Genomic DNA, 144179 nt, shown 5'->3' with positions numbered 1-144179 from the left:
ATGTATTTTTGCATCTGGGGCCCGGTAGCAGAGATACCATTTCAGGCCACAGAGTAGATATTCCCTTGGAGTGGCTTGCGTGTCCTCAGGAAGGCCAAAAGCAAGCAAGAGGGGCCGGACCCGCACTGCCAGGCCACCACACCAGACTTCTCCTCAGCAGTGAGGTCTGGTGCTGACAAAGCGTGAGAGGTTTCTGCTGAATCCACCCAGTATTTTGGGAGCTTTCCACAGGCTGTTGGTGGACCTTGGGTGTCCTTTCCCTGGGCAGAATGGACTCACCACCTCAGGAATCTGTCCTCACCACAACATGAGGGTGGCCGAGCACCTTCTCCGCCGGGTCCGTCCTAGGAGTAGCCTAGGGTGGCGTTGTCAGCCCAAAATTGTTTCTTATGATACCTGTCATGCACTCGATGGTTCCAATATGCGCTTAAGAACTTCTGTGTCCTCATGAGCCTCATAAAGTGCAATCATTTTGAGCCCAATCCAGCTGCATTTTGGTCAACCAGAAGATTCCCATCGGCCATAGCCAGGACTGAACTGACAGCGATGCTTGCTGCCAAGAGCATCATTTCCTTTAACAGCTGCTGGGTAACCTGGAAGCTCTCAATCATGGGAAACAACTGGAAGCTGTAATGCTGTCTGTGCTCTAAGTAGCCCCAAGAATTTTCTTTGGAAAAGGAAGTTGAGGATATAAACTAATTCCTTTGTTTTAGTCTTCAAGCATCATAACAGATTAATTATCTATTGCAATATTTAATCTCACTTTTCCCAGCAAAGTACTTTTTGAAGGCTTCTTTGTATATAATCTGTCTGTTAGCTTGTGTACTTTGTCTCTTGCTGAATCTTTCCCCCTCCTGTTAAAGTGAATAAAAAATATATCCTCTTCTGAGCTATTGTCCCATCTCAAGTCAGGACACTTCTGTGACTTGGACATTATTACAGCACACATTGTTATTATGTCTGTACAGCTTTCAGATCGGAGCTGGCTGGGCAGCTTGGAGGAGAGAAACGATTATTCAAGTCTCATCTGCACCCATTTAGAAAAAGATCCGTTATAAGTTTCCTGAATGTTTTATTGCAGGCACCGCCTGAAGTGATGTAGAATCAACTATGTGGAAAGAAAAGGGAATTTCACTTTCTCGAGAGGTGGGAATTAGTCCTTCTTCTACTCTTGTCTCTTTAATTCCTTTTTTTTTTTTTTTTTTTTTTTGAAAATGTAATTATTGTCTGGGAAATCTGACTCCAGTTTGCCACCCGCCAAGTACTGACTCACATCTGTGTACAAGATGTTCCCAGCTCTTGTGGGTGTATTTCTACCTCTTTGCAGAAGGTACCCCATGGGCTGCTTTCTGCCTGCATGGGAACAAGGGGGAAAGGACCCCCCAGCATAAAGAGGGTCAGGTTCTGGGGGTTCTTTCCCTCCTACTTGCTCCTGCTGCATCTTTCCACCCTCGGTGCCTTTTGACAGAATCGTTCTGTGTGGCTCAGAAGCATTGCCAGGGACTCCCAGGTACCACTCGGTCACACGGCAAATTGCCAGTCCTGGTTTTTTATAAGATGCTGATTAATTAGTCGGCTATCAATATATGAGGTCTTGATAACAAGCTGGCTAAAATGGCTTGGTTCCCGTTCCTGAATTACCAGGTTAAAGCATTTCTCGAGTGGTGGCAGCGTTCAAATCTAATAACATGCATGGTGTCAACTTTGCATAGATGCCACCTTCCAGCACGCTCGGGAATATCTGGGCATGAATTTGGGCTCTTTTGTGTGTGTGTGCACACACATGTGTGCATACGTACCGACAGAGAGCAGGGCAGGAAGAGAGACTTGCTCTTTTACACTTAGCACGGTTCCTGAAAAGGCTTGACCACTCATAAGCACTAAACATCACTCATAACCAGTGAGATAGGCCTTACTCTTGGATTTGGTTCCACCTCCCATCAGGTACTTAGGACACCTGGGGGATGCCCTGAGGGAGAAGAAGAGGCCTATGAAGAATCACAGCTTGGTGCGGAGGAGCAGGGCAGTCCCTTGCACCCACAACCCTAACAAATACCTCCGGATAGCAGTCAGGCAACCTCTCTTAAAGGTTAGACTAGCCCATCAGTCATTTATGCAGACCAGAAAAGATATTCCTGCAGGAATTCCTCCAATTTGCTTCCTGTTAGGTTCATTGCCAGCCAACCTGTTGTTTGCTCTTGCAGGAAAACCTGGAATTACACTTCAGGACTTGCAGCCTTTCATCTGCTGAGCTGCAAAAGACCCCTGGCATTTTCTGTAAGCTAGAAATAGCTGGAAATTGCATATTTTAAGTCTTCTTCAGAGTCTGCCTTGCCTTCAGAACTGTGTTCCGTCTGAGGAGCTCACTTTCACCAGTAAGAATGTATTGTACCTGGGTCTCCACTTATTTTCTTTGATTTTCATTCTACAGAAACAAGATATTTCAATGAGAGGAGAGGAGAGGAGAGGAGAGAGAGGAGAGGAGAGGAGAGGAGGAGGGGAGGGGAGGGGAGGGGAGGGGAGGGGAGGGGAGGGGAGGGGAGGGGAGGGGAGGGGAGGGGAGGGAAGGGGAGGGAAGGGAAGGGAAGGGAAGGGAAGGGAAGGGAGAAGGAAGGGAAGGGAAGGGGAAGGGAAGGAAGGGAAGGAAGGGAAGGGAAGGGAAGGGAAGGGAAGGGGAAGGGAAGGAAGGGAAGGGAAGGGAAGGGAAGGGAAGGGAAGGGAAGGAGGAAGGGAAGGGAAGGGAAGGGAAGGGAAGGGAAGGGAAAGGGGAAGGAAGGGAAGGGAAGGAAAGGAAAGGGAAAGGAAAGGAAAGGAAAGGAAAGGAAAGGAAAGGAAAGGAAAGGGAAAGGAAAAGAAAGAAAGGAAAGAAAGGAAAGGGAAAGAAAGGAAAGGAAGGAAAGGAAAGGAAAGGAAAGGAAAGGAAAGGAAGAAGGAAAGGAAAGGAAAGGAAAGGAAAGGAAAGGAAAGGAAAGGAAAAGGGAAAGGAAAGGAAAGGAAAGGAAAGGAAGGAAAAGGAAAGGAAATGAAGGAGGAGGAAAGAAAGGAAAGGAAAGAAGGACAACAACAGAACACTCAAGCTGCTGTATGTAACATTCTGCAAATAACAAAGTTCTTCCAGAAGAAACAACCTCTGCTGACTGCGCTGAAAGAACTCACAAACTCCTTTGTGCTAAGTGAAAAGCTACCTACAGTATTTTACCGTCTTTTTAATGTTTGTGTCGTGGCAGATCCTACCTGCAAATTATGCACGTGATCAAGCTGACTAGGTGGCCCTAAATATAATGTACATGGTGTGTTAGCAGTTTGTTCACACTCAGATATTTCACGTTCAGAAGTGAAGATGCAACAGGTTGGGCTCCTGTAGCCTCGTACAAATAACATGGGTGGTGTATGAATGGGAGAACCACCGAACTGTGGTAGCAGATTGTCTGGTCTTCCCTTTTAGCCACCTCACTGCAAAGATGAATGCTCAGAGTTTCATTATACAACTGAAAAACAATATCACTTTCCACAGAAACTGATATTAAGCCAATGTGAGACAGCAAGCCCAGATCTCCCCCATGGTGCATTGATACCCATCCGGTTGTTTCAGAAGAAATGTGGTGGATCAATATGGTTGTGACTGTGTTGAAAAAGCAATTACTGTGTAGATAAGATTGTCTAAATCAGTTAATGAATCCAGGCCTTTGGTCCTGAATATGCTTGAATCACAGAATCATAGAATGACATGGGGTTGGAGGGACCTCTGGAGATCATCTAGTCCAACCCCCTGCCAGAGCAGGTTACCCAGAGCAGGTTGCACAGGGACATGTCCAGGTGGGTTTGGAATGTCTCCAGAGATGGAATCTCCACCACCTCTCTGGGCAGCCTCTTCCAGGGCCGTGTCACCCTCACAGGAAAGAAGTTCCTCTTCATGGTTTAGATGGAACTTCTTATGTTCAAGTTTGTGCCCGTTCCCCTCTTGTCTGTCCCTGGGCACCACTGAAAAAGACTGGCCCCATCCTCCTGACACCCACCCTTTCAGTATTGATAAGCGTTGATGAGATCCCCAAGTGCAACTTCATCAAAAAGATTCAGGTCAACAGGACAAACACAAGTTCTGTTGAAAAAAAAGAGAAGGAGTCCCTTCTGCTAAACTCCTGAGGGACAAGTCACGTACGTTTGATTTTTATATATCACAGACAGAAACTGGAGCTAGAGACCAATGTTTGTGAATGCATTTTGCTAGCACCTAGAGCATCAGTTCCCCATAGTGTGGAAACAGAGGTGACTATGGGATGGCCCAAAGGACATTGCTTCAGAGTAATGCAGTATGGCAGCAGAGAAGAGGTGGACCCTGATAGGTAGGTTTGCTCATAAGGAGAGGTAGATGTACCCACCTCCCTGGCATTCTCTCTTCACCTGTGGCCAACTGGGGTTGGGGAAAAGTGCAGGGACAGGACAAGCATAGACTGAGCATCCATCTGGAAGAAACGGCTGCAGTTTCCTCGCTGCAGATCTGCGTAGCCTGACTTTCTCAGCGAGTATTTGGTTTTGAAATTTGGACTTCTTAAATGATTCAAAGGATGGAACACTGAAAGCAGAGAAGAATGGAAAAATTGAGAAAACAAAGTCTGATGTCTCTTGAAGAGGCAACATGAGCCTCTGGCTGTTACTTCGTCCACCGATGCCATTTGGCAGAAGCCAACCCTACAATGACTGCCCAGCACACGCGCCTGCTTCAGAGCACCTTTTTATGGTGCACTCTTTTTTATGCTTTTATGGTGTGTTCTGCCGAGTGCAGAGTGTTGTCCTTGCTTTGTTCTGTCACAATCACCTTCAGCCCCAGCTGTTTCTTTAGCGGAGATACAGAAAAAAAAACCCCAAACTCTTTCCTGCCAAGGAACAAAACCTGTTCCCATTATGTAAAGAGTAGATGTATGGACTTTGCTTACCACAAAACAAACAACACTTCGCTTAAGCAGCTGTCTCTGTAAGTGGTGTATACCAGAAGTAAGCGAGAAAAAATAGTAAAATGTTAAAGTTTTCACACTAAAAAAAATGTCACAGGTACAAAGCTCCAACGAGGGAGACTTTTGGAATCATTGTGAGACTGAAAAAGACAATTTCAAGACAAATCTCATCAACTGAGATAATGATGCATCGTTATAATGACAGCTATAGTATTATTTGTTGAGGTTTTTTTTTAGATTCCTGAATATGACCGTCATGACCTCGAGGAAGTACTCCAGGGAGTCAAGAATAGTCTCATTACCTGCTGGGATGGCTTGGTACCCTGCAAGTCCTGCCGTACCGCTGATCAGCAACCCCACTCGTATCCCCTGGGCTGCCCAGCTCTCGGCAGCAGCTGTGGTGGCCGTGGGGCTGGAGCTGCTGCTCTGTGCCCTTGGAGATCAAAAAAAGAACAGCCTAATCTGACTCACTGAGTTAATATCTACCGTCTCTGCCAACGCTGTGTTCAGTGTCTGGGAAGCTGATATAGTAAATTTCTGCCCATATTGTAATGGCAATGATTCACTGAAGCAGTTGGAAAGATGTTAGGATCATGTAACTGGATTAGGATTTCTCCACCTGGCAAAGGAATAGGGATTTAAATTACCATAAATTATCCCTGAAATCTTTCTTTTGCATTGAATTGCTTTCTTTTCCATATTTAAATGTGTTTCTCTTCTCAAACATCTTCCTTTCTTTCTTCCTTTCTTTCTTCCTTTCTTTCTTCCTTTTTTCCTTCCTCCTCTTTTCTTTTCTTTTCTTTTCTTTTCTTTTCTTTTCTTTTCTTTTCTTTTCTTTTCTTTTCTTTTCTTTTCTCTTTTCTTTCCTTTTCTCTTCTTTTCTTTTCTCTTCTTTTCTTTTCTTTTCTTTTCTTTTCTTTTCTTTTCTTTTCTTTTCTTTTCTTTTCTTTTCTTTTCTTTTCTTTTCTTTTCTTTTCTTTTCTTTCCTTTTCTTTCCTTTTCTTTTCTTTCCTTTTCTCTTCTTTTCTTTTCTTTTCTTTTCTTTTCTTTTCTTTTCTTTTCTTTTCTTTTCTTTTCTTTTCTTTTCTTTTCTTTTCTTTTCTTTTCTTTTCTTTTCTTTTTTCTTTTCTTTTTTCTTTTCCTCTCCTCTCCTCTCCTCTCCTCTCCTCTCCTCTCCTCTCCTCTCCTCTCCTCTCCTCTCCTCTCCTCTCCTCTCCTCTCCTCTCCTCTCCTTTCCTCTCTTTGCCTTGCCTTGCCTTGCCTTGCCTTGCCTTGCCTTTCTTTTCCCCTTTCCTTTCTTCATAGTATTTTGCAGATCTTTACCTTCCCTTGTCCCAAGTGAAAGGATGTGCTTCAAAAGCCAATTTTAGAAGAGCAGACTGAGATTCAAGAAACATATTGATTACACCAGAGTGTATGCCTTTGGTTTTTAACCTGCTCATCCTGATTACTGCTGGAAGCCTGTAGTTTTGTCAACGCAACTCTGCAGAAAGTTTGGACAGTTTCCGTGGGACATACCTCAACCTACTCACCTTCCTGAGAATTCATGTTAGTTTGCTAATGAGTGATTTAACACACCAGAAAAATGACAGGTGTGTAGAAACATGGTATTAGATGTGAGGGAGCTAGAACAGAATCTCAAATGGATTAACGGTGAAGGTCAGGGGAAAGGAAGTTGCAGGCTTCAGACGGAGCAAACAAACATGATGCTTTTATTGTGGATGGGCCTGTGGGAAGGAAGGAGCCTGAAGTACAGGAGACAACATGGACATGGAGTTGAACTGAGATTGAATTTAAGTACGCCAGGGAGGCAGCAGAAGAGCCTTACTGAGCAGCTGCCACTGAATCACTAGAAACATAGAATCATAGAACTGTCGAGGTTGGAAGGGACCTTTAAGATCATTGAGTCCAACCATCAACCTAACTCTGATAAAAACCATCACTAAACCATGTCACTAAGCACTATGTCAACCTGTCTTTTAAATACCTCCAGGGATGGTGCCTCAACCACTTCTCTGGGCAGCCAACTGATCTCCTACTACTCCCCCTGGAAAACCTTGACTTTCACAGAGGGACAAAACCAGGAAACCCATCCTTCATTGGTCGTTTCCCCCCACTGCCCCCCAGCAATAACTCTGGATGTAAAGTATGATACGATATTGAAGTATGTGGAGGTCCAGGAATGAGCCGTCAGTGGAGTCTATCTACTATTCATTAAGTCCCACTACCTTTTTTATTAGTTCTGTCTTCAGCAGTACTTCTAAAATGAGTCCTATAGTTGGCCGGGCAAAAGAAAATCATTGTTTAGTCTGGTGCAAATCAGCACAGGCTGAATTTTACTTACTTACGTGAGACTGAAGATCCAGATCTCTTCCTAGGATGCATTTTCTTCAAGCAAACCCCCAAACCCATCCATTTATAAGGGCCTGCTAATGGTATTTTTGGTACAAATTAGGCAGAGAGAACCAAAACAAAGTATGTGACTCGGTTCATCCAAGGTGGCGTGACAGCAACAGACAAGACCAATGTCTCACAACAACGTTCCATCTCGGACCGTACTCGGTACATAGCATTCTTCAAATATTGAAACAGAAGAGTGTTTAGATCCTGAGTTTGCTCAAAAACACTGGAATGAAAAAAAAAAAAATTAAAAGAAAATAGTTGGCTACCACTTATATGGCTTCTGTTTGTTTGGACTTGGGAGAAAAAATGTTACTAGAAGCAGTAATTGGTGAGACTTCTGAAATTATACTGAAAGGGACAAATTGAGGCCCGGGTTAGTTCGATGTAACCATTTCCCACTAGCTGTGAAAAAAAAAAAAAAAAAAAAAAAAAGGTGTACTTTTGTGATTTTTCTTTTTTTTTTTGCAAAAAAGTACCCTGTGGCTTCAGTGAGGAACTGGAAAACCTCCTCACCTTGGCACATCCGTGGCATATGGTGCTCCGCACTTTTTTCTCATGTGTGTTATTTTCACTTTTGGGCACGTAATCAAACCTTGGAAACCTCAAAAAAAAAAAAAAAAAAAAAAAACCAAAACCAACCCAAAAACCAACGCCTAAAGATCTGCAAAGAACATGCAGTACAAAATAACATTTGAGGCTGATGTGGCAGGAGAAGAAAATGGATCAACAATTTGGGAATTAGAGGTTTGACACCAATGGGGGAAAATGCTGTAATACGCTCCGCACCCTCAAATATTCGCTGTTTCCCCGTCTTTGCTTGGGGCCAAATTCTTGAGCTCTTGTAGGTGTCTACTCATCACAGCTCACCAGCCTCAAATGCCAGTGAAGCACGACATTGACCAGTTCCTTTTTTAAGCATCTTTACTGGGAAGTGTGAATGTTTGCAGATTAACTGAAGGTTAATCGCTGAACTTCCTCCGCGAAGGAGAAAACTTTGATCACATTTTGCTTTTTTTTTTTAAACTTTTTTTTTTTTTTTTTTTCTTTTTGGATGGGGGAGGGGATAGGGAGGGAGATTAAAAACATTTGATTTGGCCTGCACTAAAAGTGCATACTTCACACATATTTCTAACCAACCCCCAAAAACAGTCTCTGGCTTTGAACGTGTTGAACAGGAAGCCATTTAGTGTTGGAATGCTTGCTTTGCCGGTCCAAGAAACACACCTTCTTATTACTCCTGGGCTATCTAAAAAGGTCCAGGGTGAAAAGGTTTAATTTATATGTAGAACCTTGTTTCCTGTTTTGTTTTTTCCCCTTGTATGCCAAGTCTGTTTTTTAAACTCTGTGATAGGAAACACATTTCCCTTTTTTTTTTCCCCCCCCGTCTTTCGTCTCACTTTATTGACCCAGCTGTACATCTCGCTTCAATTTATAGCTTGTACTCTCACCTGGCTTAAAGTCCAAAGACACAGGGAGAGAGAGGGAAAGATGGATGTTGTGTTTTCATGGTTACTGAGGAAAAGGAAGAATCTGGGTGGAGGTGAAGCTGCCTTTATATCAATATCAAGGGAGCGGTGGACGGAGGCTTCTCTTTCAGGATGTTCCACAGTCTACGTTCAGGGAAGGTGAGGGAGAGGACACAAGGAAAGCAGTGGCAGAGCGGAGTGTCCCCTGATCACTGACTGAACTTATGCGTGTTTCAACTCCAAATGAGGTACCCGTCTCAGCAATTATGTTCAGTTTGGAACTACTTGCACGTAGAAGCATGAGCAGCTAAAAATTAAATTGAAGTAAAAGAAAATAAATAAAATAACGTATAAAATAAAATAAAATAATAAAATAAAATAAAATAAAATAAAATAATAAAATAAAATAAAATAAAATAATAAAACACCACCAGCTCACAGATCTTTGTTCTGTGGAATACCCCTATGTAATTATGCACAGACTCTGCAAGGGGGTTAGCTCCCCAAAGATGAAGAAAAGTCTCCCTGAACAAAGACTGTGGCATTTTAAATTAAACTATGCAGAATCGGAGAATCATAGAATGACATGGGGTTGGAAGGGACCTCTGGATATCATCCAGTCCAACGCCCTGCCAGACCAGGTCCACCCAGAGCAGGTTGCACAGGAACATGTCCAGGTGGGTTTAGAATGTCTCCAGAGATGGAGACTCCACCACCTCTCTGGGCAGCCTGTTCCAGGGCTCTGCCACCCTCACAGGAAAGAAGTTCCTCCTCATGTTTACATGGGTGGTGAGACACTGGAACAGGTTGCCCAGAGAAGCTGTGGCTGCCCCATCCCTGGAGGGGTTCAAGGCCAGGCTGGATGGGGCTTGGAGCAACCTAGTCTGGTGGGAGGTGTCCCTGCCCAGGGCAGGGGGTTGGAACTGGATGATCTTTAAGGTCCCTTCCAACCCAAACCATTCTATGATTCTGTGATTCTATGATTCATTCTTCTGAGAAACCTTAAAAATACCTCTATTTCTTCCCTGTTGTAGGAGCTCTCTCTTTTATCTCTGCAGCACCAGCGACAATCCCACTGCTACAGGCTTCCCCCCAGGGAGCGATCCCACACCAGGCAGCACGAGAGTTGATTTCATCTCAGGGAATAACAAGTTTATTCCAAAGGGCAGCCCAGGACTCTGATATCCATGGAAGAAAATGAATAGAGGTCCTGAGCCTGAGAATGGGCCGAGGACCTGAGTTACAGTCTGGGCCCATCCACAGCCTCTGGCATCTCTAGCTAACCCCTAGCTCTCTCAACCTTTCTTCCTAATTAGCCTTAAGTGGCCACGCAAATGACAGCTGAGAGGCTCTGCAGGATTTCTGAATGTTTCCAAAAGGTTAGATGGTTCAGGAGAGAAAGCAGCTGCCTGTGCTGCAGTCCTTCTTACCAACACACACAAAAAAAAAAAAAAAAAAAAAAAAGAAAAGTAATGGGCTTTTTAAAAAACTTTTTTCCATCTCCTAAAAAAAAAGAGTTGGTGTGACAAAGACCTCTGCCCATTAGTTTTCGTTTGATCCCAGTAGGGTCATTCCAACCTTGGTCACTGCTGTGCCAGCAAGTCCAGCTACTTGCTCTGGTGAGAGGAGAAGATGCTCTGAGAGGCCTCCAGCCACCTCAGCCACATTAGTCTTGGCCTGACACTTCCAAAAACTTCAGGGGTTGGACTCTACGCTCAGGAAAAGCTGGTGGTAACAATCCCGTTGAGTTCCACATTAGTTTGATCTGGGCCAAAGCGCCCACTTCGTAAGAAAGTCAGAGGGGGTTCGTGCAAATAAATTAATCGGAGAAACTGCACCCTGAAAGAGGTTTCTGGAGGCCCCTTAAATCAGCCTGAAGGTAAGTCCCCCCTGACTGCAATGCGAGCAGCAGGAGGTGGTCACACAGGGCTTTTGGAAGTCACTTATCACCAACTAAGGTGTAAAGCCGAAGCACTTACTCAGGAGTAGGTGTTTGCTGATTGTCCTGGTTTAGACCACTGATAAACCCTAGAGAACTGAAATCCTTATTTAATGGTTAAGAGTCTTCCTTGCTGATATTAGAAAACTTACTGATAAGGATTTAAAAAACCTGGCGAGCACTTTGTAGTCTCTTCCCAGGCCAAGCGGTTCCAGCTAATTAGAGAGCTTGTCATCATCCTCTGTATTTCTCTATTGGTAATCGTCTAGGAAAATCGTCTAGAAAAATCGTCTAGGAATTCTGCTTTGATACCAAGTCTTATGAAATTCTGCAAATGTAGCAACTCTCTTGAATGCACAAACCTGACTCCTGTGAATCCCAGCCTACAGCCTGCCACCTCCAGCGCCTACACCCCTTCTCTGACTGACCCGAGCTCTAGGAGCCCACCGAAAAACAAAATACACCTTTCCAAATCCAACCAAGCTGACCGTACCGTACCAGTGGGAAGCACAGCCGAATGCCCTCATTCAGCACAGCTCGCGCTGACTGGGAGTCCTCTTCAGCCTTATATATACCATATAGAAAAAAGATATGGTTTGTATTTCCGAGTTAAATAACCGCAGGCACTTAATGAGAACTCCCACATACACTTGGACGACAGTAACAATATTAATGCTAGAAAATTTTTACAAGAAGAGGATTTTTTAGCTATTTTCTGTTCCTTGACAAAATCAAACTGACTAACAAAGAGAAGATGGAGCACAACACAAAGCTTTTATTGCTGTAGACTTAAGATTTGAAATCAAAATAGCTAACATAGGTTCTGTTTCTTTCTGGCTTTTGAACTTCCAGGTAAACAAAAGTTAAATTGTAAACTCAGGTTAAGAATTTACCCCGATTTTTTTTATTAGTGCAGCTATTACAGAAGGAATACTTCTGTAATACTTCTGTAATACTTCTGTAATAGCTGCACTAATAAAAAAAATCGGGGTAAATTCTTAACCTGAGTACCTCTGATTACTTAATTCAATATAAAATATAAGTATCCAAACACTGACAAAGATGAAGCAGAAAGGAAAAGATCAGATAACCACAAAACTACTCAAAGTATCTAAAAAATCTAGTCCGTAACTTACTTCGCACATAAGCTACTTGATAGTGAATGTTGTGCTAAATCATTCTAAGCTGTAGAAGAAGGGGGGCTTCCGAAATGCCTGGAAGGGAGCCCCCAGCCCGTCTTCCAGCAGCGAAGCAGGATTAAGTGCACACAGGTCATGCCTGACAGATATTTGTCTACAACTACTCTTAGAAATCCTTGCATGAAGGGCGCTCCACAGTTTCTTTAGCATCCGTTCCAGCAGGTCAATAACCCAGTCAGATACTTTCGACTAAAGCCCAATTTCTTTCTTTGCCAAAAATTAAGTAGATCTCTCCTGGTCCTGTTCCTGAAGAGAGAAGGAGAGCAAACGTACGTTGTGCTCTCTATAAATTTTTATACGCTGGAGGGTTATGTTAACATGTCCTCTCTAAGTCTTCTGTTTTCTAGACTAAACAAACCCAGTTCCTTTACTGTCCCTTCTACGTCATGTTTTCTAATCTTATAATCTCTTCCAAGCTCTCACACTAAAAGTTGTTTCCCTTGTGTAACTAGGAGCCGAGCAAAGAATTCCTTCTCTTACTTCACCATCTTACAAATCACATTCCTCTTGATATAAATCTAAACTTTCCACCTTCTTTTTTTTTTTTTTTTCATTAACATTGTATAAGCATCCCATATTTTTATTCATATTTGTTTTGCACTGGCAAAAGCGTGAGGAGCTGGGAGCGATGAGAGAGGGAAGAGCACTTGGGACACTGCAGGAGGATGAGCTGGGATGTCCAGTTAAATAGGTCCCCAATTAAACTGGGGACATATTTAATGGGGTTAAATACTTACCCCAATACCAGTGATTGTGCCCTCTGTTTAAAACAGGGGGAAATTATTCAATGCAGCTCAGTGATTCCCTACGGTGGAAAACTGGGGGAGTAGCATTGTGTGTGTAACCTTTAAAACGCATTTTTCTTCTTCTCTGCCAACATGGTGGGAAGCGTAAGTAACTTTTAAGGCTTCCGAGTCATTAACTTCAGCTTCCTCAAATCCCAGAGCAGACTTCATTAATTCTACTAAAATTATCTCCATTTTTCAAACCTTTCTATATCTGTATGGCTGGTGATTCCCTCACCAGTGTATTTCACCAAAAATAAGATTATATTTATACCATTAGTGTAAAGATATTAGTATGTCTACAAGAAAAATAGACTTGAGTTATTACCGTCTATGGAAATGAGGCTAACGAAGCTTATTCATTATCTCTCCACCAGCTGTCATTTACTTTGAAGATTAGAAATGGAAATGTCAGCTTTTTATAGTTAGTGGATTCTGAGGAAGAGAAAGTGACTTTTTCTTTGAACCCAAAGGACCGAGAGGCATTTCCATCAACTTTGGCTGAACTATCAAAAAATAATCCTGAGGAAGTTTAAGAGCCAGAGTATAGAATTCCCCTCTGTTCCCTCGAACACTTGAGGCCGATATTTTTCCACTCCAATTTATCAAGGGTTACCTTTCTACTATATATGATAATGAGGTCACTTTTTTTTAGAGAAGATTTTATATTTTGGGCGAGTGAGCGAAGCATGAACACGTAGATGTGGACAATTTTGCACACACGGTGTCAAGCTGTGTTTCTGTCTGCATTAGGCTGTATTTTACAACTAATTTCACCTCTAGAAAATGTTGTCTGAGTGCCCTTAGCGTCTTTCTAGGATCTAACGCTCTCTCCTAAAAAACTTTAGTTACAAATCCAAGAAATTGGTTCCTTTCTGTTAAACCTTCAACTGCTTCCCGTAAGTATTTTGGGAAACGGGCCTTGATAAACATTTTCGTTTTCTCTGAGTTTTTCATGTTTATACATATCTGCAGATATGTGTATATCAACAACTTCATTGTTTACCAAGGCAAAAAAAAAAAAAATCAACCAATCTGTGTATTAATGATCTTGTTTATTCCTTCTCCTTTTTGACTTGTGATCCTGGTGGGACTTGGGTTTCTTTACTTTTTTATTTATAGACTACGTAAACATTACAATTTTCATTGTATTTGCACCAACTCCTGCAGAAGTCCCGTAAGTCTCAAAATAAACAGTTTTCTGTGTGTTGTCAAAACACTATTTAAAGCCAGGTTGGCATTTAAGAGTGGTTCACATTTACTGCCTTTCGGTGACTTCCCATCACTTTTCCTACGTTTAAAAGCAAAAGGATGCTGGTGGTTTCAGCTGTCAGGTCAATGAGCTGTTTCTTGGTTTGAAAATAAGGTAGAGTTCTTCCTGGCTCCTGGACCTCTAAACCAGTCCCCGTTGCAGTAAGACATTCATGTGGAAAATGAGGGAGATCTTGAGAAACCTGAATGCCAGGAAAGCACCACAAGGTGAAAATCACTTGTAAGAATAAGGCGTGTTATTTGTGGTGGGGTAAGTGGGAGTGCACGGGGATGAGATTACCACCTTCTACTTACCAGCCATACACGTGATCCATGGGATTGAAAGAAAAACGATATTTTACCTGAATATGGACTATGGTTTTTTTAAGCCAGAAGGAGACAAAAAGCATGGCCTATACCAGCGTTTTTAGAGAAACACTTCAGAAGTTATGTGCTGATGTTTTAGAGAAACACTTCGGAACTCGATGATCTTCAAGGTCCCTTCCAACTCTAACCATTCTGCGATTCTGAGTTAGACTTCAGTCTGGCCATAAATGTATTGGTCTGAGAGAAGGACTTCTCTCCCTCTTCATGAGTATCTACCTACTGCTCTCTAGCAAATACAGTGAATCCATCCTTGATAACATGGTTGATCATCATTTTCCTTTCGCTAATACCTATATCATTAGGCATCACTAGATTTGTCTGTGTTCTGCATTTCGATATCTTGAGGTTTCCTGGCAATCACTGAGATGAAGATGGGCAAAGGAGTTCAAGAGAAATAAAAGACCTTTGCCTATTCTTAAAATCATTACTGCCCAAAGCTTGCCTTGGTTCCTGAAATATCAAGTTCATCTTTTTTAGAAATGTTCTTACTTTTGTGCTTCCAGTTCTGGGATAGCCATGGAAATAAATGTCAACACTACCCCCAAAGAAAAGCTGAAACTGTGGTAGTGCCAACTAGGACCAAAAATATTGGCATTCTGTCAAGAAAGTTTAATATTCAAATCACTTCCTCTCCAATTTTGCAGTATCGAGACATTTGACTTATTCAGATAAGGTCTGGCTGAGAGTCTGGGCTCTCCATCGTGTTTCCAAACTGAAAACACAAACTAAAGTGAAGTCACCGACATTTTGGGACAAAAATATTTGGGCACTGGTTAAGCTTAAATGTTATAGGAAGAATATTCTAAAAGCTCCGATATCTACCTGCTGTGAAAAAACACTGATTGTTTTAAATTCCATCTTCAGTCAACTTTTTGCTAAATGGTTGAATAAAACCTGAACGTGGAAAAAAAAAAAATCTCATTGGTGCAGTCCCTGTACCCACTCTGGGAGCAGCGGGAAATACAGGGAATCAAGGGAATACATGATGAGGAAAAGACCTCCTCAGAGCTCCAGGAGAACATACTGATGCTCAGCTTAACAGTCTTTCTAGTGACCTTGTTGGATTTTGGATCAGTCCCTCGGATGCCAGTTTATGTGTCTGTTGGAATACAAATGCATGTGTACGCTGTGCCTTGGGATCTGCAAAAGCACAGATCAAAAAATCCAGACTGGAGAGAACGATAACTGCGATGGTAATTAAGTCAGATGAAACTAATACATTTTCCAGCCGCAGTCAAGAGCTGTTAAGCAAACGGCAGCTACATATTTTCATCTTTCTAACATGGGAATGCAAGTATTTTGTATCTTTTGAAGGACAGGCTTTATGAACCACATTGTCAAAGCATGAGCAATCAGGTTTTACTTTAATTTTCCTAAGGCTCTGCCTTTTCAAAGAAACTGCACAATCGTTCTTTGGGAAAAAAAAATAATAAAAGAGTTCAGACTGTTCAGCTAATAATGACAGCTTAGACATCAAATAGTATTTTATAATTACAGATACAGAGTAAAGTTCTCATGTTAACCTGCTTTGTGGAGTCAACAAAAATAGCAACACTAAGTTCAGGGAAGTTAACTGAAGCCAGAATTTTAAAAAGCTCTTCTTAACTCAGTTCTTAGGTTTAGATAAGACCTCAGGAAGAAATTCTTTGCTGTGAGGGTGGTGAGACCCTGGAACAGGTTGCCCAGAGAAGCTGTGGCTGCCCCATCCCTGGAGGTGTTCAAGGCCAGGCTGGATGGGGCTTTGAGCAACGTGGTCTGGTGGGAGGTGTCCCTGCCCAGGGCAGGGGGTTGGAACTGGATGGTCTTTAAGGTCCCTTCCAACTCTAACCATTCTATGATTTTACGATTCTATGAAAACAGCAGAAAAGAGGCCATTAACTTCAGAGAAGCCAGAACCCCCCCCAGAACCGAGGCAGTGAGGGATGTTTTGTGTTGGCTGCTCAGGTGCCTGCAGACTCTGTCCCAGAAGACAGGCCATTTCTCACAAATTGGTCTGACTACGTATCTCCATCCTACCTGAAGTGCAATTTAAGTCCGTTTGTGCATCTGAGATGTGAATAAAGAGCAAGATGTGCAAATACCAAATTGTTCTTATTTAGTGAGCCCCAGCCAACCCGTGTCTCAAATGGAGCAGGACTTCTCTTGCATGACAACATGCAAGTGTGCGCTGCCTCAAAATGTGGACACGACAAGGGGCTGAACTTAAAAGGAGTGGCTGGATACTTCCCAGCTTGCCCTTGGCTTTGCATCGTTTGCATAATAACAAATTGTCCATAACAAATTATGGGTGTTTCTAGGGTAGATGACATAGCTAAATAATTTCCTTGTTTAATGTTCTTTGTGTTCTTATGCTTTGAACCATTAGAAAGTCCACAGTTACTCCATAATTACTCGAGTCTGTAGAACACGAAGTGAAAATAAATGGAGAAGTGCATTGTCAGTGATGAATGTCCTTTCTCTGAATGCAATCAGGGCAGTACCCTTTCCGTCAGACTGAAAGTAGGCAAATCCTTCAAAGTCAGTTCAATAACGAGAGGTTTATTCCCAAAGACTCATTGACATGAGGCGTGTGTTGCACACCTGAGGATATGGCAAGGTCTGATGATCAGCCCACCTCTATTCTGAGTGAAAAGGAATTATTATCAGCATCAGGTCTCTTGAACAAGTTGCAAAAGGGTTCCAGGAGGAACCCTCTCATGAAGAGCTCTAAGACCTTTGTAAAAGCTCCAGGAACTGCAGGAACTCCATGAGATGTATCCATCAGATATTACAACCAGCATGTCCTGTATTACTCGGGTACAGTCCATCGTCACTTTATAATTGTCAAGTCCCCTTCTCTGGAGATCTTCAAGACCCACCTGGGTGCAGTCCTGAGTGATGTGCTCTGGGCAACCCTGCTCTGGCAGGGGAGTTGGACTAGATGATCTCTAGAGGTCCCTTCCAACTCTGACAATTCTGTGATTCCATAATAGCTTGAGTCAGTTAAAACAAAAAATACTCCAGAAAATGCTTCTTTTTGCTTTTCCCCACACGCAGCAAACTGTACTGGTGTCATAGTCATATGAATGTCCCGCAGATGACATAGACAAGTTGTCTTCTGCATGCAATGGGTCTCTGATGTGCCGACGTGATCCGACACATTTTAGTCTTTGTTAGAATTCCGTTTTAAAAACAGCTCTCTACTGTTTGTTTCTTCTCCTAATTAAAATCTTGCACTGGGCAAAGCGTGATGACTCACCTACTTGCTCCAGTAAGATAAAAGAGGTTGGCAAGCGGCTGCGGAGCAAGACGAAGTTGGGAAGAGAAGCCCATTCTCCCATCCCATCACAAGCAGCGTCTAGGAAGCGCCGCCTCTGCAGACCTTCTCTTCAGGTGACTCCATCTCCCACACGGACTGTGATCCTGGAAAAAAAAAAAAAAGAGCTCACGCCAAACAACCATCCGGATAATGCTGCAAATTCCAAGCTAATCAGGGAAATTGCCTATTCACTTGAACAACGGTCGCAGGCCTGGGAGACGCCAGCCTCCAACCGCAGTCATGCCTTGGCTCATTAGCCCTATGTGCCCCTGAAACTCAGCTGTCAAAGGGGTGTCGAGCGCACAAAGCACTGGGCAGCATCTGAATTAAATTCCTGCGCGGAACCAAAAATAGAACACTTTGAGCCCCTTTTCTGTCGCGAAGAAAAAAAAAAAAATGCCCGGACAAAAAAAAAAAAAAAAAAAGAAGAAAATGCTTTTCTTGGTATTATTTAATGTGTTTTTCTGTCTAAAAAGCTAAAGATTTTTGGCCTCAAGGGGTGCTAGCCTGTTACCTTAGAGACTGTTTCTTTTAGAGGCAGTGGAGTGGCAGAGGGCATGCCTTTGCTGCTTACCTTGGCAACCATGAATTGCTAAATGCTGTTCCCATGAATGCAAGCCTTTCACTGCCATTAGCGCTTGCCCACAGGTATAAACATTCCTTCGTGAAAAGGTCCGGGGGAATGTACACTACCTCGATAAAAATCAAGACGACAAACAAAAGCATATTATATAACGGGGCAGTTATATAAAATTAGATTTTTAAAACAAGACGCGTCTTTAATGACATTGATCCTGGACGCGGTCAAATTTCCTGTTCCATTTATATTTCCCTACAGCCGTACCCGAGGGGTGGAAGGGGAGGAAAGCGAGAAAGCTCGGCAGGATATTCTTATGTCTCCAATTGCAAAATGGAAGGGCGCTGGGTCTGTACACAGAATAAACGTGCTGGACGGGCTTCACAGGAATAGCACGACTCCAGTGGTCTCCTTGCCCCGGCACTGGGACTGCTGGAGGCAGGAGGAAAAGCGGAGCTCGCCGGGGGCTGCGCAATGGCAATGGTTCCCCCCTCTCCAGGCTCACAGGAATTCTTTATGGTCTAGCTGGGCAAACACTACCGGCAACATTCTCAACGTGTTTACCTGTATAAAGCCCTTGTGCGACCAAAAAAAACAAGAGATTTGTTGTATTCTTCCTGTAAATGAGGCTGTTGAGCGTGGAGGATTTACCTTCTAAAGTTAATTCTCCCCTTCCAGTCTCCATTTTGTAAACTGAATTTTTTAAAAAAAAACAAAAACACTACAAGATGTTCACTCCATTATCAAGTTAATTTGCTTTCTCGGGTCTCATACAGAATCACAGAATGATATGGGGTTGGAAGGGACCTCTGGAGATCATCCAGTCCAACCCCCTGCCAGAGCAGGGTCACCCAGAGCAGGTCGCACAGGAACGTGTCCAGGTGGGGTTTGAAGGTCTCCAGAGAAGGAGACTCCACCACCTCTCTGGGCAGCCTCTTCCAGGGCTCTGCCACCCTCACAGGAAAGAAGTTCCTCCTTATGTTTAGGTGGAACTTCTTATGTTCAAGTTTGTGCCCGTTCCCTCTTGTCCTGCCCCTGGGCACCACTGAAAAAAGACTGGCCCTATCTGATGGTGAGTACTACTACCTTGGCTCATCTGGTTTTTTTAGATTCAGTGAGGAGTATTTTAGGAGGAGAATAATCTCTTGGAAAAATGGCTCCACTACAAGACATGTCTCTAAAGCTCTATCAAAGAAAACAACTAATGGCTTGTGGCACATGGACTGAAAAGCACAAGCCTCAGGTGATGGTCTTGATGTGCCGTACAAGAGCATCTTTGTGCAATGATATTGGGGTATTTTCCTACAACAGGCTTGTTGGGTCAGGAGAAAACTCCTCTTGCCTTGCAAGATCCATGTAGTCATGGTGTTTAGCATCTCCCACATAACCCTCCCTGTGAGCAGAATGGGTTGGCCTTGCGTCCCCCATGTGCAGTCAAATGAGCTCTTGAAAGCTGGGCCTAACACAAGGGCAGCATTTCAGAGCTTCAGGATCGCCGCTGAGCCACTGGCCATATCACTGCACCCAGGTAGCCACGTGCTTCTTCTGAAACCTTCGTGTGCACCCACAAGTTGTCAATGGAACAGCAGCTCTTAGGGTAACATGCAACAGAGCGCATCCGTGGGCATCTCTACAGAGCCCCACTGATGCCTGAAGAATGATCAAGCTATCGGCATTGCACGCAGTGCCAAGGAACCAGATCTAGAAAGAAGTTCTTTCCTGTGAGGGTGGTGAGACACTGGAACAGGTTGCCCAGAGAAGCTGTGGCTGCCCCATCCCTGGAGGGGTTCAAGGCCAGGCTGGATGGGGCTTTGAGCAATCTGGTCTGGTGGGAGGTGTCCCTGCCCAGGGCAGGGGGTTGGAACTCAATGATCTTTAAGGTCCCTTCCAACCCAAACCATTCTATGATTCTATGATTCTATGATCCACTATTTGGTTTAGATTTAAAGTGTAACTAGGTTCTCCTTTATAACATAGTAGAAGAAAAAACATGGCTTGCTGTATGGGCTTTTCTTTCCTGTCCCTTTTTGGTGGAGCACGGAGAATGTTTCCCTTTCTGGTATTAGCCAAGCTCATCTCACGCATCCTCTTTCTCCCCCTTCCCATGGTGGGCCCAGCAGCATGTGAGGAGTAGGGAGGGAGACTGGCAGGGCAAGATGAAATTGTTGCTTTTTTTTTTTTAAATTCCAAGTGAATCTTTCCCTTCTTTGTACAAATGGGAAGTGGCCATTGCTGCTAAACAAATGGTATTAGGCCAGAAGGTCAAGGGAGGGGATTCTGCTCCCTCTGGTGAGACCCCACCTGGAGCACTGTGTCCAGCTCTGGAGTCCTCAGCACAGGAAGGACATGGACCTGTTGGAACGGGTCCAGAGGAGGCCACGGAGATGCTCGAAGGGCTGGAGCGCCTCTGCTGTGAGGACAGGCTGAGAAAGTTGGTAGTGTTCAGCCTGGAGAAGAGAAGGCCGAGCCCACCAGGAAATAATAAGCATTAAGAAGGACAAAACTTACGCTTTTTGTCCCCAAATAAGTGAATGTTCTTCTCAACAGCACTAAGTGCAAAAACAACAAAAATTGCGAGCTGTTCCTTGGCTTCTTGATTGAAATAACCTTCCTTCACAAAGCAAATAGTATAATTTTCCAGGTGTTTGTCAAGCGAGACACGGTGGTAGTTACAGGACATTTCTGTAATCCACAGCTCCCAACTGAGAAAAACTGAAAAGACATTTGATTTATGAGTCATGAAGCAATTGTGAAGCAACGCAGTTGTGAAATCCATTAGTGCAAACATCTTTCAAGGAATACGGAAATACTGGGGACGCATAGATCAAGCTCTGCAACTTTACGAACTCAGAATGTTTGCTGTGTAAGAGTTATGGTGCGACTAAAAAAAAATCAAACAAAAAAAAAATTTCTTTATGCTACTTTTCCTGCGTTATCGAAGTACACGAAAACGTTCCAAGCAGCAGAACATTTGTTCTGCTCAGTTCAAAGTAGCAGAATAGATAATACGTGTAAATGGAATAGATTAAGCAAAAAAGTCATAAACATTTCTGAATTCGATACGCACTTCAGAAAAATATTCTGTCTCGTAACTCTGTGTTCAAAATCTGTTGCTCAGTTTGGTTTCCGAAGCCCTTAGCATTCTGAGAAGGCCAATATGAGCTCTGGCATCTCCTCCAGGATAAAAGAAAAAGAAGAAGGATGGAAACCAGTCAGGAGGGCTGGAGTGTCTGTGAGTATCCACCATCCGGCAGCTGAACTGGTAGCAAGCAGACTTTGCTGTTTAGAGGCAATTAATTTTTTTTTAGTCAAAACCCATCAAAATTCTGTTTCCTTTAAAAAGTTTGGATGGTTCAGACTTGGGGTCCCTACATTCCTCTACCCCAAAGGCACCCTCACCTTCCTCCCTCGCCCAACTTCATTAAGGAAGTGCAGGCCAATGGCTGCTGCTGTTTCTTTCCCAGTATGGAGCAAAAATAACCATTTATATCAATGAAACATAAATCTGGGCACATAACGGCATCAGATACCAAACAAAACACACCAGCTATTAAACAAACCTGAAGGTTGGTCAGGGAATAAAGAGAAGACCAACGGCTACAGTTCTCACCCCAACGTGTGCTTTCCCACTGCTTCCCAGTCAACTGAGCACCAACAGCCCACTGCGTTTCACAGTTACCAAAGAAACTTCCACTACAGTAAAAACACACAGAATAAGGTCAGATGCTGCAACCCCTGGAGGTGTTCAAGACCAGGCTGGATGGGGCTTTGAGCAACCTCGTCTGGTGGGAGGTGTCCCTGCCCATGGCAGGGGGTTGGAACTCAATGATCTTTAAGGTCCTTCCAACCCAAACCATTCTATGATTATTTCAGTTTTCCAGCATCTGTGTCAGGTCACATTTAGATTTGCTTAGCCGAATTTCCTGCATCTGGGCTGTAAATTCTTGACACGTTCAGCAGTTCCTCCAAAACTACAGCCTCCAGAATAAAATGTTCTCACCTTGCCTTGTCTTCCTCCTCTTCCCACAAAAAAAAACTCTCCTCCTTCTCCAAGACAGGAATTTGGTGTGGTTTGGTCACCAAGTTATGACGCTTTAGGTTTCAGAGGGTGGCTTTCCCCAGGTCCTGGTGTGGTTCTGGAAGGCAGAGAAACCCTAGTCTTTGACCCAAGAGCATCTGTGTGATCACCAGGTCTGGCCTCCCTCCCTGTGACACAGGGTATAACAGTCTGGGTGGGTGAAATCAAATAAACCGGTATAATCTCAGGGGAAGCAAGTAGCAGTGGTTTTGGTTCACGACACTGAATGTGTGAAAGGCTGAAGAGTTGCCAGGAAAAGGACTATGCAGATTAAGGGATTTTTTTTTTCTATAACATGGTGAAATTAAAGGAAAGCTATAATTAGCATTCCAACACTAGCTTCACAGGTCCCAGTTCTGCCATTACTGAATGAATGTGCTGAAATGGGGGGGGAAAGGGTCTTACTTCTGGCAGGGAGCTGTGAAATGCTGTGATTATCAGGGAGTAGTGGAAAAGTTCCCTGGAATTAGCCAGAGGTCATGTACCGGCCCATTTCAACCACTGGGATCATCTCGCACCTACTGTGAACACACCGAGGGTGGAGCCCCCATCTCCCCCTCGCCAGGTTTTTGCCGGGGGCTGGAGGGTCCCGATCGTTTTCTTCCCCTCCTTTACAGCGAACACACTCTAATTCACCCATCAACGTAACTTGTCAGCCGCCGTTGTAAAACAAGCGGTCACAGTTTGAAGGTATCAGCACAGACGGCCCACGGTGATCCTCTTATGTTGCTCTACCAAAGTCACCCTCAAACATTCCTCATTTGAAAGCCACCGTAGCTAATTGCGCTGCTGATTTATGTCACAAGTTATTGTACGACCCAGTCACGGTTAAAAACACGTCGTCCTACTCTGAAAGTTTGGGACTAATGAGTATTTCTGATAGCAAACACCCCACGAAGATGCTACTAATTTTTACTCATCCAGTGGCTGACTTTAAATCCGTGCCTCTGTAGTGAAGTCACTCCTGGGATGGTGGACAACAAATATTTAACGGCGCTCGATAATGCTATGCAGAAGCGTAGGGCACAAGCTGAGGAAGAGCACCATATCCAATTGGAGTGGCAGAGGAATGCAGGAGGCAGAATGGAATTACTTGTAGGAGAATTCGCCTAGGAAACTGCAGCCAGCACCTCCGCTCCTTCGAAAAACGTACCTTTTTTAGCGTATAATAATCCATCTCATTTCCTTTGCGCGTGGTAAGAGCGTCGGCAGGCAAGGCAGGGTGAAAAAAAGATGCTAAAAAACAACGGAATGAATGTTTATTGAACGTCAATTAAAATCAAGCCAATATAAGGAACAAAATGCCTAAACTGTCTAAGGAGAGCAAAATGGAAATAAAGGGAAAAGCAGGTTCGTTTTGAGCTTCATGCATTTCTGAACTTCTGGAAGCCAGCACCAGAGGCAGAAAGAACCCGGGATACTTCTGACCCAGGAAATCCTAAACTCCATACAAATGCCTTTTTTTTCCCCATAGGATTCAAGACCTGGGGCTAAACTTACATTTGGAAACTGTTGAAAACGGTTTGGCAATTCATTACGGGTTCGATGAAAGCACTAAAATGTTTAAAAAAAATAGCCTGGGATCTTCTGGATGCTCTTAAGTGGTGGAAGGAAAAGCCTTAAGTCCATACTGATGAGTAAGAGCAAAAGTCTACATCCAGAAACTGTACTCAGAGTTACTGGAAGGCGCCTTCAAACCAAAGTCTAGGGAAACAGCCTGAATTGCAACACAGAGCAGAGGTGTCCAGCCATGTTTGCAAAAATGCCCCCAGGACAGTGGTCTGGTTGACATTTGCAGTTACATGGGAAGTGGCTGATGAGTACTCACCTCGGTACTTCAAAATTGAGAGAAATGTGTTCTGCCCTTCCCTACCAGCCAGTGACAGGCACGTGCCCTCCCGCTGGCTCAGACACCTTCATAGAATCATAGAATGGTTTGGGTTGGAAGGGACCTTAAAGACCATCCAGTTCCAACCCCCTGCCCTGGGCAGGGACACCTCCCACCAGACCAGGTTGCTCCAAGCCCCATCCAGCCTGGCCTTGAACACCTCCAGGGATGGGGCAGCCACGGCTTCTCTGGGCAACCTGTTCCAGGGTCTCACCACCCTCACAGCAAAGAATTTCTTCCTGAGATCTCATCTCAATCTCCCCTCTTTCAGTTTAAAACTGTTACCCCTCGTCCTATTGCTCCACTGCCTGATCAAGAGTCCTTCCCTATCTCTCCTGTAGCCCCTTTAGGGACTGGAAGGGGCTCTAAGGTCTCCCCGGAGCCTTCTCTTCTCCAGGCTGAACAACCCCAACTCTCTCAGCCTGTTCTCACAGCAGAGGGGCTCCAGCCCTCGGAGCATCTTCGTGGCCCTCTGCTGTGCCACAGAATGACAGACTCTCTCACACAAAGGGAGAGCAAGTAGCAATTTATATATACACCATGCATGGAGTACGTGGAGAGGGGTAGCTCTCCATGTCCATCTGAATCCCTGGGGAAGCAGCAGAGCTTAAAAAAAGCTAATTAGCTGAAGCAAAGCACCATGCAGAGGCAGTGATACTGCCTTTTTAACATGGGCACACAGGGTCTATGTACGGGCTGTAGCCAAAAGACAGAGGGGACAGGAACACTTGGCTTCAATCTCTGCCCTGGGCATCGGCTTGTTATGCTGGTGTGATATTCCACAGGTGACAAATAAAGATGTTTAGGGCTACAAAGATGATTAGAGCATCTCTCTGATGAGGAAAGGCTGAGGGACTTGGGTCTTTTTAGTCTGGAGAAGAGAAGACTGAGGGGGGATCTGATCAACGCCTATAAATACTCAAAGGGTGGGTGTCAGGAGGATGGGGCCAGTCTTCTTTCAGTGGTGCCCAGGGACAGGACAAGAGGGAACGGGCACAAACTTGAACATAAGAAGTTCCATCTAAACATGAAGAGGAACTTCTTTCCTGTGAGGGTGGCAGAGCCCTGGAAGAGGCTGCCCAGAGAGGTGGTGGAGTTTCCATCTCTGGAGACGTTCCAAACCCACCTGGACATGTCCCTGTGCAACCTGCTCTGGGTAACCCTGCTCTGGCAGGGGGTTGGACTAGATGATCTCCAGAGGTCCCTTCCAACCCCATATCATTCTGTGATTCTGTGATTCTGTGATATATGGGCTGAAAATAAACATTATCCATTAAAACACAATAGTATACAGCTGCAGCAAGGGAAAAAAAAAAACCAAACTGAAGAGACTGGGGAGACTTTGATGACATAGATTTTAGGCCAGCCTCCCTTCACAGCGTTCCGCCAAATTAATCTTAAATAGAGAAGTTTACAAGCACAGAGTATGGATATGGAGGAAGCCAAGACCCCTTTTATTCCTGGAAATGGAGAGGAACTTTCCACACACACACACGTGCCCGTGCACTCACAAAACCTCCTCGAGCGTAACTTTAAGAGAAGCAGCAGCAGCGTCGCTCAGCTGGGATCAGCCAGAACCGTTCCGTTTTGATCGAAGAGAGGAAAAACAACAACAGTAGAACTCATACCACTGGGTTCAACAATTTGGGCCAAGTCCTAAATATAGAACTGCTTTCTTTTGGGGGAAAAAAAAAAAAAAAAAAAAGCCAACCCAAAACAGCAACAAAAAAAAAAGCCCTCCAGATCTGAACTGTTCTCAAAATTGTCTGAATTTGGTGCCAAGCACACAGGGCAGCCTAATACTTAGGAGGCCACCTGTGCCAGCTCCAAATCCCTCCAGTAACTGGAGACGGTGTCCAAGGCTGGGAAGTGGCTATGGAAAAAACCTCTTGTTTTTTAGTGGGCGAGTTGCCCCACCAGCCAATTTAACCCTTGCTTGAACACAGCCACATTCAAGGCCACGAGACCACAATCTTGTCCTGGCAGTTTGCCTTCAGCTGCCGGTGTTTGCCACCTGGAGTGGCCTCTGGCAACCACCCGCCAGTGGTGTGTGGGGCAAAGTGGCACCTAATTTAAGAGGGGAGGCAGGTTTTCCTGCCTGCACGGTTCAGAATGGGCAAAACCTAAAATAATAACATGAAGAAAATAAGTAACAAAGCAGCTTACGTTTATCCCCTGTGAGACGCCCTGTTATCTTACTAAGAACCAGGCAGAAATACAGCCCCTCATGATCTTGCTTTCATGCTCTGCCCAATCTCCAAATGTTCGGTACTACGAGAACGTATCCCCTTCGGGGACAGAATACTGGAACAAATGCTCTCTGCACAAATTCTCTCTGTACGCTCTGCTGGCAAGAAATTCAGGTCTTCACTATCCATGCAGAGAGACGGGATTCCAGATTTTCAGAAGTCACCTGAGAGTTTTTCATTAAAATAACACCCGAAATAACACTCTCGGGACAAGAGGTAACAGGTACAAACTTGAACATAGGAAGTTCCATCTAAACATGAGGAGGAACTTCTTTCCTCTGAGGGTGGCAGAGCCCTGGAACAGGCTGCCCAGAGAGGTGGTGGAGTCTCCGTCTCTGGAGACATTCCAAACCTGCCTGGACACGTTCCTGTGCAACCTGCTCTAGGTGGACCTGCTCTGGCAGGGGGTTGGACTAGATGATCTCCAGAGGTCCCTGCCAACGCCATATCATCCTGTGATCCTGTGATTCTATGAAATGGCACCACTGACACCTGGCAAAAAAATTCTCGAGTGTTATCAAAACTGCATCTCCTCTCTCTCTCCTCACCTACGGCCCAGCAGATGTTCATCTGAAACACCTGAAGATGCTGCCTGCAAAGACTCTCGCGAGGCATTTCCCCTGTGGTCCAAGGCAGTCTCTGGTTTTCTTTGTGGCCATTTGCCTAAAAAAAAGCATTAAAAAATTTTTTCTTAGTAGTACAACATTAGTTAACCTTCATCAGTTTTACTGCTGCTAAACAGGCTCCGTTGCAGCTCCATTGGTTTCCATATAAACTCCAGATCCAGCCCTCACTTCAGTTTCCTGAAAACCTTTGTCAGGGCAGCAGGAGAAGCTATTTTCTTCCACTCCACGTGGCTGAAATTGGTACAAGGAGCAGGAGAGGCCAGGACATTTAAGGAAGAAAGGTCACTTCTCATGTAAAAAGGGTTTTTAAGAAGCCAGAATCCCGGCTGAATGTATGCCAAATACAAGAAATACAATATGAGAGAAACAGAAGTGCTATTTTGGGTCACATAAGTATCATATTCTGAATAATCCTTTTATTAGCAGGCAGCCCTTTCCTGCCTCTTCTTTCTCTCCAGCATTTACAAGACCTCGGGCTCATCCAGTTCTGTCATTGCTGTGAAGGCGTTTGTCAACTTCCCATCCCCTAAAAAATACAGGTAAATCTGAATTTGAACATCACAAAGCAGCAACTCTCACAGCTGTTCAAAACCCCTGTTTTCAAGAAGAAGGTCAATATTTTTTTATATTAGATTCGTCTTCTTTCTAAATGCCTGACCCAAGTAAGTAATCACAGAGAATGAAAGCTTAAAGCAATCAGTTTGAATTTCACCATGTGATTCTGGCGTGGCGTGTAAGAAAACACTCCATCAACTTAACAAGCAAAGTCTGCGTTGGAAATATTATTCTAAGCATTTAATGGAGTTGCATAACTCTCATGTGTTTGCTAGAGATAGTAAAAATAGACAAGAGAAACAATTATTTTTCAATAAAAAATGCCCCTTTTATTTTAAAAAATAAAAGTTGCTTATGCTTTTTACAGATATTCAGTATCAAAGTGCTTCTGACAGACATTATCAAGGCTCTTCAGGAAACATTTAATAAAAATACTCATTATAAAACAGTCTCTTTTGAACATGAAAATGTAAGAATTGAAACTTTTTTTGCAAAGTTTTGCTTTCCAGACAGCTATCCCAAATACTTTCACTTCAGAGCAGAGAGTGGTTAAATTTGTTTATTCAAGAGTCTGGATAATTTAGGGTATTTTCTCCCACCCTTGCCTTTTAAATTTAACCTATGGATAAGTTTTAAAGCTTTCCTATGGCTTGGACCAACTACAGAAGCCCCTTGGAACCGAAGTCATGTCTGTACTAGTCACGGCTCCGAGGCCGAGGCCAACCGAGTGAGCGCGGGAGCACTTTTAATTACAGCACCACCCTATGCATTTATGATTACTTAAGTGCACTTGACCCCACCAGTTGTCTAATCCTTCCTTTTAAGTTCTCCACGGTCTATTACACATCCCCCTTTACAAGACTCTCTGCTGGAATCAAACGCTTGGTGGCTGCAATGTCTGCCTTTCCCGCTTACCGTGTTCTGACAGCCCTTCCCATGTCCCGGTCCGGGTTTGACCTCTCAAGGGTACGTGCCTAAATTGAGTCGATCTCACTGACAAAGATCAAACTGCTGCTTAAAGTGTCTCGTGGTTGGATTTCCCAGCAGAGCCACGACGCCAAGCTGAAGCAGACATGAAAGGCTGCGTGCGGCTGCAGGCGGAATTAGGCAGGAGAACATTGCAAGGTTCAGATGATCGGAGCAGCAAGTGCTCCCATGACAGGGGCACGGGGAGAAAGGAAGGGAGACGAGGGACGAGATCTTGGCTCTGGAGTAAATCCGTGCCGTGATGGTAATAATCATCCCTGCACGACGGTGATGCTCACCCATCGCATTACTCACACACGATGGTACAGTCAGTACTCGATTAATAGGTTCTCTGAATCGAAATCATAGAATCACAGAATCATAGAATGGTTTGGGTTGGAAGGAACCTTAAAGATCATCCAGTTCCAACCCCCTGCCATGGGCAGGGACACCTCCCACCAGACCAGGTTGCTCAAAGCCCCATCCAACCTGGCCTTGAACCCCTCCAGGGATGGGGCAGCCACAGCTTCTCTGCCCAAACTGGGCCACTGTCTCACCACCCTCACAGCAAAGAATTTCTTCTTAATATCTAATCTAAATTTCCCCTCTTTCAGTTTAAAACTGTTAGCCCTCATCCATTGACAGGACAAGAGGAAATGGGCACAAACTTGAATATAAGAAGTTTCACCTAAACACGAGGAGGAACTTCTTTCCTCTGAGGGTGGCAGAGCCCTGGAACAGGCTGCCCAGAGAGGTGGTGGAGAAATTCAAAACCCGCCTGGACACGTTCCTGTGCAACCTGCTCTAGGAAGACCTGCTCTGGCAGGGGGTTGAACTAGATGATCTCCAGAGGTCCATTCCAACCCCATATCATTCTGTGATTCTGTGATCCTATCTCTACAATGAAAGATTTTACATTATTTCCCTTCTTTGCTTTATTCATTCATATTCACGGCTCAGAACTTTTCACAAATAGTATCTGGGAAACCACCTTCCCTACCAGTCCAGGAGATCCAGCACTATAACATGCACTGTCAGCCTTCTGCATGGAAACAAGATCTGCTGCTCTGAAATACATAAAGTAACTAACGAATGCTGTCCTGAAGGTGATTGCCAGCTGGCATTAAAACAGAATACAGAATACAATTCCTACTCTTTTCCACTGAGAAGTCATAACGTGGACAAACCCACAGTTTTTGTGGGGAGATGAAGAGGCCAAGCAAAGAGCTCTAGCATCTATAGTTTCATCTGCATTTTCATTATTTACTTACAATAAGGCATTTAATTTTCCTTTGAAGTTATAGCCTCTTCTTTGGGACAAGTATTCCAGCAGGGAGAGAGGAGAAAGCTCTTGATTTCCCTTTCTTGAAAAGGCTATTTTGCCATTAATACACTGGAAAACAGCCAACAACCGTCTTCCTGCAGGGCCTACAGAAGCAGAACTAGTACAGAAGAAAAAAGTCTTTGAACTAATTCTTGCAATACCAATGTAAAAGAAAATCAAGTGCTTGCCAGGCAAGTTCTTTAGGTCTAGTACAGCCAGAATGTGAAAAAAAGAATCTATTTCCCAGATAATAATGTTCTTTGGAAACCATTCCGTGCTCCTAAAAATTAATCTGTGAAGTTTATTTTCTGGCTATGCGGGTGGGGGCAACACAGATCCAGGAAACACACTCATCCTTCTCAATGGATTAGAAAAGTTAATGCCTGTCTCGCACAACTCTTTTAACCTTCCTTGTTCATCTCCTTATTTTTCAATCCATCATTTTATCCACTTGGTCTTACAGGGATGCTGATCTCACTGAACGTAAAATTGTAACTCCCAGATTTCCTTACCTATATATCCCATTCCTGAAGAAATGCATGGAGCTGTTATTCAAAATTTTCTTCTAGTGAGTCCAAGCACCAAGGAAAATAAAACCAGAGTCTTGATTAGATCTCACTGGGTCGTTAAGAGGAGTGGGGACAACTAAGGCTTTCTCAGTCTCCAGTGCTAAAAAAAGATACCTCTTATTGTTCTGGTAATGGAAGGGAGAAATCAGTTAAACTGGGGGTTTAAGAAAGAAATCCAAACCAATTACTTTAGATTTTGTTCTTATACAGCAGAAATGAAAACAAGAAATAAGTAGATCCCAACTATCCTGGGGTAAATAGGAGAATAATTTTTCTGTATTATATCCTAGCAGTGAGAAAATTACTATCTCATTTCAAGAAATATGTATGTAGGTATATATAGCATCCACTGGTACAGTAGATCCCCTAAGAAATATTTAATTCTTCACCTGTTACACAATGGACTGAAGAGTTTTAATTCTCCCCTCACAGCTTTTTCCCAGCTCTCCTCCCTGACAGGATGAAAAACTCCGTGGCATTTCAATTCCACTCTGCGGCTGAGCATTTTCAGTGCACATTCTACATTTCTTGCCTTGAGGTAACAAAACCAATTTGTTAATTCAATTGTTAATTCATGGGGAGAGGAGTACAAAGGCTTCCGTCTAATTCTCCATCCTTTACCTATGTCTGGTTTTCTTCCAAACATGCTGCGGGGTTTGGAATTTGAAGTAAAGATGAGAAATTTTTCTCAGATTTGTTTCTCCCTACGAATGGTATTTAAATTGAGGTATCTGACTAGTACCTGGAAACAATCATAGAATCATAGAATGGTTTGGGTTGGAAGGGACCTTAAAGATCATCCGGTTCCAACCCCCTGCCCTGGGCAGGGACACCTCCCACCAGACCAGGTTGCTCAAAGCCCCATCCAGCCTGGCCTTGAACCCCTCCAGGGATGGGGCAGCCACAGCTTCTCTGGGCAACCTGTTCCAGTGTCTCACCACTCTCACAGCAAAGAATTTCTTCCTAATATCTAATCTAAATCTCCCCTCTTTCAGTTTAAAACTGTTACCCCTCATCCTATGGCTCCCCTTCCTGATGAAGAGTCCCTCCCCATCTCTCCTGGAGCCCCTTTAGGGACTGGAAGGGGCTCTAAGTTCTCCCTGGAGCCTTCTCTTCTCCAGGCGGAACAACCCCAAGTCTCTCAGCCTGTCCTCACAGCAGAGGGGCTCCAGCCCTCTGAGCATCTCTGTGGCCTCCTCAGGACCCTCTCCAACAGGTCCGTGTCCTTCCTGTGCTGAGGACTCCAGAGCTGGACACAGCACTCCAGGTGGGGTCTCACCAGAGTGGAGCAGAGGGGCAATTATTACTTAGAGAATATAAATTATTACTTAGACAATAAAGTTTCTTGCTAAATCCTGTGCTGCCCCTGGTGCAACACCCCCTGTCACCACACTGAAGGAAAGTGAGGGCATTCCTGGGGATTCCACTAGAGATGTGTGAAGACGTGAAATTTCTACACACACCACCGTAACCAGTTCCTGTTGTTTCCGAACTCCCCATCTGAACAATACCACTGTCTTTCCTGCCCGCTATAAAATGAGACAGGGTGTCTGTATAACAACAGTTCACATTTCCCCTTCTCACACACCAAAAGGTGATGTCAGCTGTCTGTGAGCACACACACAAAGCTGCTGGAATTGTGTATTATGAATCATTTCAGGCAAGATGTCCAGTAACTCCAGTATGAGAATATTATGCTGCAGAAATAAAATGCAGGATAGGATTAAGAAGATCTAAGGCAGTTAATAGCTCAGAATCGAGGCAGAGATGATCTAGCGTACAGATTTCTTTGCACTCAGCATGACTAAGTCTTTGACTCATTTAAGCATTTCATGTGTATCTCATAATTCCAGGAACACAGCAAGCCTTTTGCTGCATTGCTGTTTAGATGGTTTAAGTGGTAAATCCTGTATTCCATGCATGCATCTGTTTCCATTACAGTTGATCCAGTTCCCAAGAGACAAAGCCCTCTGCTTTTAAGCTTCCTCTAGTTTCTTTTTAATTATTTTAATAAAACTTGGGGAATAGATTTCATTTGCATAGAATTACCACATGCGTTTTTCTGTGTCTTCTTCCTGGGAGCACTATTTTTGACCATGAAAAAGCAAAACATTTGTATTTTACAGTAATAATACTGTAAAGTACTATACTTTATATATATATTTTATTATATTACTAAAATGCTCTAAGTAAACTGTCAACATACCAGTCAATCTCTGACCTGAACCTCTTCTGTCAAAAACAGGACCACAATAATGTGCGACTCAACTACTGAGACCATCTTCAGGGATTTCATTCATTGCTGGTCTCCTGGGTAGGACAGAAATAATAATTAACACACATCATAAAAGCTGCTTTGATAGTTTTCACAGCTTGACCCACTGAGGGTGCAGTTTTCTGACGTGAACTCAGACAACTTATCTCAGCTCGCCTTCTCCTACCTTAAGACTGAAGAACCTTCATTAATCTGTGAGGTAAATCATTCACTGGTATGAATTTTCATAGTTCCTCCTTTTAGGTCTCACTTCTAATAATAAAGGGTTCATCAAAAGCTCTACTCAAACCCTTTCTGCTCTTATTAATATGTAAGTATTTAAGTAGCTGATTGTATTGGAAATTAGAAATAGAAAAGTACAAAAACTTACTACTTTTTACCTAGATAAATACCACATACCATATATATCTATTTCATGGAAAAAAAATATGTTGCAAAATTTCCAGATTCTTCGGCCAGTTCAATTTGCTATCGTTGAACTCTCTAATGGTATTCTTTGCCTGGGTCTTTTTCTCCTTCCAGCCGTTTCTCTCTGTTTGGAGATCCTGTGCTGCTTGGCTCGGTGTTCTCCTCCGAGGAACTCAGCTTTACCCCAGCAGCTGAAATAGAAAACAAGGCAAACAAAAAAAGTTATCTTGGTTCCATCGTGTTTTTCTGCTGCTCTTCTCATTTTCTCTTTGAGAGTCTTCTTCCACGCCAAGACAACAGAGCTAATCACTTTTCCATGTCATGGACCCCAAGAAGCCCAACAATTTTTTTTTCTTCCAACATCCCTTCTCCCTGTCCCCAAATCCCTTCTTCCTTTTGGGACAGTATTTCCCTTTGAGCCTCCTGTCTATCTGCTCAGCACTGAGACTGGCACACAACAATTGCCTCCCACTCCCCTATGTGCTACCTCCTCCTCCAGGACAAGTCCTTCTCAGCTCTAGGGCTACTTTTTCCCACAAAAAAATGCTGAGTTTAACTGATTAGGAAGGGAAGAAAACTGTCAGATATATTACCTTCAAGGTGCAGTTTTAGCACAACAGGCACAGAGGAATCATCGGTCCTGCCTGAAGGATGAACCTTCAGCTTTCACAATTTCACAGGGACTTCCTTGCATTTTTAAGTGCTTTTTATACTTGTTCCCTGTTGTCATTTCCGCCTAGGTCTCAAGTTTAGGATTTAGCTGAAGTAAACCAGATCAGATCAATGAACAACTTGTTGCTATGCGTCTCATAGTCATTTTCCCCCAAAAAATAAACCAAAAAAAACTCCCAAAGTTTTGTCTGTGTGTCTTCTGCAGACATAAGAAAGTAATTTGGCCCTAGGTGATTCACTACTTATTCCTTTCCAGATTAAGTCCTCACTATGAAAAAATAGAAATCTTTCCTTTAAGTGCCCTGCAAAACAACAGTAGCTGTTCTCACAGACTAAGTATTGCACTCATAAAGAAATATTGAGACAGGGATTGAACTGTCCAGACCCTCCTCATGAGGTCGAGACCCTCCTCGTGAGGACCACCATGAGGTGCACAAAGCTTTAGCATGTTCAAAACAGCCGAAACACAATCCAATACAAATCGAAACCGAATACAAACTGTATTCTTGAATGCAGAATATTATTTAAAATGAGGGAGATGCAGGAAGGAGATCAACTGAGTCTCCAGAAGCACAGATTTTAAGAAGACACCTGCTTTAACGGAGATTGTCTCTAACTTGCCTAATTATTGCTAAGGCATTAATCACTGCAGCTTGTAAGGGCAAAGCAGAACATTAAGACAAAACGTGATCATCTTACATTTACAAATCTCAGGTACCTCCCTGACTGTCTTATTTCCGGTGCCACAGGACTATGATGCTTTTTGTTAATCCTGAATATCTCTATAATTGGCTTCCTAAGTGGGCCGAACTGGGACAACTTCTCATGGGGGACCTTGGCGGGAAGAACACAAGAGTAACGCCCCCAAAAGAGGCTTCTCGCTGCGTGTAGGGTCATTACGTGAGACTCCCTTCTAGGATGGGATACGGCTCTAAAGCCGTCTGGTCCTTAACACCCAGGCTAAATCATCAAGAAGAGTGCAAACCCGGGTATTTAAATGAAGGGGAGTAAACAGCAATCTTCAGTCATGTTGTTGCTCTATTCTAACGTGCTGTACGCGGCGGCTGAACCATCCAACATCTGGACTGCGAACACGACGCTGCCAAAGCCTTTCTCAGCGGTTGCCAAACTGCTGAGCCCACGTGTGGCTTCACAGCTTGATACACAGAGAGCTCAGCTATGACTCAAACGCTGAAAAATCACCAGGTCTACGGCTGCAATATGATTCAGCAGTTTGGAGGAGAGCCTTCTGAAGGAGAAAAAGAAAAAAAGAAAACAGCAGCAAAAAAAACCCCACAACTGGCCATATATGGCATACAACTTTTAATGAAGAAGTGAACTCCTTGGACACCTCCACATCACAGCAGAGCTCCGTAACTCGACCGGTTGGTACAGACTATGGTTAGTCACTAGCACTGGGGGCTAAATTCTGCTCCCCGAAAAATGGTGCGAACTCAGATTAACCCCACAAATTTCAGTAGTAGGCAGCCTGTTGAAATGTGGATGTAGAGAGGCTCCTCCACATGCTTCTTGCTGTTGCAAGCTTGAAATCACTCACGAGGTAGGGAGCAGCTTCCTTACCAAAGAAAGCCTCCAGTGGTATTCCAGGAATGTAGCTAAAGAGGTGGGCTCAGTCCATACCACACAAAGATACTTGATTTGTAAATTAATTAATCATATAATTGTAAAATCATAGAGTGGTTTGGGTTGGAAGGGACCTTAAAGATCATCCAGTCCCACACCCTGCCCTGGGCAGGGACACCTCCCACCAGACCAGGTTGCTCAAAGCCCCATCCAGCCTGGCCTTGAACCCCTCCAGGGATGGGGCAGCCACAGCTTCTCTGGGCAATTAAGGATTGTGAAGTGACAAGGAACAAAACCCAGGGTTCTGCACACACACACAACACACTGGGAACCTCAGTCTTGCACTAATTGCTCGTTGTGCTCGAGGGGTGTTGACACACACATAAAAGGTGACCATAGCTTGCCAAAACGAGGTGCCTACTGGCCCGGTGCATGGAAGAGCTCAGTTGCTAATTCACACTGCAAAGCCTATTCCTCAAACTTGGCTCCTTGCCTTTTTGGAGATAAAAATAGCGAAACCGTGATTTATTTTTTTCTTCATTTACTGACCGTTCGGGTGGGCCAGCGTGTGTGTCCCCCCCCCCAAGCCATGAGAGCTCTCGGGCCTCACGCTGTGCTGGTCAGAGGGGTCAGACACCGTCCATCCATCTGTACCACCCTCATTCTTCTGGTGACGACGCCTGCGCTTCCTTTGCCAAGCAGAGTGGCTTAACGAATATTCTCTAGTCCATAGAAAATACACGCTCAGTCATTCGGGACTTAAAAAGATAAAAAAAAAAAAATAAAAAGTGGAATAAATGTCGCTCCAGTTCAAGTCGAACAATTTGTTCAGCGCTACAAAATGTTGCTTTAGGAAAGCTTCCTTTTAACATAGTACACGAGACAAATGGAATCCTTTTTTCTCCTTCCCTTCTCTTTACCAGTAACTGAATGAAGTGGAGACTGTGAGGTAAAATCAAGCACATCTGGGTCAATTAGCATGGAAAGTCAATTCTTTAAAACCTGATGGATGCCTCTGGGAATCGCACACTTCACAGCACGAATCTCAGCGCAGCGCCGCACTCCCAGCAACTCAACTCAATTAAGCCATTACGTGGCTCTTTAAACCTTGGGATCTGGGGGAATTGGTTAATTGTCTGCTTGTCATGGCTCCTCCTCAGGGAGCATGTAAACGTCTTCTGTTTCTCCTATAGATGCGCGGTGCACATAAGAACAATCCATTTTAGCCGACTTATTCAAAGCTTATTTCTCCCGTGGGAAAATTAATCTTCCTCCTTAAACACTGCGCAGAGGAACAAAGCTCTCCGGTGGAAACAAACCATACCATCAATGCGGAATAGGTTTTCAATGACTACAGTCGAGTTTATATTTCCTTTTCCTTGGCGAGACTCAACTATTTCTCCCGGCTTTTACTTGCTCATAACTCTCACAGCCCAACTCCTCAGGCCCGTGATGGGGTTTCACCATTCTCCACAGCCATGAGCAGCTCTGCCACGCTCTTGGACTTACCTAAGGCACCGTAAGTCACCCACTGACTTTACAATGAGCAGGAGCCCGAGCAAGATGTCTAAGCATTTCTGAAGCACTTTACTCAATGGACGGAGCTGAGCGTCTGCAGAGGAGAACTCATCCCACATCTGGATGGGTGGGCAGGATGCTCATAAAATCACAGAATGATATGGGGTTGGAAGGGACCTCTGGAGATCATCCAGTCCAACCCCCCTGCCAAAGCAGGTCCTCCTATAGCAGGTTACACGGGAACATGTCCAGGTGGGTTTGGAACATCTCCAGAGACGGAGACTCCACCACCTCTTTGGGCAGCCTCTTCCAGGGCTCTGCCACCCTCACAGGAAAGAAGTTCCTCCTCATCTTTAGATGGAACTTCTTATATTCAAGTTTGTGCCCGTTTCCTCTTGTCCTGTCCCTGGGCACCACTGGAAAAAGACTGGCCCCATCCTCCTGACACCCACCCTTTCAGTATTGATAGGCATTGATCAGATCCCCCCTCAGTCTTCTCTTCTCCAGACTAAAAAGACCCAAGTCCCTCAGCCTTTCCTCATCAGAGAGATGTTCCAGGCCCCTCATCATCTTTGTAGCCCTCTGGTTGCCTGTCCTTCTTGAACTGGGGAGCCCAGAACTGGACCCAGTGCTCCAGATGGGGCCTCCCCAGGGCAGAGCAGAGGGGGAGGATGACCTCCCTCCACCTGCTGGTCACACTCTTCCTGATGCACCCCAGGATGCCATTGGCCTTCTTGGCCACAAGGGCACATTGATGGCTCATGGTCATCCTGTTGTCCACCAGAACTCCCAGGTCTTTTTCCTCAGAGCTGCTCTCCAGCAGGTCAGCCCCCAACCTGTCCTGGTGCAGGGGGATACTCCTCCCCACGTGCAGCACCCTACACTTGCCCTCATCATCGGGGGTTGCTCCTCTGTCCCCACTGAGAGGATCCACTGAACCAAGGGGTCCACTTAAGAGCTCTGAAACAACCAGCCTAAAGGCAGATACCCCACTTTTAGCCGGTAAAATTAGGGAGATTAATCCCACCCACCTCTCCCCACTGCTGTCCCTGCCTCAGGCCACATCAGTGAGCTCCTCTTCACGTGCACACAAGCCGCCTCTTTCACTCTTCTTTTGCTTCGTGTTTCAAACTGCCCAACACCCAAAATCTCTAGCTGGCCTCGGTGGGAGACACTTAACAGGGTGCTGGGGATTGTGGAAAACAAATCGCCCCATTTGGCCCCTAAATATGGATTTAGAAGGCTAACTTTAGCTTCAGATTATTTTTTTTTAAACGTAGCATGGTATTAAAATCCATCCACGGGGCGAGTTAATTTTTTACCATCAAAGAGAAGTAAAACAACTTCTCCAAGGTCATGCAGCAGGATGACTAGGATTAGAACGCCACAAATTTCGTGTGCTATAACCAGAAAATTATTCTGCTTCCTAAATGTAACATAATTGGGACATAGTCTGATAAATGGGAGACTGAGCGAGCCACACTAAATCTACTGATGTGCTCTGCAATGTCTGGATGCGTCCCCAGCCCTAGCTATGAAAGGAAATGTAATTATGGTAATGGGAAAGCGCAGTCCACCCATCATTTGGGTTACCACACACATACGTAACCAATTCCAAACATAGAACTGCAGTAACGTCTCTTTACACTCTTATCTCCCTCAGATCCCTTTTTCCTTAAGTTATAAGCTCACCCTCTTTTCCTCTGACAGGAGAAACGATGTATTTTGGCGTATGTACCCCAGCTAAAGGGGTGTCACCTCATTCGGGACGTGGGGACCAGCTCCTGGAGGTTCATCAGAGAGCTGCCATTGGGGGCAGACACCTTCACTTGCCCACGTAGATCTAACCAGAGTGTTTGCTCAGGCGCAATGCCGGGGGACGAAGGAGGGAAGAAAGTTCAAGGAGGAGAGGAAGATCAGGAAGCCAGAAAATTTTATAAAGCACCCTTGTGTTTTGGAACCGATGCCAATTTTAAAAATGAGGCATATGTCTCTTAGTGCAGCCTCAGCCGTGAATGCAGGGCAGTGTAGGGATTCACAAGCCTTATTTAAACAGCCCAGTTTGGCTCTGGAGAAGCAGAACAGCGTAACACACAGCCCAGGGGAACTTACGCAGCTTCTGCCACGGCAGTTTAGAGCAGTCAGCTCCTCGGGTATAAAAGAATAAAGTTACACTGGTGTCCTCAGCACGTATCCCTCGCCTGGTTCACACCGTCTGCAGGACCTGTCTTCGGAAACTTGTGCAACACGTATGTGTCACTTAAAAATTTCAGCTGCAGCCCCAGAGGACGTGCAAGGGATCCCGAAGACAAACTTTCTGGCTCTCCTGTCCCTGTCTGCAATCCAGGGACACAATGCCAGGCACTTTTCCTCCTGCGCTGGGCTGGCACGCAATGATTTTTGTGCACCTCAGCTTGCCTTGGTTACAGACAAGAGGGGAAATATTTCATTAGCTTTCTTCTCCTAACCCAGAGTGGGGCAGATAGCTGGACTTCCAGTTTCACCAAGTTTTTGTGGGTCAAGGAGAAGCAGCTCATTGCCAGGTGTTTATGAAGGCCTCCAGGGGTATCTAAAGTTGAAAAGGAGTTCTGATTGTAACTTAAGAACGTCAGTATCTTTAGGCTGTCCCGCACAGATGGGTTACAGGAGGCAGTGGAGGCAGCAGTGAGAAGAATTAGAGAAAGGGATTGTGACCTGCACATCCCCACACAAAGTCACCTTCTTGGAAGCGCCACCTTCTTGCACTGAGCACCGGCGTGTCGCAGGAAAAGGGATCTCAGCCCATCCCAGAGCGATGGTGGCAGCTCCATCAGTGTTCGGGGCTTCCAGACACAGTCACAAACCAGAGCTTCGCGTCACAGGGGCTCTCCTCTCGCTTTCCACCCACAGCCAAAGCAACATCATAGCTGTGCTCTCTCTGAAAATAACCCATGCTCACGTACATGCAGCTGGGCCAATCGTCAAGCTGTTGTAGATTCAAGGTACTTTAATTTCCTTTTTAGGAAAAAAAAAAGAAAAAAAAAAAAAGATCAGCAAACTTACCTTCTCCGCCTTCTGCCCTTCTTATTGCCTGGAACTGACCAAGATGGGTCCTGATCAGCCACGGCTGGAAAAAGAAAAATGGGGAAGGACGAGAGGACTCACAGTAAATTCAATCCGGCCAAGTCAACAGCAGCTTGAAGGCTCTCTGGATGCTTCACAATCCACATGCGAGGAGTTCCCCTGGTCCACCTTCTGCTAAAAACATATCTGCACCCCAAAGTAAATGCAGATAGAGGCCAGTAAGAGCTGAATTGCTTCCTGATTATAGCCTCTACAGCTGAATATACATTATATACAAATTGAGGAAGGGACAGACCATTGCATGGCGATGGCATGTAGCGTAGCCAGTTCCTCACTGCCCTGTGTATGCTGTGCTGTTGTCTTCTATCCCAGTTCAGAGATCACGTAAAATGCTGCCGGGTGCTTATGCTGGGTCCATGTTGGTGCAAAGGACTGCGCGAAATGGGGCAGGCACACACAAGAAAGACAGGCCTTCTTCCACAGCTGGCAGAGCACCTCTGAAACATAGATGCACCTTAAAAGAAAAAAAAAAAAAAAAAAAAAAGGAAAAGAAAAAGAAAAATAAACCCACCCAAAAAACCCCAAAAAACCCAAAAGGAGCCCTTTGAAATGAATAAAAACCTGCTTTTTTGACCTTTCTTTAGAAACGGCTCAAGCACTTTCCAGCACCCAGGGTAGCACATAACCTGGCGTGTTCACTTTGGCATTACAAACATATACAGACACATGAACATACAGACACACAAACACACACCTACACAGACCCCAAACCCTCTCCCCAGGAACGGGGCCTTCTCCTTCCAGGTACATACCAGCAGGAATGCACGCACAGAAGAAACAGAGGAGGAAAAACACTCATGGGTTTTTTTTTTTCACACAGTCGTTTTTATTCTGCTTGCAGCACTCGCTTCCTTTTACAGCCACAGGCAAGGGTTGAATCCCGAAGAGCCAAAGGCAGCTCTAGGCAGGATGGAAATGAGACCACACCTTCCGAACACCCTCCAATCCTAAGGGAAGAGCATGGATGTAAATAAAACCACACCTTTGCTGGACCAACCTCCTCTTCTTACGTAAAACAGTTCCCATGTAAATAAGACCACTCCCTCGCACGGCCTGCCTCTTTCCATTCGCCATGAGAGACGTGTAAGCAAGGCCAATCCTTTTTCACAAACCCTTAAGCAAAACGGAGAGGAGGGTGAGGAACTTTTACCCTTCTCTTGCTCAGAGAAAAGCCAGTTCCTTCTTTGGAAAGCACTTTCTTGCCGTGCGTGGGATACCATGAGCCAGCACAAACCTCTCCTCAGGCTTCCTGTCAGGCATTGAAGACTATTTTATGAAGAAATTCTTTGCCTATAGGACACGGATACACATTTTAAGACGTCGCTTTTACCTGCAGCCTGACATTAGATGGCTGCCTGCCTTCCAACTAAAAAAACACAACAATGGAAAGAGTGAGATCCCTCTGCATTTTCTCTTACATCCTTCTTTCCACTTGCACATCCAAAGCTGATTTCAAGATTTCCAACCCAGATCAAATAAAAGAGGCTCGTCCCAAAAGGTAAAGAACTAAACTTTAGCCAGGTTTCAGGGTAACTTTTTCCAGATGTCAGAGCTCACTACAATCATCTCTAAAATTGATTCTGGTTCGGGCCAACAAGCAGCGTAAGTATCAGTAAAACATTACTGTCACTGGAGAGTCATTTAACTACTTGGAAACACTTAAGATGTCTAGGTTAGGAAGGCAAACAACCTGAAGGCATTCCGAGAGGAAAAACACAGCTCTCATCTATGCTCCTCGCAGTAAGAAAGTCCTGGAGAAATGAAACAGGCAGACCCCAGCTTCCTAGAACAGGATATATGAGACATAATGAAAGTGCTTGCGATGGCACACGCTTCAGCCAAAGAGGTGGTTTTTAATAAAATTGGAAAAGGGTGTGTTGCATTCCCACAGAAATGGTGGAAACACAGATGTTGTCCAAGTTTAAGAAAACAAAAGTGTCCACATTTTTGATGTTTGCACCAAAGAAAAAAAAACCTACCGCTTTGAACATTTGATGGAAGACTATTAAAGGAAATCACTATTATTATTGTTATCGTAGCTCCCACCAGTAACAAAAAAGGCCAGGATCTGTTAACATTTTCCTTATAAATCCATCTTTCAGTAGAGTCTAAATTGACCTGAAATAGCTAGTTGGGACCAAAATCTGGATTGTCAGATCTCTGGAAGCAAAACTGCATCTGGCTGTTTACAGAATTCTAGTGTAACGAGACCGTGAGAGCAGAAGAGGGAGCATTTTTAGTGGTTAAAGCTATCGATCTTGTTTGTGCCGCTTTACAGGGCTAATCAGTGATCAGCAACCAAAAAGGGAAGTTTGGAATGGGTGCTGAGGAGCATCCAGAAGTCCACACGCGCATTCAGCCATCTCCTCCAGCATTTTCTTCCGAAACATGCAGCTGCCACATAACACAGACCACTCTCGTGATACATCTGGAGCTCGCATTTCCGACAACAGCCTGGACAAAACCCAGTAAAGGACCACAGCAGGGAAAGAAAGATTCCCAAACATTCTTGATTTTCAGCAAAGAATCATTTCATGCCGAGGCTTAACAGTAGATGATGTCTAAAGCATGATGATTATACTCATTTAACAAACCACTTCGTTAGGCTTAAAGGGTAGCACTCAAACCAAAGGACAGATGCAGTTTTCCCTTTTGAGCCAGCCCCCCTAAAAGTGGCTATTCCAAAGCTGTACACTTTGATGGAAGACAGAGAGGAAGTCACGCGAGAAATGCAGTCACACAAGTCCAATTTGGCATTTTACAGACTGAGAATACCGATTTCCATCCACTACCCCTGCACTACTGCACTCCTCAGTGGCCCAGGCCTCTCTCATGGACGTAGTAGCACATCCCAGCTTTCCATTTGCTTCTACAGCTTCCTCCCAGGTCTCAACTTCCACAGCTGTGAAAAGGAAAAGAGTCAATTGTGAACTTGCCCTGAACCAACCTAATTAGGCGCTGAGCAAAACAGCAATAGGCCCTGGTACAAAACCCGCCACGGGCCACTCTTTCAGCCATCCCTCCATATGGCTTTCTGCTTTGCAGTTTGTTGATCTTCCCCTCGGCGTTTTCCTTTCTTGCCATTTCTGCTCCAGTTCATGCCACACACCTCCTCTTCCTCACTCTTCCTTCTTCAGGAAGCCGCTTCCCAGTCTCCACGCTCTGGCTCCCATGCTCTTGCACTTAATCTCCGCTCTCCTTTTACCTGCAACACCTCTAAATTCAAACTACGTTACCTGCACTCTCCTGAAATACCCATCCTGGGCTATTGATTCTCCCATTCTCTCCTGTTTTACCAGATTTTACAAGCTCTTTGGTACAAACACGCCCTTAATCTGTGCAGGGCAACTGGCAAAACGGGACGGGAGTGTGGTCTCTTCAACACCAAGGCTGTGTTTTACTGACCGTTCCTGCAACACTCTGCACAACTGGTATCTTTTGCACACTCAAAAAATGCATTACCCCATCAATTATGTCTTAAATTTACTAGTTCAACAAATTCTTTAAATCCCTTCCCTTTAGGAAGACTGTCGCTTACACTCCTAGGCTTACAACAGAATTATTTTGTGAACAAAATCTACATAACGGTATCTGAGAGAAACTCTGAAACAAAATATTACAAGAGAGAAACTGCAGTTGGTGAGAGACCAATAAACACACTGTAAATTCTGAGGGTTTGCACAAGAAACACCGAGTCGTGAATGACTATTCCAGAAATGGAAAAATAGAGAGTCTCTTGACAACCAAATAGGGTGAGCAGGCAGTGCTCCAACAAACAAATCAGAAGTGGAAAGAGGGGAAAAAAAAAAAAAAAAAAGGTCTTCTCGGATCCAAATACTTTTGAAAATGAAAACAGGGATTAAAAAAGAAGACTTAAAACATGGGAAGCTGAAGCCTAGTCCCATATTTTATTGCGCCACTTGAAAGAAAGCTAAATGCAGGCTCTGTCCTGATGAGAAGCAACATCCTCTGTTTTTCTGCCAGGGTTAGATAAGACTCCCTGACGAAGACGGGGTTTAAAATAGGACGGGATTTAAATCAGTGCACAGAAAGAGAGGTTGTGCTGCTTCCCCTTCTTTTTTTAAATGCAAGGAGGACTTTACAAACCTTGGGAGGTGGTAGAGCAGGTAGATAAGGTTCCCTCATCGGCTCTTCCCTGTGCCAGTCTGCAAAGGAGCAAGTCTGGTAACAAGGACAAGTGCTGAATGTCACTGTCCTTTGCTAGGAAAGGCAGGAAAACCCCTGAAGAAATAACCTGCACCAGCTTTCAGACCTGCAGGCACCGGCAACGCAGCCCATGCTTGAGCCCTCGGAAAACATCCCTGGCATGTCATCACCCTTCCGGGAGACGCTTGAGGGGTTATGGCAGAAACCCAACTACAACTGCTCTGGAGAGCCGTTCTGTGTTAGATCCTTTCTGTAGGGCCACTTGGATGAAACACGGTAAACACAAAATGGTTATAAAGCAGCTGTGAGGGGGTTAAGGCTGTGTGGGAGAACCATCAGAGAATGGCTTACTGCCCTCAGGCCTCCAAAGGAGCTCTCTCTAGACTCGGTCCCTCCTGCTCGGTGCCTCAGGAACTACCCCCCCCCCCCCTACACCAGCAATGAAAAAGTACCATTTCTTTACAAGTAGAGAAGCTTTAGCCAACATTCCCAACTACAACCCATACTCAAGTAGAATCATAGAATGGTTTGGGTTGGAAGGGACCTTAAAGATCATGGAGTTCCAACCCCATGCCCTGGGCAGGGACACCTCCCACTAGACCAGGTTGCTTAAGACAAAGCAACTCCAGCAAAAGCACAGAAGATGCAGAATAACCACTGAGGGTCTCCAAAGAAGCCATCAGTGATAGATCCCTACCTGTTGGACTTGCTGGTGTCCAACCCTGAGCCTTTGAACTGCCCAATCCAAGGCTCTGCACCGCAGACCTTCCCAACAATGGGATTTCTTTTAGGAACAGCTACACGGATAGAAAACCGTAAAATTGTGTTACCAAATTTACTTTTACACAATAGGCTTTAATGACTCTAAACGAATCAGAGAATTTTTTTTTTAAGTATTCCCTGGCTTGGGCCAGAAAATGGATTTTCTGCTCCTTGAAAAATACTGGGATTCCAAACATCTCTTCAGCCCCACTTACAGTGACAGACGTTAAAAAAGCCCCTCAAAGTGAAAAATTTAAGTGTGTTTTTCAGACCAATCAAGAACAGTAGGTTATTGACACAAAGTGAATTTCCAAATAAAACTCCTCCAATTTTTTTCCCTTCCGAAATCAACCCAGAGCACTGACATGTTAAATTAAACAATTCCGATTTTTTTCGAAGCTTCATTGCGCTGAAAATTCATGCAAGCGATGCACAGGGTCTATTAAAGTTTCCCAGTTGGCCTAGAAATTTAAGGAGAGAAGACTACAAATGTTCCTGGTGACTTTTTCTGTCAGTTAAGAAAATGATGGGCTGTACAAACTGCATAAAACAGGTGAAAAGATTGGCAGGCAGATGCCCTCAAATATAAACACACCCCCCAAAGAAACAGTCCCGGAGATCTGAAGGGGATTTCCGTAGCCTGTCTGTAGTTCTGACTGGTTCCCTAAGAGGAAAACAAAAAATCTGAACTGCCTTTTATACCCTTGTAAAAAAAAAAATCCTGTCATAATTTTTAAGTGTGTTGATCACAGTTTATTTTTAGATCTGACAAACCATAGAAACATCTCCAAAAATATCCTAAAGAAACACAGTGACCTTTCCAGCTTGGAAAGCAGAGATAATTTTAACAACATCATCCAAGCTAATGTACAGGCTGAACAAATGGATAAGGCCCCTTGACGGCCTATGGAAAACCCTGCCACGTTCTCCTATAGCCTGTCTCATGAAAACTTCTCCCCTGGGCAGGCAAAAATAGCCTTAACTCTGAGCTCGTATTCAGAAACAGATCGAGGAGTCACCTATCGAAGAGGGGAGCATTACGGGACCACGAAGATGCTTCAAGGGCTTGGAGCCCCTCTGCTGTGAGGACAGGCTGAGAGAGTTGGGGTTCTTCAGCCTGGAGAAGAGAAGGACCCAGGGAGACCTTAGAGCCCCTTCCAGTTCCTAAAGGCGCTCCAGGAAAGCTGGGGAGGGACTCTTGATCAGGGAGGGGAGCCATAGCACAAGGGGGAAGGGTTTTACACTGAAAGAAGGGAGATTGAGATGAGATCTCAGGAAGAAATTCTTTGCTGTGAGGGTGGTGAGACAGTGGAACAGGTTGCCCAGAGAAGCTGTGGCTGCCCCATCCCTGGAGGTGTTCAAGGCCAGGCTGGATGGGGCTTCGAGCAACCTGGTGCATTGGGAGGTGTCCCTGCCCAGGGCAGGAGGACTGGAACTCAATGATCTTTAAGGCTTTAAGGTCCCTTCCAACCCAAACCATTCTGTGATTCTAGGATTACTCTGAAGATATTAAGCACGAGGGGTAAAACTGTCTGTTTTCACCAGAAGTCTCCCGGTATTGACGCTGTGGCCCCGTGTCACACAAATTATGGGTGCTCTACCATCTTCACCTTTGGAGATTTCTTGTCTCCACTTCCCCTCTTATTCCCATGTCAGTTCTCCTCAAAACTCTAATGCATTGGTTCACTTAGTCTGGGAGTAGCAAATATGCTCTAAGCCCTGCAACTATGTTCCAGCTTGGCTCTTTTGGTAAATATCTTCTTCCTACCTTGGCTTTTTTTTGTTGTGTTTAATTTTTTATTTTTATTTTTTAAATACTTAAGCGATGAGAATGTACTGCTCTGTGTTGGTCTGCCAGAAAAGCAGGAAAAGAGTCGTTTGCTCTGATGGATTTGCTCTGATGGCCTTCAAGAAACAAAAATTGGGCACCTCATCCATTCATCAACTAATTTGGCTGGAAACACAGCATATGTGGTTCACTTGCTGGAATTATATCATGACAACAAAACCTTTTTCAAATGTCAAGGGTAGATTATGAATCAGCTCAGAACTTCAGATAAAATGGAGTCTCTGCAGGAATGAAACTGTGACCTCTAGCACCAGAAACACACATTTATACCTTTTCAACTAAAAGAATGATTCAATTACACTACAGTAATTATGCTGTCTGTTCATCCTAAACGCTGAAGAGTAGAAATAGAAGGGTTACCACATCTCCCCAACGTGTTGGATGTCATAAACCCTCAAAAAAGGATTGCTGCAATTTCCATCAAACTTCAAAATCTTTTTTTTTTCCTTTTTTTCCCTGAAAAGAATAAAGTGATGAAACCAGAAGAGCCATAGAAAGGGTTCTGGAATTACAAACCACAGAAAGCTGGTTTTGCTCTCGGTTTTGTCTTTGTACATGTATTGATTCTTCAAATGTTACGAAACACACCCCATGCCCAGAATGAGTATCTTGACACTGTACTTTGCAAGACCACTCTAACAGGGTCTAGGTTTTTACACTGGTAGGTGCCTGCCTTCTTATTCTCTTCTTTATAATGCTCACACTTGGTTGCCAATTTCCTCAGGAAAAAAATCTTTCTAGGAAAAAGGAAAAAGCTTTGACAAACCAAGCTGAAAGTGCTTTAGGAAGAGTGGGACAGAAGCTTAAATATCTTTAAAAGTGATTTACGTGACACTGTGACACTGACCCAGGTCAGTGTTCTCCAGGTTTTTATTACTGCAAGAGCTCAGGTGAGTGCAATAAACTGTGCTACAACCTTCAGTATGATCCCGACTTTAATTCCTTCTATAACTCAGGCATCATTGGAACTAAGGGAAAATTTTGAAGTTGCTCTGAATGTATTTAATTTTATTTTCCTGTTTGCATTTTTATCTCCCTGAACTTGTAACAACTGTCCCTAAGAAAAAAGCAAGAAACTTGAGGTTTAGACACAAGTTTGCCAAATGTATAAATGTTCTTGTTATCTTAGATATTTATTGTTGAACAAAACCAGCCTTGCATTCCTTGAGACTTTCAATATACGTAACATAGTTCCATTCAAACCTAGATACATAACCTCCCAAAAGCATAAACAAATTCCTTATGTCTTATTTGGAAACTGGGCCATTAATTCTCTTTTTTTTTTGGCATATTTTAGCCACACAGTTGTGGAACAGTCATTGGATTTATCAATATACTCTACACAAAGAATGTGGATTTCTCCCAGGTTCCTTTTGATGACAGTTTAACAGTTCAGGAACCACAGATGTACAAAAAGCACAGCAAAAAATTTCACCCAAATAATTGTTTTCCTTCCCATCCTACTTTCACCATTAAAATCAAAAGCAAAGACCTGCTTGCCATATTTCCCTCTGCATTCTAAAATAACACATTTAGCAAGCAATACACAGCATTGTTATTTCTCATGATAGGTTACAGAAACATAAACGTCATTTTTGCATTTCTCCTTTAACTCTTCCTTTTTTCTCGCTTAGTCTATCTCATTACAGATCTGTACCCTCGGATCCAGAGGATTTTATAAAAGAAAACGTGCCTGAGTCACTCCTTTTGGTTACTTTCCTCATGAGTAAGTAGTTCCTGAAAATTACTTCATTCTTTCACCCAAAAACCATGTTGACTTGGTTGTTCAGTGATAAAACTCCCCAACTCAGACCTGGAAAAGCAAGAAACATGTAATGGCTCCACCGTGCCCCTCAAAAACAGCCTGTTCCTGAGCCCAGCGGGGCCAGGAAAAAGGGAGACTGGCATCCGACGGTGGTCAGAAGAGGATCATCCAGACCTCATTGGGTCATAAATCCCCCCCTCCTCATCCTTGCTGCACAGGACCCACAGAGAGTCCAGCTACTCCTGCATTAAGCAGGCAAAGCAGATTTCACCAACGCTAATAGTCCCAACAAGAACAACCCCTTTCCTATCAAGTTGGCAAAACTTTCCTCGCCTTGCAGGGATGCCGTGCCTCTGCCTCGCATTTTTTCTTCATTAGCCAATAGTCCTAACGTGGGAAAAGCCTTTCGTCAGAACGACAAGGATTTTGCAAATACTGTACAACTCCCACATGTCGTCTTCCCTCCTGAGGCAGGAAAACAATTCAGTTACATTCCCCTTTTCCAACCGAAAAGCCGGTTGGAATGAATAAGAAAAACAGCGTGGTTTTGCGACGCAGTGAACCATTCAGCCCGTCCCAGCTGCAGAAACCCTGCAGCTCCTTCCTCCAAGCAACCCTTTCATTCCTAGCACATCCATGCTGCTTCTGCGCCCGTTCTTCTCCAGGATAGCTCACCGGGAAGGCAACAACTCTTGCCTGGGTGGCTCCTTGGGCAGCACGGTCCTTTCCAAACTTCTACTCCCCCCTGTGGCAGCTTGATGGCAAAAAAAAAAAAAAATTGAAATACAAAGCACACTCCCCAAGTCATGTACTCTACCGTCACTCTTCACAAGTTATTTATGAAGGGAAAAAAAAGATATTTAAGGCCTAGGTGAGGTCTCACTAAATGTAAGACAGTAAAATAAGAAAGCTTTTCCCAGGGAATTTGAAATTCAGCCCTCTCTGTCTTGTGAGTCCTCTTGTGTCTGTGAGGAGAAAGGAAAAGATGTGGCTAGCTCATATATGCTTTTAAAACTCACCTGAATTTTTTGTCCTAACTCACAGGGTGAACATTGCTTAGAAAAGTTTTAGGATGTTCAAATACCTTGCAAATCATAAGCAATGAAAAAAGGCAATTGATGAACTGTCTTTTCATCCCATGTCATAATTGAATCTTAACTAATCATACAGATCTACCATGCTATTAAGGTTAGGCTTTTCCACAAGATCCATCATGGGTAACTTCCTCACAAGAAATGCACCACAAATAACTTCATAGACTCCAATTTCATAAAGACTCCGTTGTCCAAAACGGTCAAAACAAACACCTAGGTACAGTAAAAACCTAACCTTGATTTCTATTTAAAACCCTTTAATAAAAATGTTATAAATGGAGTAATATGCTCAGAAACACTTGCTGTTAGTGTAAGTCCTACCACTTTTACAACTTGGTGCTTATTACTTAAAAGCCGCTCATCACCGAGACATTTGTAGCAACACGGTTGTAAATTTTAGACCCGGGACCACTGCTGTTTGAAACAACTAAGTTTCCTCGATTGGTTCCTTCAGGAAATCAAAGTCTCTTAGAAATGTCCCCCACTTCCCTGACAACGCACATTTCTTCGAGTACCTCCTCTTCTCGGCTCCCTGTGAAAAAAGGTCTGACAGAGAATTTCTCACCGCTGCCAGAGAGATGAGCAGTGTAAGATGGTTTTCAGACCGGGGCCAGTAGTTGCTAAATTTCACACACATCCGCGGGTCAATAAGGAAGCCACCTCGGCTGTTGTAGGTGACATCCTAGTTTCCCCCATCTGCGTCAGTTGTACAGATGTATTTACACAGGTCGCATACCACACATCACTTGCTGAAGAAAAACAAAACAGCCAGCCAAGCTGGCAGCTGAACCACAGGGAAGACCCATTTTCCCGAAAAATGAAGCAATTTCTAAAATCCCATGTTAATAAATCGAGGGACATTATGTTTCTCTGTAGGTCAGCTGATGCAGTGTGTTACAAGTCCTCCAGAGGCATTACAGTCCTATACAATAATCCAACTCCTCCACTTTCTCCGGAAAAGAGACTTTGTATTTCTGTGTAAACAGAAAAAGCCCACACCATGCTATACTCAGGTTGCATCAAAAAGTGGGCAAACGTTACAGTGATCTCTCTCTTCCTCTGCAAACAAAACGCTCTGTTCATCACCCCCAAATGCACAAATCTTGATCCTACCCTATCGGACAACATGGACAAATGTATCCCACTGGATTCTCCACAGGCCTCTGCTTCTCCACAGCAGCTACGACATAAATTAAGAGATCCCATGGTCTATGGCAGAGCAAACTGCATTTTTTAAGTGAAATCTCTGATCTGGTCAAGTCTTAATTAAACAATTGATGTCTCTCAGCTTGGGGGAAAAAAACCCACAAAACCTCAAAATTTACCCTGACAGATCCTGAGAGAAGCAGGGTGAAAAACTGAAAATAAAATTACATGCATTTTAGAATAAGCGGATCTGATTCATTCCTGCACACACAAGCCGTGACAGAGTGGGAGGAAGTCTTCCTCCAGCTGTTTTCCAAGTGGTTCCTCTAAGAGAGGGACCTCAGAGGATTTCTGGTGGATGTTCTGAATCAAGTCACTGACCAGGTTTCCTCTCCAGCCAGCGACGCTCATTTTTTATGAATCATTAACCATTTATAGAACAAGTGTCAAATGAGCGTTAGTGACTCACTGCAAGTCTTACACTTACTACTGCAAGAGGTTGAAAACCTCAGTCAAATCTGAGAAATAAACAACGGAAGGTCTCTTCCCTCCTTTACTCACCTTCGTGAGCTGTGGAAGGGCTCTGCGCTTCCCCACAAAATTCTAGGAGACGGGTCCAGGACATGGCCAACCTCTGCACAGACGGAGGGAATGCTGCTCCCTACAGAAAAAAATCAGATACACAGGACCTGAGGCTTGGTAGGTAAAGGACCTTGGGTTACGATCTCTCTTTTGTACAGTGTTACACGTGCTTTGAATACCCATTTAGATTATTCTTCTTCCAGCAATCACTTTGCTGCTTTAAGACCACACACATTCATAAAAAAAAACCTCCAGGTACTTTCTAAGAACGAAGCCAAAAGCTTAAAGCAGCATTCTCGGTGACTCTAGAAGTAACAAAATATTACACGTTAGAACATAAAGAACATAAGTTGAAATAACGATGATTATGGAGAACAACAGAAGTTGGATCTGCTAATGGGAATCACATCTGATGGTTTTGCTTTGCTCATACTTTAGCTCGATGGACTTGGACTTCTCAAGTCCTTCACTTCTCAAGTCCAAGTATTTTGATGGCCAACAGTGCATTCGGTGAAATCTGCCCAACTGATGCCAGCAGAGAATCTGACCCAGTATCTCGAGGAACTTGGACTGGGTCCACCACTTGAGTGGCAAACATTTCCATAGGCCTTATGCCATCCAACTGCTCCGCCCAGCCGCCTTCTCCTTCTTCTTCTGGTTCCTTTTGGAGGAGAGCTAACGCCGCTCTTCTTGGGAAGATGAGCTGATGGGAACTGCCATGGCTCCAAAGCGGGAGGTTTCCACCATGCGCTTCACTCTAACGAAGCAACACAAATGGCACAATGCGGACAACTCGCTTGACACCTCCTGGGAATTGAAGTTGGGTTTTTTTTCCTATTTCGCTTTGCCTTTTTTGATTCATCAGCTCACACCTCCCTCCAGAAAAGAATGAGCAAAAGTCCAGCAAGGAGTCTGCTTCAGAGCACTTTCTATGCCTACAGATACATAGAATAAGTTACCAGATGACTTCTAAGAAAGGCAAATACCAGGCAACCACATTCACGACGGAATAAATCTCGTTATTTTTATTCTGTGTCTATTTCTGAGCTAGCAGAGCAAGTCTTGCCTGGAATCTGCCTTTTAAGCAAAAGTCTACTAGCGTAACTTTAACTAGACCTCTCAGGATTTTTGAGATATATTTATTACAATTTTTTAAAAAATATCCTGGTGAGCATTTTGGGAAAGGAACTAATTGGCATCCTGAAGCCGAGGCAAGCCAGAAATGCTTGAAGCCAGCTACAAGCCTATCATGATGATAAACAGCTCGGGGTCCAGATGTCCGTATATGGCCAGACTTCCTATAAGACTGACAGTACTGTATGTGCATTGCGTATGGTTCTTGGATCAGACTCACATTCCTGGGGTATGTTTCTCTGGGAGCTTTTGATTTCCGCTTTGAGGGCTGGCTCAGACCTCCAATTGCTCTTAGAAAAAAAAAAAAAAAAAAAAAAAATATCTGTGACTGAAAGTTGAAAATGTGCAAGATTCTTTCTTTAAGTACACAAACACTCCAAGTCTAGCCACTTTCCTGTAGTCTTGCCAGCTTTTCAGTATGTCTGATATCTGATCAAGTGACTTTTTTTTTCTGGGGGGGGAAGGAGAGGAAAAAAAAAAAAAAAAAGAAGGAAAAACACAAGAGAGGAATGCAGCATATCCACACCTGTACATTTTACAAGACTTCACCAAAGGAACTATACCAACTGAAGCTGATGTAGACACACACAGACCGTATATAGCTGTGTAAATAAGTCTGCTGCAGCGAATTCCTAGTTTCAGCAGAAAAAATATACTATCTTAAAAGCATGTGCTGTATAAACACCTGCATGGAAGTCAAAATTAGTGCATTTTAACTATTTTATGCGTCGATGCCAAGACGTATTCCTCCAACCCATGGCATATTGCCACCAGAAAGGACAAGCCGAAGACCCGACCGGGCTCTGAAAGAACCACCTTTGCTTCCACGTTCCCTTCGCCCCCGCGCCTACGACACACGTGCACAAACGAGGTACCCCACGTGTCACATGTAAACCAAAATGACAGCAAGGCAAATCTGATGGACTCTCACCCACTACCATGGATGGGTACGGCTTGCCATTCAGTGGGCTAATGCCCGATTCACGCCGGTGCAAGACCAGAATTAATTCTTAAGTCCAAATGGCTATTTAAGTCTTTTTTTTTTTTTTTTTTTTTTTCTCAGGACAGCAAGTGGATGGGGCTTGCTGTACTTGGCCCGCGGTGTGAGGACTTAGGACAGATTTATCCTTTAATTTTGGATTTCCTGGCTTTCTGGTGGTTTGTTACTTTTAAACATACTTTTTCTGTCAGTGAGATTCTTAGGTTTTGTTTAATAAAATTGTTTCTCTGAAAAAACCTCTTACATGGAAAGTTATAAAACATGTCTAGAGCCTCTCTCTCTCTCTGATGTTCTCCTACCATATTTAGGCATTTAAAAACGGCATTCTGTTTACCTGGTTACATTTGCATTTTGGTATGCATGTCATACATAGTTTGGTACACATTATTTACCCAGCACTGAGGCCATTGGAGTCCTTCGAGTAAATACAGATTTCAGGAGGCCTCACGGGTTTAGGAACATGTATTATTTACCATAACTGTTCCTCTGGGATTTTATTTTTTTTTTTCTTTCAGAGCCAATCTCATTTCTTTTCAAGGAGAATTTCAAGTAGAAGAAACGACTACCCAAATGACTTTACCAGCCAAAGTACAGCGCTGGTAGAATATAAATAGCAGTTTTACAGTACAATATATCCTACTGGGGCTTTACACGAAAACCCTTCCTTTTTCCCTCCAGAATCCTGTGCGTACATATTGCTGTATCATAGCGCGGAGGTATGTCTACGTATGGAGGGATGGAAAGAAGGGACGACAGCGGGAGAAAGCCGACACGCAAAGGATGGTGTCTTTGAAGATATCCATCGGATTTCAGTTTGCTTAGCAAGATGCGTTAAGCCGGTCTCTCTCATTAAACACTAACATACTTCAACAGGTCAAAAGCCAAAACACTGGCATTCCTGGCGCTAAAGCGGAGGTCAAACAACATGACATCACTGAATATTCAAACGATACGTGGGGAGGTGGGGGAAGAACCATCCTCCTGGTTAAAAAGTAAAAAAAAAGAAAAAAAAAAAAAAAAGAAAGAAAACCATAACAGTTATCTGCGATGATTTAATACAAGCCACAACGCTTAGGTCTTGGGTTTGGGTGGAATACAAACCACAACACTTAGATTTCGGCAGAGCGGGGTGGCTGGCCAGCCTCTTCTCGTTGTCATCCCTGGGGTGGACCATGGGCGAGGGCAGGGATGTGCTCAGGAGGAACGTGTTGCTCAGAAATGACAGCTGCACACACACACACACACACACACACAGAGAGGCAGTGGGAAAATAATAGCCACTTCTTCCACGCTTCAGACTCCCTCCGCCGTGCCAAATATTTCAGAGTAAATAGGCACTCTCTCTATTCATAGAGAGCATCTATTAGGGAAGGAACACATCACAAATATTCAGTATGATTCAGTGGTACACTGTGTCAATTTATACCCGGTAGCGTAATTAATACCTGGGGTTTTTTGTTTTTTTTTTTTGGTGGTACCTAAGCGCCAGCACCGTTGGCCACCAGGCACCCCGAGGTCGCCACCCCCCCCCCCCACCCAAACCCCCTCCGGGGGTGAGCTCGGTGGGCTGGGGGTCACCCCCGTCCCCCGTCCCCCCCCCCCCCGCCTCCGGGGGGTCAGGGCGAACCGAGGACGGGCCATCAGGGATTCCCCCCCCCCCCCCCCCAGGCCACCCCTGGCAACCGCCCCCCTCGCCCCGTCCCGCCATAACGCGCTGCCGGGAGGTGGGAGGTTGCGGGGTTGAGGTGGGGGGGGGGGGGGGGTTGGCAGCGGCGGTGACTCATATTTAAAAAACATCAGGATGAAAAATAATAAAAGACCTGAAGGAAGGACGGAGGAAGGAGAAGGGAGGGAGGGGGGTGATGGGGGGGGGGGGGGGGCTGCAGACGGAGGAATGCGGGAGTCAGGGGTCAGGGCCGCTCCGGGGCGGCGGCGGCGGCGCGGGGCGGGGCGGGCGGCGCGGCGCGGCGCTCAGGAATGCGCGGAATGTCGCTGTTTGTCCGCGGCCCCATTCAGCCCATTGGCGCCGCCGCCTTATAAAAGGGGAACGGCCGGCCCGGCGGCTCAGCAGTCACACAGCCATCCCCCTCCAGCCGGACTCGAAAGGAGCGGAGCGGAGCGGAGGAGAACCCATCCGAACAGCCACCGGCCACAGCGCCCACCCGCCCGCAGGCCCGTCCCCGCCGCGCCGCTGAGGAGAACTCGCCCGGCGGGAAACTCGCCTCGCCTCGCCTCAGCTCACCTCGCCTCAGCTCGCCGCTCCCCTCCGCCGGGGCAGCCCCCACAAACCGACGACCGCAGCGGTATGGCCTCCGTCAGCTTCGCCGTAGCCCTTCTCCTCGCCCTCCTCAGCCCGGTAAGCGCCACCGTCGCCCGCCCCGCCGCCACCCCTGCCCCTCGGCCGGCGCGGTCCCGGCGGCGGCCCTGACGTTCCCCTTTCTCTCTCCCTCCCTCTCTCTTCCCCCGCCGCCGCCGGGCAGGAGGCGCAGGGCCAGGAGTGCAGCGGGCAGTGCCAGTGCGGAGCGGGGCCCGGCCCCACCTGCCCCGCCGGCGTCTCCCTGGTGCTGGACGGCTGCGGCTGCTGCCGCGTCTGCGCCAAGCAGCTGGGCGAGCTCTGCACCGAGCGCGACCCTTGCGACCACCACAAGGGCCTCTTCTGCGACTTCGGCTCCCCCGCCAACCGCCGGATCGGCGTCTGCACCGGTGAGTTGAGGCTGCCGCCATCCTGGGGCGGGAGGGGACGGACGGAGGGGATCCCCGCCGGGCTGGGGAAGGGGGAAGCCGGGGCTGCGGGCCCGGCATCGCCTCACCCCTCCGCCTCCTTCTTCCTCCACCTCGCAGCTCGGGACGGCGCCCCGTGTGTCTTCGGCGGCATGGTGTACCGGAGCGGGGAGTCTTTCCAGAGCAGCTGCAAGTACCAGTGCACCTGCCTGGACGGGGCGGTGGGCTGCGTGCCCCTCTGCAGCATGGATGTCCGCCTGCCCAGCCCCGACTGCCCCTACCCGCGCCGGGTCAAGCTGCCCGGAAAGTGCTGCGAGGAGTGGGTGTGCGACGAGGCCAAGGAGCAGACGGCCGTGGGACCTGCTCTCGCTGGTGAGTGGGGAGTCCCTCTGCAGAACCATAGAATTGCCTGGGTGGGAAGCGACCTTTCAGATCAAGTCCAACCATAAACCCAACACTGACAAAAACCATCACTGACCCATGTCCCTCAGCACCACGTCTGCCCGGCTTTTAAATACCTCCAGGGATGGTGCCTCAACCACTGCCCTGGGCAGCCCATTCCAAGGCTGAATAACCCTTTCCGTGTCAAAATTTTTCCTAATATCCAATCTGAACCTCCCCTGGGGCAACTTGAGGCCATTTCCTCCTGTCCCATCGCCTGTTCCTTGGGAGAAGAGACCAACACCCCCCGGCTACACCCTCCTTTCAGGGAGTTGTAGAGAGCGAGAAGGTCTCCCCTCAGCCTCCTTTTCTCCAGGCTGAACAACCCCAGCTCCCTCAGCCTCTCCTCATGAGACTTGTGCTCCAGACCCCTCACCAGCTCCGTTGCCCTTCTCTGGACCCGCTCCAGCACCTCAGTGTCTTTCTTGTAGCGAGGGGCCCAAGAATGGGATGCGGATGACAGGTCTCTCCTGTGTGGAAGTTGAAGGCAGTGGGAGGGGTTGACACAGGGCACCACAGCAGCTGGGTCAAAGCAGTTAGTGGGGTTGCCCCACAGATGGGGCTACCTGAATTTCTAAGGAAAGGGAAGAGAGCCTCTAGCAGGGTGTGAGATCAGACAGTGGTCTCATCTTGGTTGTCTGTCCCCTGCAGCTTACAGACTGGAAGATACTTATGGTCCCGACCCAACCATGATGCGTGCCAACTGCCTGGTGCAGACCACCGAATGGAGTGCTTGCTCCAAGACCTGTGGCATGGGCATCTCCACCAGGGTCACCAACGATAATGCCTTCTGCAGACTGGAGAAACAGAGTAGACTCTGCATGGTCCGACCTTGCGAAGCAGACCTGGAGGAGAACATCAAGGTAAATAGGCTTATCTTTATGTATGATCTACTGGGATGCTTCCATCCGTTAGCAAAAACCCAGCGTCTTACCCAAAAAATGTGCAGTTCTGACAGGCAGTTGCTTTTAAGTGGATTACCTTGGAGTTTGAGTTTTGCCCTGGTGGTGAATAGTTTACGATTAAATGCCCTTAATTTTCTGTCACACTGTGTGACAGTGCCATAGCACTATGTAAGACGCTCTTGCTTAATGAAAATGTAATAAGGATTAGCCTGTCTGCTTGCCCTTGGCTTGCAAGCTTAGTGCTGGGTGACAGCCTGCCTTCTAAACGTGTTCTATTGGCTTGTATCCTAACAGAAAGGCAAAAAGTGCATCCGCACCCCCAAAATCTCCAAGCCTGTCAAGTTCGAGCTCTCCGGCTGCACCAGCGTGAAGACCTACAGGGCCAAGTTCTGCGGCGTCTGCACCGATGGGCGCTGCTGCACCCCCCACAGAACGGCCACCCTCCCCGTGGAGTTCAAGTGCCCCGACGGGGAGATCATGAAGAGGAAAATGATGTTCATCAAGACCTGCGCCTGCCACTACAACTGCCCCGGGGACAACGACATCTTTGAGTCTCTGTACTACAGAAAGATGTACGGAGACATGGCGTAAAGCCCAGAAGGAGACGCTTAACTAGATTCTCAACTTGAACTGATTTGCATCTCATTTTGTAAACATGATTCAATAGCACAAGGTATTTAAGTCAGTTTTGCTATTTTTTTTTTTTTTTTTTAAATTTCAACAAACTGCTCCACGTGACTTAAGACAAATTTTTCTACTGACCCCAAATGGTGGTTTGAAGAAGAAGGTAAAACGGACAGTGGGACCACAGCGAGACGCAGCTTCAGAACGAGGTGGTGTTGAAGGGCTTAAGGGAATTAAGGCAGGAAAAGCAGATCCGAGCAAAAAACGTTCCCTTAACGCGGTACGGCGTGCTTCGTCGAGTAGTGCAATTGTGGAGGAGACCGTTGGCATCTTTGCTGGTGCTGGTTTGGTGACAGCAGCCAACCCTCGCCCAGCAAAGCGCCGAGGAGAAGGTGTTCTGTCAGTCAGGACGGTGACGTTTCAGCTCTGACGCTCTGATTCCTGTGGCTCGGTCAACAAGAATCAGAATCATGTCTCTTAGACTGGACAGCTTGTGGCAGTTAATTTACCTGCAACGAGCTACTTTTTATTAATAATTGTAAATACTGTGTGTATATATATATTTTGTACAGTTATCTAAATTAATTTAAAGTTTTGTGCCTTTTGTTTAATGCTTTGAAATTTCAATGGTAGCCTTCTTTTTTTCGGAACAAGATAGGTAGGATCTAAAGCTTGTCTGACAATGCATTCAAAGCGTGAAATAGATGCTCGGGTGGAAATTGCTCGGCTAGGGCCAAACGGTGTGTCGAGATCAAGATGGAGAGGGTTAGAGTTGCGGTGCCTGTATCCTTACACAGCAGTTACCTGGTAAAATAACGTTTATTTCCGCTTTATTGGGCAAGTGGGCTTTGAGAAAAATGGCTCTTCTGTGGCTCCTCAGCCCTTCCACTCGAGCATTTGTTTCTTTCTTTGACTATGGCTCTTTTTGGACAGTTTATTTGTTGAGAAGTGTGACCAAAAGTTACATGTTTGCACCTTTTTAGTTGAAAATAAAGTATTTATATTTTTTATATAAATGGCTTGGTATTTCATTTACCTTTGAATTTTCACTTTACGTATTCCTGTGGCTTTGCACTAGGTGGAAAATCGAGTGATGGGGTGGTGGTTTTTTGGTCCAGAAGCACATCCGCTCCTGTGTAAGCTAATGATTTGTGGTTACTTATTCTGTTACCAGTGAACCAATGGTAGTTTGTTTCTCCTCTGAATTTAGGGCCAGGCTTGCTTTGCCAAGCCCGGTGTGGCGTTGGGAAGCGCAGCAGGTTCCTCGCGTACCACGTAACGGTGACTTCAAAAAGAGCTGGCTGGTCAGCGTATCTTCAACCCCTGCTAAGATACCCCATGCGACATCCTTAATGGCACTGAAATGTTCCGCTGGTTAAGAATTGTTTTCAGCTAAGGCAAGGAAAGAGGGGTTTTTTTGAAGTACCTACATTAAAATGGTTTCCGACTCTTAGAGTCAAACCCAGAAGCCCAAAATTCAGTCAAATTCTCGGTGAAGAGCTAACGAGTTGGAGCATAAAAACCACAAAATAATACAGGTTGGAAGGGGCCTCTTAAGATCTTCTGGTTTAACCCTCGTGCGGAGCAGGGCTAACTTCGATGGGGCTTTATTTGAATTAAGAGCTTATTGTGGCGTTGTAGGCAGAGCGCTGAGCTCGGGTGGCAAATACCCGGGTTATCTCGGGGACAAATCGTTTTAACGTTAAGTTCTGTCTGTAAAGTGTCTGTTGATTCTCGTGGGCCCAGAGAAGCACCGTAAGAGCTGCACGTTTTGATAACAGTCCAAATCTGGCTCTTCTCAGGTGAGCAAAAAAAGAGCATGAGGACATTTTTAAGTCCCTTCCTCCGTCCCCCTAAAGCTGAAAGGAAAGTTCCAGTCCCGCGCTAGGTCCTACGTTAATAACGGGACTTTTTTTCTTTTGTCCCTTTCTTTAGATGAAGGGATTCTCTGAATTTAAAATTAACCTTTGCACTAGAAGCATTAGTTCTTGTTTTCAGAAAAAAAAAACAAAACAAAACCAAAAAACAAAAACCAGAAAAAAACCGCCCTGCGTACTCTCCAACAAGAATCCTTTTCAGGCAAACGAGTTCAAGCTGGAATTTCCTGGTGGCGAAAGAGTGTTAGCTTAGAAAAATGTCCATCCTTCCTGAGCACCTTCCAATCCCACCGGTCTCAGCTGGCATTAGCGGCAAATCGGCGTTAGCAGCAGCTTTTGACTAATGGCGGGCGACAGAGCCCTAAACCTGTGGGAAGTCACCGGGAGTCTGGCCAGTGGCCTCGCCGGGCTTCGCACGAGGCCAGAGAAGCGTTTCCCCTTCCTCTAAAAAAAAAAAAAAACCCAGGAATTCTCCTGGCATGAGGAAGTGGCCTTTTTTGTCCTGTATGAAATAGTTTTGGGCAGCCTCTGGCTCTTACGCTCCCTGAGACGCTCCAGCATTTTTTCTCTGCATTTTTTTTTTTTCTTTTTTTTCTTTTTTTCCAGGTTCTGAATACGATGCAGCTATTCGGTTCCCCCTGGAAACACTTCAAAGGCTCATACAACCACAAAGGCTGGTTGTCCGACCGCTGCTGTGGCTCCACCCCCAAATAACAAGAGAACTGTCATTTCTGGTTCCAGCAAGGACAGGATGGGACGTCCACGGACTTCATTCATAGATATCACCGTAGAAGCTCCTGGGATCAGAAGGAAGAAGCTCAATATACCCAGCAGGTTGGGACTAGTGATTAGCACCCGTGAGAGATGGGGTGTTTATGGTGCTGCTCAAGTCCGTTCAGGGCTACAAAGATGATGAGGGGCCTAGAACATCTCTCTGATGAGGAGAGGCTGAGGGACTTGGGTCTAAAAAGTCTGGAGAAGAGAAGACTGAGGGGGGATCTGATCAACGCCTATCAATACTCAAAGGGTGGGTGTCAGGAGGATGGGGCCAGTCTTCTTTCAGTGGTGCCCAGGGACAGGACAAGAGGGAACGGGCACAAACTTGAACATAAGAAGTTCCATCTAAACATGAGGAGGAACTTCTTTCCTGTGAGGGTGGCAGAGCCCTGGAAGAGGCTGCCCAGAGAGGTGGTGGAGTCTCCATCTCTGGAGACATTCCAAACCCGCCTGGACACGTCCCTGTGCAACCTGCTCTGGGTGACCCTGCTCTGGCAGGGGGTTGGACTGGATGATCTCCAGAGGTCCCTTCCAGCCCCTGCCATTTATGATTCTGTGATTAACAACTCTGCCCTGTGTTCTTTTACAAATTGCTGTCAGACATTACAACGAATGGCCATTCCTTATAATACTGACCTCGTGAACCTCATGGATGGCTCGTGAGATTCACTCGGGTTGTGGGTTCAGTCCTCTGCAGTGGAGGCTGTAACCTGGGCCTGGGCCAGAGAGCAGCAGAAGGGCTCATCGATAATTAGGCACCCATCGATAAAGGGGCTCCCCCAAAACAGCTTGGGATTACCTGGTGATGCAATGATGCAGCTGCTTTGCCTGCCATCTGACAAATCATCACACTGCTTTCCAGGCCAGGAGAGAAGGATGAAAGAGACCTCCAGACCAGGAGAGAAGGACAGAGGAGACCTTCTGTCACAATATTTGAATGGCTGTTGCCACTGTGAATTAAATTAAGGAAGTACGCTGCATATGCAAAGCTGTTTAACAAGTTGTTGCTGTCCCTTGAGCGTATCGAGGATCATAAATCTCAGCTATCGCTGCATTATAATGATTTGCACTCCTTTTTTTTTTCCAGGAACACGTGTAGTCTTCTGGCAGAAGCATGCATCTTACACCATTTCACGCGTGTTAGACCTCTGAAGGTTTTACCTCTGAAGGTAAAGAAGTTTAAATACTTTGTTGTAAGGTCTCTTAGAGGTCCAGGTAGACCCCACACTGTTTGTAAGATGTTCTTTCAAAGGTATCACAGAATGCTATGGGGTTGGAAGGGACCTCTGGAGATCATCCAGTCCAACCCCCTACCAGAGCAGCGTCACCCAGAGCAGGTTGCACAGGATGGTATCCTGGTGGGGTTTGAATGTCTCCAGAGGAGACTCCACCACCTCAATCCTGGGAAAAAAGGAGCCCTTGTGTGGAATTTGTGGCATCTTAAACGATAGTTAAAACGTGGACCTTTCAACCATAAAGATGTTTCCCGATTCCACTGTTTGGGCCTAAGATGCATAGACGCAAGAATAAAAACTCAAAATCTAAAGTCCAAAGTCACTTACATGGGCGAGGACGTTGGTTCACATTCCTTCCAAAATACCTTGGTTTGGAAGTTTGCTGTCGGATGTTTGCATCCTCAGAAAATTCTATTTTCGTGCAGGTTCGCTACGGTCCTTTTAAAATATTTTATTCATATATGAAAGTGTATTCATTCGAAGGACTAGCTCTTTAAAATGGATCTCCAGCAATACTAGTAATACGGTTGGTCCACTGCAAAGTCACTACTCGTTTAATAAATGATAGCCAATTAATCATTAAGCAGGCATTCAAGGTGGCTGGAGACCGGAGTACCGAGTAATTTGTGAAATAACCGTAAACCGTCATATTTCGGATTTTTGTACCGTAACACTTGTGTGTGGATTTGCAGCTCAGCTTTCTAACACAATGCAGATGCGAACGGCAGACGCGATTATAGCCCTTTCAGATGAAATCGGCTCTAACTCTCCAGATGGAAATTTGTCAGATTCCTCAGAGCTAAGAAACATCCAAAAGACAGCAGTTAAGAAACCCTTCAAGAATGAGCCACTTTTAATGATCCGTAACCACACAGGAACAAATAAGTCTTTGAACAGGATCCAGTTGTTTGTCTCGCAAAGACGGGGGCTCAGCTGAGAAAACTGACTTTTGGACTAGAAATAGCACGCTCTAACTAGATGATTTGTGGGGGGTTTTTTCTGGTTTTGTTTTTTTTTTTTTCATGTAGCACAGCTTTTTCAGACATCACACTTGAAGAGCGTGTTGTACTTGTACCGTTGCACTGAAAAGGACATTAAGTGTGAGAAGGAACAGTGATACTCTTACCTAAACATGTAATAATTCAAGCGTTCTGACTTTGCATCCTACCACCAAAAACATAAGTTCTTTAAAAACACTGCTTAAATGTGGCTTTAACTGATGTTATGCTATGCCTACATATGGAAGTAGTTAGCAAGGAGAAGTTGGGATGAAATACCAGTGTAAGGCTTTGCCCAAACCCCAAGAAGAATCCGAGAGAGGAAGTAGCTCAGTTAACTTATTTTTCCTCTCATTTTCCACTTTTTTTCCTCCCTGCAGTTCCTTTGATTCATGCCCATAAATGGACATACCAAAAGCCACCGCGTTCTCACAGTGTTTTTTCAGCCCGCCTGGAACCAGGAAATACCAAGAATTTCTTCAAGGAACCTGTTCCCAAACCGTCCTAAAGCCTTCAACGCGTCGAGCCTTTGAACGGAGTTTCGACGCGTGACTAAGGTCCCATCTCCACCCCACGACCCCAGCCTCGGGGGACAACTGCTGGCCCTCGTTGTTGCCATCCCTGGCCTTTTTTGGCTTCTTTTTAAGAGCCCGGACCCACAGAGCAGCAAATATGGGACCGTTCTGGAAAGTATCACCCCCCGGCCCCAGAAAAGCTCGGATGCAGGGGAGGGGGGGGGGCTATTGTGGGCGCATTCCTCCGCTCCTGCCTGGTGTTGGGCCAGTGCCAAATGGGGGAGTATTTACCCTTTGCTTAATGGTAAGTAAATCCAACCCTAATGGTGGCATAATAGCGTTTGTGCTGTGAGGAACAAAGCATTTTACAGCTTCACCAGCTGTAAACCCAAAAAGGTTGCCAAGGCGGGTGCTGCAGTGTAAACACCACCCAGCGGTGCCTCCATTCATTACTCGGCCCCGTTAATTGGGCCACTGAAAGAAACGCACAATCCAAAGAAACGTTTGTTGTTTTAAATTAGTCCTATTACAAGCAGGTATTTAGCAGCTTTCAGCAGCTGTGAAATACGTTTTCCTGCTCCTGAGCTAAATGCTAAGAACCGGCTTTTCAGCCAGTTTGCAGGACTTTAGGTCAGCCTGGCTCATTGACATAACGGCGCTCACAGGGGGTTAGACCTCTGGTGGCCCAAAGTCCCGGGACTGGACAAAGTTAGGGGAGCTGCATGGGGCTGTCAGCCTGCAGGGGGAGCGGGGAGGTCCCAAGAAGACACGGGCTGGCTCCTGTGGCATTTGCCTGGCAATAAGCACTTGCAGGAGAAAGCATTGCATGAGAAAATACTCTGAAAACACTCAAACGACCTACAAGGCAGCGGTAAGTCAGTGTATCTGGTAAATGAATGTGATGGACAGGACTCAAAATAGATCTGAGATACCGTTCAAGCTTTAGACAATTCATAGATTCATAGATTGGTCCAGGCCGGAAGGGACCTCCAAAGGTCATCTAGTCCAACCTCCCCGCAGTCAGCAGGGACACCCCCAACTAGACCAGGTTGCCCAGGGCCTCGTCGAGCTTCACCTTGAATATCTCAAGGGAAGGGGCCTCAACCACCTCCCTGGGCAACCTGTTCCAGTGTTCCACCACCCTCATGGTAAAGAACTTTTTCCTAATATCCAATCTAAATCTCCCCTTCTCCAACTTAAAACCATTGCCCCTCGTCCTGTCACTGCAGGCCTTTGTAAACAGACCCTCCCCAGCCTTCCTGTAGGCCCCCCTCAGGGACTGGAAGGCCGCTATGAGGTCTCCCTGGAGCCTCCTCTTCTCCAATGTAACATCAGGGAATGGATCGATAGGATGAGGGGGAATGGTTTTAAACTGAAAGAGGGGAGATTTAGATGAGATCTCAGGAAGAAATTCTTTGCTGTGAGGGTGGTGAGACACTGGAACAGGTTGCCCAGAGAAGCTGTGGCTGCCCCATCCCTGGAGGGGTTCAAGACCAGGCTGGATGGGGCTTGGAGCAACCTGCTCTGGTGGGAGGTGACCCTGCCCATTGGAACTTGATGATCTTTAAGGTCCCTTCCAACCCAAACCATTCTATGATTCCATATCTGGGAAAGTATTAGATACAACTTAAATACACCAGATTATGGTATAGTGTCAATTATGTTTCTTAATTACACATTTTTTTAATGATACAATTAAAAGGAAAAAAAGCTCTTTATTCTTCACTAAAGAAGACATTTGACGTCTTCCAGTGAGAAATCATCTCATCATGGACACAGTGATTTGGCACAACACCGTCCTCTGAAGGAACTTGTTTGCCCTCATTCTCAGACTTTGGCTACACCACAGGCACCGAGCCGTTCACTGGTCCAAGAACAGGTAGGGGCCAATTTCCAATTTCTGCCACCCCAACGAAGGTCAGCGTTAGAGTTCATTGATCTCAGTGGAAAAGTGTATTTGTTTTGACTTAATTCTCAAGAAAAGCACGTATGCAAGAAAGCAAATATGCAGAGCAATGGAAATATGTGAAAAGTCCCATTTGGCCTTTTCCGTTTATACAAGTTGTTCTAATTCTGGGGTTGTTCTGAGGTCAGAAAGTCCAAGGGAATAAGTTGATCAAGCTTCTGAAATCTTATGTGGCAGGAGTTAATGAATAAGGGCAGCTCATAGAATCATAGAATGGTTTGGGTCGGAAGGGACCTTAAAGATCATCCAGTCCCAACCCCCTGCCCTGGGCAGGGACACCTCCCACCAGACCAGGTTGCTCAAAGCGCCATCCAACCTGGCCTTGAACCCCTCCAGGGATGGGGCATCTACAACATATGTTCTGTAGCAGTAATAACCAGCACTGTAGAAGGGCCATTTTATTTTACAGTGATTTGATCAGGTACCCAACGAAATGCTGTTAGAGAAGCCTTGGCAATGTTACCCACCTTCACTTAACAGCCAGAGAACCTGACTCTTAGAGCTGGTCAATGTGGGATACGTCTAGTGTAAGAACGTCCCATAAAGTCTACCCTTACACACACATCCCCGTTGCAGCTTTCTGGATTATGTAGTTATTCTCACGGGGATACAGTTATGATATAAATGTGTCATCTTATACAATATTCCACTCTGCAAATGCGAGTATTCGCATCTTACCCTTTGGAAAGCTGTGTACAACTGGGATTTTTAGCGCTGGCTTTTCTGACTTCTGCAAGTCTATGAGCAAGGCAAAGTAATGGAAGTAGGGCCAGCCTTTCGTGTGCAGGGACTCCCTGGGTAAAAACCTGCTTTCTGTATGAAGAATTAATAGCCTTTCTACATGCAGAAATCCAGCAAGACTCTCCTGTCCTTAAGAGTGCTTTCATTTCATACAGTTGAAAAGCAAATTAGAGACTATTTATATCATGTTTTCTTTGGCTCCTCCATGGCATTGTATCAGGAACAGCGTGGGGAGTAGGACTCGGGAGGTGATCGTCCCCCTGCACTGGGCACTGGTGAGGCCCCACCTCGAGGGCTGTGTCCAGTTTTGGGCCCCTCACCACAAAAAAAGACATTGAGGGGCTGGAGCGGGTCCAGAGAAGGGCAACGGAGCTGGTGAGGGGTCTGGAGCACAAGTCTTGTGAGGAGAGGCTGAGGGAGCTGGGGGTGTTCAGCCTGGAGAAAAGGAGGCTGAGGGGAGACCTTCTCGCTCTCTACAACTCCCTGAAAGGAAGGTGTAGCCAGGGGGGGTCGGTCTCTTCTCCCAAGGAACAGGCGATGGGACAAGAGGAAACGGCCTCAAGTTGCCCCAGGGGAGGTTCAGATTGGATATTAGGAGCAATTTTGACACGGAAAGGGTTATGAAGCCTTGGAATGGGCTGCCCAGGGCAGTGGTTGAGGCACCATCCCTGGAGGTATTTAAAAGCCGGGTTGACATAGTGCTTAGAGACATGGGTTAGTGATGGTTTTTATCAGAGTTGGGTTGATGGTTGGACTCGATGATCTGAAAGGTCCCTTCCAACCCAGACAATTCTATGACTCTAGTTCTCTGGTTCTATGGCATTCTCCACAGACCTTACCACAAAACAATTTAGAAACACTATGTATATTTGGTAGCAACCGCACACAGACATCTATGACAGCCCTTTCAGCAAAAATCAGAGCCAAACAAGCAGCCGTAATCCTGGCTGATAAAAATCTCCTCCTGCTGTGTGGTGATTGCTGATTGTGAGAGGCAACAGGTTCTTCTACCAAATAATTAACAGTTTTGTCTAAGATCTCTCTAAGATTAGTTATTAGACTTCATTAAACCAGTCTTTGAATTATTTCTTTTTTTTTTTTTTTTTTCTCTGTATCTCCACACCAGAACAACTCGTGGGCCGGTAGGATTGTTCTGACAGACTGTCCTTTAGTCAGAAAATTAAAAAACTGTGGACTGGCGCCTGTATTTTGTCTAGTGGCTTCTGCCAAACAAGGAGGAGGAAAAAGTCACTCTGTCCTTTTACTTCAGGAGTGCAGGTAAAAACTGCTTTTTTAATGAGCCAGATTTGGAGAATATAATTCCTGTTATATGATGTTGCTAATAGATGGTGCAGCAAGAATGGCAATATATTCTAATATTTCAGCGAGCTAGCACTTAATATTATCACCTCAACCCCTATCAGACTGACAGCTCCTGAAGCGGCAAGTCCAAGTCCATCCCGTGTTGGGTACCACATCGCTCCGCTGCCGGGGGCTACCAGGGATGGGACCGGGCTCTTTCCCTGCATCACACTGACACCGTGTGGCTGCTCTGCGGCAGCAGCGCTAGCCTTGTGCTCCAGGTACAGACTTTGCCTCCTTATGGAATCACAGAATGGTTCGGGTTGGAAGGAATCTTAAAGATCATTCAGTTCCAACCCCCTGCCATGGGCAGGGACACCTCCCACCAGACCAGGTTGCTCAACGCCCCATCCAGCCTGGCCTTGAACCCCTCCAGGGATGGGGCAGCCACAGCTTCTCTGGGCAACCTGTTCCAGTGTCTCACCACCCTCACAGGAAAGAATTTTTTCCTGAGAGCGAATCTAGATCTCCCCTCTTTCAGTTTAAAACCGTTCCCCCTCGTCCTAAGGCTCCCCTCCCTGATCAAGAGTCCCTCCCCATCTCTCCTGGAGCCCCGTTAGGTACAGGAAGGCCGTTATAAGGTCTCCCCGGAGCCTTCTCTTCTCCAGGCTGAACAACCCCAACTGTCTCAGCCTTGTCCAGGCTGAACAACCCTCCCTGGGCACTGAATTCTATGATTCCTCTGACTTCCCAGTGGCATCCATGCTGGAGGAACAGATCACAATAATACGACACACTAATTTTCACCAGCAGGTACCTGGAAAAATAATCCCAAAGAGAGTTTATTTATTAAAGGCAACAAGAAAGAACAGTATATTATAAAGGTAACGCTTTTTATCTTGCATGCTGCTTAAAAACTACTCAGCCCTCCAAGGTCCAAGTTTTAAGATGAGCAGAGCTTGCTTCTCCTCCTTAGGCGTGTACAGATTCACACGTAGGCATTGGGGATCCGTCAGAAATCCATGAAATTAACATATGTAATTGCATCTCTTTTTCCAGTTGACTAATTATGTCACATTAAGCCTTTGCGTTAAATCGTTGAAAGGAAAACTCATTTCCCTCCTGACTTCTTCAACATGCTCAGACAATGAGCCATGTCATGAGACATGAGCATGTGTAGGTTTGGTCAGATGAACAGGACTTGGAGTCTGATGCTTGGGGTCTGACCAAAAACCACTGTAAAGAACCTCTCTGATCCAGCTCCTTATTGAGACCCTCTTCTGTGAAATGGGTTGAGTTTGAATATACAAATGGGCTGCTGTGCCTTGACCTCTGGGTCCTCTCTACTGCAGCTGCCCCCCAACCAGACTGTGGAGCAGAGTCTGGTACGTGGACACCTACATTACTTCACAGAATCACGGAATGGTAGGGGTTGGAAGGGACTTCTGGAGATCATCTAGTCCAACCCTCTGCCAGAGCAGGGTCACCCAGAGCAGGTTGCACAGGTGAACACCTGAACGTGTCCAGGTGGGACTTAGACTCAAAAAAGTGGTGAGAAATGCCAGATGTTTGTTAGGTGCATATAATTCCTTCATAAACAAACACTTATGAAGATATTTTTACAACTTGTTTGAATGACACCTGTATTCAATAGCGGTGGTGATGGACTGGCTGTTCTTAGTCACTCGGAGCCAGAGATTCACCTGAGATTTGCTTTCATTGCTCTGCTTCTTAACATCACTGTGCACGTCATCTTCTGCACGAGCAGGCAAAGAGGCTTTTTAGGGAAACAGTTCCTCAACGTCCTTTTCCTCATCCTCATTTCCATAAGTTGCCTCGTCACCTTTCCCAGACGGACAACTTTTAACAAGGAGGGGTCTTCACAGAGCTTCAGACCTTTGCTACCAACTTCTTAACTAACATGTCTAGAAATGCTCAGACCTGGTGCAGGACCTGGAGGCCTGGAGATACCAGTACCACTGGGTCCGGCCGGGGGTCAGAAAAAAAAAACCCTCTTCATTCTCCTGGTGCCACCCTCCTTCTTGGAAAGGCTTGTGGACAGCCCAGCTTTGTGCTTACCATCAACCCGGTCCTAACTGACCAAATTCTTTGGCTTCTGAGCACTATATTCCCCTAATAAGCATTTTTGCCTTGTGATTTAGCCTTAGCGCTGCTGTTCTTGCTGTTTTCAGCAGGGCTTCGAAATTCTTATCATCCGCACACCCCAGAAAAACCATCACCTACACCACGTACCATCTCTTATACCATCAAAATCTGCTATATATTGCGTGTCTGAGAAAACCATCTTCCAAAGAGAGGGCTAAAGTCAACGTATGCTCCGGTTTTAAAGATGGAGCTTTAGGAAGGTGTTTGCCATCTACCAAGCCCCCCAAATTTATCTTTATTACTAGTAGAAAATATTTCCTTTTTACACATTAATCCAAGTCTTTTGGGCCAAAACAAGCTTCTGGTTAATTGCTTTTTTTCTTTTTTAAATAGTCATGTGATTGTTCTCAACTAATAGATCCGTTCCCTCTAATTCTCAAAGCGCTGCCCCTCTGTTGATGCCCTTTCAGTAATGGAACTGTGGCAGCCTTGATGAAATATCTACAGCCCCGTGATTTTTGTGGACTCTGTTATTAAGCTTCCCATGGCATTTTCTTGTAATACTTTGGATTCACCATCACGTCTTTGATGCCAAAAATGTTCATTTTTCATAAGCTTTATCTGGGTGTGGATAACGCTTTGGCAAATAGTCATCGTGAAGGATTCATTCCAGAAGGTTTTTTTTCTGATCTTCCTGAGTTTGTTTTCTTTGCCCTTTATACGCACTGAGAAGTGTCCGGTAAAGCTAAAACTTAAAGAAGCTGTGGCTGCCCCATCCCTGGAGGGGTTCAAGGCCAGGCTGGATGGGGCTTGGAGCAACCTGGTCTGGTGGGAGGTGTCCCTGCCCATGGCAGGGGAGTTGGAACTGGATGGTCTTTAAGGTCCCTTCCAACCCAAACCATTCTGTGATTCTGTGATTAGTCCCGGTCCTTTACTCTGGAGCCTGAGATCTGCAGCTATATTTGTTGACGTGATCAAAATACAGGCTTTTCCACCCAATCCGTTAGCTAACTTTCCTCTGAAGTCACGAGTGTTCCTTGTGATACCACCACCCAATCTCTCCCCTTTGAATCTGGATATTTTGGTTGCAAAGTTCTCTCATCTCTAAAAATTGTAGCAGGACCGTTTAGCTAATTACAAAAACATGAATTATTTAGTAAAAAGCCTGGGAAAGCCCATTCTTTTCTAGGTGGTGTGCCTGGATTTCTACTGTCCCAGGGCCGTATTTCCTTAGGAAACATACACTGAGCAAAACAGATCTTTTCCCAGTTATCCCAGATCAGACCAGAAGAGGGCCAGATATCACCAGCAAATGTGGCTGAATTCGCTATTGGTTCAATGTTAAACCCATCCATACGTGATTATCAAACTTTGCATCTCCCTAAACAGTTAATTTTGAACAGCAGAACCAAGATACACATCACAGAATCATAGAATTGTCTGGGTTGGAAGGGACCTTTCAGATCATCGAGTCCAACTGTCAACCTAACTCTGATAAAAACCATCACTAACCCATGTCTCTAAGCACCACGTCTGCCTGGCTTTTAAATACCTCCAGGGGTGGTGCCTCAACCACTGCCCTGGGCAGCCCATTCCAAGGCTTCATAACCCTTTCCGTGTCAAAATTGCTCCTAATATCCAATCTGAACCTCCCCTGGCGCAACTTGAGGCCGTTCCCTCTTGTCCCATCACCTGTTCCTTGGGAGAAGAGACCGACCCCCCCTGGCTACACCCTCCTTTCAGGGAGTTGTAGAGAGCGAGAAGGTCTCCCCTCAGCCTCCTTTTCTCCAGGCTGAACACCCCCAGCTCCCTCAGCCTCTCCTCACAAGACTTGTGCTCCAGACCCCTCACCAGCTCCGTTGCCCTTCTCTGGACACGCTCCAGCCCCTCAGTGTCTTTTTTGTGGTGAGGGGCCCAAAACTTGACACTTCACTCAAGGTGGGGCCTCACCAGTGCCCAGTCCAGGGGGACGATCACCTCCCGAGTCCTACTCACCACGCTGTTCCTGATACAGGTCAGGATGGTGTTGGCCTTCTTGGCCACCTGGGCACACTGCTGGCTCGTGTTCAGCCGACAGTCGACCAACACCCCCAGGTCCTTCTCTGCCGGGCAGGTCCAGCCACTCTGCCCCGAGCTTGTATCACTGAGTACCGCCCGCACAAGATACACGTCATTCTTTTCTCCAGTGTAAAGAGGTCAGGGACAGTTTTCAGCCTAGTGACAGCACTGTAACGATGAGTATAATTAAGATTTTGTGGTGGGCTGTGTCCCATCTCACACAGCCAGCAGGTACAAGATTGAAAAGTGAATTCATCATCCTGAAATGATTAATTCAAATGAATCCAAAGCTCCGGTGCAGATGCAGGACGGCAAAGGAAAGGCCTCCAGCACAGAAGGATATGAAAGGACAAATTCTCTTTGAAGCCCCAGGTGGAAGCTGGTGCTGATGCCTGGTTTTGCCAGAGAGCCACGAACGCAGAGTCTCTTACCATCTAGAGTGACTTTCAGCCACCCAGATGTGCCTTATGGACACGACCAAACCAGATGTGCCTTATGGACACGGGCGCTTCCACTGTCTTCTAATCAGGGGGACATCGGCCAGGAGCTTTGGGGTGACTCAAAATTTTCCATCCCGCTGCGTTCATTTTATTTCAGCGGAGAAATTGAAAATAGAAAGGGCTCAACCTGCAATAAAGGGCAACGCAAATTTAACACATGTTGTGGCTGCGGAGGAATATGGTAATTTTGCAACGGCATCCTCTAAAAATCTGTTTCCGGGCTTCCATAATTATTGCGAGTTTGTCCGTGGTCTCCATAGCAGCCTTTCTGGAGGCTGGAGGCCGGGGTGGTGACTCACAGCGGTTCAGTGAGGGACCCGACTCCTTTCCAAGGGAGTCTGAGTCACAGGATGCCAAACCTGGACTGGTTTCCTGTAATATAGAGGTTCCCGAACTACGGTAGACATATCCCTCATGGCACAAGCCACCTCACTGTGGGGCTCCAACATCTCCCAGACGTTGCCCCAGGGTGTAAGCAGGAGATGTTGCTGCTGCTGCCAGTGGTGATACCTAAACAAAAATAATCAGAAAATTACAGAATCACAGAATCGCATGGGGTTGGAAGAAGGGACCTCTGGAGAGCATCTCCAGTCCAACCCCCCTGCCAGAGCAGGGTCACCTAGATTCTGCTTTAGTAAGTTGCTGGGCTCAAACTAACTCTGTCCCTGAGCTCCTCAGAAGGGTACGAAGAGTTTACCACAGTACAGCAGTAAAACAGCTGAGCATAGCCCTCGCCACGAGCCCTGGGAAGGTTTCCTGGCCTCATTAGTGGCGCTGCTGTGGGCACAGTGCTGACCCTGATGTAGGAGAGGTCCCTCATGGTGCCATCACCCCTGAGCACCGCTCCATGATGGGCAACTCGTCCTGGCCACAGGTGCCTCCTCAGCAATGCCTCCAGGCCTGAGCTTTGCAGCAGACCTTGGAAGAAGGGAGGTCAGAAATGAGATCTTTCCTCCCAGCTGAGCTCCCAAAACCACACAGCCACAGATTTAGGCTTTCTTTTACGTTCCTTTTTGTCTTCTGCTTCCCGTGAATCTCATTTTCCTGGAAAAGCGGGTGCCCTCCCATGCAGCGGAGGGGTAGCTCCTCCCACCTCGCCGAGCCTGGTTTATAACCTTGTGTTTAAAGGGATAATTTTGTGCTTTGCATCTCCTCAGAGCGAGGAACGGCAGAAGCCCAGGCCACCCACTCGCCGGATGGGACAGGGCAGCCTCCGGCAGGTGCTGGTCGGGGATGGATGTTGTGTGCACTGGGCTGGGCACAGCAGTTTGGTGGATGCTGGACGTGTCGAGAACACGTTTGCCAGAACAGGCCCATCTCAAACACAGGCAGTTTGATATTGCTTCATTTTCTTAAAACGTGGTGGACCCCGAGGAAGGTAAGAGCAAGAAACACGTAACACGTTAGTCAAGGGAACTTGAGTCAACTCCCCTCGCAGTTCCTGAGGGGAGCAGCCAGCGAGATAAATCTGTACCACCCAAATACCTCTGAAGACACAACTTCACATGCATTTTTTTCAGCAGCAAAACCATCCTGAGACGTCCTCTGCCCCACCATCCCAGAGCCAGCAGCTTCTCAGGTACATTAAGGCTTTCAAAATCAGTTCCCAACTCATTTCATCCCTTAAATAACCAGCCCACCCCACTGCTTCACTCATCCCATGCCGAAACCAAATGCCCCCTGTTGCAAATTCAGGCCCTTTTTCCTTTATCATAGAATGGTTTGGGTCGGAAGGGACCTTAAAGATCATCCAGTTCCAACCCCCTGCCATGGGCAGGGACACCTCCCACCAGACCAGGTTGCTCAAAGCTCCATCCAGCCTGGCCTTGAACCCCTCCAGGGATGGGGCAGCCACAGCTTCTCTGGCCAAACTGGGCCACTGTCCCACCACCCTCACAGCAAAGAATTTCCTCCTAATATCTCATCTAAATCTCCCCTCTTCCAATTTAAAACCATTACCCCTTGTCCTGTCACTATACTTCCTGACAAAGAGTCCCTCTCCGGCTCTCCTGGAGGCTCCCTTCAGATACTGGAAGGCTGCTATGAGGTCTCCCCGGAGCCTTCTCTTCTCCAGGCTGAACAACCCCAGCTCTCTCAGCCTGTCTTCATAGGAGAGGTGCTCCAGCCCTCTGATCATCTTCGTGGCCTCTGCTGGGCCCGTTCCAACAGGTCCATGTCCTTCCTGCGTTGAGGACTCCAAAACTGGACACAGTACTCCAGGTGAGGTCTCACCAGAGCAGAGTAGAGGGGCAGAATCTCCCCCCTCGCCCTGCTGGCCACACTTCTTTTGATGCAGCCCAGGATGCGGTTGGCTTTCTGGGCTGCCAGCGCACGTTGCCAGCTCATGTTGAGCTTCTCATCCACCAACACCCCCAAGTTCTTCTCCTCAGAGCTGCTCTCCAGACATTCTCCACCCAACCTGTATTTGTGCCTGGGATTGCCACGTCCCAGGTGCAGGACCCTGCACTTGGCCTGGTTGAACTTCATGTGATTTGCACGAGCCTGCCTCTCCAGCCTGTCCAGGTCCCTCTGGATGGCATCCCTTCCCTCCAGCGTGTCAACCATGCCACCCAGCTTGGTGTTGTTGGCAAACTTGCTGAGCGTGCATTCAATCCCACCGTCTATGTCGCCAACAAAGATGTTGAACAGCACTGGTCCCAGTACCAACCCCTGAGGAACACCACTCGTCACTGGCCGCCAATTGGACATTGAACCATTGACCACAACCCTTTGAGTGCGGCCATCCAGCCGGTTCCTTATCCACCGAGTGGTCCATCCACTCGGTGGATACAGATACACTTGAGAAGTTATCTTCAACTCAAAGAGCACGGATTAAAGCAACCCTCTTCCCCAACACCCCAAAAATAATGTGAAATAGTGCTCTCTACCCGCCCCAGTGTTTAACTGCCCAGGAGCATTTGGTACAGAAAAGGTCACGAACAGCAAATTTACTACCTCTGATGGTTTTATTGGTCACAAGCAACGTTACAAAGCAGTTACACTGAATAATGCTGTCACAGTCATATCATGATGTGAGGTTGCTACAACACATTGAAAATTTCACACAGTGAAACTACTTTAGGGAAAAAAAAAAAAAAAAAAAATCATGCTTGTAACAGATCAAGAAAATACATTTGGTTAAAAATTAAAAAAATGGTCCCAGGATTTCAACCCTCTGAAATGGAAGTTAATGGAAAAGCTTCCACTGACTTCAAGCAGGCTTTGATTCCAGCCTCCGACATCCCCTGACCGAGCCTCTCTGCTCAGTCACAGGCTCTTCCTTCTTCTAACATCCTTGTGCGTGATGTATTTTCTTCTTTTTAAATGAAGAGAACATAAATGTGTAGCTGACTATGCCAAACGTTATACATACCAGAGCCAATTCGGGCTCATCAGCTTTAGAGGGAGCGGGAGAATTCCGAAGGTGATAGCACGTGTACTGGAAAAGGAGGGAGTTCCTGCACTCCTGAGTGCCCGTCAGCAGCTGTGTGTGGCCCGAAAGCTTCCAATTAAGCTCCTTCAGAGGAGTTTCTTTAGAATTTGCATCTGCCAGCGCCTGCATTCAAGATGGGTAACTGGAATTCGGATGATGTACCACTAAGAAAAGCTACAAACGCCACCAGGATCTGGTCATTTGCTGCCAACAGACAACTGTGGGTCATCTTCTGTAGTGATGAGATGCGCCAGTAGAAAAGATCATCTTACCAGCCTAAGGCAACAATCTGAGTGCAAAATTAGCTTTTCTCGACAATAACAGGATTTTAAAACCGCAGCTGACAAAAATCATGCACCAAATTGAGAAAGACATCTTTGTTTCCAGAAAGCAAAACTGTTTCATCAAATCTAAGTTTTGAGTCACTTAATTTTGAGCCACTTTTACTTGAAGTAAGATAATTACTTCTGGGAGCTCGGAGATCTTCCCCGATTAATTTCTTCTGATTTGCATGCAGGTGACAATATCCTGTACCTGCTTTCTTTGAGGACGCAGAGACAAGCAAATTGTGCATCAAATTCTCCTTCGGTGGTGGAGGCACCAGAGGGCAGCAACACACCAAGGCTTCCCAACCACCAGAATTCCTTCAGCCGGGTGGATTTTCCACCTTGGGGCAGTCCCAGTTAGCAGTCTCACTAACCTCAGTGTAGCTTCTTGCACCATAACGCCGCGTCGTTCTGTGAGACCCAAAGTTCAGAATGTAATTCGTGCTCCGAGGAAAACCAGAGTGGGAGGTGCTGCCGTTTATATTTCAACGGTCACCAAGAACGCAGTTATGTCCCAGAACTGTATTTGCCAATTATCTGTATTTTTGAAGTAGAATATCGCTCATAACCCATGCTTTATAAACTTCTCCCTCCCCAGTGTGTATAAAAGATAACATTTTTGTTCGTGTCTCAAGACTTTGATGCTCAAACGCCGTTAGCATTTAATAATGGACATGGTTCTACCACATTCAAGTGGGAATGACAGGAGCTGCCACCCTGTGTTACATACAGAGTCCATCAGAAGTCCCTGAGATACAAATATGGCACACACTCTCCTCCTTACTGGCATTTTGGTCAAGAGTTCTCAATAAATGTTCCAGCTTATTTAAAAAAAAAAAAAAAAAAAAAAGTGTTTTCATTAATTAAAAACAGTCTATTTACAAATCAGATGTGAAATGGATAACAACATTCCATAGGAAAAAAAAAAATCAGACAGTTTCAAAAGTTGGTAAATATGTTTTTAACTGTAAAATCTCAGTTACTGGCTGTTTTCTGTCTTGATAGAAGCTGAGTCCAGTAAGTAATTCTATATCTCTGATCCGAGCTGTGTGAAACTTCATTCTCTCTTCAACCCACGCGGACTCAGACTTGCCATCCTATTGGGAAAGAGGAGGGGAAAAGGTTTGTAAACCGTCTTATTTTTTTTTTCTGACATAAATTTAATCAATTATAAAACATCAAAATGTCTTTTGCTAAGTAGTAACTGGATTATACATAATTCTGAGCTTGGCTGAATTTAGTACTTGCTGTTACTTCCTCAAGTATAGAGAACTTGTAGCTGCACCAGTAGAAATTGGTGATAACAGGGAATGGCAGATGAGGTCCAGCATCTATCCACAGTTTTTATCTCTAGGATAAAACTATATATAACTGTGCCTGACTTGGGCAGTGACTGGTGTAATTCTTCACTTGTAAGAGAGGTCTACACGCTTCCCACCCTTGGTTCTGGTTTAGATGGGGTGTAGCTATGTGCGTTCCCACCACACTGCCAAGGTACCTGAAGTAGAAGCAACACCTGCGTCTTCTCCTTTTGGGTATGTGTTTGGCCTAGCACTGACCTTTCTTTGTGGTTGGCTCATCTTCTCCTAGAAGCTCTTCATCCTTCTCAGCTGTCGACTGGATATTTGCGCTCCAGAAGTCTACGTACGTGTCGCATTGATGGTCTCAACATACTCTGACTCTACCCCTCTCGCTCTTTGAACAGGGAAGTTCTATTTTCACCTTTGAGCATACACACAGGCTTTACCATAATTCTGTTTACAGAAATATCATCTTCTCTCTCAAGATGATTATGATAGACTGCCCAGTTTTTACAGTCTCTACATTCTTTAACTAGTTAATCACTGATAACCAAAGAAAACAAGCTCAAGCCTGACTTTCAGCTGTTCACTACTTACTGCACAGCTTTCACTGTTGTCTTCTCTGTGAGGCACAATGAAAGACAAGGCATCTAGAGACCCTTCACACTCCAGAGGCGTTTCAGAAGTATTTTTACAACTGGTCAGCACAATGAAGAAGTGAGTTGGAACTGGAACTTCTGAATCACCGGGGTGTCTGAAACAAAAGATCTTTCCGTAAATCCGCCAAATCGTACTTGCACGAGGAACAAATGACAGCAACGAGCTGTATTCTGGCATAGCAATTTTAGCGATCCACCGACTTAGCCCAAAGAAAGCTTAGACTTGCAAGGAAAACTCCAGATTACTGTTTTGTAAATCAAGTTTGGCTTGTAGGCTGGTCTAAGTTTGATGAGGTATAACAACAAACTGATTTATCGTAAAAACTTGTAAGAATCCAGAGCAGATGGAGAGTTCAGCCTGAGCCCAGGAAACCATAGAATCATAGAATGGTTTGGGTTGGAAGGGACCTTAAAGATCATCCAGTTCCAACCCCTTGCCATAGGCAGGGACACCTCCCACCAGACCAGGCTGATCAAAGCCCCATCCAGCCTGGCCTTGAACCCCTCCAGGGATGGGGCAGCCTCAGCTTCTCTGGGCAACCTGTTCCAGGGTCTCACCACCCTCACAGTGAACCATCTGCCTGCTGGTTTGAACCAATTTTGCTAATTAGTGTATAAGTGCTCACAACTTGGTAGTGGAACACTGCCAGCTCAGGAAGTATCACCTACAACATCAGGGATAAGCCCCTGCCTCGTCCCCTCCTGGAGGACAATGTCATAAGATTTCATGCTAGGGGACATTCCCCATGTGCAACAGCTTCTCTTACATGTCACCTTCAGGTTTTAGGATGACACACTCTCAGGGTGCATTTTCTCTTTGCACTTGTTGCTTATTTCATAGCTTTACACTTCTGTATGTGCTGAGGGCCATTTGACCGTCTCTGAATGGACATAACCTGCCAAGAGCCCATCTCCACAAGTTGCTTTCCTTGTGAAGATGGTAATACTTTATGACCGCTAATAGAGGAAAGAATCAAAGGACCAGAATGCAAAAGGTTCCCACCTTTTCACTTTTTCTGGGGTATCACAGAGCCCATCAGAGTCGTAATCAAACACAGGACCACTGACCACATTGACGCCGCTCCGTGCTGCAGCGTATTCAGGGAGCAGGTATTGATGGAAGTAGCTCCATAACACTGAAACACAGCAATGGAAGCGGGAAACATCATCTCCAAGATAGAAGCTGTTAATACAACTCTGCAGAGTTTCCAGCGGAATAGAAACAGACACGATAAACTATCAGGTTGGCCTGGCTACCTTGTACACCCACACCTATGAGCTGGGAAGTATCTGACCGATACGGTATTTTTAATTACAGTTAAGAGTTGACCACTATTCCATTAGAAAACAGGACATCTCTCTTATCCAGAGGAAGTGCCATAGTTATGCTTCTTTTTCACCAGGAATATGCTTAATCTCCCTCAGCCAACCATCTCGTGTTCCCTCTTATCCAGGTCTTCATACCTTTTCTACTAGAGACAGGATTATTTTCCCATTTCCTTAGTGATGGAGACCCTAGATTCCTGCCTGGAAACTCATCTAAGTTTAGAAGACATTCCTAAACTGGAAATGAATTTAACTCACGTAATTATATATGGTACCTGAGTTCTCTAGAAGATATTCAGTACAAAATCCTGTTTAGGTAGGAAAGTGCAAACAAAAGTGTCAGACATGAAATGCAGACACTTATACTGCGCTCCCATATAATGAGCCAGTTGATTAGGAATCATAAACTCACAAGGGTGGACCCTTTTCGCAAGAGCAATAATGCTATTTCAAGGAACTTTTCATCAAGGTAAGAAGCCCACAGTCAGGGGAGGTTTTATTTTACAGAGGCAGCTGAACAGGGATCATTTGCATGGTTTGGAAGCAAGCAAAAAATCCTTCTTTTATATTCAACTGTGCACACAAAATATGCATAAAAATAAAATACCTTTAAATGCAGGATACATTGGCACGATGTTGCTGGTAAGCAAGGCATCATAGTGTGGTTTCTTTGCATCTGTCATAATATCTAAAACAAAAAGCAATTCATTACTTGGATTTGTTCCTTTCAACTTGCATTTCCATGCTTTTAAAGATTGGTGTAATAACGTCACGGTGGAGCTGACCTAACTTGACTTTCCAAAGCTGGTGTGGGACTGTTACCTTCAGTCTGTGCTGCATCCCATCCAAAACAAATAATCTCAGGAGCAGCAGCAATTACATTTGTTAGATATACAGTGGACAAATTTCTGAGCTATTTAAAAAAAAAAAAAACAAACCAGAACAGGCTTTTGAATTGTGGGGAAAGGAATAAAATTCACTTTGTGGGTGTCATACCAACTTGTTCTGACTGCAGAATCTGGGCATAAAAATAGGAGCTCTACTGGAAGTTGGCAAATTATGCTTGATGTGGATGTTTAAACAAGTTACTACTCGGTATTTTATGCAGTAAAGTCAACGTAAAACACTTCCAAATCAGGTCAGCAACAGTTCACAAACAATTTAACCACTTGTAAATAGCTAAATATTTTGTAATATGTTTGAGAATCAGAGCTACGTTCTCCAGAGCAACACTGAGCTGCTTTCCTAAGGACCATGTGTGGCACACGCACAACAGTATATTTCAAACAGAAAATGAACTTATCAAGGCAGTTTTTTACTCGAAACACCCCTAAATTTTACTTTGGATAGTTCCAACTAACACCTGTTATACAAAGTGAATTTACAATGTACCAGCTTGCCGGACTCGACTCAAGGTTTACACGTTCCTTCCAGTTTCTTCTGTGAGACGCCACTTCGGAAACCCGATAAGTTCCAAAGCTCTCAGGAAGCACTCAGTGACCTTGGCCAAGCCACCAACTGCTGAAGTGCTTAACATGTTTTTCTTTCTTACGTGAACTGCAACAATTCAGCGACTGCTGATTCGTACTCTGATTAGTTATCGAGAACATCTATAAAAGAATACGCCTACCACATCACAAATTATTTCGATCAGACGTGCTGCACAGCGAAGGCAATGTACTCACTTGGAGGAGAAAGGAATCCGTAAGTTAGACGAGGGTGGTTGTTGTAAAACAAACACGTCTGGTTATGATTAAAAGAAATACGAGCATCCTTGTGCAAACAGCTGGAGGCATCTTCCGTAGCAGAAGCCCATTTGTCCTATTGAACAAGATGAAAATATCACTGGTAAAACAGACAGCTGACTTCCAATAATTCTCTCAGTGTGAGGGACCGCAGAACTCTAAATATTTTGCTGCAACTGCCTCTAATGGTGTGAAGGGATTTAACTAAGACACAATAATTATTCCTCTTTTGGCGGTGGAAAACAAGCCCTCCTGTCCATTTCGGAAATTTTGGAAATGAAGTGCACAGAACTGCAGAGTTTTGGTTGAGTTGAGAATAACATCGTCCAACAGGGAACCTGGAGGTGCCCATTAACCTGATCTACTGTGAAGGTACTTGTCCATTCAGGCTAGGAATCAGAGGCAGCCAGATGTGGCATTAGCCATCTCCCCCCACTGGGCCACTTGTTACAATAACTGGTTGCTTCATGCCACTAACCTCAAAATATTTAGGATCAAGCAAACCTTGTCAGAGTTTAGTTAATTATAAAAGTCATTATTTAAAACCTATGATTCCCAGATAATCAAACTAAAAAGCATCCTCTACTGTCCTAATTCCTTTTCAGCATGATGTGGCTTCTAAATTTTCTCTGAATGGGAAAGGCCAACTTGAAAAAACTTTTATTCACAAGATCAGTGCTCTGTGTGGACTTGTGCATCGTAGCACAGGGTTCAGGACAGCAAAGAGCAGGTTTATCTCCACCGACCTCTTTTTCTCCTTCCTCATCAGGATGATCTTCTGAGAGAAGGAAGACTATGTTTTCAAAGAGAAAGTCTGAGGCCAGACTTTAAGGACAGCACCAGCAGAACTGCTATAGCAGGACCTACGCTGCCAAGCTGGAAGCCAGCACAGACTCATAGTGCCTCTATATCAATGACAATGGGCTCCTTGCTTCTTGGTGGATCTGCTCACTCTGGAAGCAAAAATGCAGCTCACTCCAAAGAACAGGAAAGAGTCAAAGCCAATCCTCATCGACATCGGAAAGTGAAGAAAAGCTCACACAGAATTCTTCTTTTTCCTCTCACGTGGTTCTACTTAGCTCACAGAACCATAGAATGGTTTGGGTTGGAAGGGACCTTAAAGATCATCCAGTTCCAACCCCCTGCTCTGGGCAGGGACACCTCCCACCAGACCAGGTTGCTCAAAGCCCCATCCAGCCTGGCCTTGAACCCCTCCGGGAATGGGGCAGCTACAGCTTCTCTGGGCAACCTGTTCCAGTGTCTCACCACCCTCACAGCAAAGAATTTCTTCCTGAGATCTCATCTAAATCTCCCCTCTTTCAGTTTTAAACCGTTCCAACTTCTTCCTACTGCTCCACACTCCCTGATCAAGAGTCCCTCCTCATCTCCCTCGAGCCCCCTTTAGGCACTGGAAGGGGCTCTGAGGTCTCCCTGGAGCCTTTTCTTCTCCAGGCTGAACAACCCCAACTCTCTCAGCCTGCCTTCATAGGAGAGGTGCTCCAGCCCTCTGATCATCTTTGTGACCTCCTCAGGACCCTCTCCAACAGGTCCATGTCCTTACTGTGCTGGACTCCAGAGCTGGACGCAGCACTCCAGGTGAGGTCCCACCAGAGCAGAGCAGAGGGGCAGAATCCCCTCCCTGGCCCTGCTGGCCACGCTGCTGGGGATGCAGCCCAGGATGCGGTTGGCTTTCTGGGCTGCCAGCGCACGTTGCCAGCTCACGTTGAGCCAGCACAGTTCCCTGGGAGATACTATCAGGAGCAGATCTAAGAAGCGCTCAGGAATGACCATCGTTCAAAGCTTTTTACCTTTCAAGGTTGCTTCTAACATTTCTTCATGTACTTACATCTTCGTTAACGGTGTACGAACTCCAGAGAGGCATCCTGTAGTCCTTGCTGTACCCACTCACATAGCGGTGATGGTAGAGGAGGCAGTAATTGTGTCTCTTCTGCAGAACCCTGGGCCGTCCATAGGGCAAAGTGAGTTTCTCTGTCTTCTGAACTGCAGCAGAAATAGTGCTTGTTACATTTCAATCAATACTGGTTGTTAAGCACCTTCCTCTTTCATACAACCTACGGTTGCCCCAGTTTCCAATTGCCAAACAGAGAAGTCCAAGTAATAGAACAAAAAAAATTTCATTCTTATATCAAAGGTATAGTTTCTATGCTAAGGCAATAAATTATATGTCAAAGCCAGTATCGAGCAATCCTTTATACTTAAACAAATTAAGTTTGTAGTTAAAACAAAACATTTTGCCATTTAAAACAGGAGATGCATCTAAGTTGCAAAGTTAAAATCTTTGTTGACTTTGTGTTTCAATTTAAATACATAATGTGGGATCTGTGTCTATGCAACATTTAGATGGGACTGTAACCAATTGTGGTGATTTCAAATCTGCTGAGGGGACTATTTGAGTAGAAACCACAAAGTCATATGTACAAGTGACATTTAAAGGACTAAAAAAAAATATAGAGATCTAAAAAAAAAGATACAGTGAAGTTGGATTTTCGGATGTGCAAGGACTTGCTTTATGATGACAGCGAGTCACAAAACCTTCCTTCTCCCTCTCTCTCATGGACCGCAGCTCTTTGCATAAAGTTTGTACAGAAAAGATATCTCTAAATGTTTGATGTTTGATACTGCACAGGGCGTTGGCAGACCCTTCCCTAAGGCATTGCCAATTTATTGGCCAACAACTGCATCCAACGGAAGAGTGAAGATTTTCCTTTAAAATTGTGTCAAAAAGAAGCTTTGCGGGATCAGCAGAGGATAAGTCGTTAGACAAAAGCTGAAAAGTAAAGCAGAGTTAGCAAGAAAGTCCCTTTAGAGTCAATACCATTTATCTTAGAGAAAAAAACCCAAGTAGTAACAAAACAGAGTCATCAGAAACACGTGCTTTTGCAATCATCTGCTGCAGTCAAATGTCGGCAGCAAGTTTCAGTTTTTAACCCCTAAGGTAGACTTCAATTTCATCAAAACATCGAATACTCAAATTTTTGCCGACTGGAAACAAAGAAAAATAAGGTTTTCACGTTTTGAGTTCTCTGATATAAAATTAAAACTGAGGAAAACTTACACATTATAGAAATATTTTAAAATAACAAAAATATTACTTTGCTATTGAGAATGCCAGTATTTTCAATCATTACATGACCGGAATTATAAAGATGGCATCAAAGTATATTCTCCATTAAATAGGTCACTACCGTCCACAAATTCTGCAGAGCTACAATCTGAAGGCAACTGTTTTAAACAGGGCAAGAAATTGAGCAACGAATGCTGTGGGTTTTTTCCACAGTAATTCCACAACACAAAAAAACCCCGTGAAGGTTATAACATTTATTTCTCCATCCATGAGGGAAAAGGCAAACAATTCACATTATTTTTAATCAGGCTAAAAACGCAGTTAGTGTTTTGTTGTTCTTAGAGGCTGTCAAGGGATGACCATCAATGAGAGAATATGCAAACTCAGGTAACTGATAAAACTCTAAATAGTCTTAAAGAGCATCTAGGCTGGTTATTAGAATTCTTTCATCTGTGATATCAATCAGATATCAAAAGCATTAAGTGCTTAATTATTACAATGTATAAGGAAATTGCTGCTATTAAGACCAGAGCTAAGCTTTTAAAAAGATGCCCTGTCGTTAGTGGAAAAGATTCAAGAAAGCTCTATCTGCACTTTGTGCCAGGACAAACTACACAAACCAACAGAAGCCTTAAATTAGCCCTGAATGAGCAGCAAGTACTGGATCCTGCCTGTAACTGGCATTTAAGCCCAGTTCTTAATAGTGAGCTACAGTGGGGTGTTGCCAAATAGAGTTTATTTGCATAAGAAACAAGTTTTCATGAACACACACGAGGCAAGGTCTCTAATCAGCCCATTTTTCTTTTTGACAGCCCAATCACCTTGATTTCATCTTTTAAACTATTAGCACCAAGGGCTAACATTTCATTTTGACTGATGGTTTTCATGATTTACCTTCTTCGTGCTCAAAACAGTTTGTTTTGTTTTATGAGTCATGAGCACATCCACAGCCTTGCCAACTGCAGCTCAAACATGGCATGTCCAAAAAAAAAAAAAAAAGGAAATAAAGCATAAGGAAAACAAGCAAAAGCCTAAGACCACGTAACAACTCGACCACGTAAAATACCCCTTCTGCTTCATTAAAGTTGCCACCATCGGGAAGTCGGTATGTACAGGGATTTCTTATCAGATACTTCCCCATGCACCACTTTCACTTCCCATTCTGGAATTGATAGCACCGGAATTCTAGCACTGAAGTAATGGAATTCTCATTATTTCAGTGCTAGAAAATTCAAAAATATCAGATAATACATGTGTCATAAAGATGTATTATGTATGTATGTGTTATCTGTGTCTTTATGTATTTATGTGACATATTCTACATGTGTCTACATAAAGACACGTGTATAAGGATGAACATTTATTGGAGAACCAATAGTTTAGTAGGACTGTATTTGAAAAATGCCAGAACTATAGTCCCAGTGAGTTATTTCAAAGAAGAGGATTTTCACCATTTTATATTTTCAATAATTGTTACATTTCTGTTATAATTTTATATTACTATCTAAAGTTCTTACCTTCTGTTTCGGTGAGATTTAAACGCTGATTAAAATCTTTTATTGGCAAGCCCTATAAATACAAAGCAAAACCAGTCAGATTCTACTAAGTGTTCTACAAGCCCTCTACAACTACCTGAAAGGAGGGTGTAGAGAGGTGCCTGTTGGCCTCTTCTCCCAAGGGAATAATGACAGGACAAGAGGAAATGGTCTGAAGTTGGGGCAGGGGAGGTTTAGATTAGATATCAGGAAGAATTACTTTACCGAGAGAGTGGTCAGGCACTGGAACAGCCTGCCCAGGGAGGTGGTGGAGTCGCCATCCCTGGAGGTATTTAAGGAACATGTAGACATGGCGCTTCAGGGCATGCTCTAGTGCCCGAGATTGTTGGGTTGCGTCTGTTTGTGGGTGGGTGTGGTGTGGGGTTGTGGGTGTTTGTTTTGTGTGGGTTTGGTTTTTGTTTTGTTTTTTGGTGTTTGTTTTTTTGTTGGTGGTTTTTTTGGGTTTGGTTTTTTTTTTTTTTGTGGTTGGACTCGATGATCTCAAAAGTCCCTTCCAACCAAGAAGATTCTGTGATTCTATGATAAGCCATCACTACACTTGAAGTACCGAGAGTAACATCTGCCTTGCAAGTTACCCCTGTACAGAACTCACTGGTATCTACTGGAGAGAGGCTATGGAGTATTTGCAGAAACAAACTGGTTTTGTCACAAGTGTATCTACAGCCTTGAAAACCACAGCTCATACGCACAACACTCACAGGAGGGAAATTTCAACATCACAGAATCACAGAATGATACGGGGTTGGAAGGGACCTCTGGAGATCATCCAGTCCAACCCCCTGCCAGAGCAGGGTCACCCAGAGCAGGTCCCACAGGAACGTGTCCAGGCGGGTTTGGAATGTCTCCAGAGAAGGAGACTCCACCACCTCTCTGGGCAGCCTCTTCCAGGGCTCTGCCACCCTCACAGGAAAGAAGTTTCTCCTCATGTTTAGATGGAACTTCCCATGTTCAAGTTTGTGCCCATTACCTCTTGTCCTGTCACCGGGCACCAGTGGAAAAGACTGGCCCCATCCTCCTGACACCCACCCTTTGAGTATTTATAGGCGTTGATCAGATCCCTCCTCAGCCTTCTCTCCTCCAGACTAAAAAGGCCCAAGTTCCTCAGCCTTTCCTCATAAGGGAGATGCTCCAGGCCCCTCATCATCTTTGTAGCCCTCTGCTGTACCCTCTCCAGCAGTTCCCTGTAATAGAACTGGGGAGCCCAGAACTGGACCCAGTGCTCCAGATGGGGCCTCCCCAGGGCAGAGCAGAGGGGGAGGATGACCTCCCTCCACCTGCTGGTCACACTCTTCCTGATGCATGCCAGCAAGTGTGACATAATTAACATAATTTAATGACATAATGCGACATAATAACATAATTAAGCGAAGCAAGGAAGAACTGAATGATTTCCCCATCTACGGCATCTCCCAGGCTCTTTGGAGCTGAACATGACTCTACGTTTTTGCAGTTTGCTTACAAACACACAGATACAGGGCAGCACACACTAACCCCGGGCAAGATCTGATTTTGAAACCAATAGGAGGGGATTGCAAAATTAATGAGTAAAGATAAATACTGGAGAATGCAGAGTTACACTCTTTGAATACAACACAGACGGGGACTCCACAGCTTTAACCTTTTCAATGCTTACCCCTGTCCTGCAGGAGCAGCCGAGGCTCACGGAAAAGGCTCTCTGTCCCACCACGGAGCATTCGGAAGGATGGCTCGTTTCTTTGGGATGGTGCGGGGTGTAAACGGGGTTCCTTAAAAGGTGGTTTAGGCGCCCATGAGTTCCGTTGTTTGGGGCTGGTTTCAAATTGAGTAAATCTATGGGAGAATTCAAATGATATTGAAAACAGGATGAGAAAGACTGTAATACACTGCTTGGATTGTAATTACAATTATGGGTGAGTCAATAAAGCTGCAATGCTTGCTGCTCGTAACAGCCAAAAGGGAAAGCAATATAACCCTTTTAAAACAAAGCACACGTGCACTTATCTAGGGCTCAGGATGGTATTTTTCTGCTTGAAAAAAGAGACAGAACAAGCACAAAAAATGACAGAGTCTCACATCTGAGGGGAAGTGAACTTGCAGCGCCCAAACTTGCAGTGGGGGATAGAACGGGAATCTCAAACACATGAAGGTGCTGTCTACGTAACATTGAAGTGTTGGGGAATGCGTTTGGGGACTTTTAGTTTGGGTTTGGGGTTTTTTTGTGTTTTTTTTTTTTTTTTTAACTCTTTTTTAAATTACCTGGAAGAAACTAAATACATAAGCTTCAGTTAATAAGCGTCATTAAAGGGAAAAGCCATAAAAGAACCTTAGATAGAATGTCGGTTTCTGCTTGTCAATTAGGCCTAAAATGTTAAGCTTCAAAATTCTCAAAGGGGTCTAACCACAAAAACATCTCTACCCCACAAACACCTAAATCTCTGCTGTTAAAGTAGCTCAAACAACTAAAGGCTGCCTGCCACCAGTGCTCAGAAGCACTTCAGACACCTTCAAAATACTGAATACATCATGCTTAATCCTCGCTAGCATTCATAGATCTGTCATTCCTCCACTTAACTCATACTGAGTCTGTGAAATAACATGAACACCCTGGAGGTGTTCAAGACCAGGCTGGATGGGACTTTGAGCAACCTGGTCTGGTGGGAGGTGTCCCTGCCCAGGGCAGGGGGTTGGAACCGGATGATCTTTAAGGTCCCTTCCAACTCTAACCATTCTATGATTCTATGTTTTAAAAACAGAGCAGGAGATGAGACACACTTGTATCCAAAAGCTTGGTCTTTAGATCACTCACCTAGAGCACAGAGAGAGAGCTGAACTTCCCTTCCTACATGTGGTACTGAACACATTTCTCCCTGCACTCTGTCACTCAGATATTGTAACGTCACCCCCTCCAGATGAAGCTGTTTTGCTTTGGAAAGAAGAGTCAAACAATCCCTCTAATCCCAGCAGTCCCTGCTCCGACGAATACATCATACAAAGCAGTGAAAAAAACCAAATCGGAACCAGTCCTGGAACTCAGATCCCCACTTCAACAGCTAAATTCCATCGCTACATTCCTATTATTTCAAGTGGAGTATCCAGGAATTCACAACGCCCTGGAAATCCCCAAGTCTGGAGATCTGAATGACTTGGAAAACGTGAGTTGAAAATCCCCAATTCAGATAAGACAGTCAGTTGTATCTATCCGGTGCTCATGCTTCAAGTGCTGAGATGTTGGACAAATGGGAGACAGAATCTCTTCTCCCCCGGCAAGAAGGTGCAGTTGGGCATCTCTAAGAGAAATGCTAGAGCCCCAGATGACAACTGAAAGAAGATGCCTTTCTGCAGTACAAGGGCAAGGAGAAGATTGAGTAAGTCGTCTCACTTCATTTTCTACCTGAAAGTTCTTCTTCTAGGTCTCTCAAGACCAGGTTGGATGAGCAACCTGGTCTGGTGGGAGGTGTCCCTGCCCAGGGCAGGGGGTTGGAACGGGATGATCTTTAAGGTCCCTTCCAACCCAAACCATTCTATGATTCTATAGCCGAGTGATTAATCTGATAAAGCCTCTAGTTAGACATGAGAGAGATATCCCTTCTTCTTGATGGTGGAGAGACGGCAAAATAGTTAGTTTTAGTAACGGTGAGTCAAAGCTCCAGCTGTGGAGCAGCCAGAGGAACACACAGAGTAACCAGCGGAAGGGAGAGACACAGGGTGATCTGACCACTAGATCCTAAACAGCCATTAGTCATTTAGAAGCTGGACCTTTCTCAGTGAAACAAACAGCTTTTTATTTGTGAGAATCAGCAGCGAGTCTTTAGGACAAATTTCTAAAGGACACTTAAAAATCTGTTATTAGAAAATTTGCAATGCCCCAAAGATGCTGTATTTTACGGAACAAAGATGAGCCCGTCGATTGCACTTACCGCACATTAAATTATATACTTCAATGTTTTCAAATGGATCCACTTGAGAGCGAAACTTGAATCCTGGTCCAAAGCCAATAAAGATAGCCTGGAATTTACAGAGAAAAGCAAAGTGGGACTCTGTTTAAGACAAGCTGAAATGGAAAAACATCTCCATACTCAAGAGGGCATTTTCTTTCAGGAACTTAATCTTTACCAATATAGTATGGATCAATTCAAAAGCACGTTTTTCTTAAAAAAAAGTGAACGTGTAAGAATAATTTTAAGAAGTAGTAAAAGAGTATTAGGAAACCCAGTTTTGTCTCATTGTTGCCTTTGGCCATTTATGAAGTCCCTTGCTCTTCTCTGCTGTTGAAGAAGTTACATTCATTTTCTTAGATAATTTAAGAGATTTAATGGACACGTTGAGCCAAAATAACCATCACATTTCATGCCCTGTAAACAATTGGGAAGCTTTTAACTTCAGGCTATAAAAACATCTGTTGGTAGCAATGTTTTAAATGGTTTAAGGAATGGCAAGATCTTGGGCTTCTGCGTCTGGTCTGCAGCTGCTCTTCTTGCACCACTTCCTGAGCTCTCCTGGCACAAGCTGTTGTGCAGCCAGAGAATGAACCTGATCCAGGAACACAGCCAGCTCAAAAGAACTTCTGAATTCTTTTATTTTTTCCTGCTGGCTCTTTTCCTTCTGGTTCAGTTCCCCGACCTACTTAAGGCCGCAGCCACGCAAAGCCTGCACCAGCAGAGAGCGGGGTTCGCTGTAGGAATAAGAACAAGAAGGCAACGGCAGCAAATGCTTCAACTCAACTGCTGCCCAAAAGATTGTTTTTAAACTTACCCCAAGATACTCAGCTTGTTTTTAATGAAGTGGAACAGATTGCACCCATCTAGGGTATCAAGATACCAAATGAGCGATGGATGTTTTCTGCTCTATAGCATCTTCCTGGGTAAGATCTCAAAGCTCTTTGCAAACAATGCAATTGTCTCAGATTTCGTAGCTGTGTGGCAAAAATAGAGGCTAAAAACTCGACTCTTTTTTTTTTTTTTTAAATTAAGTCATTCTGCAACTGTTGATATTAAAATCTATAATGACTTACTCAACAAGCCTCATTTGACCAGATGAGGCAGGAACATGCTACCTTCTTTCTGTTGGATGAGGTAATTAAAGAGTATGACATTTATGCCGCTATAATGTTAGCCACAAAAGGATAAATTATATCTGGTTTAAGACCAGTTAGGGATGCTACGAACTGACAATCCCAAATTGGGAAAAAAGTTTGAATAGAGTCAACCTACTGAAAAAAATTTACACAGTCCAAGTGGAGCAGAGAAGAGACTACGTGGACCACGTAGGTCTTTTCATAAAACTTGTTTTCATTAATTTTTTGAATACAGGGCTCTCTCTTTATAGATGTGTTTATACATATTCACTGCAATAGTACCGAGTACCTCACAACTGTTAGCGGATTTTATCCTGAAAATAGCTTTTTGAAATGAAAACTATTGCCTTTCGTTTTATTGGTAGTGGAAACTAAAGCAGAAGATGGGTTAAGTGACCTCCCCAAATTAGATGGAGCTCAGCTGACTAAGGATCTGATTTCCTGTTTCCCTGTGACTCTTTCCAATTCTCATTAAAGAGAAGAATTTCATGACTCTCTTTCTTTTAAACATAAGAATGACATCAATAAACAACCATCACAAATTCAGTGGAAGGCCCCCAAGGTGGTTGAGGGGCTGAAGCTCTTGCTTCAGGGGACAGGGAGGGACAGGGCTTGCTCAGCATGGAGAAGAGACTGCTTCAGGTGGACCTAACAGAGGCTCCAGAGTACCTACAATGAAGTCATCAAGGAGACAGAGACACTCAGTGCTACAGTAAGAGGTAGAGAGACAACAGGCATAAATTGAAACTGGAAAGGTTCTGGCTGGCTGTAACTAAATGCATCTACACCAGGAGGACAGTCAGGCAGTGGAATGGGTTGGTTAGAAATTGTGGAGCCTCTGCCCTTGACATTTTTCAACTGCATAAAGCCCTGTGTAACCTGTCCTGATCTCACAACTGACTCTGTTTTGAGTTGGAGGTGGGTCTAGAGACCTCCCAAGGTGTCTTACGATCTGAATTCTCTTAAGATCTACGATTATTGTATTTAAGGATTTGAGGACCTAAGTTTTCTCTTTTGCTGCTTTTAATGTTACAACACCACAACTTGGCACAACTTTATACTCTTACCAGCACAGTGAAATCTCTGGGGTAACTCCTGTTGGGTTTTTGCCCAACTCTTACGACAATGGAATCCCACCCTGTGGGGATTACCCAGCACACCACAACAGCAATCCTACAAATGCTCATTTTCTTTAACTGCAGATGAAATAATGTCATAGATCTTAAAAAAAAAAAAAAAACAAACTACCTCAACATCCAGCAAACACAACATTCAAAATATAGGAGGAGTTAAAAATAAAAGCCAGTGTAAGTTTAAGTCTCACCTGCATACTGGGGAAGCGATTGTCCGAGCCATGGAATCCACCTGTGCAGCTTTTAATCTCAAGCGGTTTCCTGTTAAAAATGCGTATAAATCACACTTTACAAATCATATCAGTACGAAATACATTCAGCGATGCATTGTTTACTTGCCTATTTAAAGATTCTTAGAGGCTTGTCCATAGGAAATAGAAAGTCTTTAAGCTTTGGAAGGGAATGCCTTTAAAATCAGAATGGTAATTTTCTCCACAAACGTTATCCCTTTGGAATTCTCAAGTGTCCAAATCAAGTCAAATATCCGACAACATATGAACAAAATGTTTGTTCTCAGGACAACAGATTTTTCACTTCACTGTCATTTTGGTAACAGAACTTTCCAGTACTTTATATAAGTAGATTCTTAAGATTTGATTTGTTTATTTTTTAATAAACACTCTAATGTAATTTAGAGCATTCGGCTGGGCATCTTACAGTCTCCTGAAACCAAATTTCCATATCCAACATACGCCAGGTCCATACCTATTATTTAAAAGCGTACAGTTCCAGTAACCCCCAACCCGGTTTGCACAACTTGCACACGATTACGGTGTTGTACAACAGGACTTACTGAACACACGGACTGAAAAACTCTTTCGTGATGGAAGCCCTGGAGCATCACAGAGGTGTTCAAAATTATATTATTAGATCTGATGCCATTGTACTGGGAGTTGTAAATTCACTGGTCAGAACACGTAAGGTAATTAACCGTAGGCTCATTAAGTTCAGTATCTGCCAGCGGATCGCTCACAAGCCTGATTCAACATGCTATGTTTTCGCGGCTCATTTTGGAAATCCCTAAAGCATGGCAAGATGGGCTGAAGTATCTGACAAAGAGGACCTTGGTTTCTAGCACTTGTGTCCCAAAACCTGCCACTACCTGCATACTTGGCAGGGAGGGCATCTACAGATGCCAGTTTAAAATTGAGCCTCCTCAGATGAGCAAAAACTGTAAAGAAAAGCTTGTATTGATTCTTTGCAGTGTCCCTTTGCTAGGACAAACAAGAACACCACACTCCAATAGCTGTCACTGAACTCTAAGCATCCGGAAGAGAAAAAGCTATGGGAAACCAAGAAATTATTTGCTGCATAACCAAGTACTGAAAACTGTACCTTACCTCGCAAGCTGCCACTGGGAGTCTAAATAGAAGTGCAATGGTTCAATCCGGTCATTATAGGAATAATGGAAACGCTTGGGTAGCAGCTGCTTCAGATACGGTTTGAAAGGCTGATTTGGTTCTATGCACTGAAAGGTTTAAATGAAAATTTAAAAGGTACATTTCACCAAACTTTTGCTTATGTCACGCACAGTTCTTATAAAGCACCTCTACTGCAAAGAGTCTGCAAGAACTTCCACTAAGGACAACGGGACTCCACCAGGTTTGGAGTCATATGATCTGGGACATAAATATTAATAACTATTTTAATAACAAATACTGACTGGTTTTGCACTCAATAATTATTAGAAGAGTATAAATATTGGATTATGGACATAAGTTATTCTTTTTTTTTTTTTTTCTTATAGCCTACATTTGTACAGAACCAAGTAATACTGCTTAGAATTAATTAAGAATTACATTGAGACATGAACATCATGACACTTTCACAAGTGGTAGGAGACTACCCAGTGCAGTGATTCTACAGCTCTGTAATACAGAAAGTAACAGATATTCATAGGGTTTTTTAGATTGGTCACTCAGGGAGAAATAGATTTTTCCACCAGCTAAGATCCATTAATGATTTAAAAACAAAATAATAAAAACACACCCACAACCACACAAGAAAACCCCTCAACTATAATATTGATATTTTTGAATAGTGAAGTCATCTATAAAACAGCATCGCTCTCACCGACAGCGGTGCCTGCACAACTCACAGGCAAACAGTCTGTGGTGCAGGGATGAGAACAGAAGCCAGGTACAGAGCAGAAAAGTAAATTTCTTAAACTGGAACTGGCAAAAAAGACCAATATCCTTGCTCACAGCTGTTTATCAAAAAGGCATGAGCAAGAAAATCTTATGCTTGTCCAGAAGGTGGAGCTGAGCTGTACATTGGCTTGGTTCTCAACCAGTATGGTCCAGATACACGAGTTCTCCAGTTTGAAAAGCAACATCATACAGCAGTAGATAAGAGTTAGTGAAAAGAAATGAAAACAAAACCATAGTTAATGCTCAACCGCAGACACCTGCCTCAACTTTGACCCTACCCTCCCCTGCAAGGAATTACTTTTATTGTTGTTGTTAAGTGTATAGCATATGGAAGGTCACCGATTCAAAGTCCAGGGGCTCTGTAAGTAGCCCAACAAACAGCTGATGCTATAAAATGCCTGTACATGTCAGCAGAGTAGAAATTAAGGTAGAACAACAAATAAGATGACACTTACTGTGAGGTTTCTGACAATGCCTTCATAATTAACTGGAAGAATCATATGTAAGAATTAGTCACCTAAGTTTAAAAAAAATCAGATGTAAAATGAAAGCATTCCCATCACATAATATAATTAGTTCAGTTTCAAAAAAAAAATCTGGCCATAAGAAATTATTTTTCCAGAATGAAAGCCACAGGGAGCAAAACAAATCACTAAACTGTCAAGCTATTGCTTTTATGAAATTTTAGTTCACAGTCTCTCCTTCCCTTGCTTACTTATTTACAGCTTTAAAATGTTAAACTATATTGGCCACAGTTAGAAAAATAACCCAAGAAGGAGATTTTCACAGAAGAGGCAACTCAACGCTGTGCTAATCAAGCTGGATTTTGCCTGCTTGCTAATAAACTTCTAAGGAAAAAAAGAAACGAATGCAACTGTCAGGGCAGCGGCTTTATCTGGCAAGCATCCTTCCAAGGACAGCCAAGCGCGAGCTGGCTGCGGTTCAGCCGCGCGGACTCAGGCCAAAAGGGACCATTACATCATTGGGTTTGACATTTTGTCCAAAAACAGGCCCATTACGTTTCGCGCAGCTCCTCTGTCCCGAGTCCCATATCCAAGGCTGGACTAAAGTACAGAAAGGATTATGCTGGCGAGGGAATCGTTAATAATTCCTGCAAATATATATATATATATGTATATGAGCGGCACTGCAGAGACAGCTACGCTATTTCCTGAAAACACTGCACGTGTCAGAAGCAGGAGATACTCTGCTTTTCCTCTTCCTGCACTCGTTTCTCCAGGGAGAACCTGGAACTGCTTTTGACTCCCACGTTCTCCAAGGAAACATTTACAACAGTTTAGAATAGCATCAAGTAATGGAATAAACAGGGGTTGAGGCCTACGGCTTTTAAAGGGCATGGAGAACAACAATCTAGATAGAAAAAAAACCCCCACACCTAAGAAACACGAAGGAAGCACCTGCATCCAACATTAAAAAGTACCCAAAACTCCAGGCATTAAATGTTCACCTAAAATGAGCCTGCATAGTGAATCAAAGTTTGAAATTTGTAAGCATTCATTGATTTATTTTTTTTTTTTACTCAGGTTTATTATCTCACTTATGCTTATTTGCAGTTTACTCAACTGCTGTCAGGCCATCGGACCATTTTTTAATAACTAGGAAATACAATACTCAAAATAATATGCAAAAAGATAGTAACAGTTTAACATTCCTTTAAGACAGGAATATAGCAAATTTATACATAAACTGGTAAATCAGGAAATGAGGTGAGACGTGAGGAGGGGATTTTTGGGCCATCTTGAGCAGCAAAGATCTGATTCAGAGGAATGCCAGGCACAAAGTATTTGCAGTTGGTCAATCCGAGGCAGCCCAAAAAAGCAATCTGTGGGATTCAAACACACTTTCACGGTCCTTAAAAACACAAGTGCACTACTTGGTATTTCCTCTTCACCATTATCCAGTTTGTCCCCAGTTGACCTTCGCTCGGGTTTATCAATGGACTATGCGGATCCTATGTTTGTAATCATAAAGTACAAATGCGTATAACCAAGTAACAAAAATTAGTTTAGCAATTACATACAAGAGAAATACTCATCTGGAACATTATTAGGTCTTAGGCGAGCTGCAGGACCAGGTACTATTATGAAATCTTGAACATCATCCAGGTAGCTGTTCAGATAGGCTGTTTTTCTGCAGCTCCCTGCTTCCATCCCTGCAAAAGGAAGGAAATTTTATTTGAAATTGGGAATATCCACGTAGAGCCTTGCTGAGGAGACGCGTAACTCAAGTTGTAGAAGTCAGAAATGTAATTTCTCAGGTCTTTTTAATCAGCAACCCCAAGACATCTGACCCAAGGAGACCACAATACCCATGTACGGAAGAAAACAAAACATTAGATATACGGAATCAGCCATTTCCTCAGCCGAGAAAGACATTCTCATTGAATAAATAGACAAATTTTCTTCTCTGAAGGGAAAGAAATCTTATAAGCCTAAGAACAGCCAGACAAAATATTCATTTAGCCCAATACCCCCTACTTAATAGTGTTCAGTAACATGTCTAGAGAAATACCCAATAAGCACAGCAACTACAGACTGATCTTACACCCAGGGCTCCTTACCAGTTTCCAGAAGTCAAAAGGATTCGAACTCTTAATAATTTTTGATAGGTTTACCCTCCATTAATTTAGAAAATAATTTTTAAACCTGTATAGGTATTTGCCTTGGCTTATCCCCGGTGGCAATGAGTTCTCCAGGTCAATTTTATGCTCATGGAAAAGTGCTTATATTTTGTTTGTCAGGAAAAGAAGCAGAAAAAAAAAATATTGCTAAAATACATAACTGATTATAGAAATAATTCCAGAAATATAGAAAAGCTATTACAGAAATAAATCAAAGTTTCATATTCATAGCCTTCTAATAATGGATAAGGGAACTGAGAACTGAAAAGAAGATATGGCTTGAATTTTGACTTCATAATTTCGCAAACTATTGCTGTGCAGTTAATAGAATAAAATTATATCTATTTTTTACAATTCATATTTTTATTCTATTTCTTTTATTGACTGGCAATGATCACAAGAGGAACTAGGAATAAAATATGAAAGTTATTTAATCCCTCTTCGTGTTCTCCACTTCTTCCCCTCCCTCATAAAATAATCTGATTCTCACCTACTGATTATCTCTTACACTATCTTGATAATACAAAACATAATTTCTAGGTATCAGCTGCTTTGTTAACCTTGCCAGAAACATGCAAGTATAAACTCAGAACATTATAAAAACAGCTTTTCAAAATTCTGATATATTTTATAAAATCGAATTTACCGTGATCTGATATAAAAATAATATTCAGGCATTTATGCAAGTTCATTTGCTTGAGACCATCCATCAGCATCCCCACTACGTTGTCCACTCTCTGTAATGCCATAATGACCTGCAGGACAAAAATAAGAGTGTAAAGTAAGTGTTAATCGCTTTAATTAAAAAACAATTTATTTCAAGGGAAAGTGAATAAATTTAAACTGTAACAGTATGTGCTAATGAAAATCAAGGAGGTCTTCTTATAGACCACCCCACGCCCAGATTATAGCCCGTGAGGGTGGGTTTAAAGCCTGAAATTGAGGAAGTTTCCTTATAGCAGCCTTGCAATATCTACAGGGGCTCCAGGAGAGATGGGGAGGGACTCTTCATCAGGGAGGGGAGCAGTAGGAAGAAGTTGGAATGGTTTAAAACTGAAAGAGGGAAGATTTAGATGAGATCTCAGGAGGAAACCCTTTGCTGTGAGGGTGGTGAGACACTGGAACAGGTTGCCCAGAGAAGCTGTGGCTGCCCCATCCCTGGAGGGGTTCAAGGCCAGGCTGGATGGGGCTTTGAGCAACCTGGTCTGGTGGGAGGTGTCCCTGCCCAGGGCAGGGGGTTGGAACTGGATGATGTCTAAGGTCGCTTCCAACCCAAACCATTCTATGAAGTTTGTTGCATTACCAGGGACACAACCGAGGACAACAGAGCACAAGCCTAAGGGGGCAGATGCTGGTGGGAGAATACCAGAGGGCTGAAGAGAATAGAGGAAGCTAAACTGGTGGAACTTTTCCTCAAAATCCCTGTTGGGAGAGGCTCCAGACCAAACTGCCCTTAAAATTGTGACTGGAGAACACAGAACTCAGAACACACTAGTTTAAAGGAACTGAAAAAGCCAAGGAAGGAGCTCCCAGTCCAGCACGGTTTGTGATGGGGGGCTCTGACACTCAAGCTCACTTGTGTGGGTACAGCCACTGCGGCTACTTGTAAATACTCTTTAAGTAAACAAAAGAAAAAAGTATTTTTAAATGAAGTGATTCTGTTACCTCATTGAACTACTCACAAAAGCTACCTTGCTTTGAGTGACCAAAGATCAGACGCTCCTGTTGTCTCTTTATTCTTACCCAGTGAGAGATTCTACCTTCTAAAATATATTTTACCTTTTGAAAAGTACATTTTACCTTCTTAAAGTCCATCATTCCTAAGGAGACTACGGACAAAGCCTCAGGGTCTTCCCCTCCAGGGCATTCCTGACACAGGGAGCTTTAGATCCACTTATTACCCAAAGGGAAGGATAATCAATTTAAACACCTTCCCTATACCGCAGTTCCAATTAGTTGCCTGCTACTTCATTGGGCACTTATATTTGTCTTTTAATTCCTTACAGGAACAGTGACTGTTCACACCTCAAGAGAAATTGGTAAGTGCTTTTTACTGTTGTTGCCACTGACGTACCTACTTATGTCACCCAGGACATACCTAGTTAAGATGCCCAAACATCCTGACTGTTCAAAACAGAAGAATTTTACAATCCTTCCAAATTTCCAAGAGCTTTTTCCTTTGCATTTTTCAATTGGATTTGTTAAAATGTAAAGATACTTAGTACTTTTGAAAACAGCAGCAGTCCCAAAGACTTCTTAATTTATACAATAGGTACACCACAGCTCGATGGGGTGATTGTCCCTTTTATCACCCTCTTTCCCAGAAGGCATAAAAATCTAACTGCGGGGAGAGATAAGACCAATATCCATCTAACCTTTGCACGGAGACTTTAACGTGAATACTTAACTACCAAAACTTGGACCATTGCTATAAAAATCTCTGTTCTTGCTAAATTGAAAGTATATAAGCTTTCTGTCCCCCTCCTCCTACACCTAAAATCAACATAAAGAATTAGTAGGAGCAGACAAAAGAACATACAAGACGTACCCAAACATGCTTTGGCAATTTAAAAGTTATTGAAATACAGAAAATAAAAATTAGACTTACTAAATAGGCTGTTTATTACAAGCTTTGTGTCAATGTTAACTATGGATGGGCTGTCTATTCACAATTTTTTTTACCGAACATGGTCTTGGTTAATCTAACATGAGTTATGTAAGTTTATTATAGCATCAGAGCAAAGCTTCAAATTAAAAAAAAATAAAAAATTAAGAAACTACAAAACTACTTACTCCACTGCTTACTGGTCCAAACTTGTGGCCTGAGGAATCTGGTTCTTCTAAATACAGAGTGTAAAAGTGTGGTCTATATCAAACAGTACCAAAAATGTAATATTTTACATACACGTTGAGACAGTTTGAAGATATTTCAACAACGGATATCAAATATTGGAAACACACTGTCAGTCAGAGGAAGGACACGTTTAAAGGGAAACAGAGAAATGTAATTTAATTAAAAATAGGCATAAGTCACAGAAACAAGCTTGCATTAAATAGTATTTTAATATTGCTAGAATAATGCATAAGATATTGTTTAAATCGGAAATCATATTTGCATTATAATACCACTTGAACAGGAATTTACACTTGTAATTATATACCTACCTTTCATCCTCGGGCAACTGCAGCCAGCGAAGAACAGTTACCACCCTTTCTTCAAAGGGGATTGAGCTGCATCAGAACAACACAAGATCAACCAAGAGCTAAAAATATTACAAATATCAATGTATTTTAACGGAGAAAACTGAAGTCAACTGGATGCAAGTTTCTCTATGCTAATTGCCCATGACTCTACAAGAGTTAATGACCACTGATTGCAATGCAATTAGAATAAAGCTCTCAGTATTCCTTGTGTTTATTACACAAAGAGAATAATTGGCTTCAAGGAGCAAAATCACGTGCAGGTTTTTATTCCTGTATTATGTTTTGAAAACGTTTTAGTTTGGGGGTGGGCAAACAATAAGTACATTGACCTGTAATAACATGAGGCACCCACAAAGTTAGTAATTCAGCTACTTAACGCAAGTTCAAGTAACAATGTGCAAGTTCCTAGAGAAAAAAAATGTAGGCAGCAAATCAAGAATGAGAATTCCCATGCTGTATGAAGGGTGTAGCATGAGAAAACAATCCTAGGAAAACAGAAATGAAAAGCTTGATTTCTAGGGTGAGACTTGAGATGAAGTAAACAGTGATAAATGGATTTATGTAGAATTTTCATTAGACAGAAAATCATAGAATCATAGAATCATCCAGGTTGGAAGAGACCCTTGGGATCATCGAGTCCAACCATCTACCCTACTCTACAAAGTTCTCCCCTATATCATATCCCCCAACACCACATCTAAACGGCTCTTAAACACATCCAGGGATGGTGACTCAACCCCCTCCCTGGGCAGCCTGTTCCAATGCCCGACCACTCTTTCTGTGAAAAATTCTTTCCTAATGTTCAGTCTAAACCTACCCTGCTGGAGCTTGAAGCCATTCCCTCTTGTTCTGTCATTAGTTACCTGTGCGAAGAGACCAGCACCAACCTCTCTACAGTGTCCTTTCAAGTAGTTGTAGAGAGTGATGAGGTCTCCCCTCAGCCTCCTCTTGCTCATACTAAACAGTCCCAGCCCCTTCAACCGCTCTTCATATGATTTGTTTTCCAGGCCCTTCACCAGCTTCGTTGCCCTCCTCTGCACTCGCTCCAGCACCTCGATATCTCTCCTGTATTGAGGTGCCCAAAACTGGACACAATACTCCAGGTGTGGCCTCACCAGTGCTGAGTACAGGGGCACAATCACCTCCCTACTTCTGCTGGTCACGCTGTTTCTAATACAAGCCAGGATGCCGTTGGCTTTCTTGGCCACCTGGGCACACTGCTGGCTCTAAAATGTTTAATTGCAGTGGGGAGCAATGGCTGACTAAAATATGACTGCCTTAATACAAATTTTTTTCCAAATTTGCAATGAAAATAATTTTACATTGGAACAATTTACCACAGTCAACAGTAAAACTTTAGTTTTCATGGCCACATCAAGACCTGATCCATTCACTGTATGAGAGGTTTGGATTGAATGAGTCTAAACACAACCACAAAAAACTTTTCTAAGTAGAAACAGAAGAGCACTAACACTTCAAAGCTGGCTGTTCTTTAAGTTGATTTTTCCACCTTTCCTGTAAAACGTTTGCTAAGGAATGACAAAACAATTAAACAAAGAATCTACATTATTCTGAAACAAAGTTAATCGGATCCTATCTTTTTTCCATGTTGTGTACAACTATTTAGAAAAGCAGGAAAAAAAAAATATGCTTTCTCTGGCATCTGTCCTATTGCAACTGTTAAAGCAATATATTCATCCTAGACACAGGAGTTTACATACCTGTTGTATTTTTCATACAGGTTTGGAAAGCTTCCATTCACTGCTACATCTGACCCAGGCCAAAAGAAGGTGCCTGCTTTTAGACCCTGGTACATAGCCGTTAGCCAGATCTGCGGGAGAAGAAGAATTAGTATCATTAGATAGATACACCTTGACAGATATACCACCAGGTACACTTCAGAATCATAGGATTGTCTAGTTTGGAAGGGACCTTTAAGATCATCGAGTCCAACCATCAACCCAACTCTGATAAAAACCATCACTAAACCATGTCACTAAGCACTATGTCAATCTGTCTTTTACATACCTCCAGGGATGGTGCCTCCACCACTGCCCTGGGCAGCCCATTCCAAGGCTTAATAACCCTTTCAGTGGAGAAATTTTTCCTAATATCCAATCTGAACCTCCCCTGGCACAACTTGAGGCCATTTCCTCTTGTGCCATTGCCTGTTCCTTGGGAGAAGAGACCGACCCCCCCTGGCTACACCCTCCTTTCAGGGAATTGTAGAGAGCGAGAAGGTCTTCCCTCAACCTCCTTTTCTCCAGGCTGAATGCCCCTAGCTCCCTCAGCCGGTCCTCACAAGACTTGTGCTCCAGACCCCTCACCAGCTTTGTTGCCCTACCTTGCAGCTCGGTTCCTCGTGGCAAACACTCGCATCCCTTCTGCTGCTACACCAGGACAGAAGTAGGAACCATCAGCTCCCATGGATGGAGCAGTAACTCAATGGTAGTGTCCTGGTTTGAGAACACTGGTTTAAGAACCGTGGCTGAAGACCAGGTAGGGGAAATGCCCCAAGAAGAGTGAAGCAAGGAGGGGTGGTAAGGTTCCCAGGACCTATGCCCCACATATTTTGAAATATGGGAGCAAGAGTTTGATCAACTCTTCCGATTTTACTGCCGACCTCATGATTTGAAGGTTTCTGTTTGCTTTCTGCATGTTCTCCTGCCTGACTTGGTCACCACTTTCTTCTCAGTGGCCCATAAAGTCTACACTTGTGTGTTCTTTCCCAGAAAAAAATAAAATAAAACAAAAAAATTGGTCCTCCCCACATTACTCAATAGTTGCATCAGTTCCCTTGCTATTTTTCTGTTCTCCAGGCCAGCACACCCAAACTTTTCCCTGCCACTGGTTTTCGACGGCAGTCTCGGCAGATGTGCCACAGCTGTATGATTGAACCGAGAGGGTTTCTTTTAAAAATCACATCTTTAGATTTAATGGTAATCTGGGCAGAGTGTAAACCCTTAATTTTGCATATCACTAAAACTAACTGGTTTCCTCAGAGAAGTTAACCACAAGCCCACTTCACATTAACAACAGAACAAAAATCTGGTTTCTTTATTAGTTATTTTAAGATAGTCTTCTCCCTAGAGAAAATTCCCTGTAAATTCAACCACGTCTGTTGCATTTGTCATTCTGCAGCTCGAGCATGGCAATTCCTAACCGTGCTGAGTAACGCTTCTTGGCTGACTTAGAAGCACCCTCTGTACTCTTTCGACATCGCTATGCATCCAAGGGGTGTTAAGTAACAGGGCAACAGGCTGATGTACGTTCTCAGCAGCGTGTTAGTACTTACAGGCTGTCCTTGGTACCACTGCGGGTTGAACTTCTCCTCGTTTTTAAGGGTGAAGAACGCATTTCTTTTGGGGTCATACATCTTGTTATCAATTATGCCATGAGATTCAGGATACAGCCCCTGTAATTGAGAGCACACCTCGTCACAATGATGTAGAGAAAAAGAGCCTTCTGGCTACGCAAACAGACCTCCGTTAAACAAATATGTCCAGTGAATAATCTATATGTGACTTTTACTCCACCAGTACCTCAAGACACAAATCTAACAGAATCACAGAATGATATGGGGTTGGAAGGGACCTCTGGAGATCATCCAGTCCAACCCCCCCTGCCAAAGCAGGTCCACCCAGAGCAGGTTGCACACGAACGTGTCCAGGTGGATTTGGGATGTCTCCAGAGAAGGAGAATCCACCACCTCTCTGGGCAGCCTCTTCCAGGGCTCTGCCACCCTCACAGGAAAGAAGTTCCTCCTCATGTTTAGATGGAACTTCCCATGTTCAAGTTTGTGCCCGTTTCCTCTTGTCCTGCCCCTGGGCACCACTGAAAAAAGACTGGCCCCATCCTCCCGACACCCACCCTTTAAGTATTTATAGGTGTTGATCAGATCCCCCCTCAGCCTTAACTTCTCTAGACTAAAGAGACCCAAGTCCCTCAGCCTTTCCTCATCAGAGAGATGCTCCAGGCCCCTCATCATCTTTGTAGCCCTCTGCTGTACCCTCTCCAGCAGTTCCCTGTCCTTCTGGAACTGGGGAGCCCAGAACTGGACCCAGTGCTCCAGATGGGGCCTCCCCAAGGGCAGAGCAGAGGGGGAGGATGACCTCCCTCCACCTGCTGGCCACACTCTTCCTGATGCACCCCAGGATGCCATTGGCCTTCTTGGCCACAAGGGCACATTGCTGGCTCATGGTCATCAACAGCATCACCTACCATTGCTACCAAGTTCTGTCTCCCAGTTCTTAACTGCTTCTCAGTGAGATTAAAAAATACAGGCAAGAAAAGTGCTCTGGGATCAAACTGAAACCCACCATCTCAGTTCATGCGCATGTTGTATCTTTAATACCAACGATAAAGCAATTAGCTGCACTGGACATCCATGACATGACCAAAAAGCAGGGATTTCAAAGGAGAATTGCCTACCAGCAGGTGAAAGCTCTAGCCAGGGATAACCACCACCTAAGCAGAGCTCAGAGGCACCAGCTACTCGGTCATTTTAACAGATGTTGCGCTCTGCCTTCAAGCACGCAGTTTCTTTTCACATTAAAGGATATACCACGACCACCACCATTAGGACCCTGACAAACACCTTTTGTACCTGATAAACTACTTTTCACAGGAATGGGGAGTGGAGAAAAAGCTCTATACTATAATTAGGGACACTCCCACACGGCATGATTAATGTCCCTTAGTTGCATATTCAGTGATGGATGTTTGAAAGGATTACACGACTAAACATATCCTTCCTCATTTGCCAAAAGACAGTCCTGACAAACTGGGAAGATAAGAAAAAAGGTGCAAATCCTCAAGTATTTGGTTAAACTTTAGTTCTGACATGATGAAACTAAGAAGGATCTGCTGGATTCCAACCCTACGTTCTGTGTTGAAAACCTCCGTTGGTTTTTTTTTTTCCCTCCTATACGCGGGAGGTGATAAATTTACAAGATCAGTTTTGTGACGTTCCTAATCCGGGTTTGGGTACAGTCCATCACAGAGTCAACATCAATGTGATGTTCAAACCTTTCCTTTCATTCCATACCCTTCTTTGCCTCGGGCCAAGCCACCTTAAAGGCTGGCAGTGTAGAGGGGTCAGGCTGTTCCCACTTCAAGAGAGTGAGTTGCAATTTAGTGTGCAAATATTTACACAACTGAGGAGTTGTAAACTGATGTGACCTTCCACCTCTATGGGAATTCTTGCAGCTAGTCCTGGAAGGATGGGATTACTTAATAAAATTCGATCTGACCACTTAGCTGTAGTGTTACTTAAAGACTGTTAATCTAAATAGATGAAGATTATTATATATACATTTTCATATTCTGAAGGGAAACCCTATTATTTTAACAATCCATCAAAGCAATATGCTACTCCCTTGGAGACAACTTGATAATGAAAAATCTCTTCAGTAGAGGAAACATAAAATATGCAGAAATTCTTACTGTGACGATGGAGTAATGATTGGGAAAGGTTTTGGAAGGATACACTGGTCTCATACTGGAAGTGTACGTTCCACATTTCTCTAGAGGGAGGAAGAAAGAAAATCAGTGAAATTACAGAAATAGAAACTCTTGCAAGTTTGTCGCATGAATACATATAACTATTAAAAGAAAAAAAAAAAAAAAAAAGAGAGAGAGAGAAAAATATATATTTCCAGAAAGTTTTCATTTTCAAAATTCTAGAGTTCATACTTTATTTTTCTTCCCACGTTCCTTTACAAGCTGCCTAAATGGCTATAAATCCAAATGTTATATATTCCTAATGACTGATTTAAATGCTCACATGAGCAAAAGCTACAGTCCTCATGAAAAACGTGCATAGATAAGAACGAATAATCAAAGAAATCACACCCCTCCAGGGTTGCCCTGGTGCGTGGCAAATGAAATCTACAGCTGGAGACCAGCTGCTTCCCCCTGGGCCCTCCCAGAGATGAAGTGGCCACTGGTCCAGTGGTGCCCTGGCTCTCGCTGTCTCCTGTCAAATCACTATTTATTTTGCAGTCTCCTTTTCGCTTGTGGTTGGTTTGGGTTTTGTTGCTAAAAATAAGCTCCTACTCTACGATGAATCACAAAGTTTTCTTTATCTCGATATAAAAATCGTAGCTTTTTAAGGAGTTTAGTGCACGGTATTTGCTACTATTAAGAGTCATTAGCCAGCCTAAAGAACTTAAGCAAACCTCGCTTATGTCAGGTGCCTAAATTCCCACTGGCAAATGTATGGGCCCTGATTTTCAGAAAAAGGGGGGAAAGGAGGGGGGAAAGGGGAGGGGGGGGAGGGGAAGGAGAAAAAAAAAAGGAGAAAAAAAAAGGACAAAAAAAAAAGGAGACAAAAAAAGGAGAAAAAAAAGGGGGGAAAAAAGGAGGGGGAAAAAGGAGGGGGAAAAAGGAGGGGGAAAAAGGAGGGGGAAAAAGGAGGGGGAAAAAGGAGGGGGAAAAAGGAGGGGGAAAAAGGAGGGGGAAAAAGGAGGGGGAAAAAGGAGGGGGAAAAAGGAGGGGGAAAAAGGAGGGGGAAAAAGGAGGGGGAAAAAGGAGGGGGAAAAAGGAGGGGGAAAAAGGAGGGGGAAAAAGGAGGGGGAAAAGGAGGGGAAAAGGAGGAAAGAGAGGAGAAAAAAAGCACCTTCATTAACAACTTAAAAAATACTTTGTGATAACCAAAACCACTTCAACTGATGCTAAAGAGCCAAAAAGCAATGACCCTATTGAAAGGCCACCACTGGGCCTCTGCATCATTATATATAACATATAACATAACATAAAACAGAAAAGAAAGGTTTGATAACATAAGAGGTGTTGCATCAAGGCACTTTGAACTCATCGGTTTGGGGCTTTGGATTAGATCTCAGTTGAAATAATCAATTTGAGCTGACCGAGATAAAAAAGAAGCCAAGCTGGAAAAATAAATCCTCTCAAGTTGCACAGATGTCCTCTCCCACGTCTGCGTTCCGTTGTAAGAAACCGTCACTTCTGCCCTTTTTGCTACTGCAACACACTTGATTCATTTCAACCATTTCCAAAACTGTCATTGAGGCTGTTTTCTGAAATTTTATATTTTCTTGGTGGTGGTGGGTGGGAAGGTTGGGGTTTTATTGTTTTGTTTTTAAAGTAAGAGAGAAATACACTTAAAAACTTTTGCTTTGTCCAAAATCCTAGGGGGGGTTTTCCTGGGACTTTCCATAAGAGTTATCGTTCTTCTTTTTGGCTTGTTGCCTTTTTTTAAAGAGGATTTAAGACAAAAGGAGGATTTATTTTAAAAAGTACGATATCGCAGCATAAAAGTCTGTGAACATGAACCCCACAAAGCACACATTATGGCAATGCCTGGGTTCACCGAAAACCCCCAGCTCCACCTGAGTTGCCCACCCTTTAGCAGGTAGACGACGAGCGTATAATAAAACTTGCTAAAAGTGAAATTAAGCTATTGTCTTACAGGCGTCTGCCCTAACAAACTTCTCCAAGGAGAGATGAGAATTTCATCGTAGGCACGGCTGAATCAACAGGACTAGATAACGGGAATATTTTTATCTCGCAGAATGCCGCGTTTGCCATCAAGTGTTTTAAAGAGGAAAATCCAGGGATTTAGCACAGGTCTAATTTAATAGAGAACTGAGCAGTAGGATAAGTTATTTAATGCAAATAACGGTTCACTGCTTTTTAAATGCTGCCATTCATAAACTGTGTCCCTTTCTGAACACTTACTAGTCCTGTATATGGATATCTATGAACTTCAAAAGGATTCAACACGATTTTTCAGCGATTTCAGTAATCTATCCACTATTGTCACTTGTCTCCTATGGAGGAACAGATTTCATTACCCTTTCCTGCACAGTAAATTACTGTAGCAGCATTGACACACTCATAGAAATGTCTTTTCTTTACAGTCTGCCTCCTTGGCACCATTTCCAGTGCCCAGACACACAGGACATTTGAAGATAGAGATTTGAAGCAACAGGCCCTCACGGTGTCATGCAATTGTGACACCAATTTTCATTCATGAGACTATTTTTCTCTTACTGAAGAAAATTTGTCTTATCTGAGCTTTTCACCCGCCGTGGTACCATGAGGGGAAAAAAAAAGCCTGGAAAGCAAGGTTTTGTAATGAAAAAGCTGAAGATCCTGTAGTATCCTTGTAGTGACAGGACAAGGGATAATGGTTTTAAATTGGAAGAGGGGAGATTTAGATGAGATATTAGGAGGAAATTCTTTGCTGTGAGGGTGGTGAGACACTGGAACAGGTTGCCCAGAGAAGCTGTGGCTGCCCCATCCCTGGAGGGGTTCAAGGCCAGGCTGGATGGGGCTTGGAGCAACCTGGTCTGGTGGGAGGTGTCCCTGCCCAGGGCAGGGGGTTGGAACTCAATGATCTTTAAGGTCCCTTCCAACTCTAACCATTCTATGATTCTATATCGTATCATAAAAGTCTGCTATCAATAGTAACGTAGAACTGTAGCCATGACACAGAAACAATATTCTACCCCTAGACTGTTCCTTATTTTATTGTGTCTCAAACATGTATTATTAGACATTCTGGTTTTAGAATCCTTTAAAAATGTAAGTTTTGACCATTAAGAGTTCCGTGGTTCTGGGGAAGTGAAGTGACTTTGATGAAGACACCAAGATATTTATACTTCTTAGTGGGCAGAATTTACCATGGGTTCAGTGGAAAGAAAAATACAAGTTTATTATAGAAGTCAATGAGAGAAGTTGCACTGCAGCCTGTCCAGACCAAGGAACGAAGGAACTTCACATGTGGAAGTGGCTGTCACAGCCTGGAAGTCCTACGGATGCTTTGTGGCACTGTTATTTTATATCTCAGCCAGAACTATAACCGTTTGTAATAGGCAGCCTCTCCCCATGACACCCAAGAAGTCGTCTTCTGTTGAATTTTTTTTTATAACTGTGTCTAATGAAATAATTTCAAATGCCTTGTTTCATTCTAACATTGAAGAAAATGAAAAAAAAAAAAAAAAAAAAACCCCAAACCCTAAAACCTCAAATACATCTGCGAATTGTTATCCTCTGGAACGGATCAAGTTGTAACAACTGCTGTACAAAAAAGCAAGTATTTTTACTGATTTATTTTTAGTCAAACTGAAACCAGTTATCCCAGGTAGTAATTTTTGAATGACAAGAAGATTGGCATATTTTTCAGACAAGAAATGCCATCAGTTCTTTACAGACCACAGCCAAAATAGAGACAGGAAAAGTGACTAAAGTTACTCAGACACTACAAAAGCCAGGGAAAAATATATACTTATGAGGCTCCCATTTCTTCTGAAAATGTTTGTTAAATGAAAGTTTTCTCAGATTCAGCACTGAATCTACCAGCCCTTCTGTATCATCTGTTCCTAATCTCTTCCTTCTCCATCTTCTTGCTTTTAAAATATAATCAACTGCTTTTTACCTTGCTTTCCATTTTTCCAAAGCCATTCCACCTAAATATGAGACAATATATAACCAATATATAACCAATACAGAGTAAAGAGTGGATCTACTTCTGTTTTGAAGAAATAAAGTAAGCTCACAGCAAAAAACATCCGCCTCCTAAATACAGCAAGGGCTACTTAATAATTTTTAAGGTTTCACTGAAAATCCAGAGGGCCCTTTCTTCATGTCCTTCCTCTCCTTGCCCTTCCGCCCTCCCACACCTCGGGTTCTCTGTGCACAGTTGTTTAGCGGCGACAACTTCAACTTCCACCGAAGAAGGGTGAGGGTTTTAAAGAGTAAGCATAGCTGCATCTATGGATTTTTCAGGCAAGACATCACAATATTGCTTGGACAAAGAAACTACTCACGTAATTTGCTAATAACAGGCAGGAGTCCACCCCAGGTCTGCAAATATTCTGCTCTGAAGCCGTCCAGTGAAAACAGTAACACCGGAGACTTGGTAAATCTGAACAAACAGAAATTGAAGCATTAAAAAGACATACTCTGAGAAATAATTTCCTATCACTTATTTCAAGCAAGTTTCCCCCCCACACCAAAATGGCGAGGATGCTCCTGATGGGACTATAAGCCAGGCCAAGAAAGTCTCCCTAAGCAGGAAGGTGTGGAGAGTGGTGTGGTGGTGAGAAGACCAGCCGTCTGGTCCCTCCGCTCGTAGCCTGGCCAAAGAGGCTGAGGATTGCAGGAGGGCATGCAGAGGGAAACCATGACACGGCCTGACTTCACAAAACACCCATAAAATAAAGAACAAGCCAAGATGTAATCTGTCTGGTGGGTCTTATCTTGAAATGGGTCCCACTGGAGCAGCGCTCAGCCCCTCCAACCCCCCCTCCAGCCCCGAGGTATGAGCAGGGAAAGAGAAGAGGCAGCGTGAAGCCATGGCTTTCCTTTATTCACTTTGCCCCTGAACAACTTGTCAGCTAGCTGGAAAAAAAAAAAAAAGGAGGAATTCATCTTTTTACATATTCTATACACAAAACTAAGAAAGTCTAATCTACAGGATATGTTAAATCAGCAGCTATAACACACATTTTTCCTTTCATCTTATAAGGATTATTTAACCAAGAAGAACTAGTTTTACTTCTGGTACAGAAACCAAATCTCCAAAGTGAAAAATGTGGCCCTGAGACTGGAACACTGTGACAGTCTTTCTGGCTGGAGCTTGACAGATGAATTCAGGAACTCATTTCACTGGAACTAGCAAAAATAAATTCTCCCCTTCCAGTCTCCACAGGATGTATGTTTTCCAGCCTTGACTTGTTCCCAGCTTCAGCCCTGTCCAAACAATTTCTCTCCAACTCTAAGTACTTAAAATATTGCATCACAGACAAGAATAAAGATCAGTCACTTATACCATGAATAAAAAAATATCCTACGTTTGACCTACAGATATCAGGACATGTGAGACTGCAAAAAAAAAACAAACCATCACTGCAGTGCGGCAACAACCACTGAAAATACAGATTCACATTAAAAAATTGAATATATTTTACATGCCAATTGCAAGCTCATTTTTCCCTTTTATGTTTACAAATTGTAAAATGGAATTTTTTAAAAAAAAAACTTTGTTGCACTTTAGTTTCCCAAAATAAACCAGTGAGGATAGAAGGCAAATATTATTTGTAAAATGTTGACAATTTCTTTAGTGAGGTACCCCACAAAAAAAAATCCAAACAGTCATTTACAAGTCAAACATTTATAAGCCTCATTTCAGTCAAACAAACGTGACAATATTAAACTGACGATTAGTCAGGCAACCAAAACATGTCTATCCTAAGAAAATTTTAATCAACAATTTGGACAACAGTTCAGTCAAGAGGATTCCATTACTCAGAACCATTACATAGGCTGCCCTACAGCCCAGACAGAATAAAACATTAATATATATTTGTAAGATGTGTGTTCCTAGCCTGATGTTTATTTATATGGTATATTTAATACCATCTTCTGAAAATCTTAGTAGGGTCAGTTCATTGGGAATCAGAAATGAATGATCTTTAGACCAAGACTAAAGTCCTTTTGGCAGAACAGGGTAGGGAAACTTCATGTGCTACCTTTGCCCATATTACAAGTATTTTTTGCACCACACGTTCTGATCTCTGCAACTTTTGCAAATACCTTCTCCCCCCCCCAAATTGATTCTCTCCAACACAGAGGTCTAAAAATCTTCACTGCAAAGTTTCCCACAATAAAATATGAGCTTTAAGGCAAAGACTTTAATATTACTTACTGACGAGACTTAAAAAAAAAACAACCAACCCCAAACAACAAAAAACCCCAACCAAATCTAAAACAACTCCTTAGAAAGGGACTTTACGCAACTGTTTCTGGTTTGGCATTTACAAGTAAACCAACTGTTAAGTACATGTTTTGGTTGTCTGCAAATCCAGCTCTTGACCCCCTCACACGTGTAAAATTAAACTTGGCAAAACAGACCGTTGCCTCAGCCGGGGAGACTGACCCTTTCGCTTCTCGTACATTCGACACAACGCCAAAACTCGTACAGTCAGGGACCTGCCCGGGCTCGGGGAGGCAGAGCACGACAGACCATGTCAAACCACACTCTCTTTGGAACTGCTCCAGTAAAACCCCTGGACAAACTGACCAGAGCCCAGTTCTGAGATTCATCAGCTCTTTCTGTAACTTTTTCCCCACGGGGAGCCAAGGTTATACTTGCTGCCTCAAAAATGCAATACCATGAGCGGGAGAGCCTGGGAGGCTCAAGTTCTGGCCTTGACAGTGATTCACGCTCAGTGATTCAACAGCTCAATGTCCAAGTGGAAGCCAGTGACGAGTGGTGTTCCTCAGAGGTCAGTAATGGGACCAGTGCTGTTTAGCATCTTTGTTGGAGACACGGGCAGTGGGACAGAGTGCACCCTCAGCAAGTTTGCCAATGACACCAAGCGGTGTGGTGCCGTCAACACGCTGGAGGGAAGGGATGCCATCCAGAAGGACTTGGACGGGCTTGAGGCCTGTGCAAACCTCGTGAAGTTCAACCAGGCCAAGTGCAAGGTCCTGCACCTGCGTCATGGCAATCCCAGACACAAATACAGGTTGGGCAGAGAATGGATTAAGAGCAGCTCTGAGAAGAACACCATTGGGGAGCTGGTGGTGAGAAGCTCAACATGAGCCAGCAATGTGCGGCTACAGCTCGGAAAACCACCCACATCCTGGGCTGCATCAAAAGAAGCGTGGCCAGCAGGGCCAGGGAGGGGATTCTGGCCCTCTGCTCTGCTCTGGTGAGACCCCACCTGGAGTACTGTGTCCAGTTCTGGAGTCCTCAGCACAGGAAGGACATGGACCTGTTGGAACAGGTCCAGAGGAGGCCATGAAGATGACCAGAGGGCTGGAGCACCTCTCCTATGAAAACAGCCTGAGAGAGTTGAGGTTGTTCAGTCTGGAGAAAAGAAGGCTCCCAGGAGACCTTAGAGCCCCTTCCAGCCCCTAAAGGGGCTACAGGAGAGATGGGGAGGGACTCTTGATCAGGGAGGGGAGCAGTAGGAAGAAGTTGGAATGGTTTAAAACTGAAAGAGGGAAGATTTAGATGAGATATCAGGAAGAAATTCTTTGCTGTGAGGGTGGTGAGACACTGGAACAGGTTGCCCAGAGAAGCTGTGGCTGCCCCATCCCTGGAGGTGTCCAAGGCCAGGCTGGATGGGGCTTTGATCAGCCTGGTCTGGTGGGAGGTGTCCCTGCCCAGGGCAAGGGCTTGGAACTGGATGATCTTTAAGGTCCTTTCCAATCCAAACCATTCTATGATTCTATGCTGGTTGTGTCCAAACAGTATGACAAGGGTGTTTCACAGCTCTTGTTTAAATATGTACGCCAGTCACATCCTGATTCCAGCCTGAAGGAAATGCAGGGGTAATTATTCCTTCCTATAAACTGGCTTCTACGGAAACATAATGCAGGCAGCACAGGCTTGCTGTGGTCTAGCAGGTTCGCCAGTCTGGATGATCAAGAGCCCAGAACTGCGGACCACGCTGCCAACCTGACCTGCCTCACCGCAGGCAAGTCAGGCCTCAATTAAAGGGAAAAAAAAAAAAAATAGAAGAAAAAAAAAAGGGAAAAAAGAAAAGAAAGTCCCCTTGAAAAGCTAAACATACTACACAGAAAACTTCCTATCCCCCCCCCCATATGCTACTGCCTATATACATCCATAAAGCATAGGAAATAAAGCTTTCCTTTCTGCTAAATGTACATAATCCCTGTATGTAATATATCATCTTCAAATGCACAGGAGAGATATGCAAAGAGGAAAGGAATCAGCTGCTCTTCCAGCTCAGTGAAGGTAGAACAAATAGTACTAGGTTTAAAGGACAGCAAAAGATTGTAAGACATCAGAAAAACCATCTAACTAAGCACTAGGATAAACTGCTTGGGTAGGTTTGAATTCTCAGAGTATTATTTCGCTCCTAGAACAGCAGGAAGAACTAGATCACTCCTGAAATCTTATACTCCCTTAACTTTATAATCCTATTAAATAACGTAGGACAGAGTCTTGGAAAGACTTAGGTGTGTACTTCATCAGACTCCTTGAAATCAGAGGGATTTCTCCGATTAAGCACCTCATTGAACACTCCATTGTCTTTTGTCTGTTCTGCACCTCAGGAGCAAACCCAACTAAAATCAAAACACTATTAAACCAGCAAATTGAAGCCACAAACCACGCTGTGTTAATGCACACAGAATCAGCACTGACATCCCAAGGCCTCAAAACGAGCACTGAGCTAAAGTCACCTGTGCTCCTGCCCGCCCCATAGAAAGAAGTGGATTGTTTACAGAGTTGTTTGATTTGGGAGAGGCTTGTGTGCTGACAGTCTGAGATGAGCCTTCGGTCAACACTGTTTGATTCAACTTTGACCACACATCACCCTTTCCTGGGCTGGGTTTTATTGCAACATTTCTGGTTTTGCCAGGATTAAAACAATTTTAGTGGAGCCACTACGTATCCCTTTCATAGGCTGAATAGAAATAACAAACAAAATAACCCCTAAAAACAAGTTAACCAACAGGAGTTGCCCTAAGGCGTTTACACCATTAATTTTGACGGTGGAAATGCACAAAGCTCTTGCTTGTTTGCCCTTGGAGGTAAAACTTCCTAACCTTGCATTTAGAGCAGCCCTGAGGAGAAGGACTTGGGGGTGTTGGTGGATGAGAAGCTCAACATGAGCTGGCAACGTGCGCTGGCAGCCCAGAAACACAACCATATCCTGGGCTGCATCAAAAGAAGTGGTGCCAGCAGGGCCAGGGAGGTGATTCTGCCCCTCTGCTCTGGTGAGACCCCACCTGGAGTGCTGTGTCCAGCTCTGGAGTCCTCAGCACAGAAAGGACATGGACCTGTTGGAACAGGTCCAGAGGAGGCCATGAAGATGACCAGAGGGCTGGAGCACCTCTCCTATGAAGACAGAGAACTCTCCTATGAGAGTTGGGGTTGTTCAGCCTGGAGAAGAGAAGGCTCCAGGGAGACCTTAGAGCCCCTTTCCGGTCCCTAAAGGGGCTACAGGAGAGATGGGGAGGGACTCTTGATCAGGGAGGGGAGCCATAGGATGGGGTGGAATGGTTTTAAACTGAAACAGGGGAGATTTAGATTAGACATTAGGAAGAAATTCTTTGCTGTGAGGGTGGTGAGACACTGGAACAGGTTGCCCAGAGAAGCTGTGGCTGCCCCATCCCTGGAGGGGTTCAAGGCCAGGCTGGATGGGGCTTTGAGCAACCTGGTCTGGTGGGAGGTGTCCCTGCCCAGGGCAGGGGGGTTGGAACTGGATGATCTTTAAGATCCTTTCCAATCCAAACCATTCTATGATTCTATGCTGGTTGTGTCCAAACAGTATGACAAGGGTGTTTCACAGCTCTTATTTACATATGTACGCCAGTCACATCCTGATTCCAGCCTGAAGGAAATGCAGGGGTAATTATTCCTTCCTATAAACTGGCTTCTACGGAAACATAATGCAGGCAGCACAGGCTTGCTGTGGTCTAGCAGGTTCGCCAGTCTGGATGATCAAGAGCCCAGAACTGCGGACCACGCTGCCAACCTGACCTGCCTCACCGCAGGCAAGTCAGACCTCAATTAAAGGGAAAAAAAAAAAAATAGAAGAAAAGGGGGGTTGGAACTGGATGATCTTTAAGGTCCCTTCCAACCTGAACCATTCTATGATTCTATGAAATCAGCGTCCTGGAGTCCATTCCCAGGTTCTGAGTGGATCCCGACCTCAGTTAATGACAAAAGCTTCCAGAACCCCCTGGCTACCACCCTCGTACCCAGAGGCTCATTGGGGACTTGGGCTCCATGCCGGCCAGAAACTCCTTTTTCTGTCTTGATGAATGCTCTGAAGCATCAGCGTTTGTTATTACTCTGAATCAGAATGAAAAGTACTCATTTGGTATAAAAATATTCCAAAAGGAAATGTATTTTGTTTAACAGCGTTATAACACCAATGAATAAATATAGCACCATTTAAATATCTTAAGTCCAAAAAAAAAGTAGTAACATAAGAACAAAATGAAATGTTTTTGCTTCACTAGAAATATCCCCAGCACACCATAATTTTTAAATCATCAAAATGAAAAATAGTTTTGAATTTTTTTGACACTTTTCAAACAAGAAAACAACGGAATCCATCTCATCCCCACCACCTGGCTACGAACTATTTTCCAGCGGAGCACTTCTCAGTCAAGAACGTCTAAGTCCCTTCTACGAATAACTTCGACGTGCAATCATAGTTTGCATTCAACCTTAGCTTTAAAGTTGATTTGAAGATCCCACAGCAAAAACAGTAAAAGAAAAGCCCTTTTTCTTTCCTGGCTGGGAGTTTTGCTGGACTATCTGAGCCCGAGTGCTGACGCCATAAATTTCGTGAGTCACTCCTCACACAGCGCACACATAACTTGCTGGGCCCGGCGTGGAGCTGAGCCAGAGAATACAAGGATCCCGTGGCATTTTTACACCTTCTAAAGAAAGTCGTGGAGACAGCTTGCAAATAACGCCGTCCCACTGCTGGTGAAACTGGGACAAGCTATCTGCCCGTGTTTTGCAGCTCTGGGGCCGGAACAGGCAAAGAAGTGGAAAGGTCTTTAGAAGCGACCGGGGAGGGAGGCAGTTTTAGGGGGCCTGAGATTGCTGGATGGGTCCCAAAAATATTTGATAACGCTGAGTATTAGGAGGACATGTGACAATACTGAGGCTGGCACAAGGCAGAGCTGCCCAGAGCGCACACATCTGTGGGAGACAGCGGGATTCAGGAATGGGGCACATCTTGGAAGTCAAGCAAGGGCTGGGATACAGGAGCGCTGCTGGGACAGAGCTTATCTGTTAGTAAGCACAGCCAAACGCTGGCCAAAGAGGGGTCCTTCTCTGCCTTACTGAGGACAAGAAAGGCAAGCAGGTCCCAGGAAGGCGCAGTAGGGAAAATAATCTCCAAAACGAAACATAAGCAAAGAGCAGAGCTATGCAAACAGGCAGTATCCTCACCCTTTTGGACACTGAGGTTCAGTAATGTCCTCACACTCTTCTTCAACCCAGCTTGCCTCTCCTTAAAACAAATGAGTGCAGTTTATTTTTTTAAGACAGAACATTCTTATTGATAAATGCAAGGTTGTTTTTTTTTTTTCATTTTACTGGGTGCTTTTAAAGTTATATTATGTCCTTTCTCCTTTCATACAAACATGGGTACGTATATGTGAGACCGTAGGAATTCGTTGAGGATATTTACCTTTACAAACAGCATGATAATTGACACAGCAATCTTTATTTTCCACACAATCATCTGAACAGGAGCAATGATACTCTGGTCGCCTCTTCTCTCCACACCTGAATTTGTTACAGGTCCAGATGTGAGCTAAAAACAAGATGAGAGAGAAGGAAAGTGATTAATCATAGAATCGTTTGGGTTGGAAGGGTTCTTTAAAGGTCACCTAGTCCAACCCCCCTGCAATGAGCAGGGACACCCCAGTGTAAGTGTAACGTTAATAAACTGAGTGTTAAGTTCTGTCTCAAATAATCCCTGAAAAACAGTCCCCAGGTATCTCATGCATGCATAATATTGCGTGATTTGGCACTCTGGAAAATAGAAACACCCATGGCTAAAGAATCCACACGCACTTACTGACTGCAGCTTCACTGCTGCTTTTAGTAGAGATTTTTTTCCTGAATCATATTGATTTTTCTGACCAGAATATTCCAGTGCATTGTATCATTTGAAGACGGTCATTTAGTTACCAGTTGTAAACACCAGTAGATCCTTTGCAGCCAATGAGGATAAACATGAATGAATTTACCCACTGAGGGAATATTTAAGTGAAGGTCTTAACAGAGACATGGAAGCAAAATGTAAATGTTTGATTAGAGGACAGTCAGTGATCTTCACACATGACTAGCAAAGCATTCTCAGGAGGTTGATCTCACTTTCAGGAATACTGAACTTCAGTAACTCCACCAATGTCAGTCGATCTTTACTTCTGTGAGAGACAGAAGAATCTATTATGGTTCCAGTTACGCGATACTATTTGAAAATTAGAATTTGATTCTCCACCGATGTTAAGGCTAACTAATTTCAAAAAACACCACCAAGCAATGAACTCCCATTCTTAGTGCTGAGACACACTCTCCAGGTTGTTTTTAAAGAATTCTTTAAAATGAGGGAGTGGTGTAATGAAAAAGTGGAGAGTAAATCCCATGCAACTATTCTACCAGCAAAAAACTTTATACAATTTAGAGGCCCTTTCAGTAACAGTCAGTGGAAGCAGGGATCTGAGCTGAGTTTAATCATTTGGTTTTAAAAGTCAACGTTGGAATATTTAATTTTAGGGTGAGACTACATTGATGAATTTTACAAATACACATAAAGAGGACTGAGAAGAAAAGTAGTTAACTGAAAAGAATGCTGCATATGAAGCATTAAGGCAAAACTAAATTAGAGAAGACAGTCAAGTTCTGTCTTTAGTGTTACTCCTCGCACTAACATCTCTCCCTGTCAAATTTCTCCGTGGTACTTTTCACACCTTTGCCCGTCTGGCCTTTGCTTTCTGGCAAATCACAAGAACTACTCCTCACTTAGCAATCACTCTACCAGTGCAATCTGCTTTGTCACCCTGCCTTGTCCCAGCAGATGACCCTTGCTTCACACTCAGGCTGGGGACTAACAGGGCAGAGGCCCCAGTGGCTGGGTAAGGAGAGATGGCAGCTTTCACAGAGCTGCTCCATCCTTCCCCTTTTTCACACGGGCGATGACAGAGAGAGACAGACTGAGAGAGTTGGGGGTGTTCAGCCTGGAGAAGAAAAGGCTTGGGGGAGACCTTACAGCCCCTTCCAGTCCCTAAAGGGGCTACAGGAGAGATGGGGAGGGACTCTTGATCAGGGAGGGGAGCAGTAGGAAGAAGTTGGAATGGTTTAAAACTGAAAGAGGGGAGATTTAGATTAGACATTAGGAAGAAATTCTTTGCTGTGAAGGTGGTGAGACACTGGAAGAGGTTGCCCAGAGAAGCTGTGGCTGCCCCATCCCTGGAGGGGTTCAAGGCCAGGCTGGATGGGGCTTGGAGCAACCTGGTCTGGTGGGAGGTGTCCCTGCCCAGGGCAGGGGGTTGGACCTCAATGATCTTTAAGGTCCCTTCCAGCCCAAACTATTCTATGATTCTATACAATATGCAGAATGCACTCCTATTCCTGGCTTGCTTGAGAACGTAGGGGCTGTCCCTGACACAAGGGACAATGCGGGTCACTGTTCTCTCAGCCCCAGACAGAGAACAAAAGGCTGGCTGAGACGGAGATGCCGTTGTTCCTCCTCTTTCCAAGGAGGAGGGCAATTGCACGGTCCCTTGCAGCCTCTGTCCCCACAGGAGCCAGGGAAAAGCCGGCCTACTAGCTGTGCCAGCTCCTACGTAGTCCAGCTGGGTGAAATACAAGCTTTGTTTGTGTACAACAGCCGCACCACAGCCGTGATGTTTCTGCTGAGTCTCCAGTACCGCCCATCACCACTGCAGCCCACCCATGGTCACAACGGAGGGACCACAAAGAGGGGGGAGACCACTGGCAGCAGAACCACCCTGCTGTTGAGCAGCCACTCCTTTGAACTCACAGTCCATCTGAAAGGCGGCACTGGTGAGGCCTCACCTCGAGCGCTGTGTCCAGTTTTGAGCCCCTCATGACAAGCAGGACATTTTGGTGCTGGAGTGTGTCCAGAGAAGGGCAACGGAGATGGTGAGGGGTCTGGAGCACAAGTCTCATGAGGAGAGGCTGAGGGAGCTGGGGGTGTTCAGCCTGGAGAAAAGGAGGCTGAGGGGAGACCTTCTCGCTCTCTATAACTCCCTGAAAGGAGGGTGTAGCCAGGGGGGGTCGGTCTCTGCTCGCAAGTCACAGGTGATGGGACAAGAGGAAACGGCCTCAAGTTGCGCCAGGGGAGGTTCAGATTGGATATTAGGAAAAATTTTGACACGGAAAGGGTTATTCAGCCTTGGAATGGGCTGCCCAGGGCAGTGGTGGAGGCACCATCCCTGGAGATATTTAAAAGACAGGTTGACATAGTGCTTAGTGACATGGTTTCATGATGGCTTTTGTCAGTGTTACGTTGATGATTGGACTACATCTGAGAGGTCCCTTCCAACGCAGGCAATTCCATGATTCTAAGCCACGGGTTACGGCCACCTGGCCACAACTGCACTCACACTCGCCAAGCTGTCCCACGTCACAGCATAGGACAGTTTGCCCCCACAGCTTTTTTCCATCCTTACCTGGCTGTATACATGTCTCCTGGTAATCTAAGCAGCAGTTTCCAAGCTTGACACAGTCTCTATCACAACGGCAGCTTCCAAAGGTCCTTTCAAAGCAGCGACCTTTGCAGGTTTTCACTGTAATATTGGATAACGTTAGATGTCAGTGCCCGAGCCCAAATCAGTCAACAAGCAAAAGAAATTAATAAGATCAGCGTGTGGAATGACACAGTTGGCCATTCCACAGTTTGTAGGATGCCTGCAAAAACAGTGACAGCCAAAGGAAAAGGAAAGTCTTGATCCAACTAAATGTTGATTTTCTCTTATTGAATAAAAATATTTTTGCATCATATTGAACAAAGGGTTCTGTATTGTTTTAGCAGGAACATGGTGCTTCATTACTGGCAGAAGCAAGTGTAACAGAAGACCACAATTCCAGCTGTGACTGTCCCTGCCTTCCTGTATCACCAGAAGATATAAGGGTGGTCATTCAGAATATGGAAGATCTCCGTCGGAGGAAATCTGAACGAAGGTTTTCAATAAGGGTGCCCTAAAACAGCAAAACGCTTTTGCGGAGAACACCGATCTTCATTTTCACATCTGACGATGTTCCACTTTCTACAAATAATTAAACATTCCCTAGAATCTAGACTGCATTGGCTATGCTTGCACCTCTCCCGTGCTCACGCCCTGTCTGAATGACTGTCTTCATACAAATCAGAGGAACTGAAGAAGCCCCAGTTCCACGTCCCCCCGTACCAGGGTTGAGGTACTATCTCAAGACACATGAAGGGCTGTTCCACATGCAGGAGATACGAACTTGAGTGTACTGCTCACCGGCCTAATTTTTGTCCAGTTTTAACGTAAATAAAACCAACAGAAAATGCATAGCATTCTTCCACTAGACTGGGGTTGCCTGGTGAAAAAAAAAAACCCAGAAACTGGTGATGTGAAGCATCACTTAAGTGATCACTTAGCAACACTTAAGTAGTTGGTCCGTCTGCTTCATCCTGTGTAATCACCAGAAGGGTGTAAGGTAAATCCTTCATCATTTGGCCACTCTTCTCAAGACTCTTGAGGTGTGTGATATTAGGAAAATGAGTAATAATGAGCCAATATTGCAAAGCTGTGGTAAACTGAGAAAAAAAAAAAACCTAAACAGATTCTAATGGGAAATTAATAAACTGAATTTTAGTTTAATAAACATTGTAGGACTGTTTGTTAAACAGGTCAACTCTGAAATTATTCTAGATAGCTGTTCCCAAAGCGAAGCTTGATTTCTTCACATATCTTTCGTAACCTTCTACCTGAAGAAAATGTACCATTGAAAAAAAAAAAACCACATATTTTTCAGGACAGAAAACAGCCAGAGGAATTCCACAAGGAACGTTTTCAGACTACAATTCTAACCAGTAAAAAAAATAACTTTTTTTTCCCCCCTATAATTGACTGGAAAAGATGAAAAACAAATGTTCCAGGACAACACGAAATAGAAATTGTTGGTGGTTGTTGTTTTTTTTTTTTTTTTTATAGTGAGCTGAGAAAAGCCAGCCATGTGACATCACCACAGTGACAGTCGGGATACATGGAAGCTGCCAGACCAGACACTGAGTGCCAGGATCAGTTTACCTCTCTGGTGAGTACACACAAATACCGAGTCCACCTGAGCTTTATTTCCTGCTACTTCCATTCCCCTCTAACTGAAACTGCTCCGAGCCATGCATCCAGTCCCCTTCCTGCAGCAAGAAATGGTGGCATTCTGATAATATCAAAATTAATTTACAAAAAAAAAAAGAAAAAAAAATTAATTTCTTAGAAATATCACTAAATAAAAGGCATATTAGTTACCATCTTTTGAACAGCTAGGCTTCAGGCCAAATATACATCCTAGGATGGTCGTCAACATGCAGACACAAAGTACCTGTGGGACAGGAAGGAAAAGAAAGTAAACTTAAATGACTGAATGGTTTTGAATTCTCTCACTTTCTCTATAATGCTCTACAATTGTACTGAAATCGATAAACGTGCAGATTAAGAGGCTGATTTCACTGCTTGCACAAGCAGTTTTCACTCACGTGAATAGTTATGTTGTTTGCTATTAATTCCTGGTGCGTGAACATGAATGTTCTCGAGACTGGGCCTGTGTATTTCATTTCTTAGCAAGTTATTTAAGGTAGACATGATGATATGTTTCCTTCTTACGAACAAAAAAATTAAGGTATCTATGGTTACACAATTTTATAGAAAACTTTCTTTGCTCCGCTTCTTCCTTCCTCCTGGGTTCTTCTAAGAAGGTGAAGTGAAGCTTTGCCGTTGGCACCAGGCTAAAACAGAAGGCATGGCCCTTAAGCGATACCTATAATTTTCGCAGGCAGGAAAACCTTTTCCCACTTCCTATTATCCAATTCATACTAGATGTTGGTCCATACCGTGGTAAGCAGCTGTGGGATGTCACATTAGACTGACCACAGTGTCTTACACTGACCAGAAGCTACGACCATGTTTATTTTGGATTCCAAATGCATTAAACTTATCGAACAAGCACCACGTTCTCCTTGCCCAGCATTTTAGGGCAAGATCTAACACCTACTCAAATACAGGGAAAGATTCCTTCTAACCTCATTAAGTAACTGGATTTGGTCCATAAACTCTTTAGGAAAAATGTATATGTTATCACTGCATGTACAGTAATTAAGGAGACTGGGAATGCCAACAATGTACTTATGATGGTTATTCTATTCAAACACAGGATGTAATAAGGTAGTTTGCCAAGAGTCCTGAAAGAGAAGGCACTGTAATAACACAGACTTTCTTATTCAGATTTATTTGGGGAGTTATGGGTTGGACAGAATGTATCTGTCACCTTTCTGCTCATTGTTTTCTGAGGAAAAATTGAATTCAAGCAATACGTCAATAACTTTACATACACGACTACACAAAGTCTCTCCCTGTTTTCCTCCTTCTCCTTCAGCAACAGCTCCTGAGTCAGTCTTTCGAGTATGATGCCTGAATCATTCTGTGATGTGGCGAAAATCCATCCCATTCTCATAGAATCACAGAATGGTTAGAGTTGGAAGGGTCCTTAAAGATCATCCAGTTCCAACCCCCTGCCATGGGCAGGGACACCTCCCACCAGACCAGGTTGCTCCAAGCCCCATCCAGCCTGGCCTTGAACACCTCCAGGGATTTTAAAATGCACCTAACTTTCTCAAGCTTACTTTTTTAAAGATTGTGAACACTTGAGTAAATAAAAGCTATTTGTGTTGTTTTTAACAAATATACACTTCACTATACAACTTTGTTCATTAAGCAGTTAATAAAGACAGTAAGAAAGCAATTTCTGGAATGTGTAGCATTGAAATTCAGGTATTATTCTGGATTTTTGAAATGCAAATTATCACAAGCTGTATTAACCAATATCAAAACCATCACATATATAGCATTCATAAAAAAAGGGAATTATAGACCAGACATGATGAAATTTTGGTCTAGAATTCCGAACCAGGCAAGTCTGGAATCTTAGGTTATTCAGCGCAATGTCCAGCAAAGAAATAAGTACTTTTTGAGTTCAAATCTATCTTTGAATTGATAGGGAAAGAAGGGAGATAATAACAGAATGAGGAAAAAGAATCTGGCATTATCAATGCACCCAGATACACTACAACCTGTGATGGAAAGGGGCAAGTCTCCATTGAGCCAACCGTCAACAATTACCAACAATTAACACAACTGCAGAGTTCTCTACTTGCCTTTATTTTTTTTCTTTTTTTAGCAGCATACTAACACGTGCAATATCAGCAACATTTCCTGCGAAGTCAGTATCAACAGTATTACCTTCCCTGTAAATTGTTCTGGACCTTTGAGATCTTCCATATGAAATATCACCTAGATAAGAGCACGGGCACAGCGAGGTAGGCAGCAGAGCAAAACCCGTTATTGCCCTTTTAACTTCTATATTATCATTTGGAAATTACAGCTTGATTGATTTGTTTGTAAAAAGCCAACCTGAAAACATTTCATTCAAATGTGTGAATTTGAAATATTCAAAAGGGTGACGATATATTGCTCCTCTACTCCCGCCAGGCCCTGCTACTAAGCTCAGAGAGTAGAACATCCTCTGACATGTAACCACAAACACACTTTAAAACAAACAAAACCCACACCTACTCTATCTATAAGAGCTTTATTCCCGTATCTTCAAACAGCTACATGACTTACACCACCTAAGGCATCCTTGGAAATAAAACACACTGCAGTGCCACTAAACTGGACGAGGGAAACACACTGCAGTGCCACTAAAACACACTGCAGTGCCACTAAACTGGACGAGTGCCACTTACTGGACGAGGGAAAGGCTGTTGATATTGTATACCTGGACTTTCGAAAAGCATTCGATACTGTACCCCATACAATTCTCGTGGAAAAACTGGCTTCACACGGCCTGGATGAGCATATGATCCACTGGGTCAAGCACTGGCTGACTGGAAGGTCCCAAAGAGTGGTGCTCAATGGATTTAAATCCAGCTGGCAGCCGGTCACAAGTGGCGTTCCTCAGGGCTCAGTGTTAGGACCATTTCTGTTTAACGTCTTTATTGATGATCTTGACAGGGACATAGGGTGTATCATCAGCAAGTTCACAGATGACACCAAGTTAAGCAGGAGTGTTGATTCCCAGGAGGATAGGGAAGCTCTACAGAGAGACCTAGATAGATTGGATCATTGGGCCAACATCAATGGTGTGAGTTTCAACAAGGGCAAGTGCCAGGTTCTGCACTCGGGCCACAACAACCCCAAGCAGCGCTACAGGCTTGGGGAAGTGTGGCTGGAAAGCTGCCTGGAAGAAAGAGACCTGGGGTTTCTAATTGACAAGCGGCTGAATATGAGCCGGCAGTGTGCCCAGGTGGCCAAGAAAGCCAACGGCATCCTGGCTTGTATTAGAAATAGCGTGACCAGCAGAAGTAGGGAGGTGATTGTGCCCCTGTACTCGGCACTGGTGAGGCCACAGCTGGAGTATTGTGCCCAGTTTTGGGCACCTCAATCCAAGAGAGATATCGAGGTGCTGGAGCGGGTGCAGAGGAGGGCAACGAAGCTGGTGAAGGGCCTGGAAAACAAATCCTATGAAGAGCGGTTGAAGGAGCTGGGACTGTTTAGTATGAGGAAGAGGAGGCTGAGGGGAGACCTCATCACTCTCTACAACTACTTGAAAGGACATTGTAGAGAGGTTGGTGCTGGTCTCTTCGCACAGGTAATGAATGACAGAACAAGAGGGAATGGCTTCAAGCTCCAACAGGGTAGGTTTAGACTGAACATTAGGAAAGAATTTTTCACAGAAAGAGTGGTCGGGCATTGGAACAGGCTGCCCAGGGAGGGGGTTGAGTCACCATCCCTGGATGTGTTTAAGAGCCGTTTAGATGTGGTGTTGGGGGATATGATATAGGGGAGAACTTTGTAGAGTAGGGTAGATGGTTGGACTCGATGATCCCAAGGGTCTCTTCCAACCTGGATGATTCTATGATTCTATGAAACAGACTATTAATATTCCCTTATGGAGCATCAGTGTAGGTAATGCATGTTTAAAAACCAGGAATTTAATTGTGGCACCAAAAATTAAAATACATACAATAAAATCTAAACAAAACCCACTCCAAATTGGTAGCATTATACTACTTCCCAACTAAAACTGGTAAATCCTCCCTAAAGTTCTCACAAATAATTCCCGAGATTTTGGCACCAAATGTTACAAAATCACAGTTTTGAATTGTATTCCAGATTTTCAGTTTTACACTTCCATGAACAAAATTAATTCCAACAAGCCAAAACAGGAAAGGATTATGTTCACTGAGGCACATGAATGTTCTTTTGGGTAGGAAACACTACAAAATGGTAATGCTATTTGATATAATAGTACAACTTGCATTTCCTGCAAGCAATACTCTGGAAACCTCATAGCATCACAAACCACAGCATACCACAAATGCTCTCTGTCTCTCTACCACAAACCAGTTCTGCTCTCAAATTTCATGTATATACACAAGGGAAAATAGGGTCCACGTCCTTACCTCGCCAACTATGTCCATCTATAATGAGAAGATCTGGGAACTTCTATCGAGCCACTACATTCAAGCTTTTGCTTTCTTAACATAAGTCCCACTATCTTAAATTTTGGTCTTAAAAATATTTTACTGCAAAATACTACAGCTTCTCCACCGTTTTTATTTCCCTTTCTCTCTTCTTCAATGTTTAATAAAGAAGCTTCACAAAGATGGTAAGCTTAGAGGTAAAGCATTTGACAGTGTTCTGGGACAGCCGAGTCTGATCCAGTGGACTATACCACGTAATTGCAGCTTGGTGTTGAAGGCTTTGAATCAAAGCTTTACCTTGAGCCTGGGTGACTTCAGTCATGCAGATATTATCCATGCAAATGGCACCAACGTTCAGCTGGAACCATGTGGAGCTACTAACAGTGGCCACCAGCAGTACCAGACCTAACTAGGCACAGCAGGAGGTGTTATACCAGTAGTTGACCTCTTGCCAGTGGAAAGGCTCCAAGATTATCAGCCCTGCAGATGATGAGGAACATTCCAGCTGGATTTAAAGGTTGCCCAGGTACAGAAAGTCATCTCACTGCAGCCCAAAATTCACTTTGCTTCTTGCTATATGGGACCTCGCTGTAGCAGGTAGGTTATTAATATTTCCTCAACTACTTCACATACAGGTAGCTCAGGTTTGGGATGCCGCAGTGATCTTTAAGGTCCCTTCTAACCTGAACCATTCTATGATTCTATATATTTTTTAAATCTATATAAAGACAAGTAGCTGCACACGTAGTTTAAGGTTTACTATCAAGAACCTGACTGGAACCCTGCAGCATCCTGCTGCAAGCACCAGACTCAAATCTCTGTCTACTGTCCACATAACATCACTGTCAACATAACGCCTGCCTTCAGGGATTAATCTGTCTTTTTAAACAAAAGTAGATAATCTTACCTGTTCTCTCCCCATCCACCCACCCAGCCCCCATATTCTTCCCCTCGAAAGAGAAAACAAGAATTGAGAAAAAGATAGGAACCCAACATTTAGTAGGAAGGCAAACAAAATTAAAGAACCTGGCCTTGTCATACACACAGAAGTAGCACATGAACTTTTTATGGTCTGTAACTTGAGAGATCGCTAGGACAAAATGTCAGATTTGGTTTTAATACATCTGAGAAAAGTTTTTAAGCCAACACAGTAACAACTGCAGAGAAGAAAGTGTCCCTTTGTGTTTTAAAAATATTTTTTAGAAAGTTTGTTTTGGAATCAGAAAAACATTGTCATCTAGGGATGAATCTCTGTCCCATCACTGCTTCCTTTACGTGGGCGGAAGCAATAAAAAGTTCTGCTTTGTAAACATCATAGTGGTTGGGAATAGGTGGTTGAGCGTCTGGAGAACTGCAATCCCGAGAACATTTCAAAAGCCTCTTATTTTGAGCTGGGCAGATGGGAATGTGATAATACGGTTAGAGAGCGGAATCATTTCCGTCACTCATCTCTAGAGCTGCGTCTGAAGAGAATTTCTCAGCAGTGATTTCGGGGAGCGGGTGGCCGCAGAGCCAGTACGATCACAGGCTACGGACACCAGGTCCCAGAGAGACTGGTCAACGTACAGGGATTAGTGACACACAGAGAAATATCTCACCAGTCTTAGCTACTCTCACCTTTCCTATCGTATTTCACTCTTCCTTTACGCAGTCAATGCTACTGTTCCTTCCTCTTCACTCTTCCCTGGCTCTCTCCATCTCCCCTACTCCCCCTCTTCTATTCTGCATTTTCTTTGGCAAAGAATAAATTGATATTTCTTCTAAGGAACAACCATTCTGAATTAAGTTTCTTTCTATGTTGATTTTCCTCGCTCTTTGCCTGGCGTGTACTCAGCTGCTTCCTATTTTCCTTTCTTCATCCCTGGTGTTCCATGGCCAACAAAACTTGTCACTCCGAGGTTTAAGGCACATCCATTAACAACTACGCAATTAACACAGAAGCAATGAAAAGCAGTGGTTTTCCATTCTAATCTCCACGATTGGCTCTCACAGTTGTGTCATGTCTATCCATGAAGGGAGAACGTCTAGACTGGGTCTGTAACGCCAATGTTACAAAAACCCATGGAATTTTCCAAAACCACTGGGATCCGTGAAGAGCATACTATGTTTTCACTGTTTTTTGTGCGCCTAGAATAGATGACTAATGGCCTGGACCTTAACACTGAAATACCTTTGAGAAAAAATTTAATCTGCAAAAGTGTAAAGAACATAGTAATAAATAATGAACTTCAAGTAAGAACAGACTCATCCTCTGTTAAAAAGACATTGTTCAAAATGCAGAAAGCATACTGTACAGAGAAAAAAAACCTTATCTAGACTTGCCAGGGGCAGCAGAACATTTACTCATGCTCATAAAAGTTATTTTTAAACAGAGATAACCCTCCCTGCAACAGCTCGGTTTTTTTTTTCAAAAGCAGAGGATACTTTATAAAGTTTACTAAACTGAACAGAGGTGGATACTTCACTCGCAGCAACTCAGCTACATGGCTAAATAAATCACCTAAAAAACAGTTATCAGCACTGAAAAAGTGCACCACCTCCTTCTTGCACCACTCATCTCTTCTTTCCACATTTGTAAATATTTTTATGTTCTTCAAAGACTTGCTGCTGTTGATCCACATTCCACACCTAAAGTTCAGGAGGAGGAGGAGACCCGCTGAGGCTCTCAGGTCCTGGTCCTGAAGAAACACTGAATTATCCTGAAGCCAGTGGATGGAAAAGCTGGAGCTTGCATCTGAAACCTTTTCAGAGCTAAAAAGAAGATTTACTCTAAAAACATATAGGGATTATTTTCTTCTCAAAGCAGCACACAGAAGGTCTATTCTTGCTGTTTCTATTGAATGTTCTCAAGACTGTTATTACATACTATTGCAACCTAAGGTCATCCAAAGGACAAGAATGTTTTAAAGGTAGCTCAAGCCACAGCAAGATATTATAAAAAGCCTTCATGGAGCTTACCAAAGAGTGATAAATGTTCATTCAGCAGGGAAATTATCAGCAGAAGACATTATGGTACTATAGATCTCTAAATACCTTCCAAAACTATTCAAGCATCTGGTTTTTAACAAGAAAGAGACAAAAAGATAAAACAGAGTTGTCATCTGTCAGCTGGGATCTAAAATATTTTTCTTATTTGTTACTTGGCCAACCACATAGGTACATACTCCCCTGGAAGGCATTAACACAGGAGCTGTTATCAAAGCATACATTTTTATGCCTGGCCGCTTTGGTTTTCAATGCATTTTACACCATGGGAGAGTTTAGAGAGAAAATAAAACGCAACTATACACTAGCCAAGAAGAGGAGGAAATAACTTCTGGTTAAACTCCAAAAAAAAAAAAAACCCCAGATATCAACTGACTCTGCTATTTAATGAGCAGGTAGGGTTTTGTAAAAACTTAAGGATAAACAGGACTGAAAACTGATCTTAATTTATGAGGGAAAAAAAAAAAAAAAGGAAATATTGTACTTCCAAACATAATTCTTTTATTCAGCAGAGCAGACTATGAACACAGAACAAAGAGCACCCCATGCCATCTGCTTTAGTGGCAACCACATATGAATGCATGGGTACGTAGTAAGAGAAGGAATGGTGAGTATGGTGCCAACTCAACACTGTTGTCCAAACAAGCTGCACTTGACCCGCAAATAAAAGCAAAACTGGAGAAGAAAACATGGCCTTGAGCCGTCTTCATGCTCTTCCTATTCCAAAAATCCCTTTTCAAGAATAAAGCTAAAGCTGTTCCAAACTTAAAGTACTGTCATGAGACTTGTAACGACAACAGGGTAAAAAGGGGGTCTATTCTACCAGGTACTGGTAATATCACCAAATATACCAAGTAAACCTATATTCATCTCCATTTTTCCACGGCAGATGCTGTTGCTACTGCCACCACGATGGCAACATTGGGCTGAGCAGGAAGACACAGCGACTTTAAAGAGAAAGTTAAAAAAAAAAAAAAAAATCCCATAAAACACTGTAAGAATGTAAGGAGTGTCCAAAATCGCCGAAGCACAAAGCGGTATGGGGAAGAAAATGGGACAAATTCGGTTTCAAAGCTATTCACGGTGGGGTTTTAATAAGCACACCGATACTGATCACAGGCACATCGTTAGCCCTGAATCCCTCGGCCATTTTCCAAAAATGAAGGCCAGGGCTGACAGAGCGCCCATTATTTACCTCTGCACCCTTTGAATACAGCCCCTCAAAAACCAAAAGGCAGACTTTGATCAGATTTCGATGCTTCACAACCTGGAAACTTATTTCAGCCAGAAATGGACCCAAGAATGGGCCCATTTGATCGTGCCAGAGATAAACAGCACAATGGAAGATAAATGGCTGAGTCCGACTAGTGACTTTTGTGTAAGCAGCTACAACATCATTATAATTTTTGTTACTCCATGAACAACAAACACACCAAAAAACCTGTAACGCAAACCCGTGCCCAAATATTACCACGTATTAGAAGGGATTTACATAGATTGATTTTGCCAGCAGAACTGGGATAAGGTTCATGCTCACCTGAGTTTCTTCAGAAACGGAAATATTTCATCTTTTCTCATTACTTCCCTTTTCTCCTAGGCTGACTGTTAAAAAACAGCCTATTTGCCAAAAGTCCTTACCTATACTCTTTTCCTTTGCCCTCCACCACATCCCCTTCACAATAAAAATCCACTCCTGTCTTAAAAGTACCCTTAATGGAAACTTTTCATACAGCTGACCTGTGCAACACCTGTGCAAAACAGATAATTAATTTTCGCTTTTCAGTGCGGAAAGTATATATTTACGTTGTTCTGACGTATTTCCTGTCCTATTTTCAAAATACCATTCCAATATCGACCATTATAAAATAGGTTCTCCAATAATGGAACATATTACTGTTTCATTGGCGTGAGACACTACTGCGATGCAGGACATTGCAGATTCTATCAGACAGGACATTCTTTAAAAGAAGTGTATTATATATGCACTGCCCATAGCATATGGTCACAGTGACGTTTGCCAACATATTCGTTTCTAATACCAGCTCCGAGGTGAGAAACTTTTCACACCTTTCACGTTTTCAAAGCCTTTAATTTGCTCCACCTCTCCTTTCAGCTGAGAGCAACAGAAACATCGTGTCCGTGGCCAGGCAAATCAGAACAATTCACTCTTTGTGTGATTCCACTGATACCAGTGACAGAATGCCAAGGAAAAATTTTAAAGAGCAAGAGCTGGAAGGAATCCCTGCATAATTTTTTGTATCTTCAGCCTTGCCTGAAATCTAACAGTTTTAGCACAGTAACTATGTTGTTCTGAACTCAAGTTTAATTATGTCTCCAGAAAGTCTACCCATTTAAGTTATTAACGTGTTCCTTATTATTTTAGCATCTGAGAGCCTTGCAGAACCACATGGAGGTGATGTTCAGACCAAGAGCACACTCCTCCCTCACAGGAGTTTGGCTGCCTGCGTTCAGGGCCGGTTCTCCAGTACTGTTTCAGCTGCTGAGAGCACCATTTTGCAAACCTCAACCAGCCTTGAACACCGCTCTTCAACAAAGAGCTAGAAGAAGCCTCAGCAGTCACCTATCGCCTTGTTTTGGCCAGTTCTGGCCTCTGTCCCCTGCCTGGGCTGTGTTACAGCCACACTGCAGTCACGTCCATCCTGGCCAAGCGCGCCACTGACCCTGACCCTAACCCACAGACTTGATTTCCTTCCCTGACTTTGGACCTGCCTCATCACGGTGGCAGGTGGACCTGCCGATATCACTGGCAGACAAGAAGCTCAACACGAGCCAGGAAAGCCTGCTGGCAGCCCAGAAACCCCCCCACGTCCTGGGCTGCATCAAAAGAAGCGTAGCCAGCAGGGCCAGGGAGGGGATTCTGGCCCTCTGTTCTGGGGAGACCCTACCTGGAGTACCGCATCCAGCTCTGGAGTCCTCAGCACAGAAAGGACATGGACCTGTTGGAAAGGGTCCAGAGGAGGCCATGAAGACGATCAGAGGGCTGGAGCACCTCTCCTATGAAAACAGGCTGAGAGAGTTGAGGTTGTTCAGCCTGGAGAAGAGAAGGCTCCAGGGAGACCTTAGAGCCCCTTCTAGTCCTTAAAGCGGCTACAGGAGAGATGGGGAAGGACTCTTGATCAGGGAGGGGAGCAGTAGGAAGAAGCTGGAATGGTTTAAAACTGAAAGAGGGAAGATTTAGATGAGATATCAGGAAGAAATTCTTTGCTGTGAGGGTGGTGAGACACTGGAACAGGTTGCCCAGAGAAGCTGTGGCTGCCCCATCCCTGGAGGGGTTCAAGGCCAGGCTGGATGGGGCTTTGAGCAACCTGCTCTGGTGGGAGGTGTCCCTGCCCAGGGCAGGGGTTTGGAACTGGATGATCTTTAAGGTCCCTTCCAACCCAAGCCATTCTATGATTCTATGATCACTATACACTCATCTGGCAATGTAGACTACTGCCTGAACCTGGTTAGCGCCCCCAAACCTGAGCCTTTTGTTTACCCCAGTGAAGGAGAAACAGGATGTCTAAGAAGTGGAAGAGCTTATTTTCAAGTCCAGAGCAACCATAATTTTGAAACTCGGTTACCAGCAGAGTATTTCTTCCTGAACAAAACAGCAGCAGCGCTAAGAGATTCTCTCCTAGACACTAGGGTCATATCTGTAACACACACGCTTAAATGCCTCAGTGGAAGAGCAGGTGTAGGGTGAATGTTTGTTGCAGGACCTGCCCTCATCTGGTGCCTGACAGGTAGACAAAGACTATTACCACAAAATTAAAGAAAGGTAAGGAAAACCCTAAGGGATGGATTAAGTCCAAGCTCTGACTGCTCCAGCAGGAAGTCTGAGCTCACACGTGACACTAATCATGGCCCCAATCGCTCATTTTGCCAGAATAGACCAAATGGCTGATCCCAGCACGCTACAACCTCATCCATCAGCAGATAGTCTACGACTCAAATTCCTAGGAAAAACATGGATGTCTTCTGGCAGGCAACCAGCCAGCAGTGATGACAGAAGCCCCAAGTCACACCGCTGGGGGTTCTTCAGCCTGCTCCCAGCTCTGCACTCCAGCTGGAGTCCAGGAACCCAGGAGCATCCCCACACGCTGCACCGAGGGGCGACCAAAACCTCCCAGATGGCTTCAGCCCTCCAGCTCAGCCCCATAAGAGAGTGTCCTGCAGCCTGTCCTAAACTCCATGCTCTTTTGTCTATGCTGAAGGCAACACCTAATCTATCCAACTCAAAGTGGGCAAAGTAACAATCACACCTTTGACTGTGGCACAGCTGCACCCAAAGTCTGGCAATAAAATAACTTAAAATGAGCTCTGATTACAATTATAAACAAAGGCAGTCCCTCTTCTCCCTTGGTGAAGATTGAAGATTTTTTTTTTATGTAAGTAGAATTTTTTGTTGGGTTTTTATTTTTTATTTTGGGGTTGGTTGGGGGCTTTTTTGGTTGTTTTTTGTGTGGGTTTTTTTTTTTAAATATAGAAAAGACCTCAATTCCCACAAGTGCTTCTTTGGATAATATTTTTTTATTTCATATCAGCTACTGTCATCTAGGACAGGATATGCTGATTCAGCTCTGTGAAGTAAGGTGCAAGTAAAGCAAAAAGACTAACTCTGGAAACACTGCGGAGTTAAAATGGCTAAATATTTCTTATCTTTTTACTGTATGAGAGTAAGATAAGGATTTTTTTTTGTCTTCAATACCCAGCATGAAGGTATCCACGTGAAGAAGAGTGAAGAAATTGTGGGTTTACAGCTCCCTGCGTATGACAGGAATTATTTGCAAAGTCGTCCTTGAAAAATGAGTTGACTGAAGAGAAACATTAAAAGCTATAACGATCTTAAAATTCATCAAAACCCAATTTTTCTTTTGATGGATTAAATCGAATAACAATGTATTTATTATATTTATTTATAGTTACAATTGTATTGTAATTAGATGCATTTAAGCAATATCAACAGCAAATGCAATTAAAAAAAAAAAGTATCTTTTGTCAAACACCAGTTTTTGCTGTGTCTTCAGAATTCAGAACAAGCCACCACTGGAGATGGACAGCTGTGATCCTGCTGGAAGACAGGATAGACACTTACTGGAAAACACCCTTGTTTCCAAACACTGGAATAGAGTTTCCTACAAAATATTAAAATATTGGAGAGCGGTCAAGAACTGCTTTAATGTTTCTGAACCAAAAGCGCTTCAAAGTCTGTTTAAACTATGGCCATTCTGCCACTGCCATTTTTTACTTCACATTTCACTAAAGGATGTTTGATGCTAAAAAGATTATATTGCCTAACCGTCAGCAACTTTAATATTACTGTTAAGCTTCGTGGAGCTTCTTGGAACACAAAAGCCCCATCTAAGCTCAATCCAACACTCTCAAGGAGCAAGTAATTTCAGCAATGAGTACTTTTCCTTACTGAAAAGGGGGAAAAAAAGCAAGGCACATAAGGCAAAACACTACCAAAAAAAAGCTGAACTGGAATGATTCGCTGAAGGCCAAAAACAATCAGAGGAAAGACTGAACACGGTGCCAAGGTCTCCCAAACTCAGGCACACATACAGTGTCCTTGAATCCACTGCTGAAGAACTGACTGATACCCACAAAAATACCCACACCGAAGTTGGCTGAAGACAATAGCCATGTTCCAAATCACAAGGTTTGGGCACGAACACTTTCCTGTCATCGTCTTTCCTCTCCTCGCATGAGTTACGTTAATTCCGAAGCCTGGATGATGAGCAGAAATGGAAAAATCCTTGAGTTTGGAACCAGTTTTCTACGCAGTCCTTCCCCTAGGAATCAAGACCACATCGCGGCAACCCAGCAGAAGACAGAGGAGTTCACCAGTGATCTCACTTCCTTCTCGGGAGCCTGAACCCCAGAGTAAAACAAGCTTTTGAAGGGTCTGGGCCAACACAATACTTGTTGAGAAACAAGTCCAACTCATTCTCCACCTGCTCTCTCACTAACTGCTCCCCATCTTTCCTTCTCCAACAGCAGATGTAGAAGAGAAAGTAAGATTAAGCTGACAAGCATATTAAATAAAATAATTAAAAAGGTATTCTGCATCTTTTCCAGAGAAAGAATTTAGAAATGTATTATTCCAAAAAAGTACTAACCTATACAAAGGTTTCGGCATCCTCAAACATATTTAGGAGGAAAACCATCAGCATTAAAACAACCAAACAGGCATGCAATCTTCCAGATACCTACATAAGAAAAGGTTGTTTCTACACCTTCATCTCTGTGGGGGAAGAGAAAACAAACCCAAGAGAAAACAAACCAAATAAAAACAAACCAACCAACCTACAGCTGTCTCCAAAGTCCTGACACAGCACACCCATCTTTCCCTGTATGAGCAGAAAGCTGGCAACTAGGGGTTATTTTGGAAGAAAGCGGTGAAAAACTTTCAGGATTCTCAAGACCAGACTCCTCCTCAAGTCTCAAGACCAGTTGTTCTCTGGGTATCTAGCCCCCTGCACTGGAAGATAGGGACAGGGAGCAGAATGAAGCTCCCGTAATCCAAGGGGAAATGATGAGCAACCTACTACACAAGTCTATGGGACCAGACTTGCTTACCAAGCCATTTCCCATCATTTATCAGCAGTCCCAGCTAACTGGGGAGCTCCCAGTTGACTGGAAGTCAGCATGGGTTTATGAAAGGCAGGTCCTACTAGACTAACCCAATCTCCTTCTATGATAACGTGACCCCATTAGTGGATGAGGGAGAGGCTGTGGATGTTGTCTACCCGGACTTCAGTAAACCCTTTGACCTTGTTTCCCACAGCATTCTCCTGGAGAACGCACATGGCTTGGATGGGCACCCTCTTTGCTGAATTAAAAACTGGCTGGAGCGCCAAAAAGTTGTGGTGAATGGAGATAAATCCAGTTGGTGGCCAGTCACAAGTGGTGTTCCCCAGATCTCAGTATTGGGGCCAGTTCTCTTTAATATCTTTATCAAACATCTGGATGAGGAGATCAAGTGCACCCTCAAGTAAGTTCACAGATGACACCAAGTTGGGTGGGAGTGTTGGTCTGCTTGAGTGAAGGAAGGCTCTACAGAGGAATTTGGACAGGCTGGATTGATGAGCCAAGGCCAGTGGTGTGAGGTTCAACAAGGCCAAGTGCTAGATCCTGCCCTTGGGTCACACCAACCCCACGCAGCGCTACAGGCTCGGGGCAGAGTGGCTGGAGCTGCCCGGCAGAAAAGGACCTGGGGGTGTTGGTCGACTGTCGGCTGAACATGAGCCAGCGGTGTGCCCAGGTGGCCAAGAAGGCCAACACCATCCTGACCTGTATCAGGAACAGCGTGGTGAGTAGGACTCGGGAGGTGATCGTCCCCCTGTACTGGGCACTGGTGAGGCCCCACCTCGAGTAAAGTGTCCAGTTTTGGGCCCCTCACCACAAAAAAGACATTGAGGGGCTGGAGCGGGTCCAGAGAAGGGCAACGGAGCTGGTGAGGGGTCTGGAGCACAAGTCTTGTGAGGAGAGGCTGAGGGAGCTGGGGGTGTTCAGCCTGGAGAAAAGGAGGCTGAGGGGAGACCTTCTCGCTCTCTACAACTCCCTGAAAGGAGGGTGTAGCCAGGGGGGGTCGGTCTCTTCTCCCAAGTAAAAAGTGATAGGACTTTTTTTGATCTTTCTTTCCTAATCAGGAATTCTCAAGTTGCAAAAACTCCTTAAGAAATTTTCTAGCAAAAGTGTCAGTTCAAATGAGTTTTCCAGTTCCAAGAAAGAAAGCCTGAAACTGCTGAAGAGAAACATTGTCTGTTTTGTTACTTTTTTCCTCTCTGTGTTTCAGCTGTTATAAACGCACGGAAATTTTTATTTTAATGGAATGAGTGAATCAGAGCAGAAAGCAATGCCTGAGAGTCACCGGCAAGCTGGAACGGAAAGCCTCAAGCCCAAGGAAGAGCTACAGTGCTGTTGGGCAGTCACACAACGTCAACGGGACAGCCCGGAGGAACACCGGGGGGACACAAACAGGCAGACACCTCCTTGGGCTTTGAGGGACAGAGGTACAAGCTCAGAAAATTGGCAAGTGACTAAATGTAAAGGTGTGCAGAGAAGTTACGCAAATGGAGATCACCGTCTCTCACGATTACTCCAAGCTGGATGTTTTCGCTCCATTGCCTTTGGGAAGCGCCATGGGTCAGTAGATCCCCGTGGGCCTGTCCCACCGCTTGCAGAACCCTCCCTGCGTAGCAGCAACAGAAGAGCGACCTCCATGGTACGAAAACCTACAGCTGAACTTAAAATTATACCTTCAGCAACAAGCACTGCTAGAAGCAGAGGTGGTGACTCTATACCACTTCCTTACCTACCTACATCTTCCCTAAACCAATGTATATTCAATTAAAAACTAAGTACCGCCATGTAACACAGAGGCTTCTGGAGCAACCAACAAAACCCATGGGTAGAGCCCCCATGGGAGAACTTTTTGTAGGTGGGAACTCTGCAGTTCCTCTGAAACTGGGCAAGGTTGGCTCATGGACAGAAGCTGGGAACGTCAAGGTTGTGTTCACAAGTTGTACAGGCAGCAACGGGTGGCAGGCGCAGATGGGGAGAGGGGAACGCAAGCAGGTCTGTGCTTTCCAGAAAGATGGAAAAAGATAATTCAAGTACTTTCTAATCACCAGAAATGCACCCATCAGTTTCTACCAAAAAAATTCAACATAAACTTACCTGAAACCAGATATTTTTTTTAAATCTACTCAAAGGAAACAACGGTGCATACAACTAGGGTAAATGCAGGCAAAGGGAGTTTTACCGATGTCTTATCACTTTTGTAGTTTCACATCGCCCAACCCAAAACACCAAGCAGATAAGTCTGTTCACATCTTCCTTACATCGGAACAATATCATCAATACATTGTACATGGATTGGCTTCTGAGAAAGAAAAAAAACCTTGCATTTCCAACTCCAGTTTTCCCCTTTCTAACTTGATGTTTAGGTCAAATATATTCCTGTTTTACTCAATCCAGTATCACCTGCAGCATTTAGAAAGTTTTTCCAAGTTCTCTCTGGATATTCTAAATTATCTCAGTGTCTACAGTAGCCAAAAACACTGCTGCATGGCCATTTATATTTAGAAGTTTTAAATTATTTCAGTATAGGTGACACTTTGGTCAGCACAGGATGAACGTTTTGCCAATTGTCAGGGAACAGCTACGGTTTGGAAAACAAGGACTTAATTCAGAAGAATAAGTACCTGCAAACATTATCACTTGTGCTCAACTCCGGTCATTGGGTATATATCTATATATAGATAGACAGATATCTCTAATCATTTTGTTGTATTAGAGCCTACAAAGCTCAGAGCAACAACACAAGGTTTTGAACAGTATGCGATTGTTTTCCACTACTGCTGCCTATTTCTAAGCCTGAAAAAAGCTGAGCTGTTTTCACCATCCAACTACAATGGCTTCTATGGCACGACCTGACCTCCCCAGAAGGCAACAAAAGTCATAAAACAAGCTACAAACCGCTACCTTTATTTAAGGGGACTTTTCACCAGTTGCCAAAAAAAATACTTCTACATGGAAAATACCATAGACCCTTGCACAAATTTTGGTATTTTTCTTATTGTGTTCTGACAAACGTGGAAATGCAACTTACCACCCATTATGTCAGAAAGTACAACCAACACGTCGTCACTACGGTATGGCGGATGGTTCATTTGGAACAGTAGCCAGATTACAAAGCTATAGGTCAATCTGGAAAGGCATCTTGATCCTTATGCCTTAATGCACTGGAGGAGGGCTACATAAATATATATATGTGTGTGTAATAAGGTCTGCTGCAGTTCCACTGAAGCTTCCTTCCGAGAATGCTGCAGGTTTTTTTTCACCTTGATAATGATTTTAGTCTCATAACCATCACCCCAGGCAGTCTGGAAGGTCTTATTTTCACATCTCTACAGGGAGGATAATTATAATACAGCAGCGTGGCTAAAACGGGAAAGTGACCTACCTGCTAACAATGGCTTTGGCCACCGGGGCCTCCGAACCGGGGCTGGAAGTGGCTCCAAGCAGCACTTGGAGACAAACTTCCAATCCAGAGCACTTCAGTGAAAGGGAAGTTTTTATACTTCCTCCATCCTTTCGGCTCTTGAACCCTTTTGAGCTTTTCGAGCCATATTTTCCTGGTTTAACCTGGTTTTTTTGTCCTCCCCGGTGCGTCCCCTAACAGCTAAAACCACACTATGGAAGATGGGACAAGCGTTAACCCTACAAAAGAATCGAGTCGATTCAACCCTGAGCGCTGTCAAAAAGAGCAAAAATGATGAAAAACCTCCCCTTTCGGGGCAGGTTGCTGCCTACCGGCCACAGGCGGGAGGGATGGCGCCGGGACCCCGCTGCCCGGGACACCCCGAGAAGCCGCCGGTGCCCAGGGCTCTTTCCCTCCCTCCCTCCCCCGACGCCCCTCCGGACCGGCGGGACGGACCCGACCCCCGGGCGGCTCCCAAGGGGGTCCCCGAGGGAACGGGGAGAGGCTTGTCCGTCCCCATCCCCGCGGGGCCAAACACCTGCCCTCCTTCCCCGCCCCCCACCGGCGAGCTGAGCCCCGGGGAAGGTCGCCCGCCCCACGGCCGCCACCTCCAGCCCTTACCAGGGAGAGCACTTTGTAGGTGTTGGGATCCTTGCTCTTGCCACCCGGAGCTTTCTCCGGCTCCTCGGCCACCTCCATGGCCGGCAGCATGGGCACGGCCGCAGCCTGGAGCCCGCCGTCGGCCGCCCCGAGCCCGCCGAGGTGGTCCTCATGGCCCTTCCCCGCCGCTTGCTGCCCGTTCCCCTGCATGCTCCCCGCCGCTCTGCCTCTGCCCTCCGCCCGCCGCCGCTATTCATAGCCCGGCCCCGGCCCCCGGCCCCGCCCCGACCGGGACGGCGGCCCCCGCTCCCCCGCCGGCACCCCCGCACCGGGGAGCGGCCTGTTCCCCTCCCTCCCTCCCTCCCCTGCCCGGCCGCCCTCCCCATCTTCCCCCCCCACACACCTTCCCCTCAGGTGAGGGCGGGCGGCGGGACGGCGCGGGGGGGCGGCGGGGGCGACTGGCCCTGACATCGCGGCCATCCGAAATAGCGGCCGGGGGAGGGCGCCGGCGAAGGGAGAGGGGGGGCGAAAGTTTCCGCTGCCTGACCCCCGCCGCCTCCCCCCGTTTCCCGCAGCAGGGGGGGGTGCTTCCCCGAAGCCGTCGTGAGCGGCGGCGGGGGGTGCCGGTCAGGTCCCGGTCCCCGTCCCGGTCTCCTCCCGCAGGCTGAAAGTGCTGCTCTCCCCTTTCGTCCCTTCCCGCCCCACTCCCGTCCCCCGTGCCCACGGAGGAGGGGGCAACCAGGCCAACCGGGTGCCCGCACACCCCCCCGGGCAGCTTCAGCGCCCTCCCAGGGGACATTTCTCCTCCTTTGGGGTGACTTCGGGACAACCGCCACCAGGCCAGGCCGTGCTCAAGGTGGCTGCCGCGGCGTTGGGGTTGTATTTGGGAACCTTTCTGGGTCAGTCTGCTTAAGCTTCAAATTGCATCTGATTTTCTATTATTTCACAGAATCATAGAACGGTTTGGGTTGGAAGGGACCTTAAAGATCATCCAGTTCCAACCCCCCTGCCCTGGGCAGGGACACCTCCCACCAGACCAGGTTGCTCCAAGCCCCATCCAGCCTGGCCTTGAACCCCTCCAGGGATGGGGCAGCCACAGCTTCTCTGGGCAACCTGTTCCAGTGTCTCACCACCCTCACAGCAAAGAATTTCTTCCCGATACCTAATCTAAATCTCCCCTCTTTCAGTTTGAAGCCATCACCCTTCATCCTATCCCTGTCACATTTTTTAAGTTATAATATGTATAGTTACATAGATTGACATTAGACAGCCTTTCAATTCTAATGGGATGATGGATTTGATTCCCTAGGGCTTGAGGAGCATTTGGTAGATTTATTTTAACTGGCAGTGTACTCAGAAAAGAGTGGCACTTGCATGGTTTCCGACAAAATCCGTATTTTCTGAAAAACAGCCGCGGTGAAATGAAAATTTCCTTTGGAAGTGGTTTTGATGCCTGTCAAAATGTTGTTGCTCTGTTTTCTATTTCAGCTGAGCGGCACAGTCAAACTGCCACTGCTGTTTTCCTCTAAAAATAATTGTGAAGACGCAGAATTTACAAAACCCGCTGGTGTGTTGTGCTCCTGCAGCTCGTGGCGTATTGAAGGTTCCTGCCCATCTGCCTGCACGTGCCTGTGGTCACCTCATGAGGTCCCATAGGTGCAGGATCGAGAATTTCTGCAGCAATATTTCGCTCGATCGCAAAGAAAATGAAAAGGCGACAGAAGCTGCGAGAGCCAAGCCCGTCCGTCTATGGTAAGAGTCCCCTTTATTCCATTAATGCCACATTTCAAGCAACTGTCCAATTAAGCAGCCGACTTATTATACGTCCAAGGATGTAGACATTTGAACTATTAAACATGTGAATTGGCAGTTTTAAAACCTTCATGAAAACTGAAGTAGCCAAATTGGGGTCCTTTTTTCAGTGAATGGGGTTTTAATAACTAGCACAAGAGGCAGTACCAACCTCACTTCTTTTTTTTTTTTTTCCTAAATATGAAAAGATACTGCAATCACATGGTTTTAAGTAAAAATCTTTTTTTTTCTTTCTGTTTCCAATCACACTGGCAGGAGAGAAAATGCCTTTCCCCCTCCTCCCCCAAAAAAACCCCAGAAAATTAAAAGCTTTCAGGTGTTTCTTTTTTGCAGATAATTAAAACTTCATTTTCGTGTTTTTATATGTAGAGAGATATTTTCTGAAAAACTTTAAGAAAAAGTAAAATAGGAACCTCCTTTCTTACCCTGTGTAAGTCATCCGCTCGAAAGTTTGAATAGCGCAGGGTGTCCTGATGATTCCGTGGAAGTTATGTATCACTACATCCCAGACAAAAATGTATCTTTTTTTGTTTTTGTTTTTGTTTTTCTTCTTTTTTTTCCGTAGAAAGAAAGGATACTCTGCAGCTGGGGCTCACTTCTTGAGCTGCTCCTTCAGTATCTATTCATTAATGGTTACTTCTCTGTGTACTAATACTCACGAAACACCCTCAAGTTTATCGTTTCTTTCTGTGTCAATGCAAACAGTTAAGGTGCCTCAGGCTGAGTGTGGGAAATAATTAACCAGGATGGAAAATAATTAACCGGCCCGTGAGAAGTACACTCATTTCAGCTGAGTGAGAGGGTGTCGAGGTACTTTAGACAAGGGGAGAATGGAAAACCAGAAAGGACTAAGTTTTGACATTGAAGGAATCAGATGAAAAGCCTTTTCTGTTGAATACTGGGAGAGGAGACGAAATATTTCCCATGTTAAACCTTCCAAAATCTACAGCTGCTTGGTCTCTTTGGGGAGAGATTGTTAAATAGCAGGCAATGCCATTTTAACAAATCGGTGACAAAAGTCATCGTTGTGCAATGAATTAATTCCAGGGATGACTGAGGTTGCAAATCCAAATCCCCCCCCCCCAAAAAAAAAAATAAGAAAGAAATATTGGCTGTAGCCATTTCAACGGAGACGGAGGAAGCTTTTGAGGAAGCCAGGGCTGCTGCCAGCACATCTGCCAGCTCCAGCTGTGCCTGAATCCAGCTGCCCCACCAAACGTGGAGGGACAACAGCATCACCACCAGCTCCATGTTTCCAGGCCTTATCACGTCTCACTTTGAGGAAAAAAGGGGGGAAAGTGGCTTCAGATTCATACACCCCCAATGGCCCGGACTAAGGAGAGATAAATCTCAAGGTCTGTATACAAACATTTATCAGTTTCCTCAAGTGGTTAGTATAGGTCTTAACAAGTCCACGATAACTAGTTAGGCATCTAACAAATTATGGTAGGCGGTACTTAAGGTCGCTACTTAACAATTCTAACCAGTACTTAACAACTGTAAGAGAACAGAGAGACCGAGGGATAGAGGAAGCAAAAGACAGAGATAAAGAGATCACCAGTCATGGATATAGCACCTTTTTCAGGGAATCTTCCCAGGCATAATCTTCTTCTTTCTTGGAAAACCCTTCCCAGGTACAGTCTTCTTTTTTTCTCTCCGGGGGCACTTATTTCCCCCCCACCCCCTTTTTTTTTTTTTTTTGGCTGAATTAGCACGGTCCACCCCACCTGCCATGAACAGCCTCATCTCAGGTCTCTCCCTTCTCTCAGGCTGACAAGTAGCACGATTTGGGTGGAGAGACAAGTGCCATGGTCATATATGTTTAACATGATCTCTGTAATCTTTATTAGCATATGCAGGGCATGCGCTTTCATATGCATTTTGCAGATAATGAAGCAAAGGTCACTTACCAGACACAATGGCCTTGAGAACAGAGAAAGATGATGAGGGGACTGGAACATCTCTCTGATGAGGAAAGGCTGAGGGACTTGGGTCCTTTTAGTCTGGAGAAGAGAAGGCTGAGGGGGGATCTGATCAACACCTATAAATACTGAAAGGGTGGGTGTCAGGAGGATGGGGCCAGTCTTTTTTCAGTGGTGCCCAGGGACAGGACAAGAGGGAACGGGCACAAACTTGAACATGGGAAGTTCCACCTAAACATGAGGAGGAACTTCTTTCCTGTGAGGGTGGCAGAGCCCTGGAAGAGGCTGCCCAGAGAGGTGGTGGAGTCTCCATCTCTGAAGACATTCCAAACCCGCCTGGACACGTTCCTGTGGGACCTGCTCTGGGTGGACCTGCTCTGGCAGGGGGTTGGACTAGATGATCTCCAGAGGTCCCTTCCAACCCCATGTCATTTTGTGATTCTGTAACTAGCAAGATCGCCACACGAGTGGCAGAACTATCTTGTCTCCACAAGACAGTCCTCCCACTTCTTTTCGGACACCTGTGGGCCTTATCAGTTCTTTGAACGTCAGGCCTGCACTGTTTATTTCCTTGTGAGTGTTTGAGGCATTCCGCTGAAGGCTGAGAGGGCCTTCTCCCCCTCATTGGGGAATTTACAGGCTGTGTCTTACAGGGAGTCATCAGAGTTT

The 144179-nt window shown here is 44.5% G+C and overlaps 2 protein-coding genes across 2 annotated transcripts; one reads left to right on the top strand and one right to left on the bottom strand.

Annotated features, from left to right (window-relative positions):
• The first annotated feature begins 55663 nt into the window (after positions 1–55663).
• CCN2 (cellular communication network factor 2) lies at positions 55664–59295 on the top strand. The gene is made up of 5 exons (XM_074168104.1): positions 55664–55947; positions 56072–56294; positions 56433–56684; positions 57405–57616; positions 57953–59295. The coding sequence occupies exons 1-5, from the start codon at positions 55897–55899 to the stop codon at positions 58247–58249; spliced, it is 1035 nt and encodes a 344-aa protein (XP_074024205.1). The 5' UTR covers positions 55664–55896; the 3' UTR covers positions 58250–59295.
• A 16012-nt stretch (positions 59296–75307) lies between these two features.
• On the bottom strand, positions 75308–139995 carry ENPP1 (ectonucleotide pyrophosphatase/phosphodiesterase 1). Its single transcript, XM_074144506.1, has 25 exons — positions 139798–139995; positions 121966–122038; positions 120139–120255; positions 117126–117251; positions 116885–116945; positions 109761–109858; positions 105415–105494; positions 103265–103384; positions 101691–101800; positions 99931–99996; positions 99559–99631; positions 97412–97520; positions 96166–96297; positions 94580–94611; positions 93315–93442; positions 92166–92235; positions 89685–89772; positions 87422–87597; positions 85750–85801; positions 82994–83136; positions 81088–81223; positions 80010–80090; positions 79080–79212; positions 78015–78171; positions 75308–77213 (listed from the first exon to the last, which is right to left on the bottom strand). Exons 1-25 carry the CDS (start codon positions 139984–139986, stop codon positions 77046–77048), a joined length of 2718 nt encoding a protein of 905 aa, XP_074000607.1. The 5' UTR covers positions 139987–139995; the 3' UTR covers positions 75308–77045.
• Positions 139996–144179: the final 4184 nt, after the last annotated feature.

This window comes from Numenius arquata, chromosome 2 (assembly GCF_964106895.1).
Source record: "Numenius arquata chromosome 2, bNumArq3.hap1.1, whole genome shotgun sequence".
In the NCBI taxonomy this organism is placed as follows: Eukaryota; Metazoa; Chordata; class Aves; order Charadriiformes; family Scolopacidae; genus Numenius; species Numenius arquata.
The sequence above is the reverse complement of the archived record's forward strand: the minus strand, read 5'-3'. Positions and strand labels throughout refer to the sequence as shown.

What these genes read in the sequence shown, in the direction of transcription:
- ENPP1 (XM_074144506.1), bottom strand. Translation starts at nt 139,986, where the DNA reads ATGCAGGGGAACGGGCAGCAAGCGGCGGGGAAGGGCCATGAGGACCAC. An exon ending in GAACCTCAGTGTCCAAAAGG is followed by an intron (nt 109,859 to 116,884) that starts GTGAGGATACTG and finishes CTGTTTGTTCAG; the next exon opens with ATTTACCAAGTCTCCGGTGT. An exon ending in TATTTTTATATCAGATCACG is followed by an intron (nt 96,298 to 97,411) that starts GTAAATTCGATT and finishes TTCCTTTTGCAG; the next exon opens with GGATGGAAGCAGGGAGCTGC.
- CCN2 (XM_074168104.1), top strand. Translation starts at nt 55,897, where the DNA reads ATGGCCTCCGTCAGCTTCGCCGTAGCCCTTCTCCTCGCCCTCCTCAGC. An exon ending in CGTGGGACCTGCTCTCGCTG is followed by an intron (nt 56,685 to 57,404) that starts GTGAGTGGGGAG and finishes TGTCCCCTGCAG; the next exon opens with CTTACAGACTGGAAGATACT. An exon ending in ACCTGGAGGAGAACATCAAG is followed by an intron (nt 57,617 to 57,952) that starts GTAAATAGGCTT and finishes GTATCCTAACAG; the next exon opens with AAAGGCAAAAAGTGCATCCG.